The 127,500-nt window shown below is 42.7% G+C and overlaps 1 protein-coding gene across 1 annotated transcript; it reads left to right on the top strand.

The window, feature by feature from the left end:
* Window positions 1-6,911: 6,911 nt before the first annotated feature.
* Window positions 6,912-84,358, top strand: vegfc (vascular endothelial growth factor c). Its single transcript, XM_079999932.1, has 7 exons — window positions 6,912-7,294; window positions 40,728-40,968; window positions 41,704-41,894; window positions 56,415-56,554; window positions 67,107-67,252; window positions 81,074-81,395; window positions 83,809-84,358. Exons 1-7 carry the CDS (start codon window positions 7,175-7,177, stop codon window positions 83,915-83,917), a joined length of 1,269 nt encoding a protein of 422 aa, XP_079856058.1. The 5' UTR covers window positions 6,912-7,174; the 3' UTR covers window positions 83,918-84,358.
* Window positions 84,359-127,500: the final 43,142 nt, after the last annotated feature.

Raw genomic sequence — 127,500 nt, 5'->3', positions numbered from 1 at the left:
AGGGGCCGAAGAAAAGCACATGCACACGCACGCACACACACACAATATACAGTAAAACACACATTTATAACTTTGAACTGCCTACGTTTTTTATTTATTGTTTTAGAATATTTGCTTCATCTTCCTGGCTAATGTAAATCCAAACCCGATAAACCCTGAGGATATCAGTTCACTCAGCCTGTTGCTACAGTAGTTCTGTGTGTCTGTGTGTGTGTGTGTGTGTGTGTGTGTGTGTGTGTCTGTGTGTGTGTGTGTTTGATCGAGTGTGCATGCATGTGCTTGGGGCCACACTGGAATAAAGATATTAATATGAAATCCTTCAGCATGTCCTGCATTCAAAAGTATTACAAGACCCCTGGACTCTCTCTCTCATACACAGACACACACAGACACACAAACACACACACACACACACAGACACACACACACACACACAGACACACACACACACACACAGACACACACAGACACACACAGACACACACACACACACACACACACACACACACACACACACAGACACACACAGACACACACAGACACACATTCTTGTGTCTTGGTGAAACTTGGAGATGAAGAAAGAGACCCCCTGCAAAGCCTTGCCAGTTATTTATTGGTGTGTTATCACGTGTGTGTGTACAGTGTGTGTCTTCGTATCAGCCCTGATATTCAACAACTGGAATACACTCTGTTTGTCTTTCATTCTCCTCTGTGTGGTCCTTCGTTAAGCCCCGCTTCATAAATCTTGTCGGAGCTGCCAACCCTCCACTCCCCTCCCACAGCCCTCAACCTTCTTTAGAGATTGTTTCGGGGATATGGCAGATGGCACTTTAAAGTATACTGCCTACGCGACTGTCTGCAGGGCAGTTCAACGTCTCAGTCAATCAGTCAATCAGTTATAACAACACAATATGGTAAATACTATAAGAAGATTACGTATATACATATATATACTATATACAGTATATATATTTTTACTTTACCGATTTTGATAGAGCATGCATGCACATGCGTGTGCGTGTGTGTGTGTGTGTCCACTGCGCGACGGAACGGATTGAGATCTCGGCTGCCTCGGTGTAAGACACACTGGGTTTCACAGAAAGACTCATGGTGTCCATTGTCCATGTCCAATTACTTTACCGAGTTGAATGACAGAACTGCAGTTAGATTGCCGTTGCACAGAAAGCAATAATAAGTGGACCTTTCGTAACGTCATTTTTGTGGGGGTGGCTCCTGGACACGGGGATTTATGCATTTGCACGCAACTTAAAGCCTAGATCTAAAAGCATTAAATCATTATTTAGGAGCATTCTCCTGTGCGTTTCGGACAGTAATTCCCTCTTGCAGCCCATGCATGGGTTTTGCACGGATCGGAGACCTACATCTCAGTGTGCCAGGTGCAAACATGGCGGAACGCTTGCTTGGTTCTGGTGTCCCCCCCCCCCCCACACACACACACACGCATGGAGAGAAGACACACACATACACACGGTGAAGGGAAAGCGATGTGCGTGCACTATTCTGATGATGTAACGACCATAATAGGTTTTTGTTCACTAGCTAAAATTCTAGCACAAATTCACAAGGCCCATTGGCAGACGAGGCCCCAAGCAATTGCCTTCCCATGCCTTATGGTAATACAGCCTTAAGAGGGTGACTGACAAAGTCTCCCCATTAAAAATCACTCTGATCGTGCTGTGGAGCTCTGAGTCATTGCATCTGACACAAGAAACTGAAGACACTGGGGGGGTTGGGGCCTAATAAGAGATGTCAGTGTCAGTATAGAAAATGAACCAATGGGCTGTCCCGGCTTTATGGGCCGGCCGTTGGACAATTCATTTTTCATTTTCATTATTTAAAATTATATCAGAAAATGCCCGGTATGCCAGATTACCAGTCCACGGCTGGCTGCAGAGGCCTTCGCTCTGATGCTGAGTGGGATGGGAATTTTGGATTTGGGATGAGATTTCTTTTGTGTAAATACGATTTACTTCTATCAAATAAATCCTAAACACAGTACTTCACCATCCTAAATAGCTGTGAAACTTACTAAATGACTGACCTGCCTACTAACTACCACCCTGTTACTGATATGTGGCAGAGAGACGACGACTCCCCCCTGTAATGGCACTGGCCAGATGTAAAAAGAAATTGCCTTTTTATTTTTACCTGCAAAACACATTTATTTTTCCTCTGTTTTTGCCTGTAAAAACAGAAAACAAATCAGATTTTATTTTATCATAGTAAATTCATGAGAAAAACTGATAGTTGCTCTTCAAGGGTGAGTGCTGCTACTGTAGAGGTGATTTCCTGGTGTATTAGTAAAGTAGAAGTATTGATGAGAAAAATTACTCAAGTAGGAGTATATTTTTAAGTGGTTAATGAAAAGATAACAAGTAATAACTTACTTCTTACCTTTTTTGACTTTACAGAATGATGACTCAATTGTTTTAGTTTAATAGGTGCTATTAGCTCCCATGTAAGTTACAATTATAATATTCAGAGAGGTATGACATATTTCAAAGCCAAAGAATCTTCACTGTCAAGTTTTTTAAAATGTATGTATGTACCCCGAGTTTCAGCTTCAGGAGAGGAGCTAAATCATACACAACACAATTATTTATTAGCAGAGAATATGGGAGTAGATAGTGTGACTGCAATCTAAGTTTGGGTTGAGTTGCAAGTTAAGGAAAGCAGAGAGTGATTTCAGAGATTTAGATTCACAAATTTGACACCTTTGGGCCACAGATATACACTACTCACAAAAAGTTAGGGATATTCGGCTTTCGTGTGAAATTTCAGGATGAACCTAAAATGCCCTATAATCTTTACAGGTGAACTTAATTTGACCTTCTCTAAACTTTTGAATGCACATATCCAACTGTTTTAATATTTCAGTACTTTTTGCACAACTTGCTGTTCTCTAACAAGGAGCTGAACGGCAAAATTCAGATGTTTGATCCATGAATCGACCAATACATTTCCTGGTTCAATTAGAATTGGTATTTAAACAGTCCTCTTCATCATGCTGTTTACATTTTGACATCACAAGACCAAGACGACACCTAACAATTGATTAACAGTACCTTGCCATTGCGAGGCTTCAAACAGGATGTGCTCAGAGGGAAGTGGCCACTGAGCTTAGAGTGTCACAGAGTGTCATCAGCAGGTTGCAACAGAGATACAGAGACACTGGAAGAGTCACATAAAGGCATAGAAGTGGACGTCCTTTGGCCACATCCCACACTGATGACCGCGTCATTGTGAACAGTGCCCTGCGGAACCGGATGACGAATGCCACTCAACTCCAGGCACATTTAAGGGAGACCATTGTCGTGGTCTACGTGCAAGACGACCTGCAAGGGTACCTGACCACACCACCAGGCGCAGGCATCATTGTCTTGCACGGGCCAGGGAGCATTTACGCTGAACGAGGGACCAGTGGCCTCAGTGCTGTTCTCTGATGAAAGTCGATTCACGTTGAGCAGAAATGATGGCCGCCAACGATGTTGAAGGCGTCAGGGAGAGAGCTATGCATCAGCTACTGTTGTCACCGGACGAGCCTTTGGAGGTGGTGGTGTTACAGTGTGGGCAGGTGTGTCTAGTCAATACAGAACTGCCCTACACTTTGTGAATGGTACAGGGACAAGCCCATACTACCTGAATAACATCATTAATCCAGTCATTGTGCCCCTGCATGAACAACACAGGCCTAATTTCATCTTCATGGACGACAATGCTCCAACTCATCGAGGTCACATCATTAGGGAACGGCTGCTGGAGACTGAGGTACCTCAAATGGAGTGGCCTTCACTTTCTCCAGACCTGAATCCCATAGAAAACCTATGGGATCAGCTGAGTGGCCGTGTAGAGGCTTGTAACTCTGTACCCGAGAACCTCAATGACCTGAGGGCCGTCCTTCAAGAAGAGTGGGGGGGCCATTCCTCAGGAGACAATAAGTTGACTTGTGAACAGCATGAGACGTCGTTGTCAAGCTGTAATTGATGCTCAAGGGCACATGACAAGTTATTGAGACATTGACATTTTTTGTTGTGGTAAACCCACCACTGTTGTTGGCTTTTGTTTTCAATAAATTGTTTGAGATGAGGAAATCACCATTGCATGCTTCTACTTAAATGCCCTATTTTCATGATATAATATCACTGTCGCGTGAACTTTTAACATTTTCCATAAATTTTAGCCCAAAGCCAAATATCCCTAACTTTTTGTGAGTAGTGTATATCTTATTCATCGTTATCCTTCAATAAAATTACACCAATAACCAAAATGCAGCTAGTGTGTCACAAAAGCATAGGCTTTGCTTTAATTGGCTCTGAAATTCCAATGTACCTAATTGCTCCCACAATGCATTCTTATTTTATGCAGCCGCTATCGTCTGAATAGATCAAGGTTCGGGGGATTAGGATCCACAGCAGGGTCGCCAACCATCTGCAAATTTAGGGTAGACTGGGTAAAAAAAATTATCTAATCTTGTTAGAATTTTGATGAGAGTGGCTTGATTTCTGATTGTTTAAGAAAATTTCATAAATGTCTGCATAATCCACTTAAGCACCTAGCATGAAAACTTTCATATCCAAAGACGGTGGGTTATGCTAAAGTGCCCTTATAATTTAAAAACAACAGTGGAGTCGGTACATCCAAATTATGACCAAAAACGACCATGAATGAAAATACATTGGGGCAGTTCGGCACGTACTGTACATGTCAAAGGACTTAAACTAGGATTTTTCAAGTCCTACCCACTTACAAAAATCACAAGGAAATCTCTTGACTTAAGGGTTGTATTTGATTGGACTTGGTCAGAAACAAATCAAACAGATCTGATGTTATCACCAGAATATCAAATTAATCCATCAGGTTAATATCAGGTCAATAAATCAATAGCAGCCTGGTTTGATATTGTATCAAAGACTTATTTGATAAGTATCAAGTCTTGGCTCCAATGGTGTTGTGTGATCTCCTATAATCACTGTATTGTCCTTTGAAAGCCTTCTGGTGGATCCGCTTTTTAACCCTTCAAGTACAAAAATTGTGGCATTTCAATAAAATAGCAAGCCATGTAAGAATACTTTTTGAAAATCTCGGCAAATGTCGGCAACCATGATCATGAGGATCTCCATCCTCCCTCTCCTACTCCAAGCCCACCGCAACCAAACTTAAGAAAAAAAGGGCATTTTAATTATAATTTGGGGGTTTTCCCATCAAATAATGGCTATGCCAGTTGGCTAGGTGCAACCATCCCAAATTCCACCAGTGATTTTTCACTGAGTTACAAATGTGACCAGACATGTTGCCCTTGAGGCAATAATTTCCTACACAAGCCTCGCCAAACATAACACGTGCTCCACAGCATAACAATTATGCTCCCTGGAGCATGAAACAGATCGTTGCGGTGTATCAAATTCAGATAGTGTTTGGTTAGCAGATCGCCTCCAGGGTCATAAAGAGGCAGATGTAATGAAATAACGTCTGCAATAAAGGACGAATGTAAATCATTAGAATGAGGGAGACAGGGAGGCAAATAGAGAGAGAGGACGGAGGGGTTGAAGGAGAGAAGTCAGTAGACAGGCAAAGCAAAGGAGCGATGGGTGAAAAAAATGAGAGAAAAAATGAGAGAGGGAGAGAGAGGAGGCTCCTACAGCTAAGTCACACCTTGTGTGATGTACTGGCTGGTCCGATTCTTGGCCTGTAACGGTATTACAATGACGCTCTGATATTTTCCTTTTTCTTGACTGATAGTTAATCTGTGTGAAAACACAGTTGTTTTGGTTCTGAAGTCAGACATTATTAATTCAACTCTAACAACTACTTGGAAAAAAGGGTGTTAAGTAGGTCTACACCCTTGTGGGGTGAACATATCAATATACCGAAAGATCGAAATCCTTTCAAAGGGACGGTCGTGAAACGTCACTTCAAGTGAGTTGGGCGCAATGGTGGAAAGAGTACTGGAAAGCCACACTTGAGTAAAAGTAGAGATATCTTGCTAAAAAACTACTATGGTAAAAGTGAAGTTTCTCTTCTGTGTGATGTCCCCTCAAGACTCCGGAAAGGGGGCGGGCCTGAAACTTAAGCCGCCCCCCAAATCTCAGGTTTCCGGCGTAACCTCGGAGGGGCTAACCCCAGAAGTCCTTTTAGAAAAGGACTGCTGGGATCCGAGATTAGGCATTGGCCGGCTATCTGCAGGGCAATACAAATGAAGGACACATTCTCTCCAACGCAAGGCCAAACAGTGGCACAAACTCACCAAACCCAGCCAACTAAGCTAACTAAGCACATTAAATAAAGGCCTGCACTCAGACTGTCATAATTTCCCTAATCCCACAGGAGCTATGCTAGATGTTTCCCTCTGCATCCTTGCATTGAGCTAACACAGTAAACAGGCGACCCGTCGATATCTCAGTACTGGACCCATTTTTCCTGCTTCCAACACATCAACTTTGAGAACTTACTGTTCCTTACTGTTGCTGCCAAATATGTCTCACCCCTTGAAAGGTGCCATTGGAACAAGATGAGCAATGTTGTTCACTTCACCCGTCAGTGGTTTTAATGTTGTGACTGAAGGGTGTATGTCTTTATTATGAAAAAATGAAATTGTTCTGTGCCAGATACATGACTAAAGGATAAATAAACATGCCTTTTTTAAACAACATAATCTTACAATCTTACGGATTTCCACTTTAAAAAACTAGAGCGTCATTTGATCAGATTAGATGTAAAATGACGTCACAAACCTGCTTCTCCATTTCTTTCACGCGCAACCCCCCCCCACCTCTCTCTCTCTCTCTCTCTCTCTCTCTGTCTCTCTCTCTCTCTCTCTCTCTCCCATTCTGCAGTACGGAGCCTGCCTCGCACGGACGCACCGTTAGCTTACAGGAGGTTGACCCCTTCTCGACAGTTGAAGTGGGGGGTCTCTCGGCGGATTTGTTACACTGACGGACAACTTTTACGCACATTGGAGAGGTTGGAGAGGCAACTTCTGGTTCGGGTGCAAGAAAGTGGAAGAGGGCGACGAGTGGAATGAACCCCATGAGCGAAGGAGACTGAGGATACCCTCAGAGGCACGCACGCGCACGTGCGCACACACACGCGCACAATTTACAAAACATTGTGAATTAGAGTTTTCATAAAAAAAAAACAACAACAACAAAAAAACATGCGCTTGTTGGGAATATATGTTGCGCTCACCTATTGCGTTTGCGCCAACCTCGCCAGTCACCAATTCAGCCACGGCGACTACTACGACTACTACGACCAGGAACAAGGAGACGAACCGGTAAGATTAGGCTGTTTAGTTTTTCTTGATATCAAAAAGGAAATATAAAATACCATATTTGATACTTGTTTTTGGCTGCCACTTTTTAAGCAGCAGCTGCTTAAATGCGTAATGCGTTCTGCATGTGCTCCTCTCTATCTGTACCTATTATTTTCGTTGCTAGTGACGGGGTCCGCCTTTCCCCGGCAGCGAATTTGATAAACCACCAAGTAGGTAAACTGTCCATATGGATGAACGTTCACAGCAAACAAGAACAGTACCCTGCTGATGAACAAACCACCACCACCACCACCACCACTACCTCCAGTGGCCATGGTCAGAAGAAGGCATAACTACTTTCAAAGAAAGCTCAAAAGAAACGATCTTAACTGAACTGTGCGCGTGCAGGGTGGTTCAAGAGGGATTAAGAAAAAATGCGTTTGTGTTTGTTAAGTGAATGGATGTTAGGTCTGATACCTCGCTGCACATCTCCATGGTGGAGATCAGGGATGGACTTGATCGTCACACATCAGCTATACTTTGATGTCGCGCCAAACCAAAGACATGCAGTACTGTACGTCTCTCTGGTGGATCCCAAACCAGAATGATGTCAGCCCATTGGCCAAAGGACTGGTTTAGAGTTATTGATTGATTGAGTGATTGTTTAGTTGATTGATTTCTTTATTAATTTGTTGATTGATTTGTTGATTGATTGATACTTCTTCGGGCTGCCGGTTAGTATCTTCACCCCGGTTTAAGATTTTCCTAGTCGACTAGTAGTCGTCAGTTCCAGCCATTGGGCTTGAACTTTTTAATTTAATTATTTAAATGTATGTTTTTGGGACATCAGCAAATGGTTTGATTACTAAGTTTCCAGGGCCGAGAAAGAATGTTATAACTGACATTGTTAACACTGTGCTACATTACGGATAAATTCAAAACCTAACAGCCCTGTAAATATAAATTTAATTTGCAAGTGCTGCGTGCATAAAGCGAGCCACCTTTGAATTACACCGGCAAAAGCTTCTCATCATAAGCTGTGAATATTCACAATGTCCCGGAACAACCAACTGAACATTTTGCTAATTTATCAATAACAATAACAACACAATAATTTAAAACCAGCCTTTAAAATATAAACGTATTCTACCAGCGCTGCGCAGCACGCACGCATGAAGTGAGCTGCTGGTTAATTACCAGCAAAAGCCGCTCATTCAAGCTGTAATTATTCTTCTAAATGTGTTGGAAAAATTAGCAAGGCAACTGAACATTTCTTTTTGTGAAAACTTGTTTAAAATTAAAAGCCCTCGAGCATTTCATACACCGGTCCAGACATTTTAAGGTTGATTTGTACAAGGCACAGCTCCCAGTGGATTTTTTTTTTCCTGTGACCAGCCGACCAATGAAAAACTTCGACTAATGCTGCATTCACTTGCAACACGGTAGATGACAGACAGCTAACTTCACTTTCTGAACGCCATGACATAACGGCCCTTTCTAAACGGCACTGGGGCTGCAGGGGAAAGGTTCCATGGCAAAACGTGATAATATGTTGCCATGGTGATGTACAAAGAGTCCAATAAAATATATTAAACTAAAGAATTTAAGTTATGTGTGTGTTGCTATAAAGAGGCAGCTTACTATTATTATTTTATCACAAACTTAAATGAATGTTAAATTCTCTCCAAAACATTGTAATCCATTGTTGGTTAACTTGACACAAGCCGGCTATAAAGCATCATGTTCATATCCAAGCAGGTTTGACCATAGATTATTTTGCATTATGTATATATTTATGGATATTGTTATGCGGCTTAGAGAGAGGGCGCATCTATAAAGAGCTGTTTCCTGGTAGTGATCAATGATCTGTTAACTGAGTGATCAATGGCTGATCACCGAGTTATAGCAGCCAAAGGCCATTTCTCTGAATGCAAACGGCCTCTGAAAAGAGCTAGGAGACTGTTGTATAAGATATCCAAAAATCCAAGACATAGTGTGCAAGAAAACTATATTTTGTTTTATATGTGTATTTCATGTCATTGTAGGCCTGCAGGTAACTGATGTGTCAGTGTAGAGAGCTGCCACAGCACACGGGACTTCCACTGTTCATTATGATACAAAAATATGATCTGCAACGAAATGTGGCCGTGGACAAATACATTTTCCAAGGCTAGTTGGAGTTGGCAACACCACCCCTAAAAAATGTGATTGCAACATCTATTACATTTATTTTTTTAATTGCAGTATTTTTCCTCCCGAGTCTTCTCTGGTTGAGAAAACGCTAGCGTTGTCGATAAGGTTTGTGAGCCGTGAACAACAACTCAGGGATCTCATTTGCAAACGAGGATCCGCGAGTCGTGAGTTACTCATGCGCCTGTGATAATTCCATTCACAACTCAGAGCTCTCTAAAAAAGAAACTGGCACAAAAAAATTTGCTAAATCTTTTTTTATGTGACACTATTCGAAAATCTTTTGGAGGCTTCTGAGGACAGATATTTTTTTATAGGTCCGATGACATTCATTATCGACCCTTTCACTGCTGAATCGGACTGTTTGAAAGCCCCATAAGTGACAGATGAAGCAGCTTCTCAAATAGAGATGATCTGAACTTTTTGAGGATGACAGACTGAAATCTGTTCTGGGGAAAGTAGTCATCACACAGTTGCAATTGGAATGAAAGGAATGTCAGAAGCCACATTGAGTCACAAGCTGAGCTTAATAAGGTAGGAAACATTTTCACCCAACAAAACGGTGTTGTTGTTGTTGTTGGTGTGTGTGTGTGTGTGTGTGTGTGTGTGTGTGTGTGTGTCTGTGTGTGTGTGTGTCTGTGTCTGTGTGTGTGTGTGTGTGTGTGTGTGTGTGTGCGGGCGGGCGGTATATTTGAACATACGCTGTGGCTCTTGGCAGTGTTGTGGTGTTTTATTTTTGGCTCTTAGGGTCTGACTCTTTGGCCCCCCTTGTTCTAGACAGCCAAAGCTAATGCTCAGGACAGAACCAGCCTTTTTAGCCAGTGTTCTCTTTTAACACTGTTGCCCTGTCTATAATACCTAAACACTCACCTATCACTGCAAACAGCTGAACCTCTGAATGAATTCTCGTTGGTTCAACAACATGTTGAACAACGTTGGTTCTCTGGATAATCATGGTTATAAATATGTACCAAGCCCTAGAATCTTAAAGGTTATATGTGGAAGCACATCTTCTAATAGTGGCTCCAAAGATTGGCCACGTAACAGTAGTAGAATATGTGTCCAGAGGAAGCGATGTCTCCTCTGGCCATTGTTATACTGTATACAGTACTTCTTGTTCTTCCTTCGGCTGCTCCCGTTAGGGATCGCCACAGCGGATCATCTGCGTCCAATACCTTCTGTTCTGCGCATCTTCCTCCATTATGTCCTCGCATGTGCTCCCTCACCACATCCATAAACCTTCTCTTTGGCCTTCCTCTTTTCCTCTTGCTTGGCAGCTCCGTCCTCAGCATCCTTCTCCCAATGTAACTCTCATCTCTCCTACACACGTGTCCAAACCATCTCAATCTCGCCTCTTTCACTTTTTACAAAACTTGTATACAGCACAATGCAAAAAAATTCCAAAGTCAATAATAATAAAAAACAAATCAAGAAAAATGATATGCCAATGGGGTAAGCTTATTTTGTGATAGAAATTATCCTATAGTCTCAAAAATCAGTTAACATCAATACATCAGATCAGTGTTTTAAACGTTTTTTTTTGCCACAACACAATATTTACAATGAATTATACCAGCAGACGGCACAGCACTATCCTGTTAACCACTAAAAACAGTACAAACCCATGAAACTGTAATTTTTATTATTGCCTAGAATAGTAATGCAAGACTTGCAAATGATTTGTTTGTAGCGAACAAGTGACTCGGCAAAAGAGTGAGCGAGTGAGTGAATCTTTGAATAATATACTGAAAATTAAAGCTGCAAGCAGCGATGACCAGGTCCTTTAAGTGCAAGTGTTAGTGGGACCCGAGATATCGGCGAGGAGGAGTTTGTGAAAGTACGGAGCATGAAAATGACCAAAAAGTGACAAAAATATCACAAAAACACTGCAAATTCAACGCTTTGCCACGCCCAAGCCATGTGGCAAAAACTAAATATTTTAATAACTTTTAACCTTGAAGGTGTCTTGTAGACACTCGGCAAGTTTGAAGTTGATCGGATTACTGGGAGGAGTTCACGAAAGTATGAAGCATAAAAAGTGCCTAAAATATCACGTAAACACAGCCTTTTTTCGAGCATGAATGATACGACTTGAACAAGAACAAGAAGAAGAATAAACAGAGGAATAACAATAGGGTCCTCATCACACATTCTGTAGGATGAGGACCCTAATAATTACTGAGGCCTAAATTGAGGTCCATGGCAACAAAGGTCTAGTCATTGGGCAAAACTCATATTCCGGGATGGACTGGCAATTGGGCAAATGCCAGAATGGTCACCCTACTACTGCTGCATCCCCAGCCCAAGTAGACTGCGCGGTCCCTTGGCATGTCGGGTGGGCCCATAACACGTATTAACATAATATTTGATTGGAGCTCTGACAAGATGTCATCTTTAAAGCATTAACATACCTATAACTAGTGCACTCAATTGTATATATACTGTACTACCTAAGTGACACAGGAATAATGGTCACGGTTGGTAGTAAATTGACAACAATTTGAGTCGTGACTCAAATAACATCAAATTAAATGAATTCAATCATTTTGAAATGTGTTGCACGAGTAGTTGTTTTATTTGCACACTCACAGTTAACATTATACATGTAATACATGCTGCATCATAAACAACTGCCAAAAATATCCGTACATCATCATCAATGACTCTTCAACAGTTTCTTACTCTTGCCGTCACCGTAGCGACTGCCGAGTGCTCATTCTCCAAATGACGAATTAAACTAACGAATTAAACGAATTAACGAACTAACTGAGGACCAGAGTGGGACCGGAAAGACTGAGTCCATGTTATCACCTGAAAACTGTTGTGCACCCATTGTGGTGTTGTTTTGAAAGAAGCATTCCTTTACATAAATAAAGATATTTCCACATAAATTGATGCAGAAAAGGCACAAATTAGTGCATTAAAATTTACCAGAATGCAGGAAATGAAGTGTTTGATGCTCAACATTTCTCCCCACGCCCCCTGTTTTATGTGTCCCACTCGCCCCATGTTCATTCAAAATCTACGCCACTGCTGACGTGCAAATCGGTCGTCCGACCTGGGCATAGTGGCAAAAGACTAATTGAACCATCTCGTAGCAGGTTCCCTCCAAAGATTGCCTGAGGATAGCTGGTGCTTGACACTCGCAGTTTTATCTTGTAAATTGCTAGCTCAAGCTTTTTATGTTAACATTTGGGTGGGCTTGGTGTGGGCCTCTCTGCTGCAAATGCCAGGGCTGTTTTTTGATCCCAGTCTGTCACTGCTCATGTTGAATATGACTGATTTACACTTTTCCCTCCACCAAAATAAATCATTTTGAATAAATTAAAGGATTCTTGTGAAGCCCTCCCTCAATCACCGTGCTTTACACCAACGGAATCAAACAAATGAAGAGTCTGGAAATTGAACGACTCTTTACCCTTTACTGAGTGACTTGTCAAGAACCAAGTCCCAAAAGATTGTCGAACCTTTCATCACTAATACAGTAGTACTCAGTTACAATGTGAAGCTGCAATTCTGGAACTGATTAGATTAGATGAATAAGTACAGCCCTGCGATTTTGATCTTGCAAAAAAAGAGCTAGTTCCATCATCATTTATGCATTTATGCAAGTAGAGTTTGAAACATTTTCATGGCAGCTCTCACTGTTCACTAGTGTGCCAGGACCCGGTAGTACAGGGGAGTATGGAGGAGAACCCTAATTTTGTGTCTCGCACACTAAATGACACTTTCAGCAGCTTATTGATCCAAAACAATGAACCCAAGCTTTGATAAAACGTTATTTTAAAGTTAGCTATGCTACCAATAACGAGAATTTCAGTAAGACCACCCTCGTTCACCAGTCCTGGCACAAAACGTTCTAGTGGTCAGACAGGGAAGCCGAGGGCCCGTTTAAAGAATAAGCGTCAAACGTGTGCATCAAAGCAAGGAAAGGCCAGGGACTAAAGACCGTTGACCGTGACGCGTTGTATTGTTTGACTGAGAGAAACGTTTTTAAGTAAAGAAAGATTTATGTGGCTGTTTTGGACAATTTGATCGATTGATGCAAGACATAGCAATGCAACACACCGATGTAGGAGGAAGATGTGAACTTTTAAGCAGTCAGAGCAAACAATTGTCCAAAGGAAAGCCAGAGAGAGAGAGAGAGAGAGAGAGAGAGCAAGAGAAAGCAGTGAGTGTTCCAAGTCTGTGTGTGTGTGTGTGTGTGTGTGTGTGTGTGTGTGTGTGTGTGTGTGTGTGTGTGTGTGTGTGTGTGTGTGTGTGTGGAATGGAATTGAATGGAGGAGTTGGGCTTCTTGGACCATTACAAAGGAAGGTTTTCAAATTAGCTAGAAAAGAAAAGACCAAATGGAGACAAGTGTCAGAGGGTCAAGTGTGTGGTGTGTATGTCTGTGTGTGTGTATGTGGTATGTCTGTGTGCGGCTTCAGGACCAGATAAGGGGATCAACTTTTAAGCAGTGACATGCAGTTATTTGATCATGCTAGACCCTCTTAATTGGGATGATGAGCCAACCTACATCTTTGTCTGCATTTAAAGAGTTTTTTTTTTTCTTTTTAAATAATATGCCCTTTCGATGTAATCAGAGAGGTTTTGATAGACACATCAGACACCTCATATCCCTGAAGTCCAGAGGACCATTCTCTGATTGATCTCAGGAATTTTCCAACAGAATGTGAGCCTCTTTTGCCCTCATTCATTGAAAACCCCACCTAATAGATAGATAGATAGATAGATAGATAGATAGATAGATAGATAGATAGAATTAAGCACATATTCAAGTTTTCAATTCAAAAATACAATTTCAAAACAAAGTTGAAATTGGCCCATTTGGAAAACAAAATACACCCCATCCCATCTTGTACAGCCAAGAATAACGTTCAATGGGTAATCCTTTAGAATATCCACCTCCCGAGCTGTCATGAAGTCATTCATGAAACCGCCTTCAGACTAGAACTAGAGACCATTTAGTAAAACCTTGTTTTGCTTTCTTGTCAAGCTGAACCCCCCCCCCCCAACTTGTCTAAGCCAAGCAATGCTATTATTATCTTTGAAACTTGATGATTACAAAAAAGATGTTGACGGTTGCTGTCGGTGCAGCAAGGCCAGAAACTTTCTAGGGGCCCCATGTGCATAATCCATACATGACCCACTAAAGTGAGCAGGGCACAGGAGAGTTGAGGCAGACGAATGTGGTGAAATGTCAGGACGCCGTGGCCACATCCACCCCCATGTCTCTATCTTTCCGCACGTTTGGTTTCCACATGACTCTTACTCCATCCCAAATGTGTCTGCTATATATAGCTCATTGTTCAACCCCCTCACCCTTCACTCCTCACCCCTCACTCCTCACCCATAGCTCTCCTCCTCATCATCTCTCTCCGTCTGACCCTCTTCCTCTCATTTCCCTCTCTCGTATTTCGCAACTGTGTGGGAGAATGCTGTGCGTAATTAGCGATCATTTCTCTGGAATTCTAGAAAGTGGGAACGTGCTTTGGGCTGCCCAGCTTGGCACTGGATCACCTCTGACTCAAGGAGATATCTATCAGCCGTTCTGGGGATAGATATCTATCTCGGTTTTTGAATAGAAATATGTAGCGGTTCATGCGAGGAATGACCACCACTGCTTCACACCCCATCATTTTCTTTAACACTGGTGTGACTAAAATATCAAATATAGCAATTGAAATTGTGCTAGAAAGATAGATAGATAGATAGATGGATAGATAGAGGTTGGTTGGTTGGTATGTAGGTAGGGATAGATAGGTAGGTAGGTTGGTAGGTAGATAGGTATGAAAGGATAGATAGGTATCTTGGGAGGCAGCGATGGATGATTAGATTATGGTTAAATTATAGTATATAGTATTTTCTCTTTTGTTCCCAATGCAGCAAAAGGCCAAGGGTTCTGATTCACTTACTGGCATTTTTAGGGGTAGGTCAGAAAGTCTGAAGAAGAATTTCTATCAGTTGCTGCAGAAGTGACACAAACTACATGATAAATCTGTTAGGAATTTCAGTCAGGGTGAAAATAATAAGGACAATTAACCAGAACCTCTTATGTAGCGCTGACTTGCTTTGGACCCAGTGATGTAATGACATGGCACATTATCGGCGGAGTTCCACAGCTCCGTACTTAATAATGTACTCAGCTACAAAACATAACAAAATATTATTCCACTTGCTATTATTGTAATTATGACCATTAGAATCATTCTATCCTCTGTTTGTTGTTAACTTTCATCATGATGTATTGGAAGCCAGCAACTTTGTGTCCAGGCTGCTCTGGGAAGTGGGGAATCCCTCTTTTGATTTCCTTGGGAGGTCTGTTTCGCTCTCTCCCTCTCTCTCCCCCTCTATCGCTCTCTCTCTCTTGCTCTCTTGCTGGAACAATGCTCCCTTAAAACAATGGAATGTAATTAAAATGCAATGTCAATTTGCTAAATTTGGTTCAAAAGGGAAATTTTAGTCTATTTTCGTCTAAGTTTACATGCCCAGACAAACACAACACCATAGTAATTTAAACCTTTTTTTTTACTGTTGTTACCGATTTGTTAGTAATAATTAATTTCAATCTCATTTCAACCGGATTTTAGACTACACTTGCCATCAAAATGGCGTCTGGACGATTAAAGGTGAGGAGAATTGTAATAAAAAGAAAAATTATTGAGAAAGACAGTTTGTGCAAGTGAGAGTCAGACGGACTGGCAGTCAGAGAGAGACGGAGGGGAGTCTACAAAGTCAGTCGCGGCAGTTTCATCATGCACACCAACTTAGGAAACATAAATTATGAATTGCATTTGACTCACTGCCAAAATATGTAGCCCGTGTGTGTGTGTGTGTGTGTGTGTGTGTGTGTGTGTGTGTGTGTGTGTGTGTGTGTGTGTGTGTGTGTGTGTGTGTGTGTGTGTGTGTGTGTGTGTGTGTGTGTTGCGTGCGTGCGTGCGTGCGTGTGTGCTGGGAGCATGCATGACAGAGAGCCAAAGAGGTTTTGACATTGTGCGAGTTTTTTTGTTGTCATAGTATAAGAGGCACCAGATGTAAAGCATGCCAAAATGTTACAGTGTTACATGCGGATTTAGCACGTAGTGTATGTGTATGTGTATGTGTGTGTGTGTGTGTGTGTGTGCATACGTCTGTTCCTATACTGTATGTGTATGCTTGTGGACCTTTGTATGTTTTTGTTCATTGTATAATATGTTAAGTCCACCATCAATACTTACGTGACCTTCAATGACCAATACAATGGAGAGATCTGGTTTCACTTCACTGGCCATAGGTCAAAGGTCAGAGGTCGGTCAAGTCGACAGAGTTAAACGGGAGAACAAGTTTGGTTTTAGGGTTAGATTCTTGAAGTGTACCTCAGTATACCTCAAATGTAAAGTATAATCTTTATGTGCGTGTGTGTGCATGTGTGTTTGTGTGTGTGTGTGTGTGTGTGTGTGTGTGTGTGTGTGTGTGTGTGCGCAGGTTCCTGTACTTCCACAATACACTCAAGTGTTTACACACACACACATACACACAAACACATATGGACACACACAGACACCTTGCCTTCCCATCCATATTAGTGTTCGCTTAATCCGCTTCACACTGTGAAGTTGTCTCTATACAGACATTTCACTGTCTGTATAGAGACTGTCTGTATGTCGCACGCACACATACACTCAAACACACACACACACCACACACACGCACGCACGCACGCACACACACACACACACACACACACACACACACACACACACATACACACATATTGACACACAGAATAACCATCACACCTCCTCATCCCCTTTATAATCTCTCACTATCTTTGCTCCTTTGCCAAGTTCCAAGTGTTCTCTGAAGTCTGGCCAAATTAGTTCATAGTCATTAACAATCCAGTCCCCCCCACCCTCACCCTGACCCCACCTCACACCCCCCCCACCCCACCCCCACACCCCACCCCCACACCCACACCCACACAACCTCTGGCTTTTTCCTCTACTTATCAGTGTCCGTATCTCTTTGTGGTTTGCCTTATTTTTCACTCTCACTCTTATCCTCTTTCTCCTGATGTTGTTGAACGCTTCCCACCCTATCTCTCCTTCATTTTCCCTGGGCATCCATCTATCCATATATGTAAGATTGGGTGAATTTTTTTCCCAAAGGGCCCATTTAAACTTTGTTTTGAATTGGGCTGCCCCCTAAAACGCAATGAGTCGAATCATTTGTCGGTCAGTTGACTGAGATTCTTCAAGTCGAGCAGTCATTTTTTATTAATTTTTTTGTCAGTCAGTATGCATTCAAATAACAGGATAAAACAGATAGAAGTTTACAAAAATGCAGAGGGATAACATTTCAATGAGGAATTATTAGAAGACGCAAACGCAGCTCTCCGGTTGAAAGCACTCCAAAGCAGGAAGCGTGCTGTGTTCAAGGAAACTTGGAAAACCGAACTCACAGAACAAGAACTTCCGTCAAGCACCAGCTGGTCTCCTCCAGCCTCTGGCCATTCCTTGTCGTCCGTGGTCTCACATCTACCCGGACTTCATCACTGGGCTCCCCGAATCGGAAGGTAGCACTACTATCCTCACTGTGGCAGATAGGTTCTCCAAGGCTACTCACTCTATTCCGCTGCCTAAATTGGCCACAGCCAGAGAGACCACCAAAGTCACGCTAAAACAAGTGTTTACAGTGCTTGGCTGCCCTAGAAACATCATTTGTGAGACGGGGCCTCAATTCACTTATTTTTAGTCAGTCATAGTCAGCTTCTCTTTACATCCCTAGTCCAATGGACGGAGGGAGAAGATGAAACAGGAGATGGATACCCTGCTGCGCTGCATGGCTTCACGGAATCCTACCTCATGGTCCAGACAACCGTTTTGGGTAGAATATGCCCATAACACCTTGCTCAGCTCTGCTTCTGGCCTCTCTCCATTCCAGTGTTCCCCAGGGCTGTCAGCCTCCTCTTCTTTTCTAACAGGAATGTGAGGCCAGCGTCCCATCTGTTTAACTGCCAATGTACCTGGAGGCTGTCTGCTGCCACTCTACTACGGACCTCTGACTGCTATCGGAGATCAGCCAACCTTCACCGCACCCTGGCTCCCGCTCACACTTCATTTGAGTTCTGGCTCACTATGCAGGACTTACCCGTCTGGGTTGAGTCCAGAAAGCTGGCTTCACTCTTTGTAGGGCCATTCATCATAGCCCAGATCATCAACCCAGCAGCTGATCGCCTTTGTCTCCCTGGTCTTTCTGTATCCATCCCACCTTCCACATCCCTCAAATCAAGCCGTTTTAAGTCAAATCAAGCCAGTTCTCCTCCGGACCCCACCCTGATAATTGGTGGGTCTCCCACATATACGGTCTGTCACCTAATGAGGTCTTTGTGCAGATGAGGGGGTCTTCAGTATCTGGTAGATTGGGAGGGATAAGGACCTGAGGAGAGGTTGTGGATTCCTACACATGCCATTCTGGACCCATCCCCATCCTGGACTTCACCCGAGACCATCCGTACCAACGGTGGGACGTCAGCTCATTACACTGCACTTTCAGCACTACGACCTGTTCCCTGTACCTTCCGTCCAAACCTCTGTCTGATTCCTTGAACCCTCATTCACTGCCTGTTCCTTGCAGAATAGGTTTGCCTTCTCTGACCGATCTCCTGGTTTTGACACCTGCCTTTTTTTTTTGCTTTGACTTCTTATCTGATTGTCTTTGTGTCATGCTTATGGGTTCACATCAGTTCTAAGTCATAGAGCATAAGAGAAGTGTTTATGTTTGATGTTGAAGTGTTTAATGAAAATGTTAAATTGTAACAATTGTTGTGGGTGCTGCGCCGTTGCTATGCAAAATCCTGACGTGGTTTATAGCACTGGCAAGCCCCCCCTTAGTGCCACTGTGTGTGGCTAGTAGCGGTGGTGTTCATGAATTGGATTTTATTGGCAATTTGTTTTAAATATGTGCAAATAGCATCGGTGCATAGATACACTATTTGTATGGCAGCGCAGTTAGGGGTGCATTTCATGGGTTGCAGGTGCTTTGTAAATTACATACTTTCTTTTTGGATTATTTGAACAGGTGTTGCAGCCGCAAAAGCCGTGAATTTGTCGGGTACAGCCCTAGTATTGAAATTCTATTTTTAGATGGAAAACTTGGATTTATGCTTCTATCTACAAATCTAATTGTGTGTTCTAAATTCTATCTATCTATCTATCTATCTATCTATCTATCTATCTATCTATCTATCTATCTATCTATCTATCTATCTATCTATCTATCTATCTATCTATCTATCTATCTATCTATCTATCTATCTATCTATCTATCTATCTATCTATCTATCTATCTATCTCTAAGTGAAGCCTTGTTAAAATGTGCATTCTTTTCTCAAATGCATCCCATTATAATGCATGGAAATCCCTAAAATCTCTGTATGTTTGCGAGAATAACAGTTTTCAGCAGGTAAAATCTCCCCTCATCCATTGTGTCAAATGCGCTCATACATAGAAAAAAGGTGCCAACTGGAACCCAACCTGCTTCTGAAAATGGTATAAAAAGAAAAAATGCCATGAAAAGAACAAAAAATGATCCTTGGTTCTTTAAAGAACCATTTCCAAATGTACGTGGTAGCAACTATCCAAAAACTCAAACAAGAATTAGGAAGCTTTTAATATCCCTAGGAACATTAATAACCATACATTAAATAAAGTGGTTCTTCAGTCAGTGATAGTTATTTTTGAAGAAACCTGACACATAATGTTTTGAGTACATAATGGGTCCAGATTCCCATATTCCCCACATACATATATATACATGGGCGGCATGGTGGTGCAGTAGGTCAGCTCTGTCACCTCACAGCAAGATGGTTCCTGGTTCGAACCCGGGTTGGGGCCTTTCTGTGTGGAGTTTGCATGTTCTCCCTGTGCCTGCGTGGGTTTTCTCTGGGTACTCCGGTTTCCTCCCACATTCCAAAGACATGCAGGTTAGGTTAATCGGTGACTCTAAAATTGACCGTAGGTGCAGGTCCAGTGTGCATGGTTGTTTGTCTCTGTATGTCGCCCCTGTGATAGACTGGCGACCTGTCCAGGGTGTACCCCGCCTCTCGCCCAATGACAGCTGCGATTGGCTCCAGACCCCCCGCGATCCCACGACGATAAGCGCTATAAATAATGGATGGATGGATGGATGGATATCTATACATATGTTCATACATATATGCAGTGAAATGTCTTTGCAACGCACCAGGAGATTATGCACAATAGTTACTAAACTAAACAAAATAGCTAAATCAATTCCTGCCTAGCAAACTAACTGATTCCTAAAACAAAATGGAGTTAGTAAATAAAATAAGACTCAAAAAGATAATACAAACTGGGGGTACTGAAGGGAATAGAGTTATGTATACAGGATAGGCTATTTGTATGCACAGTAAAGTGCATGAGTATGGAGAACAGTTATACAGTAACTTGCAGTACAGTATGCTACATACAGTACAGTAAGGCAGTGGGGCCTATGTGAGTGTTTCAGTGCTTTTTGTTAGGACCCCTGGTGAGTTCAGCATTGACAGTTCTTATGGCTTGCGGGAAGAAACTCTGTCTCAGTCTCCCTGTCCTCACTGTGTGACTGCAGAGGCGCTTGCCTGACTGCAGCAGCTGGAACAGTCCGTTGTTGGAGTGGTGAGGATCCTTCATGATCCTGTGGGCTCTGCTATTATACCTCCTTGTGTATAAGTCCTGCAGGGAGGGAAGGGGAGGGTTGTTACAGTGGTACGTTGGGCTAAACGCACCACCCTCTGCACGGCCCGCCTGTCCTGAGCGGTACAGTTCCCAATTTTGTTCAATGTCCCCAGTACATCTAGTCTTGTTTTTCTTAGTTGCATGTAGTCAGGAAATAGCTATTGCCCATATTCAAGACAAGTATGTAATGCACTTAAACTCCCACCTTCCAGGTGGCTTAGAAAAGGACTTTAGGGAAGATACAGCACAATAGAAAAGAAGAATTTAAATTCTGAAAGAAGTTACCCTCACAGTCATACAAAGCATTGGCCCGACTACATGACCTGAGCAAGGGTGAAGAGATGTTGATAACTTTGCTTTTTCCATCGAAAGCAAATGCATAAGCAGTGCCCGTATTTATTAGATATCTGAGTCAATCAATCAATCCTATGAATCACAGTAAATGTTTGGCTAGGAGTAGAAATATTTCTACCTCGGAGTAGAACATAAAAGTTAGTTACTAGCTTTTGAGAAAGAATGACATTGCCGTTTCACGATGGTCTGAGGGGCAAAATGGAAACGTTAAGTGACCTATTGCAGTCCAACGCGGCTTTGTAGTCTTTTTCTTAAACGTAAGCATTCTTGTCTCTGATGGGCTTCTTCCTCTTCGGGCTGCTCCCGTTAGGGGTCGCCATAGCAGATCATCTGCCTCCAATACCTTCTATTCTGCGCATCTTCCTCCCTTACACCAACCGCCTGCATGTCCTCCCTCACCACATCCCTAAACCTTCTCTTTGGTCTTCCTCTATTCCTCTGACCTGGCAGCTTCATTCTCAGTATCTCAGTATCCTTCTCCCAATGTAACTCTCATCTTTCTTACACACGTGTCCAAACCATCTCAATCACGCCTTTTTCATCAAACTGTCCAACCTGAGCTGTCCCTCTAATGAAGTCATTCCTAATCCTGTCCATCCTTGTCACTCCCAATGAAAATTTCAACATCCTCAACTCTGCCACCTCCAGTTCAGCCACCTGCCTTTTCGTCAGTGCCACCCCTCTAAACTGTACAACATAGCTGTTCTCACCACCGTCCCGTAGACCTTCCCCCTCCCTCTTGGTGGAACCCTTCTGTCACAGATCACTGCAGACACTCTTCTCCACCCACTCCACCCTGCCTGTACTCTCTTCTTCACCTCGCTCCCACACTCTCCAGTGCTTTGGATGGTCGACCCCAAGTACTTGAACTCACCTCTACTCCTTGCATTCTCAGCTTTTCGCAGCCCTCCCTCTCATTCAGGCTCATGTATTCTGTCTCACTCCTGCTGTCTTTCATTCCTCTTCTCTCTAATGCATGCCTCCACTTCTCCAGGCTCTCCTCAACCTGCTCCCTACTCTCACTACAGATCACAATGTCATCCGCCATGATCATAGTCCACAGAGACTCCTGTTAACCTGCTAACTTCATCTGTTAACCTGTTCATCACCATTGCAAACAAGAAAGGGCTCAGAGCTGATCCTTGATGCAATCTTTCCTCCACTTTGAATGCCTTTGTTGCGCCTACTGCAGACCTTACTACTGTCTGACTGCCCTCGTACATATCCTGTACCACTCTTACGTACTTCTCTGCCACCCCCGACTTCCCCATGCAATACCACACTTCCTCTCTCGGCACCCTATCATATGCTTTCTGTAATTCCACAAAGACGCAGTGCAACTCCCTCTGGCCTTCCCTCTACTTTTCCATCAGCATTCTTATAGCAAACATTGCATCTGTAGTACTCTTACCTGGCATGAAACCACACTGCTGCTCGCTGATCCCTACCTCTCCTCTTAACCTAGCCTCCACTACCCTTTCCCTTAGCTTCATGCTGTGGCTGATCAACTTTATGCCCCTGTAGTTACTACAGCTCTGTATGTCTCCCTAGTTCTTGAAGATGGGTACCAGAACACTTCTTCTCCACTCCTCTGACATTCTCTCCCTTTCCAGTCTTGTTAGGAACGCCACTGCCATCTCACCTAAACATTTCCATGCTTCCCCAGGTATGTCATCTGGGCCAACTGCCTTTCCACTCTTCATTCTTCATCTCTGATGGGCTAATGATCATAATCTGCGTATTATTATGGGTACTGTAAGGACAATCAAACTTTGATCATTCCACAAATTGTTGGCTGTGATAGACCTAAATCATCAGTATTGATGATATAGCAAAGTTATATCTCCCCTGTTGCCCCAAACTTTAGTTTCTGCAGAAAGTGCGTAAGAAAGTGCCTCTTCCCATAGGTAGTATAACGACTTCCCGACAAATATCAATCACAAAAAAACATTACAATCTCTATCCGAGCAATATAAGTCCATTTTTAAGTTGAGCACAAAAAAACACATGATTATTAATGTGGGGGAGGAGAGATGTTTCGAGATGATTTGATATCGCTTGACATTAAGAGATATCGTTTTGATAGGAATGGAATTATCTCTGTGACTGATCTTGTCGGTGCCAAGTGGCAACCATTACGGCTGCCTGAACGCCATCTGCTTGGAACTCCTAATGGGTTAAGACAGCTATCCACCTCGCCTGCCTAGGTTCATTTTGGGCATTTTGGACCGATTTCGTACTCCTATCCCTACTTTGAGCTAGCAAATCCTTGCCATGCTGCACAACTTTACACAGTTCCACTTAACTTTTGTTTTGATTCTGAAGCAGTGTTTTTATTAAGAAGTACAACTAAAAGAGGGTTGACATAATATGTTTCGGGCCACAATTTTATTGTGGTCAAAAGCCAAAAAAACAAAAAGGACCAAAAACTAAAATTCTCCCACGGTGGAGTGCAACCCAATCTGCTATGTGCCCAGCTTTGCCAGATGGCTGAGTCCATCACTCTTCTTAAGTCAAAAGAAACTCATTTGCTTCATCTAAATCTGACAAAATGAACCTAAAAAAGCTAAAGAGAGAGTTAAAGAGATTAGAGAGCCCCGCCGTCGCCATAAAGCCCATGAGGCTCTCCAAAGATTTGAGCAGAATGTAGATGAGCCCAGAGGGTCAAAGAGGATCAACTTGTCCAGTGCTAATGAAGTAACAATATTGTAAATCTTAGGTGAACATAGCAATGAGACAAGCATACTGTATGTATCCTAACGGATTAAAAAAAAAAAAGCAAATTATAAGTTTAAAAATCTGCGAAGTTAAAGATGTCTGAAAGGAAATCCTGGTCAAGCCTGGTGGCATTTTGACTCCTGAACGGCAATCGCTGAAGATGGACCTGCTGACCTCTCCGAGCACACAAGCTAGTCTCTGGATAAGTGGGGCTGAATGGGGTGTTGGCGGACCCTGAATGGGAAGAGTGAATCAGGGTCAATGGGGATAGAATGCATAATGAAGTAACCCCACCACATAAAGAAGTCTTAGCTCTGTAACTCTTAAGCCTTCTAGAAAAAAAGTTTTTGCAGAGGTGCATTTACACTGCAAAAAAAAAAAAAGGCAAATCATCTTCCAATATGATGAGAAAATTAACTTGATACAATTTCCTAAAACATGGGAAGAAAAAAATTACAGTCTGGCAGCTCACAAGAGGGGCATTCTTAAAATAAGGAAATGGCGGGAATTGCTTTACTCTTTAAAAAATTAATTGTTTCAATCAAAGTTATCCCTCAAATTTGCTATTTTTCCTTAGTTTCAAAGTTTTTTACATTACAGCAAGTCATGTCATGTTAGCAACGCAATGCTTGGTGCCTGTGCAAATTCTCAACAGTGCAGATAAATAGTAGTAGAACAAGTTGAACAAGTTAAAGTGACTCAATAAAGTAAAAAAAAAAAGTACAAATAGAGAAATATTGACCAAAAATTTGAAATCTATGTGAGAAAACTATGAAAATCGAAACATTTATTATTATTGTTGGGGGTATTAATTGTGTGTCAGGATAGTCGCTGAGATAATTGCAGATCTATTTTCCCCAAAAGAAAACAAAATATAGAACCGTTATACTATCCACACTGTGTGCTGTACAATTCTAGGCCAAATAAAAAAAAAACAACTGTTTATTTTCATGATCTAGCTTGTTAAGATTCCATTCTTTGGCACTTTAAACAGCCAAGATCATCCAGAACAAATTTTCATTCACAGCTCACACACACACACACACACACACACACACACACACACACACACACACACACACACACACACACACACACACACACACACACACACACACACACACACACACACACACACACACACACAGCAGAGCAGTAGAATAAAGCCAAAGCCAGGCCTTCAGACTGCTCTCAATGCCGCACTCACTCCAGCAGCTGAGCAGCAAATGCCTTTTTTGTTATATCTTATAAGTTCCGAAACAAATTATCGATTGGCATGAAAATTTTACTTCTGTCATTACTGCATTCACAACACACACTCACAATTCACACATTCTGCAACTGCAATTCTGCAACTGTAATACCTTAAACATTCTGTTTAAGGTATTATTGTAAGTTGGTTGGCCCGTATGTAATATTATAGTCATTTATTATATTTATATTTTATATTATAATATTGCTACAGCAAAACTATCATAACATGAAATGTCTTCACACAACCATATCTTATTTTAATGACATAGTGACACAGGGAATAGTCATGATCGTATCTTGTAGGTATTATTTATTGGCCATTGGTCATATATTGCTAATCTCCACTGCATTTTAACAGACATCTGGTCTGCCAACTTGGTAGGAAACCTGTTTCCACAACAGGGATTTCCTCTCAAGGTCCCGATAAATCCCCAAGGAAGGATTGTAGAGCTTGGGGAATTCGGACACAGCTGAAATTAGTTTCTGCTCCACATTGCACAGATTCTTCCTGTCTACTTCAATTCTTGTTTCTATTGGCCCAGCGGGGATTTCATCACAGAACAGAATGTCACATAAAAGTTCAACCAAGATGAACTTTGGGCGCAATGCTGCCGTGCAGTGCCACTCACACTGCCTGTTAAGGCCCCTTCAGTCTCATTAGGATGATGAACCCAAAAATACAAGAAACCCCCCCATATCGAATATTAATTTCAATATACATATTCCTGCCATATGGAAAAATGTACCAAGCGATGAACCAAGTATGTGCCATACCCTAAGATTTTTTGTACCATTACACACCAATTCTTTGTGTGGTGTGGTCAGTGATATAGCCCCAAACTGGCCCTGGTTTCCTGCTCTGTGATGGACAGTCGTATATGTTGAAGTGATCAAACGTACGTAGCGTCCACGACATCATCCATTTCTGAAGAGCAGATTTGAAGCTTTCTGTTTTGTCCCTTGTTTCTGTCTTAATTTCTCACCCTTTATTGTCTGTCTTGCCTCTCTCTCTCTCTCTCTCTCTCTCTCACTGCATTTCAGCTGAACAGCAGGTTTTGCACTCAGACTCTGCACCCATCAGTAGACCATTAAAAATTGAAATCTGATTGAAACTGACAGCACTGCCACATTGCACGCTGTGCGCACGTGTGTACGTCTGCGTTTGCAGATTCACCTGCAGCAACTATTCGGCCTGTGTGTCCCAGCCTTTTGTGCATGTATTTGTGTGTTTATGTCTGTACAATATGGCTGCCTTTCAAGAATAACAGAGTATATAAACTCTCATAATGTCTTTTCCCACCGCTAAACTGTGGACTGGACTGTAGGTTAGCACCTGTATTCTTCTCTTCTTCTCTGTGACGTTAACCGGCTGCAAATGCTCCCATTTTTTATGGTAAAACCCAACACCACTTTGTTTTTACGACTGTTTAAGTGGTGGTTTTACTAATGGCTGGTTTTACAAAGTGGTTGGTTTCACGGTTAATTGTGCCAGACCATGGAGTGTGGCAACATATGGAGTAATAGCTGTTTGATGAATCAAAAGGTCAAATTGTATATACAAAAAATAAATAAAAGTTTAGATATATTATGACAAAAAGGTTTTAAATTAAATTAATTAAAACCTTTTTTCATAATATATTTAAACTTAAATTTTTTTTGTATATCCAATGCCTCCAATTAGCTTATTAATAAAAGTGAAGATACATGACAGATACAGATTCTGACTTTATTTATTACCTTGGTCCAATCTTGATACAGAGTTCTTCATCCGTCTCCCATTTTCTCCGTGTAGGTGTTCCCATTTTTTCAGATGCTAAAGATGTCGGCGCCAACAGTGCAAGTTGTGCCTTGTGTCCGAAATGGTGTATTAGCATACTGTTTAGTGACAAGTGTGCTTTGGAACAACATTTAAGCCCCCAACATGGTGGCACGCTGGTGCAGTGCATTGCACTGCTGCCTCACAGCAAGAAGGTCCTGGGTTCGATTCCCACCTGGGGCGCTGTTGGCACTGTGCTCCGGCGGGTTATCTCCCAAATAGGAGCCTTTCTGTGTGGAGTTTGCATGTTCTCCCTGTGCTCACATGGGGTTTCCTCCACCTCACGTCAGTAAGGACCCCCACCAAAAACATGCACCCATCATGGTCTGACCAGCAATGGACATTTATCACCTGGTCCCCGGGTGCGTCCACGTATGCTGCCCACTGCTCCTGGCTGTGCCCCCGGAGGAAGGACAAGACAGGATGGGTCAAAAGCAGAGAATCCATTTCACCGGCCACCATCAAAGTGTGTGTGCAAGCATGTGTTGTAGTGTTGTGTGACGAATAAAGACTGTTTCTTCTTTCATTTAAAAGAGTTTGGGGCGACTCTCGTAAATGGTAAATGTCCAGTTGAGCAAACTACTCGACGGCCACTAGCGGGGAGGATCCACCTGTCGGATGCGTTTTCGAATTTGTTGTGAAACCGGCTTGAGGAGTCTGTGATGGAAACTATGAATTAGTGTGTCTCAATCAGAAACGTAAATGGTGCAATGCACAACAAATTCTACTGGTCTGGCTTCTTTACTTTAACTTAATCACACATGCCAATATGGGAAATTCAAATAAAGCTTGAGTGTTTCTGAGAGTTTTAGTTTTCCAAACTTACTGAGAAAAGTGTGCTCGTACCTCAGTGTTTGACAAGAGAATTGAACTCTATAATGCAGCTTTCCTTCTCTCTCTCAGCAACCTAGTGAACTACTAGGTAGGTGGTCTTATCAGGATAGGATATTTGTTTTACTCTGTGTGTGTGTGTGTGTGTGTGTGTGTGTGCAGAAGAGTTAAAGATTCATTGGGGCACTATGCTTGTTTTTGTCACGCACTCACACAGATACACAGTTTACATGATTTGTAACCGCTGCATGCTACCTTCAAAACAAGTGTGGGTGATGTCACCCAAGCGTGCACACAATGTGTCTGTTGCAAAACAAATACAGACATTTATGTTTTCAAAAAGTAAACACTTCGCCAAATGGAATTCAAGTTTTTACACGTGCAAGGAGGTTGAAGACATTTTACACAAAAACATAGTTTTTTTCAAGGTTGTTCCGAGCTTTCCTGGATTGTAGTTCATAACAAACAGAGCTCAGTAAACACTTTCGCGTCTCCTTATAAATTTTTGATTACATAAGACTTGCAAGGATGATGACAGACTGTTAACTGTTTACGCGCTACTGGGTTGCATCACACATTTTGACTTAATGCCTGTCCATTTTGTAGATTTGGATGTCATTAGGTTACATCCATGCATCATGTAGCGAGAGGTATGGGTCTAAAGTCAACAGCTGGACCATGCTGAGATGGTCTCAGCTGGTCAGAACAGATTGCAAGAAAGCAACCATGTTGGCCACATTGCGGTAGGAGATAATATTATTATCAATAGTCAGTTCTGAATGGGAAAATCCATGGCGCTTCTGTGTCAATAGCCAGCCCTCAGAGTTTTAGCTTGTTCACTAGTCAGCACACACATTTTTCATCACCCATTATAATTTTCCGGATGATGTGTGATGATGACTGATGAAAAGTTCGGCCTTTTTTGGAGATTGGGCTCTTAACGAGTGACTCAGTAAAAATATTTGTTCAGTTTTTCTGTTCCATTCATTTGATTCAGTTGGTGTACCAAGTCAGAAGAGTTGGTCCAGCTCCAGTTATGAATGGAATTCTCACTCAAGAATCATTTGATGCTGTCAAAAGGATTTATTTAGGAGTAATGCAACCTGTTAATCAGTCACATTCAATATGCAGGTCTGCATATTCAGTCAGCTGTTTTCCTCGAGATTTGAGTCTCTCACTTCGCGTGACTCCCAACTCCTGAGTCATTTAAAGGATTTGTTCGCTATGAACAAATCGTTCGGGATTACAACACCACTTGTGAGCCACTGACCTTGTTACTGCCCAGGAGCTTCACAAGGTGATCAGTGTATACTACGAAGATCCCAATACATTCATTTGTTTCAATATATACAAATACATACAAGAGCAAGTGCATAACAATTGCAAATGATAATTTCACGGCACGTGTGACGTACCATTCATTTCGCTTATTATTCCAGGGGGGTTTGAGATTTCTGGCACACATCACGACCACAGTTTATAGGAACGAGTGCTAAATTGTCCCAAGAAACCCATTCTGAACATGTTCTGTCATTTCTTTGTGGAAACACCATGAAAGCTGAAATTGGAGTTTTTCACAGAAGGCTGGCAGATATAGATAAGGTAAACAAATGCCAAATAATGCTGGTTATTTTGCTGTAATTGAACTGGACTAAATTGCACCTACAACACATTACATAACACATTTATGATATCACATAATATCACACACATTTATATTGATAATACATATATTTATGAAATCATAATAAAGTAATGTAATACACAGTTAGACTTTAACATGAAATCTTCACAGCCCAATTATGACTCATTCATCTGGTATAGTTTTACAATATAATAGGAAGAGATTTTTATTGTTTCAAAACAAATTTAGTTTCCAGCTTGACAAAACACAGCGGACATCACACACGAAAGTCAGCACATGCATAAAAATGATATTAACAACATTTATGGAATCATACACGGGTGATATAACCGCTGAAAATCCCCCTGGCTCTCTTTGCTGTTACTTGGGCTCAGATTTGAAATAAAACGTCAGGTCTTGGCCAATATTGGACTATTTCTCCCTCTCCCTCCCTCTCTCTCTTTCTCTCTCTCTCTCTCTCTCTCTCTCTCTCTCTCTATCTCTCTCTCTCTCTCTCCCTCTCCCTCTCGTAAGTGTTCTGCCATCTGTTCCACCAGAGTTTCTTTATGGTCATTTCAGTGGTTTTCCTGTTCCTTCAGTCAGAAACATAACGTTTGATATAAGCGCCGGGAGCAGCGGGTGGGAAGATGTTAACTCTCTAGGGAAAACTTAAACGCAACTGTAGTGGAATTCTTTAGAGGCCTTGAGGGAGACAAAAGAAAGGTTGACTTTCCTCCTGGTGGCTCAAAATTTATTTTGGATTTCAACCCTTGATGATAGGCGATCGCAGCGTTTTTGGCTCGGGTTTCGGGGTTGAGTTGAGGACTTCTCAAGAAACGCGTCATTTCCGATATATGATGCATGGTTTGTGGAGCTAGTTCTGTCAGACAACTTGACGGCGGCACACATTTCTATGGCCTTTTTGGCCGGCCTATTTAAGCAGCCAATTCCTGCCCTATCTGCTTTGCAGCCTGCTTGCTCGCTGCGCTGCTGCACTCCCTCCACCTCCCCTACATCTACCTGTGGGCTATACTCTTATATCCAATGGGGGAATTCAAGCTCACTCCTTTATTTCCCAGCCCAGATGCCCTCAAACTCAAACGATGTAAAATAAATAAAGATCATTGTTAAGTAATTCTATGAGTTGTCTGTCAGAAGTGAAAAAAAAGTAAAGGTAAAGATTCATTAAGGGTACCCGATCCATATTTCACATAATTAAGCTGTTCCGATGTGATTCGAAAGATTCAGCAGGGATTTAGGATAAATCTCAAAGCTCAAAAACAAGACAACAAGAGACACAATATCCGGAGTAAATAGTCCGGACAGATTTCTGGAATGTTTCCCGCCAGCCTTCCGGCGAGACCAAGTCCATTTGGATTGGAAAGCCCACACAAAATATTCTCGGCGCGTCGGGAGTGTCAGTTGATGATGCTGCAGACAATGTCGAACAGCCCACTGCTGCTTTGAAGCGGTGAATAACCCCTCGCTCGCGTTGCCAGAAAGTAATTGAGCTGTGTTTGGAATGACGTTACTCGACAATGTTGATACAACGCATTCCAGAGCAGCGTGTAAATTTGCACATATTTTTGTTGACGCCCTGCTGCTGTTTTTTCCACATTTCACATTTACGGATGGACCTGTTCTCGGAGGGGGAGTTTTATTAATTTATGTGTAGGTTTTATTGATTTATGTCTTAATTTAATCACATTATACCGTGGCTGCAGAGAAGACTTGTTTCTGATTGGCTGACAGGCATCCAGTAATATCATATGTTACATAGCTCAACGGTGAGTTATATAAAACATCCTGGTCTTAAGTTTTTACTTATACTGCATATCTCTTTGCCATAAGTGAGGTGCATAAAAAGTGCAAATTAAGTTTCAGAACTTCAGTTTAAGGTGCATCAGTTGAAGTTTTTGGCTGCTGCAAGAACATGTTCGATCCCATTATTTATAACTGTTCATAGCATATCTCGTATTACTATTACCATCTAGAAACTCTGCGCTCTGCTTCAGCTTCTCACTGTCCTCCAATGCAGTCCAATGGGGCAAACATTGTGTTTGTGTTTAATGTGTTTGTCTTTTTTTAGTTATCAATAAAGGTATTTATTTATTTACTTTATTTATTCATTTACTTGATGGCTCATACACAAGCAACAAATTATTCATTTCCCAGTACCCTTATTGTCATGAAGGGTACTGCGTGCGTCTGTGTGTGTGTGTGTGTGTCTGTGTTTATGTACATGTGTTTGTGTAGTATATGGCTACCTCAACCCGAAATGATGGCTTAATCTGGTATCAATCAGAGCCTTGTGACTCATTGACATATATGTTGACAGCATCTTGGGAAAAAATCTGAAAACTAGTGAAAAAAAACAAACTTAGTAAAGTTTAAAGAGTTTTTAATCTCAGTCTTCCCTGTCACATAGCCCGGCAAAACATCAAGGCTGTCACCCAAACTGGTGCAGAATGAACAGTGATGAATTTCTAGCAGAAGCAATCTGTTTTTGTATTGAGTATAATTCAAGATACAGATGTACAGTAAGAAAGGCAGACAGAGAGAGAGAGAGAGAGAGAGAAAGAGAGAGAGAGAGAGAGGGAGAGAGAGAGAAATACAAATACAAACACAGAGAGATGGAGGAGCCAGAGGATGGAGGAAACAGAGATGACAACGGAAACAGGGGGAATACTATGCAATATTGAAGAATTTCCAGCAAAGAATTCCAAGCCGCTGGATCAAGGTTTATCCGGAATCCCACTGACAGACTTGCTGTGACTCTGTTCACTTCATGATTAGTTCAGATTTGCTGCAATATTTTTTTTTCTTTTAGACGGCTGATGGGATTCTAAGCCAAACCTGTTCAGGCCAAGCACTAGTCCCAGGGCATTCTGTTAGTAGACTATTTCCAAAAGCACCTTTAAATTATGGCTGTTCCTTCTGTCACAATATGTTATGGGAGCCTAGTCTGCAGTGCTTGCACACCGCAATATTTCCCAGTGCTTTTCGCTTACAATTTGAGTATACAATGGTCTCTGCCATACAAATCACTAATTTTACATACCAAATAGTATGCAAATTTCCAAAAAATTTGAAATAACAATTCAGTAAGTTAGGTTCTCAAGTTCTGAACAAGAGCCTGCTACTGTTAAGTAGCGATGCAAGTCTGGAGCCTATAATCTATATAGGACTGCATTATTTTGGAAGCTCTGCAATAAATTATGCTATACAGTTTGCAGAAGTTATTTTTCATTTGTTTGATTTGCTTTAAAGTTTTCTGTTCCAACATCTTGGAATTGCATTGTTCGGCTTATATTAGTTGTACTAAAGTAAGTAAACGCTGTGACCCTATAAGTGTGTCCTTGCTCCCCCACGTGGGCCCATTGACTCTCCATTTCCTCCAAACTCAAACAAAGTGACTCGACCTTGTAATCCTGCAACAAAAAAAGAGGAAACAATCGTTTCTATTTCAGTGGACACAGAGCATTTATTTGCGGCTGCCCTTTGTCAATTGTTTGTTTTCGGTTTCTTTGAGTTCGGCTGTGACGGTATATTATTTTTCCCACGTGAAGGAACGGGCAGGATAGAGAGACATGGACATTTGTGTGTGTGTGTGTGTGTTGTGCACGTGTGTGTGTTATGCCTGGGTGTGTCCGTGCACAACACACACACACCCAGGCATAATACACACAGTATACAGGTGTGAACTCAAAGAGACAGCATTAAAGCATGAGCAACTGTAACATTCAAGACAAAACCACATGTTCATACACACACACACACACACACACACACACATACACACGCTCAAATTGACACAAAGATACACACATCCACCCGCCCAAAGAGCCTGGGGGCACTGTAATACTTTAGGACTAAACCCCATGTAAACACACAACACACACACATGCACACGTACAGTACACACACACACACACACACACACACACACACACACACACACACACACCATTGTCTCAAGTAGGAAATGGAGCTTTGTGTGTGTGTTGTCTGGGTGGCTGATGTGTGTAAATGCAGTTATATAGGCAGTAAATGTTTGTGTGTGTGTGTGTGTGTGTGTGTGTGTGTGTGTGTGTGTGTGTGTGTGTGTGTGTGTGTGTGTGTGTGTGTGTGTGTGTGTGTGTGAGTGTGTGTGTGAGTGTATGTGTGCGTGCGACATACAGACAGTCTCTATACAGACAGTGAAATGTCTGTATAGAGACAGCTTCACAGTGTGAAGCGGATTAAGCGAACACTAATATGGATGGGAAGGCAAGGTGTCTGTGTGTATGTGTCTCAAGTAGGAAATGGAGCTTTGTGTGTGTGTTGCCTGGGTGGGTGATGTGTGTAAATGCAGTTTTATAGGCAGTGTGTGTGTGTGTGTGTGTGTGTGTGTGTGTGTGTGTGTGTGTGTGTGTGTGTGTGTGTGTGTGTGTGTGTGTGTGTGTGTGTTTGTGTGTGTGTGTATGTGTGTGTGTGTGTGTGTGTGTGTGTGTGTGTGTGTGTGTGTGTCTTTAGGATCCTCACTCCATCTTGCACTTGCATGTCTTCTATTGGACTACGGAGGCATGCCCAGCTATTGTGTGTGCGTGTGTCCTCATTGGGTCCAGCCATACAATTCTCTGCTGGTTTCAACTCAAGGCAGAACAAAGGCACTTCTGCACCGGACAACAGAATTGTTAGCGTAAGAGTGATTGGTCTTGTTTCAAAGCTATTGTAAAGACAGACTCATATTATAGTGAATAAAACATAGTACATCTTACGGTAGAACTACACCAGGCGCGTTGGTGCAGAGTATGGGCACAGGGCGGAGCATGTTTTTTTACCGGCTCCACCAGCTATGTGGTAAATCATCCCAGACACGTCACATATTAGACACATATGAGAGAGAGAGGAGGAATATTGAAAACAACAGCCATTCAAAGCATTTTAACAAACAGTTTGATAATAACTTTTATTATTGTTGTTATTGTCCAAAAAATATAAAACATTCTTTGTGATCTCTGCTTATTAAATGTAAGTACTAACGTACTCACTAACTAACGTACTAAAAATGACATTGCAACATGTTCATCTTGTTTAGACTGTCTCACATTATGTCCTATGATTTCTGCAGACACTTTAAGTTAAATAATGTCTTGCAGTTATCCAGTTATAGTCCAGTTAGAATAAAAGTAGTCTGCTATAAATAACTTTTTATATAATTTAAACCTGAGTTAAAAATATAATTGTTGAAATTGGTCAGTGGGATGTGGATGTTCTGCATTGTATTACTTCTAGTTGTCACATACAGTATATGTTTGTTCTTTGTATTTAAAACGGGTCTCGATCAATAAGCAAATCGGAAGGTCTAGGTCTCTGCTCCAATGACTCATATAAAACACATTTAAATCGATTGCACTATTTACAAGAAACATTTCTATGTAGTTTTACTCTTGTGTTTCTATGAGAAAGGCTTGCGCAATTGTGTGCAGTTGAAAAAAAATAGACCTCTCGCGTGAAAAGAGAGAGTCCAGTAGAGAAATGCCTGACATGGCCAGTGTCGCGACAATCGTGGATCAACATGGATTCAAGGAAGATTCAAGGAAGCGTGCACTTACGGAACTCCGTACTTCTTCTGTTATAGTTGTAAAACAAAACCTGGATGTTTCGGTTCAAATTGGTTCAAGTCATGCTCCAGTTGATTCACGTGAGTATAACTGTTTATGTTCAATAACAAATGGCTTCATGCTGGCCATAAGTCATATTGACTTGAATCTCTGAGGCTACCTGGTGGGAGCATTCTTGAGGCAAATGTTGAAACAACCAGCTAAATTTGTATACGTCTAAATGCAATAAGGCTGATTAAATGTTATTACAACATGTACAAACATACAGTATATAGTCAAATAACAGACAATCAGAGAAAAACAAAGTCACCGTTGTGTCCCAAAGTCATGTCCCTGTCGGACCTGACTCAAAACTGGGGAATGTTGGCATCTGCTTCGTCAACCCGGCCACAATGGACCTTTAAGAGTGATCCTCACTATATAGGAGCACTCGACATGTGGGAGCACTCAACTAGTGCTCCTTAACAAACTCAACAAGGCCTGTGCCATCTTTTTCCATTACCAACATGTCAAGAAAGGACCACAAACATAGATCACCATCCAATAGAGCAGCACTTTTGCAGTGGCATCCAATGAGTCATTGTGCCATCATACAACCAGTGGTTGGCAAACGTTGATGTTGTTTAGCCTGAGAGCCTTGGGGCATGAAGTTAATAGGGCGCCGTAGATGATCCCCAGTGACTGTACAGTTCAGGATCACCCCACTTTAACGGGTCACCAACATCCAAATCCGGCAAACCCATTACTTCATTCCAATACTTCCTCTGCATCTAGGATCCTCCCTAGGTCTCTGCCAGTTGCCTTGAAGAGCACTCAATTTACCCCACAGGGAACGGTTTTACATTTTCTAGATCTTGGAAGCAATATTTTGTTTCTTCTCAATCATAACTTGCAAATGGATCGCCATTTCTCATCTCCTGGGTACATTCACTGGTTGTCCCCAGAAGCTAGCTAACTGTGATCTTATCTGCATACAGTAGGTAGCCTATATCTGGCTTTTGCTTGTGGAGCTCCCATCATATCTGCAAGTCTTTCAATACCCTTTGATATCCAGTTATCGTGCCCCTATGTCCCAGTATTGAGAGTTTACATATACATATTACACAAGCTAATGTTAATGCTAAACCAGATGCTCTTCCTCTTGTAAATTCTCTGACTTTCCTGGTCTAACTGCCGCAGTTTTTGTACAACACATAGAATTTATGCTGGAGTGAAGTCATATAATTTTAACCAGTGTACAAATGAATACAGGTACTCCTCACTTAACGACCTACCTGTTTAACGACCGTTTGGACTTAGGACAAGCTCTCTGACCAGTCTGTATTGTGCACTGCGTGCAATACCGTGGCGTGTGTCGCGGCATCTCAGCGTCAGGCATCTCATCGCACATCACCGTTCTCAGTCTCGTTTCAGCAGTCTGTCAGTATTCACTACACCAACATTTGCAGTCGCCATGGCCCCTTATCTTGAAATAACAGCAACAAGCCACATATATCAAATTTAAATTCACTTTTAATTTTTAAATCTGGTAACCCTGGCTGATGTCAAGGATGACTTGACATGTCCTTACATGCACTGTATATATATATATTTATATATATATATATATACACACAGTATGAGCCACTTGCTGGAGGGCTCTCCGCTGACAGCTGAATGGCAACGAGCTCCCAGTCAGTTTCCAGCCAGTTCCCAGTCAATAACCAGGGGGCTCCCAACCAACTGGGATTTCCCCCCCTTCTCATGTGTGCTGAGAGGGCATGTTTAATTTCAACTGCAAACACGCCTATTCATTCAATTCAATTCAATCAGTGTTTCACCATGAGATGGCGCTAACTTCACATAAACACATTCACATTTCAGAGAGAGATTTCAGTGGACCTGAGGTATTGTCCTTTGAACCCTGTCATCTTTCAAAGTTATTATTTTTTTTCATTTAAATTAGAACAGGTCTTTATGCTTTATTCTAATTTACATGTTGCACAGCTTTTACATTTCAAAATATAAGCAGTTTTTTTAATTACATTTTTTAAATTACAAAGTTCAATAGCTTTGTCATGAGACCACTCAAACTAGGTTTATATAATTGTAGTTTCAAGTTTATTGTCAAATACTTGATAACAATGCAAGCATCATTACTGGTAATGAGATTCTTATTCTCAGAGCCAACTCAACTTTTCATAACAAGTAAAATAAGGGCATAGTAGTGATTAAAACGAAACAGTATTTCAAAACAGAACTTAAAGAGTATTTCAAAAAGTATTTCAAAACAGCTTAAACAGTTAAAAAAATGCATACAAATGCAAATTAGTAGTGTAGTATAAATAATAGAAAAGTATTTTATCTAAAAGAAAGACTAAATAAGATACAGAGAATAATGACAATGAGTCAACTTGATAGTGGACATCTTAAATAGTCGTGGGCCACAACAATACAGTTTCATACTGAATGGCAACACAGACACATTGTTGTAAGACAAGCACTGCAATGTACTACTAAGAGGTAAGACAAAACAGGTGTGCAATGCAATACTTGATACATTAAAGTGAGTAGTGGTAGATGATGTAAACAGCTGTTTTCCTTCTTTTCAAAGTGGCCAAGTGCGTGGATAGCTTCTCGTCTTTGGCCTCTTGATTTCAAAATGAGTGTCTTTGAACCACAGTATGTAATTTTATTTCACTTAAAATAATTGTGAAATATCACAACAAATTTCTGCATTTGTGCTTCTCTCTTGGAGAAACAGTCCCCATTCACCCCCCTCCATTTAACAGATTGATTTTACAAATTGCAAAAAATAAATATGGCACAATAAAATATAAAAAAAATCAATGAATAAAAGTCAATAGAATAAAATCAACACCAGGAATATGATAATAATATTAAAATACTAAACAGTGTATGGATCCTTCTAAACACTCAACACTGGATCTTTTAGTGTTGAAACAGTTTAAACACCATGGTTTAAATTCATGGATTAGTTGCCAACTATTAAATAAATCGCCAACTATTAATGAAGAATTATTAGGAAGTCCTGTATGATACTGTATATATATTACAAATTATATAATACATATTTTATATAATTGATATTTCCCTGCATATATGTATGAAAGTATGTATGTATGTGACAAATAAACCTCTTGAAATCTTGAATCTAATATATATATATATATATTTATTTATATATATATATATATATATATATATATATATATATATATATATATATATATATATATATATATATATATATATATACCTGTGTATTTATATATATATATATATATATATACATTATATTCCCACCCCATTTGTCTCAAGTAGGGGTGGGAATCACCTGGGACCTCACAATACGATGTAGCTTTTTTGCACCAAACAGTTCTGGGGACTTCCTGAGGGGAATTAGGGAGGGGTCCCGAGAACTGGGGAGGTCCCCCGAGAACTAGATACCTTCAAGGGCTTTCTCTGGTTGCTTTCGCACTGCACTGGTTCTCTGAAGTGATGCTGACGTGATGTCAGCCAAAGGGGTTTCACCATGAGTTCCGTGTTGTATTTATGCTGTAACGTTCACAGATTTCACCTTACCAGTCCACTAAAATTTGTTTCTGAACACATTTGAGGTGAGAAATAAGCAATCCAGTTGCTTAATCTTCACTTATATGAGATTTACAAGATATAATTTAAAAGTTTGTTCTGACTTTTGTAAGACACGCATCAGGACACGATTTTTTGTTTAATTCAGTCAACATCGTAAAAATTAAACAAATTCAATAAACAATACAAATATATATTTTTATTTTTACTTTTTTTATTTGTGATTTTTTTTTCATTGCTGCTGGGTGTAGGTGGGCTGTTCCCCACACAGAGCAATGTGATTTGACTGGGCGGACTCAGTCCGAGGGACCGTGGACTGTGGACCAATTACCGTGCACTTACATCACTGAAGGTTCCTCTTGTGCCAGTTAGTCCCTGCCCTGGAGTAGGAGCGAAAGAAGTTGCTCAAAACTGAGTTCTAAGAATTACGATCATTCCTACAGTAGTTCCTGCAGTGCAGACACAATAAAAGGGACGGTTCCTCCAAAAAGTTCTTAGAAATTTGAAAAAGCTCCTATGGTGCGAAAACACACGATATGGGGAGTTTTGCGATACATTAAGAAGAAGAATCTTTAACTGTCACACACCACAACACATACACTCATGGCGACCAGTGAAATGAGATTTCTGCCCATCCTGGCTTATCCTTCCTCTGGGGGACAGACAGGAGCAGTGGGCAGCATACAGCGACATGCCTGGGGACCAGGCATTACATGTCCATTGCTGGTCAGACGATGACGTTCTGCATGTTTCTGGTGGGGGTCCTTACTGATGTTACATGCAGAGTATGTGAGCACGGGGAGAACATGTAAATGCCACACAGAAAGGACCCTAACCGGGAGATAACCTGCCAGAGCACGGTGCCAACAGTGCCCCAGTGGGAATTCAACCCAGGACCTTCTTGCAGTTACCGTGCCCACAAGTATTGTATTGTGATTAAATTTGTTGCGATATTTCATAAATAAAGCTTACAGGATGACAAAGAACCACAATCTTTGGTTTTCCATCTCTCTTTTCAGTTTGTGTGTGTGTGTGTGTGTGTGTGTGTGTGTGTGTGTGTGTGTGTGTGTGTGTGTGTGTGTGTGTGTGTGTGTGTGTGTGTGTGTGTGTGTGTGTGTGTGTGTGGGAAAGAGACAGACATTATGGGGTTTAGGTGGTGACTAATGAATGTTTCAGATTCCCTAGAAATACTCATATTCCTTTGAATAAAGTTTGAAGTAATTAAACGTTGCAGAAAGTTAAGCATATAATTATTTTTAACACATTTTGCAGTCAGTCAGGTTAGGTCAGCTTAATTTACACAGCCTATAACCATGGTTACATTCTCCAAGGGGGTTTTTATGGGTCAGCCTTCAGTAGGTGAAAATTTGATTCTGCCTCTTAGCCGGTGAGGAACAGGTGAGGAAAAACCCCCAGTAGAAGAAAAACTAAAACTAGGGCAATATACAATGACAATAACATAGTACACAATGGATACATGACAGCTGGACAAATTATAGCATATTTTCCATAGCATTGGATATACGTCTTGGATATAACAATTATTACTGTACGGTTTGTCAATTGGTAGAATCTACTGTCTCCTTCAAATATTCACGCATTTCAAGTTGTTTTGAACAAAAATGCAAGCGCAATACAAGAATGTCAATATTAATTTTGATCATGCCGGCGTTCATTAGAAACAAACAAACAAACAAAATCAAAGCAAGAAGTTGTAACATGTCTGTCTTTGTTTCTCTCTCTCTGCAGGACTCTCCACCGGAGCCCGATATGGAGCAGAGGTTACGTTCGGCCTCCAGTGTTGACGAGCTGATGAGCTTGGTCTACCCTTCCTACTGGGCCGCACTCAAGTGTCGCTCCAAGCTGTCGGCGGCCTCCTCCAGACCCGCCTTCCGGACAGCGGAGACGAGGGTCAGCCGGATATTGCCGCCGGTGGAGGCCGAGGAGCCCATTTTCGCTGCCGCTTACCTTAACCTGGACATCCTGAAGAGTAAGTCACCTCGTTTTGTAATCCGAAATTTTGCGGCTTCGAATCGCAAAAGATGTTTTAATGGAGGAGCAAAAAGTCAAAGTAGGTGGTGGAAAATACCAGAGCTCGCTTGCATTGGACATCTTAAATCATGATATAAACGTAAATACTTACAGCGGGTACCTTAAGTTGAAGTACCAAGTTGAAGTTAAATATTGTATTGTGATTGAAGGGTTTTCTTTTTACAATTCAATAGTTAGATAAAGATATGTGATTCATATCAATTCATGGCTCAATTCATCTGACCTGATTACGCGTAGGCCTGGCCTATAGGAAAGAGTGGTTTATATGTTTACTGTATCCAATTTTGTGTTGGTCATACTATAGAATGATTTACTGCTTGTGTTTAGTGAATAATATAGGGAAAAACATAGGGAAAAAATTGCTTACTAAATTGCACAATATTGGTCTAAAAAAATTTTGCAATTCCATTATTTTCCCAAATCGTTCAGCCCTACGTTCAGCGAGGAAAACATAGGCATACTTAGTGAACCATTAATATAGGAGTGATGAGCTTGAAAGGAGCGTAGAAAAGCAGCAAAGCAGGTAGGACAGGAGGAATTGGCTGCTTAAATAAGCCAGCCCATAAGGGCGCGGAAGCGTGTGGCAGAGTGGAGTTGTCTCACAGAACGAGCTACGCAAGCTACGCCTCATTTACTACTCATGCTTTAACGTCACTTTCGGCCCTGCATGAAGGTATCGAGTCGGAGTGGAGGAAGACGCAGTGCATGCCCAGGGAGGTGTGTGTCGACGTGGGGCGAGAGTTCGGAGCGCCCACCAACGTCTTCTACAAACCTCCCTGCGTGGCTGTCTACAGATGTGGGGGGTGCTGCCACTCGGAGGACAAACAGTGCAGGAACATTTCGACGGGATTCCTCAGCAAAACTGTGAGTGTGTGTATATGTGCCTGTGTATGTGTGTCCACTTCTGTATAACTGCATCCTGTGTGTCTGTCTGGATATGTTCTTGTGTATGCATTTGTCTTCTTCTGTTTATGTGTTTGTCTGTGTGTATATGTGTGCCTGTTTGACTGTGTGTATATCTACTGTGTGTTTATATGTGTACATGCGTTGGGCTACTGTTGCAGCGAAGGCAAAAGGTTGAAGAATATGTCAACTGTATATAACGGTGTCATAACAATTCATTTGTCTTGACAGCATATATACAAGTAAATGTTCACAGATAACTATGTACTTACTGTGAGTAACTGCTTAAGTAAGTATTAATGCTCATGGGTCATTTTTGTGTGTGTTTGTTTTAATTAAACAAGTTTTAGTCACAGAAGTTTTGATTACCGACTGACTTGCTGTATGCATCAGCTGTAGAAGCATGATCTGTGATGTATGTACGGTACATTTAGCAGACGCTTTTATCCAAAGCGACTTACAATTGTTCAAACAATGACGGACGCAGCCATCAGGAGCAATTAGGGGTTAAGTGTCTTGCTCAAGGACACTACAGCATGCTAGCAGGAGGAGCCTGGGATGGAACCAGCAACCTTTAGATTACTAGACCAGCAGCTCTACTGCCTGAGCTACCATCCCCATATATACGGTACGGCCAAAATGCTAAATTGCACTGCCCAAAATGCAGAATTGCAAAGACTTGAATGAATGGTCCCCAAGCATAGTGATAGTATCTAATGAGGAAATCCCTGTATAATTCCACCTTTAAAGGCAAAGTCAAACTAGTTGTAGTAGTAGTGTGTGTGTGTGTGTGTGTGTGTGTGTGTGTGTGTGTGTGTGTGTGTGTGTGTGTGTGTGTGTGTGTGTGTGTGTGTGTGTGCGGGCGGGCGGTACATTTGAACATACGTCATGGCAGTGTTGTGGTGTTTTATTTTTGGCTCTTAGGGTCTGACTCTTTGGCCCCCCTTGTTCTAGACAGCCAAAGCTAATGCTCAGGACAGAACCAGCCTTTTTAGCCAGTGTTCTCTTTTAACACTGTTGCCCTGTCTATAATACCTAAACACTCACCTATCACTGCAAACGGCTGAACCGTGTGTGTGCAACAGTCTGCGGTCAGTGGGAAGGGGAAATCCCAGCATGAGGTTTTGCCTTTTTAATCTGTATTATATTAGAGGGTCTGACCAAAGTAATAATTCTTTGTTCCAAATCCGACAATAAGTGTGTCTGCCTTTGTGTTGGCGTGGTGCATAGCCTCGCCTGGCTTCATTACGTTGGTGGTTTATCAATACCATACTCGATGAAGATACATGTGTTCTTGGAAAGCACATTGTTCAAGTTGGCTCTCGGGGGGAACATACTTGGGCGTGTTTTTCTACGCTAACTAGATGTCAATGGATGAAGGAGGAACTTTTTCTTCCATTGCACTTAACCCATTCAACTAGAAGGATGTTTTTTTTTGTTAACTCTTTCCATGTTCTTCCTCTGCTATTTCTATTTAGTGCCACACGTTCACTTGGTTTGTAATCAGTGCATGGAAGTCACAGAGCATGACTGTTGCGATCGATTTTGCTGTTGATACTGCACTTTGAAATGTATATGATGTATACTGTATACATATATTTGATAATGGAAGCCTGACATAAAATTTCTATAAATATTTTCATATACTGTACTGTACATTTAAAATGTATACGCTTTCTAACTATATCAATTATTTAGCCTGTGCATAGAATCAGATTTGTATATTCTGCATATGTGACCCACCGCAGCAAAACCTGCATTCTCACGTGTTTCTAAAATCGCCACAAGCTGCCAAATAAATTGGAAAAAACCTTTCTAGAAGGAAAATGAGATTTTTGAGATTTTCCTTTGTGTTTTCAAACTTATTTTCAAAGCCGAGTTTGATTTACAGTATAAATAGTAGATAAATGTTAAACCGTGGAGTAAAATATTCCCGTTAGATTACATGGGGAAACACAGTTCACTCACCGAGATGCAGAACAGCGCTGAACAACGCCGATTGATCGTTTCTTTTAAAGCGACCGTCCAGGTGAAGATCCTTCATCCATATTCCATGTGATGTGAAGTCACAATGGGAAACCGTTTTGATAGAGTTCAGCCTTTGAATCTTACGTGTTTTATACACACACCTGGATTCATTGTTGTGTAGGCGGAGTAACACGCGAAGAAGAAAAGCTGACGTCACTTCCGTAAACAAGACAGGGAGCCTTCGGAAATCTTTGAGGGTGATTATCTTAGAAAAACAGTTTGCCACACCCTTGTAATTAACAAACCATAGCTTTAAAAATATTTGCTTGATTTGCACAAGTGACACCTTTTTTGGAAGCTCTGATTCCTCACTTTCAAATGAGCTGAAATGAAAAAAAATTGAAACGGCACCAAAAGTACCTAAAATAAGATAAGATAAGATAAACCTTTATTAGTCCCACAACGGGGAAATTAACATCGTTCCAGCAGCAAAAAGGGGACAGCAGAAAATAAAGAGCATATCAAGTACACACTATAAACAATATAAAATATATAGAAATTGCGGTGAGTCACATATTTTTCATTTCATTTCATTTGTTCATTTGTTCTGCATTTTTGGCTACTTTCATTTTGTTTTTTCTAATATTTTATAATTAATATATCTTTTTTATGTTTCAATTAATGTTTAATGTTAATTGTCTCTAGAGGAAAGCACCAATCCTCACTATGACGAATTCCTCGTATATTAAAACATACTTGGTGCATGGCCACGAGCATATGTTTTCCATCCTGTCCCGTCCCATCCAGTCCCAATACCCAATATTGAGAAGACAAGAGACCTGTCAATTTTTGTACAGGTACTCCTCACTCCTCCTACAACCAGGTCGTGAAGTGAATTGGTGGATAAGCGAGGAGCCGTGTTATTTCACGGTAAGGGGGTGTGGCCATTGCAAACACTAGTGTAGTGTGGTAACTGCGAGAATGAGACGGAGAATGAGAACGTTGATGAGATGAGATGTATACAGTGTATATAGTTTATATAGTATATATAGTGTATATTGTGTATATATAATATATATTGTATATAGTATACTGTATAAAGGGGGATGCGCGATGAGATGCTTGACACTAAGACGCTGCGCACGCAGCGTGCATGCCGTGGTATCGTACACAGCGCAATACAGACCGGTCATTAAACAGGTAGGTCGTTAAGTGAGGAGTACTGATATAGCATTTGCGAGATGTTCAAAGTGCTCAGGCATGGATAGAGAGGATATTGTACATATGATCTATATGCTGAGCATGTGGAAATGTTTGGAAATTTTCCAGACCGAAAAGTGTTTTTCATTTTGTGTGTATGTACACACTGTATGTTTAGAATAAAAGACGCGTGATGAGAGTACAATTGCTGGTTTATATTAGAGATTAATTTTGGTGCACATGCACACTGAGCTTAGCAAAAGGGATAGGAGCCTCTAATGGTTTACTCCCTGCATGTTATAGGGTTGTTATTTTTAAGGAAATACATAGAACCTTATAAATCAGGAGACTAACACCAGATTATGTAAACTCTTCCGGAAATAACCCTGTGAAAGCATATGTTATCCAAAGTGTGATCAAGAAAGATGGGGCATAGTGTTTGCAATACGTGTCTGACAAAAGACAATATATTATTTTGTGTATACAGTATGTAGTGGCCACTGCCTTGTAACAGCCCGGGAAAGAAAACAAAAAAGCTGGTTCGGTTGAGTGGTGTACTCGGTTAGGTGAAATTTTGATTAATTTAGTGTAATTAATAAAGGATAGTCAAAAGTTTGCATTTCTATGCACCTCACCTGTTTTCAAAGATGGTGGTTGCGCTGTTTACAATATGTGTCCCACCACAGCAAAAGCCGCCATCTCATGCATTTCTAAAATCACAAGGAGCAGCCAAATAAGTTGAAAAAACCTTTCTTGAAGGAAAATGAGATTTTCCAGGTTCTTATTCCTTTCTGTTTTTTTTTTAATCTCTCAACGTATTTTCAAAACCGAGTTTGATTTATAAATAGTAGAAAAATGTTAAACCGTAGAGTCAAATATTCCCGTTAGATTACATGGGGAAACACAGTTCACTTACCGAGACGCAGAACAGTGCTGAACAATGCCGATCGATCGTTTCCTTTAAAGCGAGTGTCCGGGTGAAGATCATTCCTCCATATTCCATGTGATGTGAAGTCACAACGGGAAACCGTTTTGATAGAATTCAACCTTTAAATCGTACTACTGTTACACACACAGAGCCACCCTTGTGAAACGGCGAAGAAGAACCCTTCGCGTCACGCACCTACGTCACTTACGTAAACAGACAGTTAAAGCGCAGCACGGGGGTGTTTCAGTCTTACTTGTCTGTGAAAACTTTCTTCTCTGTATCATTATGGATTACCCAAAGCCGGTGGCGGAAGCTCTGAATCATATTTCGGACCATAATATGACCAGTGCAATAGATCCAAGTCAGTGTTAGCAGCACGTACAGGACTTTATTTTCCGTGATGAAAGTCAGTTCTCCGACGGCGACGCCGAGAACGACAGCGCTGCTGAATCTGATATTACTCCGGACTTGGAGAACATTTCAAACAGCGGATTTCAAACTTAATATGACGATGAAATGGAATATTTTCAAGAACCACCGGAGGAGAACGACGGTACGAATGTTGTTGTTACAACGGAAGAAGTTGATGACGTGATGAAGTCCGTTGGGGTCTGTGACAGATTTTCACATTTCAGATTTTCTGAGACTCATAATATTGATAAACTCTACATTTTGTGGTGTTGTCCGTACTTTTAAAATCCAAAATAATTCCACTTTTTTAAAACATGTATATTATTACTGTTAAGTAAAAGCTTTTTCTAAAAACAATTAGTTGTGTGTTGTTGAGCTGTTCGTGATTGTCCCATTCAGCAGTATGTTAAGTAGCCATGAGGCTTTGCTTGTCAGCCAACTCCATTTGCATTCTGGGAGCTGAATGAACCTGATGTGGGTAAAACTTTGGAGGTGATTATCTCGGAAACACAGTTTGCCACACCCTTGACATTAACAAGTCATAGCTTTAAAAATATTTGCTTGATTTGCACAAGTGACACCTTGTTGGGAAGCTCTGATTCTCCACTTTCAAATGATGCGGGAAAAAAACAACTTGAAAGCCACCAAATGAACCTAATGTATGCGGTGGGTCACATATATAGTATACAGTTAGGGCCTTTTGAATGTTTATATCACTATTAATATATTTTATGAAAATGTATATGATATATTTTAATTAGGGCGAGTGAAGGGAGTAATAAGATTAGCAAATTAATCACACAATATACTGTGATAAATCACCAGATTAATGTAGAGTCAACATAGAGGAAGTCTATTTAAAATCAAATAATGTTATTTTATGTCATGTTTTGAATTTAATGAATATTTTGGTGTACAAATCTCTCCTTTCTACTTCACATGTTTTGAATTGAAAACAGACAACACACATTTTTGTTTGCTGTCCACAAATCTTCACTCACATGTAGAGGATATTTTTTGCACTTGTTTCATATTTTTGAATTTTGGAAAACACATTAAGTAGTAATTGCACTAAATTGCCTCCATACCCTGACAGTTGTCTAACACATGGCAACATGACTTACTTGACATATTTTCTTGCACTTCTGACAGCGGAGGTTTGGGCTAGGGCTTGATCACTTATTGTTTCAGCTCAGGTGTTTTTTTCATTTCCAATAGCTGTAAACTTAATGAACTGGCTAGGGCGAGGCTTTAGTTTATAGCTTATTGTTTAAGCTGATTTCTGTTAGATGTGGAAGTCTGAAGAGGCCTGAGTTCATCAAGTTGAGAGTGTGTGATTGCGTGTGTGTGTCTGTTGGCGTTTGTCTGTATTTGTGTGTGTGCGCTCGCATGTGGACAGGCGTCAAATGTGCGTAAGCAGCAGATTGATTGTGGAACAGAGGAAACCATGGGGGAGTTGCAGGGGAGGTGGGGGGGTTATATGGCGGAGGCCAGGAAAGAGATAGTCGGGTTTATTTGTAAAGCTCTTTATCACAGGTACAGACTCATAGGCAAGACATCCATTTGACTCCCAAAGAAATCGAGAGGTTAGAGAAGGAAACTTTACGAAGGCACGCATAAAAGGGGTCAGCCTGGAGTGCTGGAGACCAAAGAAGATACCATTAAAAAAGTGTGGAGAGAGGAATGGTGGAGGATATGCGTCTATCCTCACATGTCCTCTTCAGCACAGGTGACACCCCTGGGTTAAGAAAGTATAATGTCCTCCCCATCCTGTTTCAAAGCCAAGTATACAATTCACCCATATGGCACCCTTATTGTCAATGAGTAGGTGCAACTTGTCCATAGAAACCCTATTACGTGAGTTGAAGCCAGTTCTGATTGTCACTGGCTTCTGGGAGCTACTTTTGTGGGGATTTAAGCCAATCAGTTTTTGGCCTAAAATGAGCTTCCTCAATATAAATTCACTGCTCGGCTTAGATACAAGAATCCATGTCTATATTTATACTTTGATGTTTAACGCCATAGTTATGGTATTAAAATAAATATCAGTCCGTTGGTTTTTTTTTTAATTGCCATTGATAATGTATTAGAAATCTTGTCAGCTTCTAACTAATTAGTGATATAAAAATAAAACAAGACCAGGATCTGTATTTATCAAGCATCATAGAGTAGGAAATTTGTTCTAACTGGCCAAAAATGTATTGACATAGATTTGTTCCTACTTTCAGGCAGTAAAAGCATATGATAAACCTTCTTAAGAAAGGAAACTACTACTTGTGCTGGCCAGGCACAGACAAGGAGAGACCATGCCCTTTCAGCAGAAAACCAAAGTTCTTATAACTTTACGCATTTTTCCGAAATAATAATACGGGAAATTCAGGCGTTACAGCAGAAGAAGTTGACAAAACAGTTAAATTAATTATATGTACACATATAAACAGAAGTTCACTGGAAATAGCACTTGTACAGCTGTCTATTCTAACTTGCAAGCTCAATATGGGCAGGAGGCGGGTCTGCTAAAGTAAAGTACAAATTGTATATAATGACTAAATAGTTGGTGAATATGCAACACTTATCAAGTATGCTTGTATCGTAAATATATACTGTACACAGCTGTACTGTTAGATATATGAGTGATGATGAGTATACAATATATGAGCAGTAATAATAGTATTAGTGGTATTATAATAATTCTAACAGCATGCTTCATAACTAGCTTTTATACGTGAACTCTGAGGTAGGAATATTTTCCTCCGAGTCAAACTTTCAGCCCAATTCTTGGCAATGACTCTCAGATGTTTGGTAAATGCAGCTCCAAGACATTTACTCAGAACCTGCAATTGACAGCCATGGCTTTGTAGGCAGCTTTTAAGTCGATGGTGCAGAGGGGAGGAGGGAGAGATGAAGAGTTAGGAGAGAGGAGAGGATGCAAAGGAAACGAGAGAAGTGAAGAGAACTGCAGTTGTGTGGAGAAAGGAAGGGGGTATGAGGAGAAAAGAGGATACAAAACAGCCTAGAGCAGGAGAGAGGCCAGGAGGGTCCTGCTGGAAGTGAGGTATGTGGAGGCAGAGGCAAATAGAGGAGAAACAGTGATGGAAGGTAGCTTTGGAAACGTGATAGAATGAGGACAGAGGGTTGACACGAATATTAGCTAGGATTGACTGTATTTGAGATGGACTTATTTAAGTGTGTGCATTTTAGTTCAGATGGCATGTTTTTCCTGGATAAAATTAAATCTATGTTTTTGTTAAGAAATGTCTGTGGACCATCAGTCTGACTAACTTACAAACCCTAAACGCTTCAGTAGCAGCCGTTTGCGATATCATCCTTCATCAACATCTCAAAGCGCCATTGGACTGAAGTTTCCTTGTGTCTTCATCCTCAAAGCTTATCACTCAGATGGGGGTGTTGAATAAATTCTTCAGCTACGGGTCAAGATGAAAGCGAGGAGCACTGCAGCTATAGTTTTTGACAGTATCAGCTTGCATTTGATGTGAAATAAGCCAAAGTCTGTTGCATATATTCTCAGCATTGAGTTGAATTTAGTTTTGAGAACAGTGACGCAATTGCAAAGTGTACACCGTGGCAATTTGAAATTTTCACAAGAGTAGAACCCCATTTATCCAAACCGCACTTATTCTAACTTGTTGGTTGGTTATCAGGCAGGGTGGCTGCTAAGTGCAAAAGTATGTCAGTTGTCAATTAATTAATAAATAAATAAATAAATAAATAAATAAATAAATAAATATACATAAATAAATACATAAATAAATAGTTTTTGACTACGTTTAATGTATAGACTATATTAATGGATTATGCATCATACAGTGAGCAAATAGTGTTGGGTATCCTGGTCCTTCTTTGTGACAATGATGAAATCACAAATTGCTCTTGCTCTCGAGTTGAGATAAAGTGGAAACGATAATGGCATAATCCCATCTTTTGGGAGATTCTCTTTTCGTCTTTCCTATCCAGATAGCTGAACTAGCTGAGCCTTGCATGCCAACATGGTTAGCATGCAGCCCACCAATATCTCGGCACTGGACACAGGGATACAATTTCTATTGACCTTGTGCAGTTGATTTTAGGTTTCAGGATTAAGGATTATGAGGAATACATATGATGACACATATGAAGGTTCTGCATAACATTCAATCTTCATATGTGTGTTTCTGGGTATAAGTATACAGAGGATTGATTTAGGATCCATTTTAATGTACATTCATTCAGGATTTGGGTTACCGATGGGGGAATCTCCCAACGGCCGCCATTGATCTGAAGGGGGTTTAGATAAACAGGGTTGATAAAGGTCTTCTCTCTCTTTAGACATCAGGAGTGGAAGTGAATTCAAACAAGCGAAGCGCCACATCAATGTCCGGTGAAGGATCGTTCAGAAGAAGCGAAGACGATCCTGGTTAAAAACATGGCTGAGGCTTGTCAACGGCAAGCAAAGAGTTAGAGGGTGCAAAGATGTGGGTGTTTGAAAAGGGTTTCACGAGACATTCTTTCAGTCTGGTTGTCGCCCCCCCACACACACACACACACACACACGCACACCCTGCCAAAATGCTTTTGTTGGCAGTCTCCTGAAAGGATTGGCCAGTTCAGGAACAGCTTACATACTTAGGGGATGTAAATTTCTGGCGGACAAGATCATTTAGCGTTCAGGTTCGAAGAATCTAGAATGAAACGACTTGTGGAATGTGATTATGAAAAAAACCCCAAAACAAACGTCTGTGTGTTTTCTCCTGTCTAATGTGTGATGATTCTGCTTTTGCGCGGAAGGGCTCATAAAAACTTTTAACGCTGTGCGGTCAATTCCGTCATCCCGAGCAGCTTTTTGGTGCGATACTTAGTTACTTAATATTGTTTTTGCCTGCATCTGGAAGCAATTTGAGTGGGGGGTCGTGGGGGTAGTGAGTGAATGGGATTTGGGTAGCGGGTAATAGATGTTGTCTATTCTGCTGCCTTTTAAGTATCTTTAAAGCGGCTTTCCTGGCTGTTGGCTGATCTGTCCATAAGGTTGTGTACCTTTTCTGACACCAGTCCTCTGTTCCCGGTCATTTAGGGATGATACCTGCCTTCATGAGTATGGAGAGTATGTGTGTATATTATGCACTTTCAGTGTGCCTATTGCTGTGTGTGTGTGTGTGTGTGTGTGACCGCTCTCCCGGGTCAGAAAGACAAGGTCGGTTTTAATGATCTCACTTAGAGTGAGGGAGTGGGAGGAAGAGGATATCTGCCGACATGATGGAGTGAGAGATGGATAGGGAGAGAAAGAGTGATAGAGAAGTGGGGAGAAAAAAAGAAAATTTTTGAAATGTCTTTGAAAGGCAGGGCATTGAGACTAATTAGCTTTCTATTCAAGTCGGTTAGCCGCCTTGTCGAAGGATGAAAAAGTGGCTCTCGAGGGCCGAGGGCCCTTCCTCTTCTCTATTCAGCATTTCTCTCTCTCTCTCTCTCGCGCTCTTTTCTTTGTTTTGGTCTTATTCAGCATGCGGAAACCTCCCAACTCCCACACTAGCCAACCTTCAAGACCTCAGAAGTAGAGATTTTCCCAAAACCCAAGTGTGTGTGTGTGTGTGTGTGTGTTTGTGTGTGTGTGTGTGTGTGTGTGTGTGTGTGTGTGGGGGGGGGGGGGGGGTGTCTGAGGGTCCAAAAAATATGGAATTTCTTTGGAGAGACTTTGATTCCCGCATTCTGGGGACTTTTATTTTAACATAAAACATGAAGAAAAATTGATGTAAAATAATCACAAGAGAGTAAGCTTCAACGCAAATCCAACCTATGTATGTCTATTTACTAGCCTGACAACCAGATGAATCTGCAGCTCATGTTAAAATTTTCTGGCAGATACATCTGGGTCCCTCTCCCATTCAAACAGATTTCAATCCTGACCTTGCCAGGATTGGGCTAATCCAAACCTTTTATCTAATATGGGGTGGGTTTGACACAATGACTATACAGAGGAGCGCCGTTGAGGCACCTTACCAAGATGGCTGCTACTGATGTGGAATGGCCTGTTAAATCCTCTATCGTGACAGTATTAAACAAACTGGACAGTATATTTTCTCTAGAAGAACAAACAACTGCGCTTAAAGCTTTGGTTGATAAGAACTATTTTTTAACGGTACTTCTGATAGCACTTGGTAGAAGTTAGAAGCGCTATGTCACACGTTACATTGCGCTGATTGGTTGTAAGTCTATCCCATTGCGTACAGATGTTATGACCAGGGCTAGGGGGACTCAAATGCACAGCACAGAGACAACAAGCAGATGTTTATGTGGAATGCCCCAAGGTTTGATTCTTGGACCATTATTGTTTAATCTCTATATTCTCCCACATGCACATATTATAAAGAAACACAAAATAAATTACCATAATTATGCAGATGATTCACAACTGTACATATCCCTGTCTCCTGATGACATACACTCCTTCACTCAGTGTACCAATGATATAAATGTATGGTTGTCAAAGAACTTTTTACAACTGAATAAAGATAAAACAGAAATACTCATCTTTGGTACAAAGGCTCAGAGAGCAAAAATTAAGCCAGAAATCTGGGTGTAATCATAGACGACGATCTTAATTTTAAGAGCCATATCAATCACCTCACAAAATCAGCTTTCTACCATCTAAAAAAATGTAAAAAATTAAGAGGCTTCCTGTCTAAAGCAGACTCTGAAATATTAATCATAACGAGTAGATTACACTTCTTCTGTAATGGCCTTCGGTAGCACGCGTTCTCACTGGGACTAAAAAGTTTGAACACATCACACCTGTTCTTAGATCTCTACATCAGCTCCCCATGAAAACTAGGATTGATTTTAAGATTCTTCTACTTGTATATAAAGCTCTAAATGGCCTTGCACTATGTGGCCAGTATATAAAAGAAACGCTCACTATATACAAACCAACAAGAACTCTCAGGTCCACAGGGAGTCGTCTTTTAACCATCCCTAGTACTAACTCTAAAGCAGAGGAGGCTGCCTTCTGTATCTATGCCCCAGGTAGATGGAACCCCCTGCCTGATGACCTGAGAGAGGCTCCAACGCTGAAATCTTTTTAAAGCAGGTTAAAAACCTTGCTGTTCACTACAGTCTATGACTGAGTTAGTCTGTCGGTGCGGGACCTGGCTTTGTGCCTGCGGTCCGTGTCTGGTGCCTGCGGCCCAGGTTCTGCGCCTGCGGCTGTGTCTTGGGCCTGCACATGGGGGTGCGTTGTATGTGTGTGCCTCAGGGGTGCGGGGTCTCCTCATGCTCTCTGGGACTGGGTTATGCTCCTCAGGGCTGGGCCTGGGTGTTGCTCCGCAGGCTTACGGCTTCTCTGGGGGCTGGGGGGTCTTCTGTGGGTGCAGGGCGGGGTGCTCGGGGCTTTCCTGCGGCCGTGGGGTGTCTGTATGGCTGCAGGACTCAGGGGGACTTCAGGGCCTTTTCCGCTGTATGGAGGTGTTAAGATATCACGCTACGATATAATACCGACCTTATAATCCAGAACCAATTGGGACAAGTCCTGTACACTCAACGGTGGACACTTCACACGACACACATCACACACACACATACAGGCGGTCTCATCACAGGCACACACGTTTTCCACCTCATTTACTACCATAACTATGACAAGAAGAGGCCACGTCCCCAATTCCCAGTTTTCCTGGACTTAATTACCTCTGTTTTTTTCGATACATGTTTTTGTCTGGAGTTTATGTTTTTCCATGTACATGTTGTTGCTTGTTTCTATTAATTGTTTATAGACCCAAACATGGTAAAATAGTTCTCCAAAGAGGGGGATTTGTGGCGGTTTTGTGTAACAACAAACTGTGCTCTTGTCATCCCACTGGTCGTCCACAGGACAGAGTTATTGCAGCTGTTCCTAATGATTAAAGAATTAATAAAGAGTTGCATTGCAGGTTGAGAAGTTGAACTCCACTTGCAGACTAACTCTGTCCTAGATGCAATTGTATCCAAATACTCTGTGTTGTATGCCCAGTTGTGAAAACTTCTCCTTATGAGGATGGCTCCAAGGTTGTGAGGACTTCGGGTTTGATAACTTCTCCTTGTGGGGACGACTCCCAGAATTTGAGGACTTCACCCTGTAAGGACGGCTCCTTGTAAGGACGGCTCCTTTTGAGGACGGCTCCTTGTGGAGACGGCTTCTTGTGAGGATGGCTTCTTGTGAGGACAGCTCCAAGGTTGTGAGGCCTCCTCCTTGTGAAGACTGCTCATTGTGAGGCATTCTCGTTGTGCGGATGGCTGCTTGTGAGGACGCTCCAAGGTTGGGATGACTTCTCCTTGTGAGGGTGGCTGCAAGGATGTGAGGATGTGTCGTTGTGAGAAGTTCTCATTGTGTGAACAGCTCCAAGGACAAGCAAACCTACCAAAACATTGTGACCACCATTTTCCTAGTGTTCGGTAACTGCACCAACCTGGTCCGTAAGAACCTGCAGCTAGTAGTGAGGACAGCTGAAAAGATCATCGGAGTCCCTCTCCCTTCCATCTCAGACATCTACACCACAAGCTGCATCCGCAAAGCAACCAGAATTGCTTTGCGGATAAACTTTTCACCCCCCTCCCATCTGGCAGAAGGTACCGAAGCATACGGTCACTCACATATAGACTATGCAAATGCTTCTTCCCCCAGGCCATCCAACTCGTCAACGCTCAGGGACTGATCTGAACCCGCAACCCCGCTTTGCTGCTATATAAACTCTGCACTGCTCTAAGACTCAGACCACTGCACTACTGTTTAAGCCTTTTGACAATTGCCACTATCTGACCCCCCTACACACCTGGTTGTGTGTTCTGCACACTGTCGAATGTTGTCTGCTGTCTTGCGTTGCTGTTGTTTTACTTTTCCAGCCACTTAGTCACTTTACTTTTCTACAGCCACAGTCACTTTACTAAGTTGTTTCTTGCACTCCGCCGGACTATATGTAGCATGTTGTCCAACTGTGTTCTGTGTTGCACCGAGGTTCTTTGAGAAAAGTTATCTCATTGCGCTGTGTACTGTGTATATGGCTGAAATGACAATAAACCCTCTTGAATCTTGAATCTTGAATCTTGAACTTGCTGGAGCAGCTCGCAGCTCGCTGGAACAGCTCGCTTGGCAGCAGTGAGGGAGCTCCGGGCTCCATGGACTGCCGGAGTTCGAGCCCGTGCCGCCCACAGACATTCAACATTCACTACCAAATTGTCCCAGTTTTCACCACAATTTAAATGATAATAATAATAATTATAATAATAATAATAATAATAATAATAATATACTTGTTTTTTGCATTTACATAGACATTCTGTTCCAACAATAATAATAATAATAATAATAATAATAATAAAAATTGTCTCACATCCTAATGAAAGTGGAGACGTACGCAGACGTCTACAGTGACATAATGATGTGGCTCTCGAACCTGTTTTCCCTGTGGAAAAGCAAACCAGTTCTTATAAGGTTCACAAGTTGAACCAACTGCGAACCGGCCCTAGCACCAGCCCAGAACCAGCACTAAGTTTGTGTTGGTAGAAGAAATTGTGAGGACGGCTTCATGTGAGGATGGCTCCAAGGTTTTGAGGACTTCTCGTTGTGAGGACAGCTCCTTGTGAGGCGATTATGTAATAACAGTACAATATGTATGCACTAACCGTAGCGCTAACACACTGTGATGCTAACGGCAAACATAATCTCATTAGGGCAAGTGAAACGTTTGAAGAGCACACATATAATGGAAGTGCTGCATTTCCGGACATGTGAAGTTTTGAATTGCATTGTGTATCGTTTTATTCAGTTAAATATATATTAATATAAACAATAATAATAATAATAATTATTATTATTATTATTATCCGACTACTCTGAATAAAATTCTGTATCACCGACAAAAAAAGGGTTTCTTTATTTCAAGAAATAATTTCGTAAATTGCTCTATTGGGTCACATTCCCATTATTTCTGTCTCTTCCCTCTCATTTGTAGCTGTTCGAGATCACAGTGCCGATCACCCATGGCACCAAGCCAGTGACCATCAGCGTCGCCAACCACACCCAGTGCAGCTGTCTGTCCAAGCTGGACGCTTACAAGCAGGTCCACAGCATCATCCGCAGAGCACTGCCAGAGTAAGATGCTTGCCTTCTTTCCTCCCTTATGTACATAAGTTTGCATTCACGAGCAGACAGGCCCAAGTAAAAATGATGGGAACCACTGCAACATTTGAATAATAAAGGCCTGGGTTGAAAAATGGTGAACCTATCCTTTTAGTCTTGAGTAAGAGCCTGCTTCGGTTTGCATTACATCCGCTTCCTGTGGTTACAATGGGTACAAACAATACGTACACAAATACACACACACACACACACGCACGCACGCACGCACGCACGCACACACACACACACACACACACACACACACACACACACACACACACAACAATCTTGTCTCAGAACTTAATTACACACTTCAAAAATCAAAGATCTTAACTTACTTCCCATCTGGCTTCTGAATTTTGCTCTGAGTTAGTTCAGAGCTTCAGAAATACTCTTCTGTCTGTATCTGTGTGTGTGTGTGTGTGTGTGTGTGTGTGTGTGTGTGTGTGTGTGTGTGTGTGTGTGTGTGTGTGTGTGTGTGTGTGTGTGTGTGTGTGTGTGTGAACGGAGATGTTCCAGGCAATACTCCGTAACATACACACATACGCAGAAGAGGTGGGACGGAGGTTTCAGGGGGTCATTTCCTGTGTGTCTGCATGTGTATTCAGGAGGTGTTATTTTAGCAAATGCACCTTGTCATGTCTCTTGATTGGGTCACATGCAATATATAGTATAAGTTATATATTGCCTTCTTACTTTCAAGACTGTTCAAGGAAAGGCTGTACTTTCTCTTATTACATAATGTGTTACAATCGAGCCATCTCATCTGTCCATTTTTCACTGTCCATTAGTCTCTCTGCCTTAGTTGATCTCCTATTATCTGGCTATCTTTCTGTCTATTTGACTATGGGTCTGCCTCCTTGTCTGTCTGTCTGTCTGTGTCTATGTTAATAGATACCTACGTTTATTTTGGAATTTAATCCTGAAGGTGATTTCTGCTGCAGGACTAAGACCAGATCCAGCACCATTAACAACAAGCTTAAATTAATGTCTGTATAGTAAGAAGTAAGTTGACCCCCCCAATAAAAAAGAAAAATTAATAGAGACATCTCAGTGGTATTATTCTTGATGTATTCACGATGTGATGAGATCTCCCGAGCCGCCGGTAATTCACCGAAAGGAAACTCGCCGAAACTGCACACTCAGCCGTTTGTATTCTTTTTTATAAATCACCCGCTCGTCCCGTTTGAAAAATGATGTCGGGACCACTGCAAAGATGAAATATAAGAAGTGAGTGAGTGTGTGTGTGTGTCTCATTGTGCAATTTTTGTCGATGGGGGTACATTGCTCGAGAGTAATGATCCATTCAACATAGAATGCATGGGTTATGGAATTGTAACATTATACTGTATAGAGCGTGTATAGACCTTATTTATGAATCAAACAGAGGCAAGTCATTAGAGAGAGAGAGAGAGAGAGAGAGAGAGAGAGAGAGAGACTGGGGAAGGGATTTGTGTTTGTGTGAGAGAGAGAGAGAGAGAGTGTGCTAGTATATTACTGGACTGTATCGGACTGGTTTATAACCGGGTTTTCCCCTCTATTTAAATGTAGTACATAGCACTATGAGGTACTTCAAGTGCATATACCCTGTAACATATACGGTATATTACAATATATGACTATATCTCAAAAAGCATGGTAAATAGTGTGGCAATGTCAAGTACAGTAACAGACCATTTTCAACATCATATCTGTTGAAATTAAGGCCATATCTCCCATTTGAAGGGAATTTTGACTGCGGGACAATGTAACTCGATATGGCGATATCCAGCAAGGCCATTTTGGCAACATGCTATTTCGATAACCACTGATAACCATTTCCTTAGTCGAGCTATTGAAGAACATATTGGCTTTGGGTGTCTGATTGTTTTCCATCGTAGACTGAGGTGTTTAATCAGTCCCACAACGGGGAAATTTACATCGTTCCAGCAGCAAAAAGGGGGACTGCAGATAAATAAGATTATCACCAGCCACAACAAACCTGGTCCGGACCTGATGATGACTTCTTCCCTTCCACCTCTGTAGGTGTCTACCTGCCGTGCTATGTGCCAGCAAAATAAACTCTCATACTGTCTAGCAACAGTATAACATTGCATAGTACAGGGGGGCAGTGGCTCAGGAGGTAAACATGTCGACTAGTAATCGGAAGATTGCAGGTTAGATCCCCGGCTCGTCCTGGTAGTGTGCTGATGCGTCCGACACTTAACCCCCTAACTTCTCCCCAGTCAACGCTATATGGCAGCCCACTGCTCCGAGATACGTCAGTTACAGTTGACATTTCACGGCATATATGTATGAAAGTATTTATATGTATGTGACGAATAAACTTCTTGAATCTCGAGTCTTGAGTTACCAGGATGGGTAAAATGCAGAGAAATGCATTTCGTTGTCTCTAATTGTATTCTGTGCAATGACAATTTATTAAATCTAATATAAAAGTATAGAAGTACATCAACCTATGATGTGTTATATTATTAATGTTGCCCACACAGCATCCACTGCGGCCTGGTCATCCTGTAAGGGTGATAGCTCCTTCTGCGGCCCCTTCTCAAGTTTTCTTCCTTTTCCCCTCCGAAGGGTTTTCGGGGAGTCTTTCCTTGCTCGGATGGGGTTAAGACAAGGGGATGGTGTGGATTTCTATGTCAAATGTGGGCTTGTGAAGCCCTTTGACACTGTACTGTGATTAAGGGCAATATAAATAAACTTGACTTGACTTACAAAGACGAACCGGCAAACTCTCGATTACTAGATGACCCGCTCTACTTCCTGAGCCATTGCCCCCCTCACATGTCTGCATGTGATTAAAATTAGATTTGTCATGCAAACAGGCATGCACACACTTACACACACTCATACAGACACACAAAACTGTGAGCACAGGTGCGAATCAAAGGGCAACGTTCCCGATCGGGCCGCCAAAAGGAAACGCAGTATAAGGAGTTTTACGCCTATAAATCGTCACTTGCCACATCGGAACGAACACACACACACACACACACACACACACACACACTTACGTCAGCACACGTATGTTTCATATTACGTCAAGTGAGAGCAGACTTTGTCACAGAACGGCCTATTGCCCTGTGCAAAGAATATCTGTCTTCTCTGTCATTCTCTCTCTCCCTCTCTGTTTGTCTGTCTGTCTGTCTGTCTGTCTCTCTCTCCTCTTTATCTCCACCCCTCTGTTACCCTTATCTTTTCATCAGCCTCTCCATCTGTGTATGACCTTGTCTGCATCCGTGCCACTGTAGCTGTAGTTGAAACACCATTTCAGAGCCCTTTCATCGCTGTGGTCTTTCGCAACCGCGTACCAACAACTTGTCCATGTGGTCACAGCGGCCGCTAACATACTGTCAGACCTTTGGTTTGAATGTAAATGATCCATCTACACCATTGCGGATTACCGGGTAAAGCTTGGCAATGTTTGAAATTGCCTGTCTTGTTTAATTTACAAGTCAAGTTCAAATTAGCTTCCAATTCAAGTTTTTTTTTTAGGAAAGATCAAACATCTGGAAAAATCCCAATGTATGATGAGGAGGAATCCAGTAATATACAAGCAAAGTAATATAGCCAGTACCGTAAATTACAGTAATTGTTGCGCAAAATTAAATGACTCCTGTTGGAACTCGATTTCGCACTATAGCTCACTCGACCACAATCTAGTTAAACTTTTGGCCAGTCCCGCAAGATAATAATGGGAATCTCATGGGAGTCTGCAAAGTTATCATTGAGTTTGTTTCCAGAACGCCCATGTAGAAAAATATGGCAACGTCAGCAAGGGATAGATATCTTATCTATTTACCAAAAGTAACCCAATTTTACCCCATGGTTTAGGATTGACAATGTATGGTTTCTACATAAATATTGTCCATACTGGTGCTCTGGCATACCTAAATGTAACAGGCCAATATTTACCAATATGTGCAAAAAGGGATCTATTCAGCTGATTTTGGAAAAAAGGAACAGGCTTACACTTCGGTTAAGCCTCATCTCCAGCTCAAGTCTCTGTCTGGGGAAAATAAATGTTTGTTTTGGACTTGCACCTTAACTGAAGCTCAGTACCGAGTCTATGTTTTATCTTTTTTTTTTTACCCATAGATATTAATTACCTATGTTATGGAGATACAGAGATCCAAGGGCCAAAAATATATCTCCAAAAACACACCCATTCCTGAGCTGATGATTTGTCTGTAATTGCTTCAGATGACACATGACTGTACTCCAGTTGATTGGCCTGGGATCTAAATTGAACTTTCTTTTTTCCCTAGTTCATTCCCTCAGCGAATACACTTTTCATTGACTATACTAATAGTGTTGTCCATATACTAAAGTTAATTCTTTGTTCAGAGTGTACATCCTACTTAGGGATGCTACTGTAATTTAGAATTTTGTTTCTGACCAATAGCAGACCCTCATTAACCAATCATTAACCTTTATGAGACAAGATTAAAATGTACTATCTAGAATGGACGAATGTAAAAAATTCATATCGTGATACGACGTTAGGGATGGGCATGAGAACTCGAGTAGGGGAAAAATAATCGCATTACTTGAAACAATATATAATCTAGTCACAGACACTAATTCATTCGTTAATTCATTTTTCAGTTCATTATAAATATAGCATTTTCATTTGTTACTCTGTTTCGTTTGTAAACAGCTGAGCTTAGCGCGGCAGACCTCACCCGGGGTAAACTGTCTTCTTATATTCCTGAAATAAAAGGCGCGTGTGGTTCCAGGTGTCGCCCCTGTGAGCTGTATTTCAGAAATGTATTGTAAAGCCTATTTTTCTTTTACCATGCTACAAACATTTTTAAAGTAATTGTAGGTTTTTTTAACTGTTTAACTGATAGTATTAATTGGTCAAAATTCTTATTGTCGGTTAATGGTTAAACGGTTAATTATTAACATCCTTAATCCTACTTCACTGAGTTATCGAGCTGGAATTTGAAATACGTTTCTCCCAAAGTTCTTTGGGAAACATCCACATTGTCATTAGAATGACGTATAATGTACAAATGAGGAAGGCAAAACATATTATTTGTCTTGCCTTTCTCATTCGTCATTTGAGTATCTCACCTTGTAATAGTCAATACCCCAGTCAACATCTTCCAACTGCCCATAATCTCATTAACTCATTAACCATTAACTAATTTGTAAAGCCTCTACAGTATAAACAGTGATATAATCCATTGGTTTATAGACAATTGCTGTCTCACTCTGCGCTCTCTTGAACTCATCTGAAGGCCTCTTTCCCATTTCACAAGTTCTAGAAAAGATACATGCAATACAAAAAACAGTCAATAGACTGGCTTAGAATTGTATGTGTGTGCAACATTACTTAGACAGCTTGGAAAAATTATGTCTTGTTCTTGGGATTTCTTCAAGTGAGATAAGTAACTTTTCAAATAGAGAACAGAGAAAAAAATATAAGCTCTTCCCTCTAAGAGTAGAAAATCAAAGACAATTGTTTAAGAGAGCATTGAGATATATATATAGGACTCATGGAGGAGGAGCAGCCACTTTTGTTTTTTCACAATTTTGGCGTAGTTTCTATGGCTTCCTTTAGCAGTCATAATGTGTCACTGAGGGTCCAATGGACCGCAAACACACTATATTCAGTTGTACATACAAAACATGGACTCCATTAAATATGATGTGGAATGACATCTGCAAATGCTGTATAACTACAACCATATCATTACAATCAAAAACATACATCACAACTGTTGAGGAATGTGCCATCTTGTACTTATTGTACTGTAGAAAAATAAAATAACAGAGTGGTCCATGGAATTACTTTCAAAGAATAAATGTGTAAATTAACATAATTTCCACCACTCGCCAAAGAGTTGACAAATCCAGATGTCATGACGAGCGGAAGAGATAAATAAACAAAAAACTGTCAATAAAAATATCAGGAATATCATTTTGGGAGGCTGACAGGTTCTAGGTTCCAAGCTACATTGTATTAAGAATTGTGATCCATTTCCTGAAAACACCTCAAAATATCCTTAACACCACAAAGTCATTGCATATGAAAATGTACCTGGTCGTATAAACTGATCGTGATTCTGATTGTGTGAGCAACCTTGCAAAGCTGGAAGCATCTGTGTACTTAAGTAAGTTATGTTTCGGGCCGAACTGTCCACTTAAAGGACTTGGAGCGGCTATATGACAATGTTGTATACCCGAGAAGCCATTGTAGGAGGAGGGGCTTAGGAGGTGGAGATGGAAGTGACGGAGAGGAAAGCGGGAGGGACCAGCAAGGCGGGCCGGAAAAAAAGCTGGGGGGGTTTGCAATTTAACTGGAAGAAAACAAACAACCGAGACACTCGATCTTAAGACAGCAAATAGAGATGTTCCAGATCTAGATGGATCCCTCATTTAGCTCTCTCTCTCACTCTGTACTCTCACCCTTCCTACTACCGCTGGCCTCAGTGAAGGTCGACCCCAAGAAAGGACACCGGCGGCGCTGTTTATTGCTCTGCAGTTTTTATCCTTCGATCTCCTTGTAAACATCCTGAAACACTCTGGGTCCACGTAGCAACGAAACCTTGTGTTCTGTCCATTTTTGTCAAAATCTTTATCTTGCTTTCTTAATTATTCTCTTCTTTGGTCTTTCATTCTCTTGCTTTCTTTCCCTTAGATCCGTGTTTACTAACCGTTTTTTCTGTCATGGCACACTTTTCACAATTGAATACTCCCGTTAACCACATAAAAAAAAACCACAATAGTGCTTATTATCATTACCTAATGCTAGTTCTCACTTTCAGTGTGAAACCTGAGTTCATTGTGATTGTTTATTTTTTGTTTATTGTTTAGTGTGAGTGTATTAGGAGTGTATCCTTGCAATTTTGATCATGCAACACAACAAATTAGGCAGGGGCGCATATACGTACAGTGCACCCTCTAGTTATTTACATGTCACACTTAACTGTATATAAAAAAATTCAACAAGGGGTAAATGTGGTGTATTATGGATATTCAAATTTTTCTGATTTTCGCCTCAGACCTCCTTCAAAACGATAACTAACCACGTCCCTAATGACGAAAGTACACCACCGAGGGGAGGTGGGGGGGGTGGGGACCATGGATGTGGGTTTAAATTTTGTCTGTGTCTTGCACGAAACAAAGCAGGATACTGGTTTTGCTTGTTCATGCACACAGTCACGGAAATTCATCTATTGAATGGTCTATTAAATTCAAGGTTGGGAGAATAGGGATATAGAGTCATACCCTCAGTATGAATTCCATTCATAGATATAATTTAATTGTGTATAAATGTCAGCGTGTATTTATGATGTATGATGTATAGCTCGCATGCGCGTCTTGCTGAAAATTTGAATAGTCCCACCCACAAGTACTGTTAACATTTCCATGGTAGCAGCAAGCTCCACCAATCAGAGATGTCACTGTTACACTTAAGAATTGTGGGTAGCGTAGTACTCCATGTCATCGTGAATAAATCATCTTCTTCTCTTTAAACAAGGTTAATATCATACAGACTTGTGGCTTCTACAGGACCAAAATCAAATTATTATATACATTGCATAATATTTACACAATTATTTATAAACCTTTCAAATCATAACCCTAATCCTCGCCAAATACAAAAACTACAATTCTGTGCCATTTTGTTATGCATCTTGATGCAATGGCCTCATGGGTAAGGTAGTTTTATTATTATAAACCTTTTAACGAAAAGAAGATAGCGATGCGTGCGACATGCATGTGTATCTTGGGGTAATTTGGTCAGGAATATTCCTGCGTTGTCAGAATTTACTCATGTATTTGCCAAAGCCCTAAATTATATGTAAAGCCATTTAAAGTGCCACCCCCTATTGAAACTACCTCTAAAAGTACATGTCCAGTGCTGTCCAGAGCTGGTTGTTCTTTTACTGAGATATAGGGCTTCAAAGGTGACCTCTGGTCAGGGTTCAAAGGTCATTATCTCAGTATAGGGTCAACTTAAATCTCTACAGCTTACATTTGTGTTATGTTTTGTTATGTGTAGCACAAAAAAAGTCTGACAATGGTGCTCTGGGACACGATTCAATAAATACATTTTCGTGAATTTTAGCACAAAAAAGTGTGATACCGTGTTGATCTTGTATTGATGAGTATTGACAGCTACACGTTGGATTTTAGTCCTGTTTGGCAATGTACAATCAAAGTATGATATTATTCTCATAGGTTACCTTGATTGTTGGACTCTAAATCCTTCAGACTCGAGATTGTTAGACTCTCGGAGTACGAGTATGAGTTTCATATATTGTAAAGTTTTTGTAATTCAGCCTATTTTTGTCGTCAGTAAGGTCTTAATGTTCCAGTAAACTGAACTGGAGCACGCGTGCTGTTGTAGGTTTGTGACCATTGGATTTGACTTTTCGAAATTCAGACACTGGCTGCCTTGATACTTAGGTATCGAAAACTGAAACATTAAAAATATTTTTTACTCACAGATCAATTAAGTGTTGAGCCTTTGCAAAATTTCCAGGAAATGGTTCAATCAAAAAAGGCATTTTTTTCTAATGTATCCATCTGGTGGTACTTAATAACAACTATATGAATATATGAATCTCGAAAATAGCACATAAAAGTGAGTTTTCCAGGAAAAAAAAACAAACATTTAAATCCTTTCACTTTACATAATTACTACTGCAGAAGCATTTTCTCCTGCCAAACACAGTGATACTGTAGAGGCGGCATGAAGGCATGAAGGGATCGTTTACTGAAGATAAACCTCCTTCCCCTGCCGTCTCATTGAAGTTGACCCAAGAAAAACCTTCTTTGATCTAGGTGTTTATTTGTTCAAAATCGCTCAGCTTCCCTATCAAGTCATATCTTAAGCCTGACTACACAGCCTACACACTATAGATAACTACACACACACACACACACACACACACACACACACACACACACACACACACACACACACACACACACACACACACACACACACACACATTTAGACACACATCTGAGAAATACCATTTCCTGGACAAATTAAGTATCCCGACTGACTTTTTGCGTCACTCTCAACTCAGTTTGACATAAGTTTGACATGTCACATCTAGGGCATAGATTCCTGGATATGGCATTTATATGATATCTATACGTCTATCGGGTATCCTTATAATTCCCAAATCCAGGAATGAGAAAAAGATTAATTAATTTAACTTGTAATCAGGATGGAAAGCAGAAAACAAAATGAAAATGAAATGAAAGAGAATACAACTTGGCCCAAGATGCATTTTCTAGGAATCATTTCATAGTTATAGCTTGTACCAAGTTATATGCAGCTCAATATAGTCTAAGTGATCGGACAAGAATCGATAAATCCTGGCTCTGGCTCTGAATACTTTAGAACACTATAGTGTGTATTGATTGATTTGTATTTTACTACTTGAGTAAAAGACAAGTTCAATGCAATAAATGTGATGTGAAATGAAGAAAACCAATGAGGATAAGATGTCTTTGTAGCGATAATACGCAGCAATGGTTTTCTTTTATTTCACTGATACATACAGTACATACATACAATGGTTGCACAATCTTACCACTTACCACTAAAATCTTTGATATCCACTCATTCATGAAACCAGTTTCTCACATTCATTCTTCCTCTTTGTGACTGAGCGACTTACAGTTCACTCAAAAGAACATAGAGTCAGCACACCTGGGGGAAGGTGGGAGGGCCGCCTCGGCTCTTCCTAGAGGCGAGATAGGCGACCGCCTAGAGTGCCATCTAGAGGGGGGGGGGCGCGGAGAGGGATCGATCAGGCCGCATTTTCCACACCTGTCTCCCTCTCTTACGGTACCGATGGTGCGCACGCCAGCAATGGGGTTCCCACGATCGCTGCACCTAAACAGTGTGTTATTTTCCTATTTTTTTTATGTCTCCTTCTTGAATGAAACAAGTGTGCGTGGAACGTGACTGTCTCCCCGATCATCCCCTCTCCATGCGTAATGCGCAGAAAACAATCTCAACGACTCTATGAGTCGTGCAACGTTCCTCTGTGCCCCATCCCCACACTGTTTTTAGTTGTTATATTTGGAGGAACGGGGCACTGCGATCGGGGTGCATGGAGAGCCGTGTTCGATTCACTCATATAAAAATATTTTTATAATCCCCTTTGTTTAAATAATTCCTTATTGAAATGTTATCGCTGTGTATTTTTAGGCTTCTATCTGTTTTATCCTGTTATTGTAATGCACACTGACTCTAGAAAAAAAACGGACTGCTCAACTTGAAGAATCTCAGTCAACTGACGGGTTCCCCACTGATGATTCGACTCGTCGACTTTCAGGGGGCGGCCCCAAATTGGTGTGCGAGAACACCCGCAGACTGGACTGGGGTTAGCCAGCTATGTGAAATGGTGGGCCAAGATTCCAACTCATTCTTAGTAGCTGGTGTATTTCTCACTCTCTCTTTCTCTCTCTCTCTCGCTCTCTCACTCTCACTCTCACTCTCTCTCACTCTCTCTCTCTCTCTCTCTCTCGCTCTCTCCTAAAGGTGCACGGAAGCCAACAGAACATGCCCACAGGGCCACACATGGAGCAGCAGGCATTGCCGTTGCATTCCCAAGGTGAACACCTGGCAGCGAGGCCCCCATCCCCCGCCGCCACCACCCCCTCCCAGGCCTTCCCCACAGCACGTCGGTGAGTACGCCACCAACACGGACCTTACTATTCATTAGAGGCAGGTTCCCAGTGATGACATTTTGAGATAGAAGTATTGCAGAGAAGATGGAGAGTCAAGAGTGAGCGAAGGATGGGTTCAAAGTCGATCTGTGGTCGTGTTCACCTGTGGAAGTGTAACATTCCCAAAGAGGAAAATATCTTAACTGTGTTAGATGTATGGTGAAATATACAAATGTCAATTTGCGACTTTCTCCTCTACCCTAGCTGTGCACAACGGAAATGGAAACCTGTTTCACAATAAACAGTAGCTGCATTCCCAATAATTATGTGCTGTGATTGTTGTTAGTATTGTGATGTTGCCTATTTTGCCGTTCAATATTATAATTTATTGATTTTGAGAGTTTTAAACTCGTAAATAATGTATATTTTGTGGAACTAGTTCTGTCTGACAACTACGGCGCCACACACTTCACAGCCCTTACGGGTCTGCCTACAGTATTTCATCAGACAATCCCTCATGCCCCACCTGCTTTGCTGCTTGCTTTCTGCACTTCTGCACTCCCCCTACCTCCCCTTCATCTATCTGGCATGCTCTACTCATCTATCCAACAGGTGGATTTGAGGGGGCTTTCATTGGCCACAAACCAAATAGTATGATCACCGAGCAATACATGACACAACTACTCTGACCGTTCATGACAAAATAAAAGTGCTTTCCTGAAAGTATTCTTCATATTTCCTTTCTTTATTATTTCTTTCATATTTTTAGCACACACAAATACAGGAAATCATCACTAAAGGTACACAAAAGGATCAGACAGGCTACGTGATATAAGACAGGAAGTGAAAATGGCTGGAGATGGCAAGTCATCTTCAAGATTCAAGATTTTTTATTTGTCACATACATATACATACTTTCATACATATATGCAGTGAAATGTAATAATTCACGTTATATTTGAAAATTTATTAAAAAAATATATATAATCGTCATATGTGACTCACCACATACTTTAGGGTCACATTTTGAAATTAAGCTACATATGAAAGTGTAGAATCAGAGCTTCAGAACAGGGTATCACTTGTGGGAATCTAGCAAATATTTTGGAAGCTATGACTAGATTAAGATTAAGATTTTGAGAACAGAAGTTCTTAGAAATCAGCCTTTAAAGGTTTTGGGTTTTTCTTTTCATAATATTTTAATTCTTTATTTTTTATTTTTTTACCTGTGCTGTACACATGCTTGGCGTACAACACAGAGTATTTGAATGCCATTGCATTCAGGACAGAGTTTTTCTGCAAGTGGAGTTCAAGTTCTCAACCTGCAATGCAACTCTTTATTAATTCTTAAATCATCAACAACTGCTGCAATAACTCTGTCCTGTGGACGCCCTGTAGAATGACAAGAGCACAGTTTTTGGTTATGGAGAGCCACCACCAACCCCCCTCTTTGGAGAACTATTTATCATGTTTGGGTCTATAAACAACTGATCACTACTTCAAGAGGGGGAGAATCACCACGGTGAGACAAATAAACATAGAAACAAACAACATTTACACAAAAACATTGGATGACACCATGTATTGAAAAACAATGAATTAGGTCCAGGAAAACTGGAACTACAAGTGGTCACGTGGCCTCTTCCTGTCATTATTATGGCAGCAAATGAGGGAGGAAAGGAGAGGAATGCAACCAGGAGGGTGCTGGGGTGCACTTGAAGCAGGTGTGTGTGTGTGTGTGTGTGTGTGTGTGTGTGTGTGTGTGTGTGTGTGTGTGTGTGTGTGTGTGTGTGTGTGTGTGTCCTGTCCACCGGTGAGTGTACATTACTTAGCCCCATTGGAACTGATGTAGAAGGCAGGTATTATGTTGCGGCGCCTCCAAGCAGCGGAAGAGCCCCCGGGGGACCGCCCCCCGGCCAATCACGCCCCCACACCGACCCGCGAGGGACCAGCCCAGAAAAAAAACCCCAGTGCTCAATGTGTGCTGTTGGTAATTGCAGTTGAAATTGCAGGGTTGGGGGTGTGAGTCCTTCTGGCAAGTCGAACCTGAATCACTCGCACCCCTCCTGTCCCGCATATCCTGGTCCGATGGAGTGTTTTTCGAGTAGGATTGGTGTGCCAGTGTATGTGTTCTAAGCTAATGTGAGTGGAATTAAAATTTTGGGACAGACGAGAAGCACGCTTGGGCAGGAGTGTGACAGGCAAGATGGCAGCTGCCCGTCGCATCCCCACCCACATAGCCTGCACCCCGCCCATCCTGCAAGCCCTCGGTCTATTGTGTGGTGTATATGCTGAGTTTGATTTTTGGCACTGAGAGGTGCGCCCCGCACACCGAGAGCGTCAGAGGGCAGGTACCTCGGCAGCCTGGTGTGATGACAGGAGACCGCCTCCCACGAAGGAGGCCACATGGTGAGCCCCGCGCCTAGCACAGCCAGCCAGGTTCAGGACTCAGGTTGACAGGACCAGACCAGCGATCCACACCTCCCGCCCCCAACCCGGGCCCCAGAACCCATAACCACGCCTGGAACCCACACACGGACGCCATCTGCAGGTACTCCCTGGGAGCACGTCTCTCCCCCCACCCCCGGAGACAGACCCCCACATGCCCCAAAGCACAACGACATTGCACCGACTTAGGAAGACTCAAGTATTAAATGATGGAGTTATGTCAGTGATAAAAGTGGCCCATATTTAATTAAATTAATCAACATTGTTTTGGGATATTGCCAATAGTTTTTCCATTGCGATGTAATCTATTAATAACTGCAGCCATTGGGATGTGGTGAGATTATCTCTCTTTTTCCAATGGAGTAATATTGTTTTCTTGGCCATTGTCAACGCGATCAAAATGGGTTGGTGGTGTTTCAGTGGTGGGTCGACTGAGGAGAGGTCACCGAGAAGACATAAAGACGGGGAGAATGGAAGGCTGCGACCCAGAAGAATTGATAGCTTCTTGGTGATGTTGGTCCAGAATGCTAGGATAGGAGGGCAGAGCCAGAAGGCATGAAAGTAGTTATCTCTAGTATCAAGGGAACAGTGAGAGCAAATGTCTTCATCCACAAAACCCATTTGGAACATTTTGTGTTCCGTGATATGGGCTATGTGCAAAATCTTGGATGAGTTGAATTTTGGAGTTGCGGGTCATAGAAAAGGTGTTGTTGCAAATAAGCTCCCACAGGTTGATATCGGTGGGCAGCAAGGTTTCTTTCCCATTTCATTGTAGGTAAAGATAAGGTGTCCTCTGTTTTTAATAAAAGTCTGTATATTCTAGAAAAGGGATTTTTCAAGTGATCGATATGAGTGAGATGTTCAATCATTGGAGGTAGTTGTAGGATGTTGTTCATCAATTTGATTTTAACTTTTAGAGACTGCTTTAATTGAAGGAAGCCGTGGCCACCGATATTATACCTTTGGGTTAAGGTTGGGAAGGATATAAGCGAATTGTTTTCAAAAATGTGCTCCAGATGAGTAATTCCTTGTCTTTTCCAAGACCTAAAGATTATTGGTCTGTTTTTAACCAAGATATCAGGGTTGTGCCAGATTGGCGTGAATTTGTTTGGAGATAAGAGTGTGACCACTAAGTTTGAGGAATTCCCACCAGGCTGACAGGGTTGTTGTGATAAATGGGTTTTTAAAGCAATTATGTTTCCTTATAGATTCAGTAAGGAATAGGAGATCGGATAATGATAACTCCTGACATTCAGGTTGTTCAGTGTTTCGCCATCCATGGGCCAATTGTTGCTCTGGTTGTAACCATTTAATTATAAATTGAAGATGGTTTGCTAGATAGTAGTATCTAAAGTTTGGGGCTGCTAGGCCTCCACAGTCTTGGCTGGTGTATTTCTCACTCTCTCTCTTTCTCTCTCTCTCTCTCGCTCTCTCTCACTCTCACTCTCACTCTCTCTCTCTCTCTCTCTCACTCTCTCTCTCTCTCTTTTTCTGTAGTGTTGCTAGTTTAATTCTCGGTTTCTTGTATTTCCAATAAAATCTGTTGACTATTGAGTTGAGAGTATTAAACCAATGTACTGTTGGTTGCACTGGGGTCATTGAAAATATATAGTTTATTTTTGGAAGTATATTAATTTTCACTGCTGCTATCCTACCAATCAGTGAAATGGGTAGGTTGTTCCGTCGAATGAGGTCTCCTTCAATAGATTTGAGCAATGGAGTGAAGTTAAGGGTAAACAAATCTGATAGATTGGGGGAGATATCATTACCAAGGTATATATTATTGCCCGTTGTGATGGTTAAGTGAAGTTTCTGGGTTGCAGCATTACAGCATTACAGTACCCAATGAGTGGTCAGACTGTGGTTTTAGTCCAATTTATTAAATAGTCTGAGATAGCTGATAATTTAGATATAAGATTAAACACCCCCAGTAGGGATGATATTGGGTTCCGTATGTACAACAGGATATCGTCTGCATACAAACTGATTTTGTGAACAGAGTTTCCTGTTTGTATGTCTACAATATTACTGTTTTGACGGATAGCCGCTGCGAGGGGTTCATTAAAGATGGAGATTAGTAAAGGGGAGAGTGGACATCCTTGTCTTGTGCCGCATTGTAGAGTGAAACGCTGTGAAGTGTAACCATTGGTGATGACAGAAGCAGAGTTTCTGATCCATTGAATGAGGGACTCTCCAAAGCCAAATTTGTTGAGGATTTAAAAGAGATATGTAATCCAAAGAGGCAATAATAGTATTAAAGTTGTTCCTTTTAGATATGCTCATCAGACTGAATAAACGACGCATATTGCTGGATGAGTGTCTGCCTTTGACAAAACCTGTTTGATCTGGGTGAATTATAAATGGAATTACTCTTTTAATTCTGTTGTTTAGTGTTTTACTTATAATCTTAAGGTCGCAATTAATAAGACTTATGGGTCTGTAACTGGAGGTGAGGCTTGGGTCCTTTTTGGGTTTGAGCAAAACTGAAATGAGAGCAGTATTCATGTGCGGAGGCATGGTGGAGGTTGACTTGACCTCTGTAACCATTCTGATGAATAATGGGGAGATAAGTGGCCAGAAGTGTTTATAGAATTCCACTGGGTAGCCATCTGATCCAGGTGATTTATTGTTGGGCATAGAGAAGAGCACTTTCCTGAGTTCTACAAGAGTAAGTGGTTGATCTAAGGTGGTAGCCTGCTTCGTCGAAAGTTTGAGAAGGTCGATATCATCAAGGAATGAGTGAATGTTTGATATATTCGATTCATTATCCGAGTGATATAGGTTATTATAAAAGTCTCTAAATATGTTATTGATGTCTTGTGGGAGAGTATGTTATTCTACCCTGTGAATCTTTGATGGCTGTAATAAGTGATTTTTCTCTATCACGTTTCAATTGATTGGCAAGAAATTTACCTGATTTGTCATTGAATTCAAAATAATTTGCTCTTGTTCGTTGCATAAGGAATTGTGTCTTTTGATGGATGATAGTTTCAAGTTGAGATGAAATTGTCCTGATCTCATTTCAGTTTTTGCTCAGAAGATGAGTGGGCTTGTTGGGAGTGCAACTCCTTTAGTCGCTGTTCGAGTTTATTTTGGCATTGTTGTCCTTTCTTTTTCTTGTGAGTGGAGAATGAAATAATACCACCTCTTAGAACTGCTTCCTAAAGTAAGGATGGTGATATTTCTGGGGAGTCATTCAGTTCAATGAAGGAAGTCCATTCTCTTGAAAATAAATGGTTAAATTCTTTATCTGTCAAAAGTAAGGTGTTAAACCGCCACCTGCCAGGGGGGTTACGGTTTGTTTCATTTATCAGGTTGAATCTAATCGGCCCGTGATTGGAAATTACAATCGGGTGGATTTCAGAATTAGTGATTTTGGACAGTGCGGAGTTACTTGTCAAGAAAAGGTCGATTCTAGGGATACTTTGGTGGGATGGTGAATAATATGTGTATTCTCTAGAATGTGGGTTATTTGATCGCCAACAATCCCCAAGAGCAAGATCACTCATATTTTGTTTTAAAGTGTCTGACGAACACCAGAATTTGGGAATATTTCTGGCTTGAGAACGGTCTAAATTTGGATCCAGTACTATGTTGAAGTCTCCGCCCAATATGATAATTAATTCAGAGAATTCTAAAAGTTTTGAAAATGTATTGTGAAAGAAATTTGGGTCATCCTCATTGGGGCCATAAATATTAGCTATGGTTAATTTGATGTTACCTAAAATCCCATTAATCATTATGTAACGCCCTTCTGGGTCTGAGATTGTGGTTTAATTCTGATATGGGATACTTTTATTGATCAATATAGAGACACCTCTTTTTTTTGAGTTGTATGATGCGGAAAACATCTGATTAACCCATTTAGCTTTGTGTTTGAGGTGCTCAGATGCTGTGAGGTGGGTTTCTTGCAGTAGACAGAAGCTGGGGTTCATCTTGGTGAGGTGAGTTAGGATTTTGCTACGTTTAGCAGGTGAGCCCAAGCCTCTCACATTCCAACTAACAAACTTCATGGGTGTCATTGAAGCTAGTTAGGGGGTGATAGCACAGTGCATCCAAGGCAATAGCTATACTACCGTTCCCATGCTTACCCATAGATAAGTTTGGGGTTTCCTCCTTTATATTCCTTTTCACTGCCATAGTATTGTCGTAAGTTTGTAGGGATACATAACTACACAAACAAATGACAAGTAGACAAAGATAAAAACAGAACATTGCCGGATTAGACATACATTAAGTGAAAGACGTTATAGAGTGAGAGTGATAGGAGAAGTAAGGAGAGAGGGATTAGGGAGGTGAGATGATGAGAGATGTATGGAGGGGGAATTAGGAAGGTGAGATGAGAGTGAGCGATATTTTAAATCCTGACACAGATAGCATGCCTATTCCTACATCTTGCAGTATATAATAACCGGAATTACAAGAACACATACAGGGTGTGGTCGAGGAGTCTCGGTACAACAGACCGTCTATATATAATTTGTCAACAACCATCAATATTCATTTACCCTTCTGCCGGTTCTCATTCAGGACAGGATACAGCACTTTCCGTTGTTCATTGATCTCCCGGGGAAATTGATCGTTCATGCCCAGCGCTGTTCCTTTCAGCTCCCTTCCTTTGCTTTTAACCAGCTCCTTGTGCTTGAAGTGTTCAAACTTAGCAATGATGGAGCAGGGACGGTTCCCCACCCGGTGTCCCAGTCGATGAACTTGGTGAAAGGTTAAATCCTTAATTTATAAAAAACATTGGAAAATGCATACCGTATTTTCGCGACTATAAGGCGCATATAAACGTCATTTTTTTTCCCTCAAAATGTGCGGCGCGCCCTATAGTGCGGTGCGCCCTATGTGTGTTCCGCGGACATAAGGCGAGGTGGCCCGAGTTGGAGGAAAGACTCGAGCGGTGGATCATCGAGCAAAGAACGAGTGGGGCGAGCGTTTCGACGGTCACTGTTCGACTAAAAGCAGTAACGCTAGCGGAAGAAATGAAAATTGAACATTTTCAAGGAGGTCCGTCGTGGTGCTTTCGTTTTATGAAACGGTGCCATTGTTCCATCCGGACCAGGACTACAGTAGCGCAGCAACGTCCGGCGGATTATAATGAAAAGCTGGCGAGCTTCCACTCCTACTGCAGCAAACACATCGCCGACAAACGCATCCAGCCAAGCCACATCACCAACATGGACGAGGTGCCGCTCACTTTCGACATCCCGGTGAATCACACGGTGGAGAAGAAGGGGACCAGCACGGTAGCGATACGCACAACGGGGTATGAAAAGGCGTCGTTTACTGTTGTGCTTGGCTGCCACGCAAATGGACAGAAACTGCCGCCTATGGTGATTTTTAAGAGAAAGACTTTGCCTAAAGAGACTTTTCCAGCTGGAGTCGTTATTAAGGCAAATGAAAAGGGCTGGATGGATGAGGAGATGATGAAAGAGTGGCTGAGGGAGGTGTATGTAAGGAGACCAGGTGGTTTTTTCCACGCATCACCATCGCTGTTAATCTGTGACTCCATGCGTGCCCATCTCACAGCCGATGTGAAAAACAAGGTGAAACAAATGAACGCTGTGCTTGCTGTTATTCCGGGAGGTCTGACAAAGGAACTTCAACCGCTCGACATCGGTGTGAACCGGCCGTTCAAAGTAAGCCTGCGAGCGGCGTGGGAGCGATGGATGACCGACGGAGACCACAGTTTCACGAAAAGTGGAAGGCAGCGCCGGGCAAGTTACGTCACAGTTTGCGGATGGATTGCAGATGCTTGGGCTAACGTGTCTGCTGGCACTGTTGTTCGAGCTTTCGCAAAAGCCGGCATCATTTCCGAGGAGCCGCACGGCACGGAAAGTGACTCTGACAGCGAAGAAGGGGAAACTGGCATGTCTGATTTAGCGCAGCTGTTTAATTCAGAAACAGAGGATGATGACTTCGATGGGTTTGATTAATACTTTGTAATAAATACATGAATAAAGCACAAACATACTCAGTTTTGCTCCCGCTCTATTTTTAAATACGCAGTAGAGGTATTTAAACGTAGTAGAGGATATGTACCGGTATATAAAACCCGCGCCCTATAATCCGGTGCGCCTTATGTGTGTGTTAAATACAGTAATGGCACACATAACTGAGACTGCGCCTTTTAGTACGGTGCGCCTTATGGTCGTGAAAATACGGTAATTCAAATTAAACCTTTAATTTTAAATTGAAGTTATCTTTTTTTCACTCTAAGTTCGCCAGAAGAAAAACATCCCCAGACCACAACAATTCCCAGAACAAAAATGGGTCCTCCCAGGACTAGGGGTTAATTTATTAACATTAACATTTAACATTTATTAACATAATTTAATTTATAACTTTATTTTATCAAAGCAGTTTTGCATTCTGACTTGACATCACAAAGAATATCGAAGGATGATCTTGATCTGCATGTTTGCATAAAAGGGAAACATAAGATCGCCGTTTGCGCTGCTCAACCAGTTGGTGAGTGACAATTTTTCCCTGTAATGCTAGTGGATCAGGTAGCCTCAAGCTCTTTAATATTTATCTAATATTTCAAAATCAAAACTCAGTTTTGAAAATAAGTTGAGGGATAGAAAACATTGAGGAACATAAATTTGCCTTAAACTCATTTTTGACTGAGAATGGAACAGTACAGTGCTGCGAAATGCACAGGCTGAGGACGTGTCAGGTCACATATTATGATAAATATGGCTACATTTTATTTGAGCATCGTATTTTCAGAATTTCTCTTGAGTGTGCATACAGCTGCATACAGCTGGGGACACTGCACATACACTATCGCACATCCCTCCCCCCCCCCACACACACACACACACACAGACACACACACACAGAGTTAATAGAGCCATCTCTCTATTCGTAACTGTTTGTGATGAGAAAATGTTCACATGTTCACTGTAGAGAATTTATGACCACTATTGAGTGTGTGGTTGTGTGTGTGTGTGTGTGTGTGTGTGTGTGTGTGTGTGTGTGTGTGTGTGTGTGTGTGTGTGTGTGTAGATGTTCCTGTGGTAAACCTCTGTGGACACAGTATAAACAGATGACGTAAGGAAGAATTTGAAGACTCCAGCGTAGTGAATTCCGCACACAAACACACTAATATATGCAAAGACAGTATGTTTAAATAATAGCCTCACATTCACTTTAGTCATTTTTCTTTTTTTTTTTCACTGTGGTGCAGAGGAGAAATCTCAAGGTTAATTACTTTATGGGATTCCACTAAATCTTTTTAAAATGTTATTTTATATTATTTATATTATTTTATTTTTGTTTTTACAGATTTTGTTACTTGGGTGTCACCAGAGTAGGACATGAATACTCTCATTACAGTATGTTAGATTCTGTCAATATCACAAACTGTAGTTGGTCTGGTCCAATAGTCATATTGGGCACACACATTATTGGACATTAAAGGTCACGCCATGCAACTGTTTTCTCACAATTTGCATTCACACTGGATATATGTCACATGTTGCCGTCTGTAACCCTTTTTAATGTTCTTTTGCCTTCTTTCTTTCTTTCTTTCTTTCTTCCTTTCTTTCTTTCGCTTTTGGCTTTCAGCATCATTTATAACTTACGCAATTTGTAAGATGTGGGACATAAATACTTCCCACCAGTGTACTGTCCAGCACCAGTGTACTGCCCAGTACACTGGGGAATCTACTGACAAGAACCTGCAATTCCAGAGTCTTACCCTCACAATGTGTTATTGCTTTCACTTGGGTTGAGCCGATTTAAAAAAGCAAAGAAAACGTAGAAGATTTTACATCCAAAAAGTTATCACATGCACCTACCCCAACACTGAACCCTGCCACCGACACGCACTCTCCAACCATTAAAATGGAATTTCTTTGTTGACCTCGGGACGTAATAAAGTTTGCGAGACAAGCGTGTAATTCTCGATGTACACCCAGCACGTAACAGAGGAGGTATGCGGAGGAGACCCTGGAGAGAGGAGAGAGGCAGTTCGAGGAGGCAGGAAAAACGAGTCGACTTAAATCCGAACACGCGTCAATTCAAATAAGCTCGCTTTGTGTAACACATGTCGATCTTGGGGGGAAAAATCCTTTCTTATCCATTTTTATTTGCAGTTTGATGGTTGTAAGAATTAATTCTGGCAGTTTTGCACTACGTTTGTACCAGGAATGGGGATTTATTTTTTCTTCCGAGTTCACAAACTGGGAAATGAGATAGGAAAGGGGGAACATTTGATTTTCGCTTGCTACAGGCAGGAGGGGGAGAGGCTCATATACTTTTGGCTGCCCGTGTGCTCAAACCACTCTGGGGAGAAGCACACATATATAGCTTGTCTTTGTGAGAGGTACAACCAGAGACTGGAGATAAACTGGATCGGAGGTTTCAGAGAGTGGAATAACCGTGCATTCCCAGATAAATCGGAGTATTTCTAAAACTAAGCAGCGTTACTTGCCGGAGCCATTCAAAGGGAGAAGCCAAACCAGGAGAGGAAAAGGAGGGACGGATTTAGTGATTTTCAAGTTTGCAGTGAACAAATCTTTGAAATTACTATTAGCCACTCAAACTAAATAATGAACCGTCTGTTCACCGGAAGTCCCCCCTCGCTCACTGTACAGTTACACCGACTGAAGGAAATGATCGAAGATTTTGAAAATGTCACAAATGTTTTTACTAAGTGACGTCAATGTCGTCAATGACCAGATCTGAAAGAAGAGTCAAACCTTTTACCACTAGAGGGATTCCATATTTTGTTGGCTGTAAGACATTGTTTGCGCTAAATTATGCGCCATTGTTCAATATTAATATGTTATCTCGCCCATCAGTAGACAGTCACACACACACGCAGACATGAAGCCGGCCACGTGGCAACACACTGAGAATGCACTCACTGTTTTGTCAGCAGACACAAGACGCTTTGCCAGTAATGAAAAGAAAACCATCTGTGTTATCCATCCGGAAAAAGAAAGACAGAAGGAAGGGAAAGAGAAAGAGAGAGAGAGAGAGAGAGAGAGAGAGAGAGAGAGAGAGAGAGCGAGAGAGAGAGAGAGTGAGAGAGTGATGTGGAGACCACCATTAGTTTGTGTTTTGGAATTCTGTCCCTCAGTCGTAATTTTTTCATTCACATTGAACAATTGTTAAACATAGCAACTCAACTCAGGACTTATGTAAGTCTTGGACGAGGTCGACTACCTCTTCCAGCAGCATCAGAGATGATCCCTCTATCCAATGTTTTCACTCCATTTTGGAAATTTGCACACATAATTTTGTACTGCTTTCATTTTGTTTCACAATCTAAATCTGGAATGATACCGGTGTCGCCTGATTGTCCTTTATATACGCCTCTCCCTTTCAGCCTTTAACCACTTTCTACACTCTAAACTCTCTTCTCTTTTCCTACTCAAAGGAAATTCGGGATGTCCGAAAGCTTCTCCATTCTGATTCACCTGAGAGTTGAAGAATTGTGTTAAATAAAGGATCTGTCGGTTAGAGGTTGTGTCAGTTTCGCCTACCACACGCCACCCAAATGGCGTTTTCAGGGACCTCCGGCACAGAGACACAGACGATGGAGTTTCAGACACAGTTTATTGTAGCGAATGGGCTAGGTGGAATAAGCCCAGGAGCAGATGGACATGTGTCATGACAAGGGCTCCTATCGTGAGTTTGTGTGGGGATTGGGGTTTTAACTGTTGCTCATTAGACCAATCAATAAGCAACAGGTATGTAGCCACACTGATCCTGCGCCCCAATTACCTAGATCATGGAAAGATGTGGCAGCTCAAACCACACCATCCCCACACCACAGAAATGTTTCAAAATCCAATCCCTGGTCCACACTACGAGATTTTTCAATTCATAAGATTTGTTGACAATATGGGAGAACCCACACATAACGACATAGCATGCTTTCACAGTTTTGTTCCTATAGTGTGTGGAGAGCAACAATTTGCCCAAAACAGCACACCACAATAGCACAACACAAACTCACAGATTCCTACTGCAGGCCCAGCAGAGGGTGGTGTGTTCAGCCGAACGTACCGCTGGAACGACTCTCCCCTCCCTGCAGGACTTATACACCAGGAGGTGTAATAGTAGAGTCTGCAGGATCATGAAGGATCCTCACCACCCCAACAACGGACTGTTCCAGCTGCTGCGGTCAGGCAAGCGCCTCCGCAGCCACACAGCGAGGACAGAAAGACTGAGACGGAGTTTCTTCCCGCAAGCCATAAGAACTGTCAATGCTGACCTCACCAGGGGTCCTTACAAAAAGCACTGAGACACTCACATAGGCCCCACTGTCTTACTGTACTGTATGTAGCATACTGTACTGTACTGCAAGTTACTGTATCACTGCACTGGGTTACTGCAAACTGGGCTGTATTGCTGTTTTGTTCAGTGTTACTGTATTGCTGTGTCATACTGTTGTATACTGTAGTGTATATCCCCATACTCACTTTATTCACATGAACTTTACTGCACATATCTCCATATACAAATACCCTATCCCATATATATAACTCTAGTCCCTTCACTTCTATTTTGTACACTCTCTATTATATTTTTGAGTCTTATTTTATTTCAATTTTCTTTTCTTTATTTTATTCTATTCACTAACTGCATTACGTTTTAGGAACCAGTTTGTTTCAGTTCGTTAGCTAGGTAGGAATTAGGTTAGCTATTATGTTCGGTTTAGTAACTATTGTGCATAATCTGCGGGTGCGTTGTAAAGGCATTTCACTGCATATATGTATGAAAGTATGTATATGTATGTGACAAATAAACCTCTTGAATCTTGAATCTAATCTTGGGTAGCCATACAAGATTTGGCATGAAGGTGTGGCTACAGGAGATTTTCCAGTCCTGACTCTCGCGATCAAACGTGACTTACTGTAAGAGTAAACAAATGTGGCGGACGACCGACAGGGCAAACTAGCAATGCAATTGTTGCACTATTTTTTACATAAATCCAAAAAGAAAAAGGAATAGATTAATTCACTGAGACGTTAGGAACATGGACTGTTGCAGCGCAAACTTTATGCTTCACAGTGTTCACATTTGCCGCTATGGCTGCTTTTGCATTCATGAGTTCTTCCGTTTCAGTCAGCTTGGCACCCATTGGCTATCGGTCTTCCCCACGTGACAATCCACAGACTGCGTAGAAAAAGAAAGCGTACTTGGCTGTCTTAGGGCTTTCCCCTGCACTACAGGATATCCTACTGTTTAATATTTCCATTATTTAGTGAGTCTACCCGAGAAATATATTCATACAGTATGTTGACGATAATTTTGACAGTTATTCAAGAACTGCTTGAAGTAGTCCGGCATTGAGGACCCAGTCTATATGAAATATGCTCTACAAATAAACTTACCTTGTCTGTCTCTCTCTCTCTCTCTCTCTCTTAGACCTATTCGGGACAGATCTGTGCGGCCCGGACAAGGAGCTAGACATGGAGAGCTGCCAGTGTGTGTGTCGTCGCGCCCACCTCGACGGCTGCGGACCCCATCGCCATCTCAACCGCAACACTTGCCGGTGTGCCTGTAACGTCCCACCACCCTCCGCCTGCCCGGCCAATCATATCTTCAATGCGGAGACCTGCCAGTGTGCGTGCGACAAGACCTGCCCGCGTCATCAGCCCCTCAACAAAGCGAAATGCTCCTGTGAGTGCAGCGAGTCGCCCAACAGGTGCTTCCTCAAGGGGCGGCGCTTCCACCAAGCCACATGCAGGTGGGTTTCGAGCTTATGCAGTGAATGATGATACAACATGGAGTTAATTTTACATAAATATACTTTATGGATGATGGAGCAATGGATGGATATAATTTACATCCGTGTTTTTCAACCACCGTGGGAGCCTGCCAGGTGTTCTGTGATTTTCCTTTCAAATTCCACCAAAATAAATCATGAAAATAAGTTCTTGTGTTGCAAGATCAAAATTGCAAGGCTTTTTTTTGGAATTGCAATGATTCATCAATTAAAGCAAGCTCTGTGTTCATCAGAAAAAGCTCAAGCTCAAGTTGTGTGGGTGTTGGGTTATTATATTACTGGTTTTGTGATGTTTTTAGTGATTAACGGAGTAGTGGTATGCCGTGGGATTATTTGTGAATGCAGCATTAGAAAAAGACCCTTACATGATGCAAAATGTGATTGAATAAATCTGTGTTGAGGTTTATTACATGTGCTCATGTGAAATCGAGTGAATGGTCTGTTGAATGGCGGTCCCCATTCCGGCCTACATTGCTCATCCGTTGGGAATGTCTTTATACTTGTTTTGTCCGTCTTGTGAATCAGATATTGCGCTCAGATGCCCTCTTTGTCTGCCCTCTTTTGCATATATCAGGTTGACGCTACGATAAAAAATGTGTACCTTCATAATGAGTATTAAAGCCTTTGGAGGAATTCAAAGCACTGGTCACCTCAATGTTGTACAAATCTTTTGTCACCCGTTTCCATATTTTATGGCTAGGGTTAAGTAGGGTATTTTAATTATTTAAAGTATTGTTTTTTGTATTGTTTGTACAGTAGGTTTTGATTTGTTTTAAGGATTGCTTTAGGATTTGTGTGTAGGGTAGGGTAATATGGGACGGCTACCTGGTTAAATAAAGGATCGATACAATAAATATATTTAGATATTAGCCAACAAGATATTACACAACAACAATTTACACTGCTGCTTATAGTTTCTTTGGCCGGACAAATTAGTGGTACTCTTCCTCAAAAAAGTTCCCGAAGCAACAGCTGTAGTTGGGCTGGAACTAAGAAGGGTAGCACCTCATCCCAAATTACTGCCATGGTCCATCCATAGCCTGCACCCCCTAACCCCCTTTGGTTGGCATTGCAGTGAATTAGGGTCTGTAATAGAGACCCCAGTCTGCTAATGGCCTCTACCAGTCGTCATTTCACCACTTCCTCTCCACAACACATGCGCGTGTGTGTTGAGACACACACACACACAATGCGGCATGCACATAGACATCTATGTGCACATCCACTATTGACCCTTTGTGACCTTGTTCAGTAGTGATTTATGAGTAGAGCAAAGCAGTAAGAATCTAGTGTCTGGAGTCCCCGTGTTGAGTGTCTGTGTGTGTGTGCACGTGTCCCATAGTATTAAGTGCCTCATAGTTTTCCATTTTTCAAGTGTGTGTGTTTATATATATATATATACATATATATATATATATATATATATATATATATATATATATATATATATATATATATATACACACAGTTTATATACATAGATATATCATGTGTTGTATATGTGTATATACTGTATGTTTTGTATATGTATACAATATATTGGGCTAGTAAAGTGTTTTTTGATGTAACTTTGTCACCTTAACACATTATTCATGATAATACAGTTCTAAATTCAAGGGAGCCATGTAAAAATATATTAAAAATGTTTGGATGAAGGAGCTGTTGTTTCAAAACCTAATGACCCAGAATTTGAGGTTTATTTTGGAATATAAGTCACAACATTAAAACTACCACTAATAACCACTAATAACTAATATTGTATAGCTCCCCCTCATGTCGCTAAAATACCTCTGACCTGTCGAGGCATGGACTCCATAAGACCTCTGCAGGAGTCCTGTGGTATCTGAAACCAAGATGTTAGCAGCAGATCCCTTAAGTCCTGTAAGTTGCCAGGTGGGGCCCCCATAGATTGGGGGTGTTGTACCAGCACATCCCGCAGTTGCTCGATCGGATCGTAATCTAACCCAGGCCATACACACGATATAGAAGAAAAGGTGTTTGTTGTTGCTCCATGGTACAGTTCTGATGCTCACGTGCCTATTGTAGGCATTAATGTTGTGGCTGATCATTTTAGATAGATAGATAGATAGATAGATAGATAGATAGATAGATAGATAGATAGATAGATAGATAGACAGATAGATAGACAGATAGACAGACAGATAGACAGACAGACAGACAGATGGAAATCGCAATGGAAATGTGTGTCTCACATCACAGCTCACATCAACAGTAGGTTGAATTGACATAATGGACATATAATACTGTCCATCCATCCATCCACCCACCTTGAGCTTATTTTGGACCTTTGCCTTGGACCTCCTTCAGTGCTAACTATCACAATCTCTCTGGCCTTCCCTCTCTCTCTCTCCAGCTGTCACAGGCCCCCCTGCGAGGCCCGGCGGAGGCGGTGCGAGCCGGGCTTCTCCTTCAGCGAGGAGGTGTGCCGCTGCGTCCCCTCCCACTGGAGACGGCTGGACTAGAGTAGCCCCCTCCACCCTCCCAGTCAGCCACGCAGGGCTTGCTGAAATCTAGCAAACACAAGATGAACAGAGGGCTGGGAACACAGTTTTTATTTTTATTTTTTTTGGAAGGAAAGACCGGGGATGGAGTTGCCTCCTGTAGGCACCCGGTGAATGTATCTGCGTGCGTGTGTGCGTGCATGTGTGTGTGTATGTGAGTGTGTGTGTAGTGGCAGGGAGGGAGGTGTTGGACGTTGTCAAGCTGAAATGCGGAAATTAGAAACTTGGGGTCGCTGTTCACACGGGTCTCGGTTAAACAGGCGGGTTTTTTGCGCCTGAGACAATCCGACAATGAAAAGATCTATCCTAAAAACAAAAATATCCGTACGAACGAAGTGTGTCCAAAAATATTTGACTGTTTTGTTGTTGTATTAATTGCCTTCTTATTCTCGATTTCAGATATTGATTATATAATTTATTAAAACACATTTTTTTCAACCTTCTTTTCTTTTTCTCTGTTTGCACCCCCCCCCCACCTCCATGAAAATACACTGTGATCAATATTTTTGTATCATGTAAAGTATATGTTTGTAAAATTAACTAAAAATAAAAAATAAAATGTTATAGTGAATAACAATTACATAGTACAAACATAAAGATCTGCTCAAATCAGAGAATGACGCATATGGGACATGACATTGTGCCCTTGTGTTTTCACTCAAGCCATGTCAGTCCCAAGGTAATCTGCATGAGGTAGATCATCTAAATTGTTTCTACAAAACCACCCCAAGTCAACTACTGCCTGCAGTACCTAGCTATTGTTCTAGAAGTCCGAAACCTTTTTTTTTATTATTGAGATTTTTCAAGAGAGGGCATGAGAAAAACCTGCACATGGAACCACAATCAGTACAATTCAGTCACAAGTTACAGACTCCCACTCTACCAAGGACAGACACACAGTTGAAGAGGGCCCATTAAAGTCCTTTTCACCAGGTTAATATATGGTCTCTAAGGCCCCCAAAACATTTTTTAACGTTTCTTTCTGAAAATATTACTCAGATTACGCATTCGAGCCATTCTAACATGCATTCAATCCACCCTCTCTGAAGACGAGCTGTTTAAGTGGGAGGAGCCACCCCTCCCGAGTCCCCAAGTTCTGTGAGCCAGAGGGGTTTGAGCTTTACTCAGGATTCTGTTATATTTATTTGTAAACGTTCACTGATTTCACCATATCAGTCCACCAAAATCAGTTTCTGAACAAATTTGAGGCGAGAAATAAGCAATCCAGTAGCTGAATCTTCACTCATATTAGATCTACAAGGCCTCATTTAAAAGTTTGTTCCACAAACTTGTGTGTGTGTTCACCGCGGTGTCTGGAGCAGTGCAGAGCTTAGAGCACCGCAGGATACGACAGGGCTTGGGGCATTTTTGTTTCATTCAATTATGGAAACATCGGTAGATCAAATAAAATAAATACATCTAGGTTTTGTTTGGAGGAACGCGGAGTGGCAGTACAGCAGTAACGTGGACACACACACACACACACACACACAAGCACACACACACACACACACAAACACACACACACACACACATCCATACACAGAAAGAAACACAGCAGAATTATTTTTAAATAACAACTTTCCCTCGTCTGCAGTTGGTATCAATTCCTCTTTGTTTTAAAAGATTTGTGCTGGTTTCTGCAGCCAACAACAGAGCACTTCCCATGATTATCTCTTAGCTTTGATGCTGGTCCGGTGCGATACAGCCGTGGGAGGAGTTACTCAGATTGGGGGGGTTCTAATTGTAATGTGTCTAATTTCTACGTAGTACTGAGACACAAAGTTGAATGGCTTGTTTGAGGACATGTTTTCTGAAACAGACTTTAAGGCCTATGGCTTTCACTTATTTTCCACGAACAGCCTTTCACGCCAGAATAATACGGGTAACAACGTGCTCACACTTGGATTGTTCTGCTGTTGTTTGCTTGGATTACTCACGGTTTGATGAGGCTGGTTGATGATTTTCTCATGATGGAATCGAAGCGAGTGACTATGGCAGGAGTATGTGTGGTAATGATTGATGTATCAAAGTAAAGGAAGAAAATCAAACCAAACAAAGCATAGATCCAAGCTCAAAACAACAAACATTGAACATACATAAAAACATACATAAAAGATAAAAATAAAATATTCGAAACAAACTCTTTCTATATGCTCACCTTGTTGTCATGGAGGCTCTCCACACTGCCAAGACTTTATCTCTCGTCTGTCCTGATTCTCCTAGATCTGTCTGCTGCCTTCGACACAGGTAACCACCAAATCCTTCTCCTCAGCTTCTCTGAACTTGGATTTACAGGATCTGCACACACCTGGATGACATCATATTTGGTCAATCACTGCACTGCTTGCACTGGAGTCCCTCAGGGTTTGGTCCTCAGGCCTCTACTGTTCTCCTTGTACACAAAATCCCTTGGTGACGTGATCTCGTCCCATGGCTTCTCCTACCACTACTATGCTTATGACATTAAATTCTACCTTTCCTTTCTCTGTTCAGAATATCTAGATATCGAGAGATATCTGTGCGTCTTCAAGACATTAACACATGGATGTCTGTATGCCACCCGAAGCTCAACCTCAACAAGACGGAGCCCCTCCTTTTCCCTGGGAAAGACTGTTCTCACACAGACTTCTTTATCACTATCCAGAATAGCAAAGGATCTCCATCTCAGATTGTCAAGAACCTTGGGGTAATTCTGGACAACTATCTCTCCCCCCCTGCCTACTTGCTCCTGCATGTTTCCCCTGTTTCTACAACATGTAGAAGCATGTTTTTACAACATCGGAGGAATACGGCCATACCTGACAATGGAGGTGACACAAGTTATGGTTGAGGCGCTTGTCATCTCCTGTCTCGGCTACTGCAACGCTCTTCTGGCTGGACTACCTGCCAGTTCCATCAAACCTCTATAGCGCATGCAGAACGCAGCAGCCCATCTAATGTTCAACCAACCAAAATTGGCTCATGTTTGATCTTTGATCACTTCACTGGCTTCCCATCTCTGCAGTAAACAAAAATAGTTCAGTCTATTGCACAAGATATAGATATAAATATAAGCTGAAGGATATGCCAGTGGATATGTTCATGTAGTTGTGGTGATGTACATTGAATTTACATAGGTGACTTCAGATGTTGCAGGTTGAGAAGCCTGATGGCCTGAGGGTAAAAACTGTTTGTGAGTCTGGTAGTCCGTGCCCGTATGCTCCAGTAGTGTTTGCCAGATGGCAGCAGCGTGAACAGTCCGTAGCCTGGGTGGCTGTCATCCTTTATGATTTTCCGTGCTTTCCTAAGTTGTGTGCAGTAGATGCATGCACGGAGGGGAGGTGGCAACCAATGATGCGCTCCGCTGTCTTCACCACCCTCTGGAGTGCCTTGGGATCAGCAACGGAGCAGCTTCCATACTAGCCGGTGATGCAGCCAGTGAGAATGCTCTCAATGGTGCATCGGTAAAAGCTGGGGAGAGTTCTGACAGACATGCTAAACTTCTTGAGTTTCCTCAGGAAGAATAGGCGCTTTTGGGCAGTTTTTATTGCCGATTGATGAACACACCAAGAACTTGAAGCATGAGACTCTCCACTTCAGCTCCGTCGATGTGGATGGGTGCGTGCCCCCCCCCGCTGTTGTTTCCTGTAGTCCTCAATCATCTCTTTAGTTTTGTTGTTATCCTCTGTAGAAGGACTCATCGCTGTTGGAGATGAGACCCAGCATGGTGGTGTCATCTGCAAACTTAATGATGGTGTTGGTGCTGTGCATGGCCACACAGTCATGTGTGAACAGGGCGGACAGAAGTGGACAGAGTATGTGACCCTGAAGGGGCTCCGGTGCTTAAGGTCTGCAGAGGAGGAGAGGTTTCCCATTCTCAACACCTGGAGTCTGCCCGTCAGGAAGTCCAGGATCCAGTTATAGAGGAAGGTGTTAAGACCCAGGATCCTGAGCTTGGGAACAAGCTTAGTGGGCACAATTGTGTCGAATGCTGAGCTGTAATCTACAAACAGCATCCTCACGTACACTACTCACAAAAAGTTAGGGAGATTTGCCTTTCGGGTGAAATTTATGGAAAATTTAAAAAGTTCACGCGACAGTGATATTATATCATGAAAGTAGGGCATTTAAGTAGAAGCATGCAATGGTGATTTCCTCATCTCAAACAATTATTTGAAACAAAAGCCAACAACAGTGGTGGGTTTACCACAACAAAAAATGTCAATGTCTCAATAACTTGTCATGTGCCCTTGAGCATCAATTACAGCTCGACAACAACGTCTCATGCTGTTCACAAGTCGACCTATTATCTGCTGAGTGCAGTCATCCTGGTCCTCAGCTAGCCTCGCCTCAAACCGTGCATAAAAGGTGTTGAGCTCATTGGGAAGAGAGGCAGCTGGCTGGGCATCACTCCTGTTTTTCCCTTTGTAGTCTGTGATGGTGCGCAGACCACATACGTCTGGGGTCGGAACTGTGGTGGTCGGACTCCAGCTTGTCCCATTAGGTTCTTTTGGCATCTCTGATGGCTTGGAGATGTAGTCTGAGACGAGTCTGTGTATGCATCAATGTCCCCATTAGCTGCAACACAGAACAAGTGCCAGTCCGTGGTTTCAAAACAGTTCTGGAGAGTGGCAGTGGATTCCTCACTCCAGCGTTGGACTGTCCGACAAACCGGTTTTCCTTACTTTAATCGTTGTCTGTAGGTTGGTAGGAGAAGAATGGAGGTGTGATCTGCCTTACCAAAGGCAGGGCGTGGGAGGGCTTTATAGCTGTCCCGTAGTTGTGAATAACAATGGTCGAGAGTCTGATCACCCCGGGTAGGAATGTTGATATGCTGGTGATATTTAGGTAAAACTCATATTAGCACTATTGAAGTCGCCAACAACAAAAGTTGCCTCAGGGTGAGCGTTCTCCAGTCCATTAATTACTCTGTAAAGGTCCTCTAACGCGCACGTTTTATCCACATGTGGGGGTATGTAGACTGCCGTGTTTATAGTGGAGCTGAATTCCCGCGGGAGGTAGAAGGGACAGACTTTTATGGTTAAGAGCTCCAGGTCTGGAGAGCAGTGTTTTGAAAGTACTGATATATCCGAACCCCAGCAAGAGTTAACCACAAGCAGACCCCACCGCCTCTGCGTTTACCTGACTCTATGGTTCTGTCGTGCCGGTAGATGGAAAATCCAGCCGGAGCAACAGCAGAGTCAGGCACCGTAGCGTTCAGCCAGGTTTCTGTGAACGCCAGCACACAGCAGTTTGCGATGTCCCGCTGGAAGTAAATCCGTGCGTGTCTTCGTCCATTTTATTGTCCAGGGATTGAACATTTTCCAGTAAAATGCTCGGTAGCGACGGATTGCAGTATCTCGTCCGAGATCTACATAGAATTCTGGCACGTTTGCCTCTTCTCTTCCTCCTCCGTGGGCGTATTTGTAAACACAGCAGCAGCAGGACAAAGGGATCGCAGCATGTACTCCAGTAAGTTGCGAAAAAGTCTGTATTAAGTGTCGAACAGACGTCCAGGAGTGCTTGTCGTTCATATTGTAAGAGTGACAGTGCAATGCGTGCAAAAATAAGAACAATACAAATAATAATAAATACAAAACTACGAGTTGAATGCGAAGCCATTGCCGGTGCGACCTTACGACGGCACACCCGGAAGTGAGAGGCAGGTGATGGGTTGCAACATAACTAACCTGCAACATAACTAACCTGTAGAGTGAAAATACAATTGATTCTGAGTTATTAACCAGAAAGCCACATTTTAATAATTAAAAAAAACCTTCACGTTTATAAAATTAGGTTTCAAAATCGTGAAAAAATAGCTCTCTGCTCTGAGATGCTGGGGACGTATCCGCTGAAGATGCTGAAACCAATGCTCAATCGCGTTACCCGTGAAATAATATATAAATGTTGACATTGGAGTAACTTCCATGTTTAAATGTTCTGCTGAACCCAGTCCCGTGTGTCTAGTTGCTTGCCTCAAAGCGACGCTGCCTGACTGCGGGACTCCCCACTCTCCGGTGCCCACTGCTGGCTCCTCCACAGGCAAGGTGAGGGCTTTATGGCCCATGTGTTGGCACCATGTGTTTCCCACCTAGATGGGCACTTTCTGGCTAAGACAAAAGGCAACACCTTGGAGATGTTGGGGTCTTGTGTTTGGCTATCTTGTAGCTCTTGGGCAGACAATCTGGGCAACGCATCCCGACCACCTGAAAGTTGTTCAACGTGTTGGGTCAATTGACTCTGCTGTGTCAATCCAGTCACAGTGGGCCTGACAAAGAGTGCTGACTTTGGCTGCGTTACAGACAATTTTGGAGAGCTGTTGTTCTGCAGGATGATGGACCTGAGACTGATAACTAACTCTGAAGACATCTTGTACAGATCCTATACTACCCCATCGGCTTCCTCAGTAAGAGCAGAATAGGGCTTGTCCAGTAGTCTCTGACTAATCGACTTGGCAAACAGGTCGCGACTCAGGGTGCCTGCCACCACATTCCACTTCCCAGGTAAGTGTTTCACGTCAAAGGTGTAGGATGCAAGCTTAAAAACCCATCAAAGTTCATATGCATCTTGCTTTGGCTTGGTAAGGAGGTAAGTGAGTGTGTTATTATCTGCCCAAATGGTAAAACTGGCCCTTGAGCCAATGGCTGAACTTCTCAGTCACACTCCACTTCAGAGCCATGAACTCTAGCCGATGAGCTTGATATCGCCGCTGTGATGCAATGAGGGATTTGCTTGCAAAAGCAATAGGCCTGGCTTTCGATTCACCTTGTGGTACCTGCAAAAGTACCATACCAAGTCCGTCCAAGGATGCATCAACTGACGAGATGAATGCTTCATTTAGGTCAAGATGAGCGAGCATGGCACACTCTTACAGCATGGTTTTTAGCTTCTCAAAAGTTCTTCCACAGTCGTCCGTGCTATCAGCTGATCTTATTGTAGATGCCTTGGGACTCTATCCTTAGCTGCCTCTTTTGCCCAGCTGTGAGTGCAAACAATAGCTTTGCGATGGATAAACAGTCTGGGATAAAATGTTGATAATAACACACTATACCAAGGAAGGATTTGATTCTTAAAATGGAATGTGTGCACCTATCCTCATTCATCAGATCGGGCACTTTAATGCAAGTGATGACCTCTACCTTGGCAGGGTTGACTGAAGTTGTTCTCACTCACTCTCTCAAACCCTATCCAGAGCCTGGATAGGGCCTCGCCCTCTGACGGTGCAAGACGAGAAGGAAAACAAGATAACAAAAAAGTTTTGTGAAGTTTATGTCCCCAAAAATCCCTATCATCATCCTCATGAAGGATGCTGGACTATTACACAGTCCCTGTGGCACGTGGTTGTACTCATATAGACCAAGTAGGGTGAACGCTGTGTATCTCTTGGCGTCCTTGTACATTGGGATATTATAAAAGTTTCCTCCAAGAGTAGCCAGGCAATCAGATTGGTGCGGTAATGGACGGGCATCCTTTACGATTCGAGCATTCAGCCACTTGAAATCTGTGCAAATCCACAACCCGCCATCTTTCTTTCATACCATCACAAGAGGTGATGCGTAATCACTCATACTGTAGATTTCCTGATGATTCCTTTTTTCCTTCATGTCGGTGAGAACTTGCCTCAGCTTTTGATAGTGTGTTGGGGGAACCCTCCTGTACAGCAGGCAGAAGGGATGATTATCAGTGAGTCGAATTCAGTGCGTTTACCCCTTGGCTTCACTGTCTGCACTTCACTTGCCTTCACTGTCATGATACTCAGTTAGCAACCCAACAAGCTCAGACAGGCAGGTGTCACTGATTTGACATGAATCTATGTTGATTTTGCCTAAGCCAAATGCTGACAGCGTTTCATCTGGCTGGACAGTTGGATAGGCACAAGATAAAGTGTCAGGTCACTGGTTTCCCGAGGCAGTGTGCAGCCCCTGGAAAACTTCCAAATCCTCTACTGCCAAGCATGGAGACACATCGGCGAGTTTAATATTTCTTCTCAAGGTAATTGCCTTGTCTGTTGAGTTCACGATGATCATGGGCACCCATTTGTCGCCCCATATAGGTGTGACTAGACGACCTAGCAGAGCATCTCGAGGCATGGTCCTGGAGCTGGTTTGCTCCACAATAACAGTGGTGCCAGGCGACAATGGCACTTTAGACGGGAACCAGCCCTAGACTAGGTGCTGATGTCTGGGTAGAAGCATGATCGTCTGAGTGAGTTTGACAGTGCCGATTTTATCAGGGACATTGCCACCCCTCCATTGTATAACGTTGGTGAACATTGACAAGAACTGCTCAATTTCAGGGTTAGACTGTTGCACTGGTCTGGATGAAATGTCCCAGTACTCATTGCCACTCTTCAGTACATAAATCAGGTGTTTGATGACATTTGAACCTGCAATTTGATCCATTTTGTCCCAGCACAGATTAGGTGGGCACGACACAGTGAACGCCATAGAGTTGGAACTGCAATGTCATAAAAACCTTCAGTATGAGCCTGCAGACCACCACACCCAACTAAGATTGTGTTTTTTAAGGGTGTTGTTTTTCAGGGAAGACACCAGCAGCACAGAGTTTCTCCTCTGCACGTCGACTTATGGTACACGCCATTGATCCAGAGTCTAACATGCCTTTGAGCTGCACTCGTTGATTGACTTGAACAGAAGTATAGAACAGTTCTCCGAATGCATTTACTATTTCAACATTTTGAATGACTATCCTGAATCCCTTCGGTGCCTTGGCGCAGCTCCCCTCATACAAGCTTATCATGTCACTGTCGTCAATGAGGGATTCATCCACAATCCCCCACCTCCCCTCTCCATGTGCAGGTTATCTAGTTCTGAAAACTAGTGCTCACATTTAGGTTAAAGTGGCGCTGGTTTGTCTGCTGGGGGCAGTCCTTTTGTCGGTGACCAGGAAAGAGACACCTTAGACATCCTGGGTGACTTCAATGCACATCTCGGCCCAAAAGATGCACTGTTCACTTGCAACGAAAGAACAAACGACAGTGGGAAACGCTTGCTAGAGATAATGGAGGAATACCAACTGTTGGCCACCAACACAATGTTTCAAAAGAAGAGGGGGAAACTGTGGACCTGGATGTCCCCATACAACTCCACACATCAAATAGACTATATACTAGCATGTGGGAAATGGAGGAGGAGCATCACTAACAGTGAGGAGTATGGGACCTTCAGTGTACTGAACTCGGACCAGAGGATAGTTACAGCGACAGTGAGGCTGAGCCTAAGGGCACTAAGGAAGGAATTAGAGATCAAGATCAAGTATGACTGGAGTCAGCGTATAAGAGGAATCAGAGTATAGACCCCCAGCTGCAAGAACGCTATGCAGTAGAAATTAGGAACAGGTTCCATGCATTGCATGAGGAGGAAGAGGACATAACAGCCCGCTACCAACGTTTCATTGAAGCGAACCAACAAGCAGTTGAGATATTATATTAGATTAGATTAGATTCAACTTTATTCTCACTAGCAGAGTACAGGTACAGAACCAATGAAATGCAGTTGACATCTAACCAGAAGTGCAAAAGAAGCATTTAAATACCAAGAAGCATTTAAATACCAGATGCCTCCAGAAAGTCCCTAAAGCACAGCGGAAAGAGAGGTGCCAAGACGCCAGAGTCATCAAGGCCTGGGAGGAGATTAGGGCCGCATACAGGAACTTAAATAATCAACGTAGAGATGGTCAGAAGAAGGAGTATAAGCAGAGAAAGAGAACCTATAACAAGTGTATGCAAGACTAGAACAACAAAAGCTAACCTGACAGATCAAGGAGTTTGAAGAGGCACATGCTAATCAGAGACATGGACAGACCTGGAAGCTCATCAATTACATCTCGGGCAGAAACTCCTGTCTGTCTGCCAAGATTTGCGGAGAAAGTGCAGAGGAACATGTGAGTACTTGGTATACACACTTCAAGAATCTCCTTGGAAATCTACCCGAAATAGAAGGAGAAGATGACCCAGTTTCCCCCGTCTTCCATGACCTACCCATACCCGATGAACCATTCACCATGGATGAGTCCCGGAGGGCCAAGGCTACCATCAAGTTTGGTAAGAGCTGTGGGGAGGAAGGAGTGACACCTGAGGTTCTAAAGTATGTGCCAATAGATAAGGAAGTGCTGGACTTTATTAACCAAGCATACGAGACTGGTGAGAGACCCGAGTTGTGGTGCACAATGGTCATCGTCCCGGTACAAAAGTCGGGTGACCTCACCAAGACCGATAACTATTGAGGAATCAGTTTGAGCTCACTAGTCGCTAAGACAGCTAACCTGATGATTATCAACCATCTTAGACCTGTCATGGATTATCTGCTGAGAAACTCGCAGAATGGCTTTCGACCGAAGCGTACAACTGCTGGGCAGATAGTGGCTCTGAGGAGGATATTGGAAGGTTTCAGGGACCCAAACCTGCCTGCCGTGATCACCGTCATTAACCTTCTCGGCATCCCCGAGAAGGTGGTACAAGCAATATTGGCTAGCTATAGTCAAACTCGGGCCAAGGTTCTGACCCAAAATGGAGAGACCAAAGAGTATGAGTTCCTGGCAAGTGTGCTACAAGGGGATACCCTGGCCCCCTTCCTGTTAGACCACGCCTTGAGGATAGCAATCAATGGCAGGGAGGAAACACTAGGTTTCACGCTAGTCCCGAGGAAGAGTCGGCGAGTACATCCAATCATGATTACTGACCTCGACTTTGCAGACGACACAGCAGAGAAAGGAAGGGAGCTACTACTGGCAGTAGAAAGGGAGTGCAAAAAGATCGGTCTCACACTCAATGCCAAGAAAACAAAAGTAATGGCATGCAATATGGAGGACAAAACCATTGCTACTGCTGGGGGGGAGGTGCTTGAAGTAGTTGAGGACTTTAAGTATTTAGGTGCCTGGATTGCCTTGACAGAGAAAGATCTGAGGTCTGGAAGGCATTGTCCTGGAAAGCCTTACACAGAATGACGAAAGTGTAGAAATCAGAGATGGGAGATGATCTCAAGAGGCTGCTGTTCGTGGCTACAGCAGAGTCAGTGCTGCTGTATGGGGCTGAGACACGTTCACTTACGGTATAACAGAAGAAAGCCCTGGATGTCGTCTACACCAGGATGCTTCGAATGGCACTGGATGTCACGTGGGAGGACCACATCACAAACAAGAACCTCTATGGCAGCCTCCCGCGGGTCACTGATTAAGTCAAAGAGAGAAGGATGAGGCTGGCCAGGCACTGCGTCAGACACCCGGAACTGATGGCAAGCCAACTGATCCTGTGGGAACCAACCCAGGGTACAGCTAGGAGGGGAAGAAGATGCACCACCTACATAGACACACTGCGGCGGGACAGCGGGGCCAGCAACACTGCAGAGCTCCGGACCCTAATGCTGGACAGGATGGAGTGGAGGGCGATGACTCAGGAGTCCCGATTTGGTGTCGGCTAATCTAGCACCCTCGCATCGCATCGCAGACATCTGTTCTCTCGTCTGCAGTGGGACAGTGTAGAATGATCTGGCCTCCCACATACCTTGCACATCCTCTGGGAATACTGGGGCATAGGGACGTTTGTGTTGTGGTAAGTGGGCACTTGGGTCTGCTGTGCTACTAGGTGGTTTAACAAACTCACCAGACTGTTCAAGCACACACTCTCAACCCCGGCACAAGTGGAGGATGCTGGAGGTGCCACAGACAACACAGTGGATAGTACAGCAGGCATATTCTCAAGCACTGATGCTGGTCTAGACAGTGCCTAATGAACATCATAGAGACTTCATGTATTGGGTCATCAATGTTTTGTCCCTGTCTTCTCAAGCATTCACACGCCACATCCTTTGATTTATTTAGCCCGATCCAAAAATCCATAGCATCTTTACCAGGCATAGGTAGTGTATCATAAAAATCAGTTAAGAGCATGTTTGACTATGTCAACTCGCTGAAGTGTTGTTTCAGAATACCAAAAACCACATGGGGATTCTGAATGTGGTCAATGATTGTGTTGTTACAAAGTTTAATCATTACCACATTTCCCGCTCTGCCCATAAGCCTACCTAGGATCTCTTGGGAATATGCATGGACTGGAACTGCCCGCTTCTTTAGGTGCAGGGTCATGAGATTTTCCCACTCATGAACTGTGAATACTGCAACTGAGCTGTAATAGACTGACCTAGCTTTTCAGCCAGCTGTGTTATGAGCGCATCCATATCTGGGTTATGTTGAGCTTTGCTAGGAATGACATAGTATACATAACCTGTTGAGGTAAGTACTGGACTCTTTAATACTCCAGCTTCATGCCATGGTGTTCTGGGTAACACATAATGGCTCTGTGAAAAATCCCCTACCCCTCCCGACATCAACCTGGTTTACAAAGGAGTACTGATCAGAATCTTCACCCTCGCCTCCAACCAAATTATTATGACCCTCTTCCATGTTTGTCACTCTACACAGCCAAATTAGATATTTAACAATTAAAACAAACTCATTCGAAACATATGATTTCCACTGAACAGTAATTGAACATTAAATGAAAACATCATCAATAACTGATTGGCTTGGGAACAATTATCCCGGATGACAGTCTGCTGAAGCAGTGAACGAGCCGGCGTCGATCTTCACACCAATCATTGAAAGGTCATGGCACCATTGTAGCAGGTGTATATTATGTGAAAGTCTGGTCTGGTTGCACACGTAACATGTAGATTTCCCTGCATTGTGTTCTTGTGTTTGCGTTGCGAATGAAGGATTCCCACCACGGCTGCCTTGGTCATTCTTTTATTAGTGATCTGCACAAATCAAATGAAAAAAATTAACATACAGTTGCTGCTCCATACCACAAGGGCCATTGCGTCTTCTTCTCACTGCCTAGCGTGAACTAAGCGCCAAGTCGTATGTCTGCTAAAGTGCTTTTCACCATGAAAACAACAAACGTAGGAAATCATATAGAACAAATACTGAGTTCAACATACCTGCACAAATCAAATAAAAAAATTAACATACGGTTGCTACTCTACACCACAAGAGGCATCATGTCTCCTGTTAAACACAGGGCACCGTATGGAAACCCTGTAGCAGAAGGAAGCTCACATCTCGACAAACACCCGCCAAATGCGTATCCACAACGCTATTCACCACATGATGATTCAACTGCATGGTCACTCAACCAAAAACAATATACACTTAAACACACAACGCCACACCCAAACATTATACAAACAAACAAAACAACAAACGTATTAAATTACAACACAGAAAACAGCCCATACTTTCACTCTGCCTAGCGCGAAGTGAGCGCAGCAGAGCGATAACATCATGAAGTAGCCCATGTGGCTCTTAAAGGTACAGTGCAGGCTTTTCTCAGGTTTGAATATCAATCCTGGGGGCGGGGGGCACAGCGGAGCAGAGTATCTCCGCTGTGCGACATTGCGAGCGCAACGCGGGGGGCTGCCGAGGGGAGAATAGCACAATGGCTTAGCTTGAGTTCACAGTCTTCCTGAAGACGTTTTACTTACTCCAGGTGTTTATTCCCAAAAAATATCCCAAACACCCGGCTGTTGGATTACATTTACATTTACAGTTAGTCATTTAGCAGACGCTTTTATCCAAAGCGACTTACAAGGGAGAATAACATTCAGCTACATTGCGACAGAGATAAGTGTAACAACAACATTCGTGTAACAATAAATACTGCAAGGTGGTGCTAAGCTTAGCTTAGCTTCGCTTATTTCACCACTGATGCATTGTTTCTGACAGTCCAATCTGGTGTTTATATAGTGTTTGGGCGGGGTCATGCAAACTACGACCTTGTATACATCATCAGGTCATGATTTAGCCCCGCCCAAAAAATCCGGAGCACAAAAATGATGAGATACAATTTAACGGTCTAACTCCACAGTTCAGTGCGACATCGTTTAAAGAAACAAATCACTGAATTCCCTTAACAGGGACTTTAAGACATCATCCTCCGCTCTGCCTCTGCGTAGAGTGCAACCAACAATAGGGACCCATCCCCACTACAACACAAAAACATTGGTTCCGCTATGGAAATATTAGACAGGTCCCTTTAGACATAATGTTCTTATTGTATTTATATTCATAAACAAAATATTATTTTATTAAAACGTTAATTATTCTTATATTAAAATGTAAATTATTAAGTTCACTTAAACTGCATAACTGACTCTGAGCTGCAGGGAGAAGTTTCTTACATTTTTTCAGTCTGTTTATTTTGTCCCTCATCTCAGGGCAGGAGTCCACATCATTTGAGCTCCAACACCAAAGATTTCTCATTCTGAAACTATATCTACCTGTAATCAAAATTATTTAACTGTATTACAGGATAGTGAAGTCTAAAATACACATGGACACAACATAACAGTATTCATTATGTGACCCCAATTTAAAAATTATAGTGACAAGTTATTCTGATATTACATAATTTGTAGTAGTGTATAACAGGCTCATAGCAAACATGGTGGCACGACAAATACAGATACAGTGGTACCTCGACTTACGACTACATCTACTAATGACTAATCTAAGATACAAGTAGCAATAGTCGCGAAAATTTGTATCAACTTGCAACCGACTACTCCAAGATATGAGCGTGGAAATTTGAAGTTGGCGCATCAGCGGCCAGTCAGCAGTCAGTCAGCGGGCGACCTACATGGTGTGTGCACGTCGTTCGTGGCTTATCGATATTTTTTTCATATTTACTGTGTTTGTGCTGTGTATTTTGTTTATTTTCACCCTTCATGATGAGTCCTAAGAAGTGGGGTGATGGGAAAAAGAAAAAAGCAATGATTCCCATTGAAACTAAGAAGGAAATCAAAGAACAATATGAGCCTGGTGTATATGGGAAAAATTGCTTCGACATGCGACTGTTTTAACATACGACCGTTCTTATAGAATGAATTACAGTCGTAAGTCGAGGTACCACTGTATAACATTTTCAGATGCAGTGCACTTACTGTACCCTGGAGTGTGGGTGAAGCTTGCCTGTCCAACTAACATGCAGAAAAAAAATAGTATCACAACTGTGATGAGAATGCAAAAGCACTTGTTTTTGTTGCACTTCATCCATATACATTTATGATTCATACAAGGAAGTTACAGAGTAAGTTCCGGGAAATTATACGGTATGTGTCGAGAAGTTACACTGTAAAACGCGGGCTGTCTAATAATACAGCACCTTGAATTCTTGATTTCAAGAATGTCTGTTTTTGATATCAACAAGTTTTTTTAGTACCAACTAGGAGATTTATAACTATGTCAGTATTGCAACTACTTTGAAATAGTGAATAAATGCTCAAATGCATTGATATACAATGGGAAGCATTTAAAAAAAAAAATTATATAAAGAATTCAATTAAATTGTTTTGATATCTCAACAACGTGTTTATTTTTCAATATCAAAGTGTACATTGACACCGAGTTCAGTCAGAATTGCAACTTGTTTGAAAATGTGAATAAATGCTAAATTAACGGCTGGTCATAGATCGCTTGAGTAACACCCCCAATCTGGCTGAGGACTCAAATAAAGATCTGACCATACAGAAAACATTGTATACTTTTCCCTTTTCATTTGTTTGCTTCCGTTTTTCCAGTCTCCAGGAAACTAAGGTGGGACAGAGTCACACACACACAAACACACACACACACACACACACACACACACACACACACACACACACACACACACACACACACACACACACACACACACACACACACACACACACACACACACACACACACACACACACACACAGTCAAGTTCTTTCCTAATAGGGAAGGAAGCAGAAGGAGCTACCTTGGTCTGCTGATTACAAGATAAGATGTTGGCACACAATGATGCATGCGTCTGTCTGCATGTGTGTATGAGCGCATGCTTGTGTTTGGCACTAGTGTGTGTGTGTGTGTGTGTGTGTAGTGTGAGTGGGGAAGTGAGAGAGAGAGAGAGAGAGAGAGAGAGACAGAGATTGTAGAGATAATTCATGGTGGCACCCAAAGAAGTTCACACCATATTTTACATCAGTGAATTCCATTATTAACTATCACACTCCCTTCCTGCTATTCAAACAATTCTTGACTTATGACCTCTGTATTTGTGTGTGTGTGTGTGTGTGTGTGTGTGTGTGTGTGTGTGTGTGTGTGTGTGTGTGTGTGTGTGTGTGTGTGTGTGTGTGTGTGTGTGTGTGTGTGTGTGTGTGCGCGTGTGTGTGCGTGTGTGTCTGTGTGTGTGTGTTAGCTAGAGAGAGAACGAGAGACAGCACACAAGACGGAAACAGTGGCATTGGGTGTGTTAGCTACTTAAAAACACACAATGGAATGGGACGCTGTGTGTGTGTGTGTGTGTGTGTGTGTGTGTGTGTGTGTGTGTCCGTGTGTGTGTGTGTGTCCATGTGTGTGTGTGTGTGCATACCTTGCAAACATATTTGTGAAAGTTGCCTCTCAAGAAAACATCATCAGGAGTGCTTCATATACAGTATAATGATTTATTCTGTTCTGGAAATAACGAAAATGAGCAAGTTATTAAGGAAATGTGCATAACTTGCTCATTTTCATCATTATATCATTACATCATTACAGATCCACATTGTCACTTTGTGAATAACCCTCTTATCCTCATGAACAATGTTGCATTATTTGCTGTATAGCTAAATATTTTATCAATATATAAGCCAATGTGTCAGCCAGTTTGTAAGCCTGTCATTCAGTGTGTTTACATGCAATCAATAACCCAATTAACCTCAATAGTCAGATTTAAAGTGATAATGCGATTAAGCTGTTAACGATGACTGAAAAACCCCAAGAACCCCAAAAGTGCAAATATGCAGTGCAAATAAGTGGTGCAAATATTGATACTGATACTGTACAGTGCGCAATTGTGCCTAAAAATAATAGCACAATTGTGCCACTATTGTGATTGCAGTAGCACCATTTACCACTAGTATCTCATCCTAGCACTTTTCACATACCATTTGTGCACAGTATGGTTTTGGATGCTAAACCCTTTTCCATACTTATTTGGTGTACTAAATAGTATTCCCCAGCTTAATCTTCCCCTGCCAACAGTTAATTGAATAAGAAGGGGGGAACGGCTCTCAGAACTAATGTGCCGTATGGGTAGATTAATTTCCAGCCTTATTTGAATCAATTAGTGGCTTAATTAATGTCGTTATGGATGTTTGTTGTGGGGAATTAAAGTAGTCGGACAAAAAAAGGGAGATATAACGGAAATCTCATTTGCCCTGTGTTGTTTTGAGGAAATTGCCACAATAATCATCTATTTCTGGCCATGAAATAGCAAACTGCTATTTTGATATTTTTTAATGAAACCATAATGCCATCATCCACTGCCATGTGTTATTTTATGCAGAGGCGAGATAAGAAGGCTAAAAAATAAGCTTGAAGACGAAGCCTCAGACTAGTTATACAAAGTAGTATATAGTATCTAATTACAATTTAATTAGATAAGTATGTCATTAACATTAACTTCTCAAAGAAATCTACATATCTATTTCATTTTTATTATTTATCTACAAAGTTTTTGTATCAAAACAGCCTTGATATCTCACATCTTTAATGTAGTTAAATGGAATAATCATGACACAAGATCACAGGATCGGTTCAATGTAAAAGGGACTGACAGTGAACTAGAGAAGAAAAAAGTATTTTTAAGTTAAAAGGTAGAATTGCAATCGTCTTTAGTCATGTGTCTGATATTCACGATCAGCCACAACATTAAAACTACCACTAATAACCATTCATATTGTGTAGCTCCCCCTCTTGTCACCAAAACAGCTCTGACCCGTCGAGGCATGGACTCCACAAGACCTCTGAAGGTGTCCTGTGGTATCTGGCACCAAGATGTGAGCAGCAGATCCTTAAAGTCCTGTAAGTTGCGAGGTGGGGCCCCCATGGATTGGGCTTGTTGTTCTTGCACATCCCACAGCGGCTCCATGGGATCGGACCCTAACCCTGGCAATCCACATGTTGTAAAAGAAAACGTGATCTAGTAGGTGCTTTCGACAGTGGACAGGGATCTGCATTGGCACTCTGACCGGTCTTCACCTACACAGCCCAATACGCAGCAAGCTGCATTGCACTGTGTGTCACCTGACACCTTTCTATCATAGGCAGCATGAACTTTTTCAGAAATTTGTGCTACAATAGCTCTTCTGTGAGATCAGACAAGACAGGCTAGACTTCGCTCCCCACATGCATCAATGAGCCCATGCCGCCCATGACCCTGTTTTACCGGTTCAGCGGTTGTCCTTCCTTCGACCACTTTCGGTAGGTACTAACCACTTCATCCCTGGAACACGCCAAAAGACCATTTGGAGATGCTCTGACCCAGTCGTCAAACCATCACTGTTTGGCCCTTGTCTCAGATCTTTACGCTTGCCCATTTTTCCTGCTTCCAATACAACTCAACTTCAACTTCAAGAACTGACTGTTCACTTGCTGCCTAATAATCCCGCCCCATGACGGGTGTCATTGGAACAAGATTATCAATGTTATTCACTTCACCTGTCAGTGGTTTTAATGTTGTGGCTGTTCAGTATATACTATCCAGTATATGTTCAGTGTTATGTCATGCAACTGAATATTGAGCGCTCACATTTTAACAAAGCGTGAGTTGAATAACTTGAGATGAATAACTGAACAATGTTATTGTGGTTTGAGGATGGTGTGGATTCAGCAGTCACACCTGACCTGGGTCTAGGTAATTGGGGGCCCAGGATCAGATTGGCTGGATACCTGTTGTTCATCGGATTGTCTCACAAGCAACAGGTAAAAGCTCCATCCCCACACACACTCAGAAGAGGATCCCTTGTCATGACACATGTCTATCTTCTCTTGGGCTTATTCCACTGAGCCCACTCTCTACAAAATACTTGTGTCTACAACACCTTCGTCTGTGTCTCTGTGCCAGAGGTCGCTGAAAACGGCGCTTGGGTGGTGGGTGGTAGGCAAAACTGACAGTTGAGTATATGTATATATATATAATTTGCTCTCTTGGAAAATGTATTTTCAATCTGAACATGAGCATCCTAGTGGTCTGTGAGGGTACTACAAGTTGGTCACCAAATCATTGGCAAAACATACAAGTAATTTAATGGTATTTTCAGAATTCTTAAACATGTATTTAATTGTATTTTCTTCAAACTTTGAAAATGTTTCTAAATCAAACTAATCCATAGGAACCTAATGAAATGTCCTCTTTCAGAGTGATCAGCATCATAAATCAGCTCTCTTCTTATAAAAGAAAAGTCACTTCAGTTTACTTCAGGAAAACTTTGAATTAGATACTTTTTATAAGTGAGATAAAGTAGAAGTAAGCTATTCTAAGAATTCACTTTGTTGGCAGTGTAATCAGGCAGGAAACAGGCCAAAAGGCTACATCACCGCCTTTTACCACCGGTTGTATAAATTATGTGGTGATGATCTCACTAGTCTCTTCCCTCAAGAGAGATATAGGTATTCAGAGGAAACCACAATCTACCATAAAACCGTATCCTTTATCACCACCTGCCTCCATGTGGATAAATGATCCCACAAAGTGGCTCAGGGTCAAGTATTGTGGAATCTACCGCAATTTGGTGGAGTCTGTAAGTCTAGTTTAATGTTCGCACTAACTATGTTTCAGATGCAGAAATTAAAGAATAGGTTCACCATTTCCAACTCATGCCTTGTTAAAAATGTGAGTTCCCACCATACATAACTGTTCATAGCACAAGCTCCCTGAACGCTTTACTCTTAAGAAACTAACCACTCTGCTGCAGCTTTTAAAATGCGGTTCAATTTGACAATTTGGCAGCATTTTAAATCTGCTAGGTTTACAATATTGTCAGACAGTATTGATATGTTGTACCATGGCCATAAGCGATAAGAGATACGATAAGATAAACCTTTATTAGTCCCACAACGGGGAAATTTACATCGCTAGCTGTGAATAATTGTGAATGGAGATGGGAAAGATTAAAAACAACTGCTTTGGACCCTGTGCGTGTGTGTGTGTGTGTGTGTGTGTGTCTCTGTGTGTGTGTCGTAAGCTTATATGCATTCAATACCCAGAGACACATTGGTTAGCCATGAAAAAGCCTGGTGAAAATCTACTTTGTCTTATCCAGGCACACAAAATGTACACAAAATGCTCTTTTCTCAAACTTGATAAGCATGGTTAGTTTGGGCAGTGATGAAAATAAATATCTTTAAAAAAATGTATACTGGATGTTTTTTACCTCCAAAATATTAACTTAGTTTGAAATGAGTGAATTTGAGCCTCGCCCCTTGCCATACGCACATACATGCTTGGTTCACAGTATCCTGCAACACCTATAAAAGAGGTGTATGTACTGTAGCCATTGCGTGTTTTTTTTCCAACATATATATTTAAACATATATATACTGTATGTATATGTACTGTATGTGTGTGTGTGCGTGTGCGTGTGCTTGTGCGTGTGCGTGTGCGTATGCGTGTGTGTGTGTGTGTGTGTGTGTGTGTGTGTGTGTGTGTGTGTACAGGGGCACCACCATAGATTTTGGGCCCTGTGAAAAGATATCACACACTCCACCATCCCAGGCCACCCCAACCCTGCACAATTCATGTAACCACATCTCTCCAGAACCACTGTTTGACTGTCTGACAGTGACCTATAAAAAATTGTATAATAATTTGCAGACATTGAGCATGCAGTGTAATTCACTATACTGTATGATGCAAGAGTATCAGATACATGTAAGTAATGTGCTAAATGGCATCTTCCACAGTGCAGTGCCATCTTTCCTCTGAATCCCTTCAATATAACTTGCGATCTGCAGCTTGTTTTACTATATCCTCAGTCTTCCAGCTCTACACTCACAGAGCACTACACTCCTCTCTCTACCCTCTACCCTCCATACCCTGTATTTTATTTATTTATTTTTTTTATTGATCAAAGTATAAATCATTCTTCTTCTTCATAAAAATACATTTTACAGGGACCCCCTGCAATTATGACGAGGCTGAGAAAATAGGCTAAGTGATTCACCTTCTTCAGTTGGGAGTAGGGCGAGGTGGGGTGTTGGGACTGGGGAACAAGGTATCCGGGCCAGCCAACAGGCAGGAACAACAGATTTAGTATGAATACCATGCTCAAAGTTTGTCTGTATTGTTTACATTTCAGCTAAAATAGAAATATGTGTATTGGTTCTGTGTTACAATTTTTTCTTTCTTCACTACCGGACAGGTGGAGCCCCTCTAGGAGGGTTTGCGGGTTGAGGGCGTGCATGAGGGATTCTATATTTTTTTAATTGTTGCTGTCAATACTGTGAAGTCCAGTCCAGTCAGATCCTTGAGGGGGCATTCTTCAGGGCCCCATCTGTTGCCTGCTGCCTTTGTGTGCGTTTCGCTTCTGGGCAGGACTGAACCATTCATGTAAATAAAGGAGGGAGGGGCTATTTTTTTAAATAGTTTGTCCTAACCCGCCATCTACACGGCGCCGCTATGTATGTATGTATGTATGTATGTATGTATGTATGTATGTATGTATGTATCTACGTACGTACGTATGTATGTATGTATGTATGTATGTCTGTATGTATGTATCTACGTACGTACGTATGTATGTATGTATGTATGTATGTATGTATGTATGTATGTATGTATGTATGTATGTATGTATGTATGTATGTATGTATGTATGTATGTATGTATGTATGTATGTATGTATGTATGTATGTATGTATGTATGTATGTATGTATGTATGTATATATGTATGTATGTATGTCTGTATGTATATATGTATGTATGTATGTATGTATGTATGTCTGTATGTATGTATCTACGTACGTACGTATGTATGTATGTATGTATGTATGTATGTATGTATGTATGTATGTACGTACGTACGTATGTATGTATGTATGTATATATGTATGTATGTATGTCTGTATGTATGTATGTATGTATGTATGTCTGTATGTATGTATGTATCCATATGTGTGTAAATATTGACGTATATATGTATGACTCACAGAGCGGCGTTGGTGACGGGCTTCCAAGGAAAGTAACCAATGTCTGCTCAAAAAGTGGCTTTATTTTTTATAAATCCTCTAAAGGGATCTGAAAAGGTGCTAAATCTAGTGACAAAGTCGTTTTGTTAGCAACAACAATGTCACATTGCCTTGGTCCCGCTATTCTTGTTTTTCCATCTTGCTTTTAGTTTATGACTCATAATGGCGACATTTGACTCCATACGCTGGACTTTCAAGGATCAAGGGGGTCTGCATCGGTGAAACTAAATGCAGAAAGACATTCAATACCTTCCCAGTACAGAGTAAAAAACGTATAAAATTGAATACGCGGAAAGCAGACGGCGCTAACATTAGGGCAAACCTGCCTGCAGAGAGTCACAGCTGGGGGCCGTCTCTTGATATTGGAAAGCGGTGTGAATGTACCAACGTGAAAGTCACGCTGCCGCTGCCAGAGCCATCCCGAGTGATACCGCATTAGATGTTTTTAGGCCTCAAAATAACCAGCCTGGGAGTATCGGTATTACTTGAAATTGTGTAAAATTGCTATGCTTTACTCCAAATAAAGACTATATCACTGGGGGCCCTGGGGCCAATAACGTTGCATTGTGCTGCACTGTCTACCAAAAGCGCATATGTAGCTATCATGAACTATTTTAGCTACTTGTGAACTATTATATGTCATAGTAGTCTTGAAATATTTAATAAAATATCAGCCAGTGGTCTGACAACTCTGCCAAATAACGTTAAATACTTAGATCTATTCTTCTCTAGGAGAAAATGCAATTGAAAATGATCTTTCCACCGTAGCTTACAGGCAAATAAAACATACCCCACAATTTACCAAATCACATAAAAAATCGTGAAGAAAACTCCTCACTAATGCAACAACTTGAGTGACGGCCTGCTCGACAGCTTAGCTGGCGTTCCACGTTGCATTCTCTATCAATGCTGCCATCTTCTGGACATACAAAGGAACATACAAAAAAACCCTAATATCTATTGGGGTTGAAGTCACAGGGATGGATGATTTGAAATAAAAACAATAATCTGAAAGAAAACATTACTAATGAATGGTAATTGTCACTAGGCATTAATTAATGACATAATTGTGCTTTAGATGTGAATATATAATAATAATAATGATAATAATAATACTAATAATAATACTACTACTACTACTACTACTACTAATAATAATATTTTTTATATTTATATTGAAATTTTGATATATTTTATTTCATTTATTTATATTATTATTTTCTCCCCAGCGATCAAACTTTTTTTTTTTAAATCTTAAGCCTAGAAAGTTAATCAACATCAACAATTGAATCATCACTTCAAATTACAGCAAGCTACTGAACTCACATTTACCCAAGATGTACTGTATGTGCTACATGCTGGTAATGATACAACCTCTAACAAGATGTTATTCACATTAATTTTTATCACATTTTATGTGGTTTTGAACTACAGAGAACCAGAAGGGACTGGGTGCAAGCCACAGTGTGTACGTGCAAGACGGGGACCGCACACGACCAGCATGTGTCCCTCCTTCTTGTGTTTATGAACTTTACCAACCTATCTATCAGATATGGGGTGGCCACAGGGGTGGCCAATAATATTTTAGACCACTGACCAATGAACCTCTAGAATCGCTACTGCGGAAGGTTTTATGCCAAAAACTACCCACTCAAGCTACAGAACGCATTTTAAAGGTCAACTGTTTACCAAAAAAAAGTGTAAGAATAAGTACTTGATTGCAAAGTGTGTTTGGATTTGGTTTTAGAAAAAAAATTCTTTCATCAATACAATGCAATATGTGAAATAATAATAATAATAATAATAATAATAATAATAATAATAATTTCAACCATAGCTTCTGACAATTAGAGCAAACCAATGTAGACATACACTCAAAGAAATAGAGACATACAGTTAAGTGTGCTGCATGCATCATTTTTGCTGCATTCTTGCAGGGTGCAAGGCATGCTACCAAATCGATTTTTACCCAACCAAATTCTAGATAAACAATGTGTTTCATTTGCCTAAAAACAGTATTTCAGAAAGCCCAGTGAGGCCATGTAAAAATGGAATAGCCCACTGTCACGCCACTATCCTGTTAACCAGTAAAAACATGTATAACTATGCTTATTATATGGGGGAAGTAGCTCAGGATGTAGAGTGGGTTGCTGCCTCTTCCTGATAGTGTGCTAAAGTCCTTGAGCAAGACGCTTAACCCTCTAACTGCTCCCCGGGTGCAGCAATGGCAGCCCACTGCTGCTAGATACGTCAGTTACTAGGATGGGGAAAATGCAGAGAAATTCATTTTGTTGCTGTATTGAATGTGACGCGTTGCATTCCACCAAAATAAATCATTTTGATTCTCCTCCGACCGACTCTTCTGGCTCACCCCACTTTATACCCGCTGAACCAAATGAATCAGGAGTTGGTGGAAAAATCAAATGTCTCCGTCAAGAAAGAAATCTCAAAAAAGGAGTCGAACCTTTCATCATTACGAATCGTCGTCACTTTCAGAGTGAAACTTGTAGTGCTGGAGCTGCCACTCTGGTTGGAATTGATGAATTAGAGGAATTAGTACAGCCTTGCGTCACAAGAGCTAATTTTACATTCTTTATTTATTTTAAGTGGAATTAGAACATTTCCCGCGGCCCAGCGAGAAACACTGGCGCGATACACGGTCCTTGTTAGCTGACGTTAACTCACGGAACGCTCGCTCTCTTCTGTCTCTATGAGAACACGATGCAACAACCAGTACATAATTGCCGTCACTGGTGTTTAAAGAGTTGAGTGGGTGTTACTCTGGACTGTAGGGCGGGACCTCTGAAATCTAGCCATTTAAGATTTTTGTAGAATTAATTTAAAGGATCATTGCTATGTCATAGAGATTGGCCATTGGATTGATACCAATATTTTTTTACCAAGAGTTTGACTGAAAAACTTCAAATCAATATGAATTGATTCATAAATGGAAAAGAGAGGACTGCATTTGAAAAACCCAAGTGATGAAGTATATCTTTGTTATAAATGCGGTTGAAAACTGGAGAATCTATCCTTTAATATATCAAAATATAAAGTTGTTCAAGTAACAAACCAGGGGTTGACCTGTTAACCTTTCTACTAAGATGATCTGATTGTGATTGTTGATTCTACAAAAGAATAGGAACAAAAAATCCAACATATTTTAAAGTTTTTTTTATCAGCATTAAAACCAGAAGGAGGGTGTTGTGGGAGACCATTATCCCAGTGTGTCTTTAGTCTAAAGTGGCGGAAGAAATCTACAGCTTAAGATCTGTCCGTCTGTCTGTCTGTCTATCTGTCCGTCTGTCTATCCGTCTATCTGTCTGTCTGTCTATCTGTCTGTCTATGTGTAAAACCAAGGGAGCGCATCGTGTTTTCCTGTTTCCACAACATTCCCATCCGGGAAGTTTCTTTGATTGATCCGGAGCGCTGTCGGATCGGAGGCTCAGCGCACAGATGGGAGCGAGAGGCTCCCCGTCACGGCCTGTCAGTCACCGCCAAGCGCAACCAACCAACCGACCGACGCAACCAACCGCCCACACACGCACGCACGCACGCACACACACACACACACACACACACACACACACACACACACACACACACACACACACACACACACACACACACACACTCACATACTGAGCAGCTTACACACTTCATAGACCTGCCTTTTCCCTACGGGAGAATAACCACAAGAATATTTAGTTCCCCCACATTACCAGCGCACCCCCCCACACACACACACGCACACACACACACAGACACACATACACACACACTTGCCCACCCTTTCACTCTTTGCCTTCATTCCATCATCCGCCCTCATCTTTTCTCTCCCTTTTTCTTTCATGTAGAACTTTTTGAGATTTCTGAGAGGACACACACACACACACACACACACACACACACACACACGCTGAACACGGTGTTTAAGAAATGACAGGAGAAGAAATATCTCTGGACAACTGATATACAAAGAGGCTGCAACTACAGTATGTCTTCACAAAACACCTCGCAAAACACCTTCAAGCATACACACACACACACACACACACACACACACACACACACACACACACACACACACACACACACACACACACACACACATACACACACACACATGTTGCATTACAATCATCTTGAACACGGTGTGAAAGGAAAGAAATGTCTCTGGACAATATACTCTGGACTGATATACAGAGAGGCTGCAACTACTGTAATGTCCTCATAAAACAATGTCCTTGCAACACAATGTTCTGGCAAAATACCTACACACATACACACACACACATTTCACCACCATCATCTCGCGCAAAGGATAAAAAAAAGATTGTGCCGAAATATCTCTGGACAACTGATTTACAGAGGGGCTGGGAATATGTCCTCACAATACGATATCCTCACAATACACCCACACCGAAACGCCAAAACTACCTTATAGATTCATATTGCACTCCTTATCAATGTATGTAGCGTTATATGGTTTATTAACTATTAATTATCATATTAAATTACCATATTATATAAACCAAATGAACTATAATGGATCACTCTAATAAGCATTGGAGTTCTTTCTGATATATTTATCTCTGTCTTTAATTTTTAACAAAGACAAACAGACAAACTTCTTTCTGACCAGTGGGATTTATTTTATCATGCTAACTGATTGAATACAATTAAATAATTGTAAAATATATGAAAAATGAAAATTATAGTAAAATAACTGATAAAAAAAGTTAATGAATAAAGAATTTTAAAATGGTAACAAATCTTTAACTCAGGGACAATAGAGGGTTCGCCCGGGTCCTACCGGCATCGGCCACCAGATGCCGCCATTACTGCCTCTTCAATGTTGCTCTGTTTCACCTATTTCGGTTCCTGATTACCCTGCCTAATTATGTTATATGTTTCACCTGTGTCTCGTTTTTTCTTCCCTATTTATACCCTGTCGTTTGTGTCCTTGGGGGCTCAGTCTTGAGCTTGTCTAGCTTCATGACAACGCTCTCGTGCCAAGCTCCCGAGACTTCGTATTTGTTTTTTGCCCGTTTTTTGTTCTTGTTTCAAGTAAACCTCTATTTTTGCCACCTCGCCTCTGCCTTGTTCTCTGCACCTGGGTTCACTCAGCATACCTCGTAACAGCATCGGTGGATTTAGCGAATTGGAGGCCCCAGGTAAAACTTATTTGAGGCCCATTCTCCACCTTGCTCAGTGGCATAGGTTTCTTTGAACATTGGGGGGGACCCTGACACATTAAGTGGGGTCTGGAGTCGTTCCCCAGGAAGATTTGAGCATCAAACTCTTTATTTCCTGCATTCTGGTGATTTCTTTGCATAAATTTGTGCCTTTTCTGCATTCATTTATGGTGGAAATGTCTTTATTTATGTAAAGGAAACACAAACACTTTTTATTGGGGGGGGGGACTGTCCCAGCCGGAAGCCTGTCGGCTGACAGTCACATGGCAACCAATTCCCAGTCAGTTCCCAGGCAATTGCCATGCGGCTTCCAGTCCGCTGGGAGTCCCCCCTTTCTGATGTGTCCAGACAGTGTGTTTAATTTCAACTGTAAACACGCCCATTCATTCAATTGCGGTGTGTCACCATGAGATGACCAGCCAGCTTTTTTTCATTATATGAATAGGAACAGGTCTTTATGATTCTGAGATCTAATCTTGTTAGGCCCACGGCCTCCCAGCGTCACTTTAGGCCGCCCTTGCCCCATCTGCAGCTCCCTACTCGAGCCCAATTGCACACACCTGGGATCAAATACCTGCATCACTCTCACAGTATTTAGTCTCAGCTTCCCAGTCATTCCTTGCCAGACCGTCAACTAGCTTACCCGAGTTGTACAGCTACTGGCCTACAGAGTGATTGCTGGGAATGCTCCCGCCTACTTAAATGCTCTTGTAAGAGCACATGTTGCTCACCTGGCTCTGCCGGCCATACAGCCACGGCGATCCAGGCTATTCTCATTTGTAGTTCCACGTTGGTGGAACGAGCTGCCAAAAATGACCAGAGCGGGGACCTCCCTCTGTCTTTAAGAAGCACTTGAAGACCCAGCTCTTCAGTGAGTACCTCCTGTCCTAACCTACAATTACTTTGCACCACCTTGCAGTATTTATTGTTACACTTATGTTGTTGTTACACTAATCTCTGTCGCAATGTAGCTTGAATGTTATTCTCCCTTGTAAGTCGTTTTGGATAAAAGCGTCTGCTAAATGACTAAATGTAAACTTGGTCGCTCCCGGATCTCCCCCGAGGAGCGAGCATGCCGCATACAGACCGGCGCCTGTCTGTATTGCGGCCGGCTGGGACACCTCCGAGCCACCTGCCCGGTCCGGCCACGAGAGGGCGACTCCTCGGTAGAGTTACGTTCCGGTCGCTCCAGCTCCAACCCTCTCTCCCGTCCTCTGCTCCCAGTTACCCTCTCGTGGGGGGATATAACACTTTCTTCCTCTGCTCTCATAGATTCCGGGGCGTCTGCGAGTTTTCTCGACCGGGGACTAGCACGCCAGCTAGGGCTGACACCCGTCCCTTTCCCCGCCCTGCTCGAGGTCAAGGGGCTGAACGGGTCACATCTGACCCGTTCAGCCACAACTGATTACCCACCAGACAGTCCCCCTCAAGCTGCTACTCTCCGGCAACCACCGTGAGTCCTTGAGGTTCTTCCTCATAGATTCCCCACTGAACCCCGTGGTTCTGGGGTACACCTGGCTCCAGATCAACAACCCTCAGATGGACTGGCGCTCGGGCAGTGTGAGCTCCTGGAGCACACACTGTCATGCCCACTGCCTCCAATCGGCATCAACCCCGCCGCGGGACACGCCGCGCCGCCAGGGGATGCGCCGCCGGGGGACCCCAAGAGCCCTGACCTGTCCTCTGTTCCGTCGCAATACCTGGACCTGGCCCCGGTCTTCAGCAAGCAGGGGGCGCTATCCTTACCACCTCATTGCCCCCACGACTGTGCAATCCACATCCTGCCAGGCGTCCCCCTCCCCTGCAGTCGCCTGTATAACATCTCCCGGCCCGAACAGGAGGCCATGGAAACTTACATCCGCGACTCTCTCTCTTCCTGGGATTCCTCATTGGCCGAGGGAGGCTGGAGATGGACCCCAAGAAGGTGGCCACCGTGTTGGAGTGGCCAACCCCAGCCAATAGGAAGCAGCTCCAACGGTTCCTCGGGTTTGCAAACTTCTACCGGCGCTTCATCTGTAACTTCAGCCGCATCGCTGCTCCCCTCTCAGCCCTTACCTCCACCGCAGTGGACTTCAAGTGGACCCCCGCGGCCGAGGCCACATTCCTCGACCTCAGGAGCCTATATCTGGACGGCGAAGCGGCTCAACTCCCGGCAGGCCAGGTGGGCGTTGTTTTTCGGCCGGTTTAACTTCTCCCTATCCTACCGCCCAGGAACCAAGAACACCAAACCTGACGCCCTGTCCCGTGTGTTCGCGCCAGAGGAGAAGACAGGGGATCCAGAACCCATCCTTCCACCCCTGTGCCTTGCCGCCACACACACCTGGGAGATAGAGTCCCTCGTCACCCAAGTGCAGGAACAACAGCCCGACCCAGGTACCGGACCCCTAACCGCCTGTTCGTCCCTGAGTCCCCACGCTCCCATGTTCTGCAGTGGGCCCAGCTGCCATCCCGGGATCACCCGCACCCTGGTCGTCATCCGCCAGCGCTTCTGGTGGTCGACCCTGCTCCCTGACACCCGGTCCTTCGTCTCGGCCTGTCCCACCTGCGCCCAGTCCAAGACCTCCACCCGATCCCGCTCCGGCCTCCTCCGCCCATTACCCATCCCGACTCATCCTTGGTCCCACATCGCCCTGGACTTCGTCACCGGTCTTCCACCATCCCGGGGCAACACTACCATCCTCACGGTGGTGGACCACTTTTCTAAGGCGGCCCACTTCCTCCCCCTGCCCAAACTACCATCGGCAAGGGAGACCGCAGACCTGCTGGTGGCCGAGGTGTTCCTCGCCATGGCATCCCGGCAGACGTGGTGAGGACCCCAGTTCATCTCCCAGGTCTGGAGCGCCTTCTGCTTGGCCCTGGGGGCACAGGTCAGTCTCTCCTCCGGTTTCCACCCCCAGACCAACGGCCAGATGGAGCGGGCGAACCAGGAGGTGGAGGCCATGCTCCACTGCCTGACAACCACCAGCCCCACCTCCTGGAGTGACCAGCTGCCATGGGCCGAATACACCCACAACACCCTGGTGAACGCCTCCTCCGGCCTGTCGCCCTTCCAATGCTCTCTGGGTTACCAACCCCCACTGTTCCCTGCCCGGGAGGTTGAGATCGCCGTCCCCTCCGTCCAGGCCCACATTGGTCGCTGCCGGAGGACGTGGAGGAGGGCCCGCTCTGCACTACTCCAGGCCTCTGCCAGGTCCCAGCGGCAGGCAAACCGGCACCGTGCGCCCGCACCCACATACATCCCCGGACAGATGGTATGGCTCTACCCAAAGGACTTGCCCCTCAAGGTGGACTCCCGAAAACTCCAACCCCGGTATGTTGGCCCCTTCCCCATTGTGTCAATCATCAACCCCTGTGCCGTATGCCTCCGTCTCCCTCCCTCCCTCCGTGTCCACCCTACCTTCCATGTATCCCAGCTTAAGCCAGTGGTTTCCAGCCCTCTCTCCCTCCCCGCCGAGGCCCCACCACCCCCCCGCACCATCAACGGTCACCCGGCCTACACAGTGCGGCGCCTGCTGGATGTGTGGCGCCGGGGGAGGGGCTTCCAGTACCTCGTGGACTGGGAGGGGTACGGTCCGGAGGAACACTTCTGGGCCCTCTGGAGACAGATCCTGGATGCCTCCCTCATCCGGGATTTCAATGGAACTCGCCCTTCCGGTTCCAGGTGTCCGCCAAGGGGCGTCCGTAGAGGGGGGGGTACTGTTAGGCCCACGGCCTCGCAGCGCCACTAGAGGCCGCTCTTGCCCCATCTGCAGCTCCCTACTCGAGCCCAATTGCACACACCTGGGATCCATTACCTGCATCACTCTCACAGTATTTAGTCTCAGCTTCACAGTCATTCCTTGCCAGACCGTCAACTAGCTCACCTGAGTTGTACAGCTACTGGCTCCCTTCCAAGTTCCAAGTTCCTAGCGCTTGTTTCTAGTTCCTAGTTTGTCTCGTTGTCTTGTCTTCCCCTTACCTGCTTGTCTCCTCTCGTCGACCCAGTCTGTCTCTCCAAATCCAGCCAGCCCGGTTTTCCTGCCTGTCTCCGCTCGTCGACCAAGGCTGCCTGTCCTTCTCCATCCAGCCTGGTTCCCCGTTTCTCCACCCGGATCCTGGACCCCTTCTCCTGGTCATCATCGTCCCTGCCCAGCTCTGCTCCATCCCTACCTGACCGGGTCCCCCTGGCCAGCTCCACCGTCCAGGCTAATAAACATCCTTTGCCTGCCTTCCGTCTCCCTGTGTCGTGCGTTTGGGTCTCTCCTAGCTCTGGTGGTGACAAATCTACATGTTGCACAGCTTTTTAATTACAAAATAGAAGCTGTTTTTTTATTTATATTTTTTTTATTATAAAGTTCAATAGCTTTTGTTGTCATAGGAGCGCTCAAACTAGGTATATCATTATTGTTTCGAGTTTCAAGTTTATTGTTAAATACTTAATAACAATGCAAGCATCACTACCAGTAATGAGATTCTTAGTCTCAGAGACAACTCAACTTTACAAAATAAGTACAATAAGGGATGGGAAGGGAAGTATAAGGGAAGTAGCTATGAAATAAGGGAAGTAGCTATGAAGCTCATAGCTACTTCTGTAAACTCGCTGACGGAACTGGTACTTGATTGGAACATGTCCCAGTCGACGACACTCATAGCGTCCTGTAGCCCGGCCTCTGCTTGTTCCGACCACCCCTTTACGTCCCTCGTCACTACCGTTCCACGCACGATGCAAGGTTTGTAAAAAGGAAGCAGCAAGATGGCAGCGTGGTCCGATTTCCCGAAAACAGGGAGTGAGATGGTCTTGTATCCGTTCTTGTACGGTGTGTAACAGTGGTCGAAAGTTATTTCTCCCCTGGTGGTGCACGTGATGTGTTGATGGAAATTAGGCATACAATTTTAATCTTCAACCTGTTTAAGTCCCCAGCCACCACCACAGCCGCGTTGGGATGTTTGTTTTGAATTCCAGCTGTAAACGGCTGTGATGATGACCGTGCTGAATTCCCGAGGGAGGTATAATGGACAGCATGAGATGGTCAGATGTTCCAGGTTCGTCGATCAGGAGCGGGAGAGAGTCTTGATGTTGTTGGGGTTACACCAGCTGCTGTTGGTCATGAAACAGATGCCTCCACCCTTTGGATTTCCCCGACTACCCCGATCTGTTGGCGCTGAACACGGAGAAGGCCTCGGCTGGTACGTATGGCGTGGTCCGGCACCAGCGGATTCAGCCATGTCTCCATCAGGCAGATGATGCAACAATTCCTTGTATCCCGTTGGAATGTAATCCTCGCCAAGAGGTCATCTATCTTGTTTTCCAGGGACTGGACACGGATGGTAAGGTTGCATCCTCATTCTGATCTGAATGCCACCTCGACATTGCTACGTAATGTCCAAAAAATATATTGTTTATGCGCAACATCTGCATCATAAATCCATATATCAATGTTTTTCAACCTACAAATAGTATTACTATTGTTATAAATTATTTTTATACATGTTGTATTTTAATATAGGCCCTAATGGAAAAGGGAACAGAGACAATCGCCATTGTGAGATAAAGGAAGTTAAATCAAGTCAATGATTTTGCAGCCAAGCGTGTTATAATGCTTTTTCTTTATTATTGTATGTATATATATATATATATATATATATATATATATATATATATATATATATATATATATATATATATATATAAAATATTATATTGCTCAGAACTGCAGACATTTACTGTGGTGAAAAATGTGCCCAAGAACATAACTTAATTTACTTATAATTATTGTTATTACTATTGTAAACAATGTTACCAATTTTGTAAATGTATTTATATAGTTGCGTTACACTTTTGCTCTACATTTTGCACATCATCCCACCAAGATGATGCACAAACAACCATTTTCTTTTCTGTTGTTCATTGAATGTGCATCTGGTGTGTTCAGATCTGCTCAAATCTCTGTGCACAATTAACGTGTGTGCTCTTGCATTTCTGGTGTGTTTTTCCAAATTGAATAAAATAAAAAAATGACACCTGTGTTTGTGTGAGTGCTCACGGGCTCCAGCTGATGCAGATCCGACTGATTATATACTCTTCCGCATGGATAATTGAAATCAAACGCAAAACAAGTACAAATTTCACCCAGCATCAAAACTGTAGACAATATCTTTTTTGAATCCGTAAACAGATAGTGGACAATTTTGAAAGAAAAAAAATTGTCCCCCAGCCACGAAAAATTAATTGTGGAGGTCAATATTGACATCGCGATTAATTTACAATTAATTGTGCACCCCTAAAAGTATGTTCCTTTCCAAAACATGTATCTTTTTCATTAAACAAATGCAAGATGACCCTGTATCCTCAAGTAGCTTTCAGCTTTGAACCACTGCTCCTCCCGGTGGACAGGTAAAGCATTGCAACTGCTTTTCGACGGATGTTGCTTGGGGGGCGTTGCTAGGCTCCGGCACGTCAATTACGTCATCGAGGGGGATGTCATTACTGGTAAGATCACAGAAAGGTCCCAGCTGGGACCCTCCTGGAATCATCCATGGACCAGCCATGGATCTGCCTGGTCACTGTCATGGTCCAGTTGCCCTCTCTTAGTGGCTCCCACTGTATCCGTTCCCCCTGAAATCTACGCTTATGAGTTTGCTTAATGCAATCTTGGCTCGTAAACAATAGCTTTTTTCATTAAATGCCTTGATTCATTACAATTGTGCAATTTGTTTGAGAGGATGTTATTTGAGTCCAGTTACATTAAGTCATTATGATTTATGTTATTTTTTGTAATGGAATGAATATAAACAAAATATTTCATACAATTTAATAATTAAAAGAAATATTTGAGATCGATCCACACACTGAAAAGAGACAAACTTTTCAACCTTTCTGCAAGTAGACACTTCGTGTCTCTTCTCAGCCCACTGCGTCTGTGTACCTGTGTACATTCTTCTCTAGTTGGAATTTTTTCCAAATTCTACTCATCCGGTGTAAGCGATGCACGGCGCTGATCGCTGGAGTGAGTGACAAAGGAAACAACATATGTGCTGCAGCAAAACCCGCCATTTCGCACATTTCTAAAATCGCCAGGAGCAGCCAAATACATTGAAAAAACTTTTCTTGAAGGAAAATTAGATTTTTTCAGATTCGTGTTCCTTTGTGTTTATTTAATTTTTTTTTATCTCTCAACATATTTTCAAAACCCAGTTTGATTTATACATAGTAGATAAATATGACCCACCGCATACTTTAAGGTCATTTGACACTTGGCATTTGGCATTTGGTCATTTGGCGGCTTTTGTCTATTTGAAAATTATTGAAAGTGGAGAATCCGAGCTTCCAAACAAGGTGTCACTTGTGCAAATCAAGCAAATATTTTTAAAGCTATGACTTGTTAATGACAACGGTGTGGCAAACTGTGTTTCTTAGATTATCACCTTGAAAGTTTCACTGAGACTTGCTTCATTTAGCTATCTCCCAGAATGGAAATGGGGTAGCCAAAGCCGCATGGCTACCTAACATACTGCTAAATGGGCCAATCACTGCTTTTGTCTTATGTTTTGAGGGAACATTGAACAGCGTCAACAACACGCAACTAGTTTTGTTTTTAAAAAAGCTTTTATTTAACAGTAAGAATATACATGTTTGATAAAAGTGGAATTATTTTATTTTATTTTATTCTTTAAATCACCAACCTCAACGGACTATCGTTGGTCTCCTCCAGTTGTTCTTGAAAATATTCTGTTTCATCGTCACATTCAAGTTGAAATCCGCTGTTCTCGTCCTCCAAGTCCGGGATAATATCAGATTCAGCGTCGCTGTCAGAGAACTGACTATAGTCGTGGAAAATAAAGTCCAGTACGCGCTGTTTAAACTGTCTTGGGTCTATTGCACTGATCAGATTAAGGTCCCCGTAGTCTGATTTAGATCTTCCTCAAACTGCTTCTCCTAATCTATAACAACACAGAGTTTTCACAGACAAGTGAAACCGGATCCTCATCTTGTTTATGGAAGTGACGTCAGTGAAGTCAGTGACATGCCCCCTCCACAACGATGTCTGTGTGTGTGTGTGTGTAAAAGTAGTTTGATTTAAAGGTTGAACTGTATCAAAACGGTTTCACAGTGTGACTTCACATCACATGGAATATGAATGAATGATCTTCACCTGGACCGTCGCTTTAAAGGAAACGATCAATTGTCGCTGTTCAGCGCTATTCAGTGTCTCGGTAAGTGAACTGCGATTACCCATGTAATTGGGGAACATTTTTCTACTATTTATAAATCAAACTCAGTTTTGAAAATACATTAAGAGATAAAAAAAAATACAGAAAGGAACACGAATCTTGAAAAATCGAATTTTCCATCAAGAAAGGTTTTTTTTTATGTATTTGGCTGCTCCTGGCGATTTGTGACCCACCGCATACTTTAGGGTCATTTGGCACCATTAGAGTTTTTTTTCACATCATTTGAAAGTGGAGAATCAGAGCTTCCAAACAAGGTGTTACTTGTGCAAAACAAACAAATATTTCTAAAGCTATGACTTGTTAATGACAAGGGTGTGGCAAACCGTGTTTCTGAAATAATCACCTCCAAAGTTTTACCCAAACCAGGTTCATTCAGCCAGCTCCCAGAATGCAAATCGGTTGGTGGACAAACAAAGCCTCATGGCTACTTAACATACTGCTGAATGGACCTATCACGAACAGCTCAACAACACACAACTAATTTTGTTTTAAAAAAAAACTTTTATTTAACAGTAGAATATACATGTTTTAGAAATTGAATTAATTAAAAATCCTACAATGTGATTTCCTGGATTCTTTCCCCCCATTCTGTCTCTCATAGTCGAAGTGTACCTATGATGAAAATTACAGGCCTCTCTCATCTTTTTAAGTGGGAGAACTTGCACAATTGGTGGCTGACTAAATACTTTTTTGCCCCACTGTAAACATATAAAATAAAATAAAACATATGATTCAGACATCCGTCATCTTTCAAACCATTCTCTCGGGAACATGACTAATAAACTGTAAGGACGATTTTAAATGACTAACTATTAAAAAATAGTTTCTAACGCTTCTTACCAATGGCATAAAGTTATCACTGCCAATCTGATTATATAATACGCATGAACATTGCAACATTGTGCATTGCACTGCTGCCTCACAGCAAGAATGTCCTGGGTTCGATTCCTGCCTTGGGCGCTATTGGCACCGCCCTCTGGTGGGTTATCTCCCAATTAGGGGCCTTTCTGTGTGGAATTTGTATGTTCTCCCCATGCTCACATGGAGTTTCCTCCATGTAATATCAGAAAGGACCCCAGCCAAAAACATGCAGAACGTCATCCATCGCCTGACCAGCAATGGCCGTTTTAAATTGGTCTCTGGGCCCGTCGCTATATGCTGCCCACTGTTACTGGTTGCTCCACAGAGATAGGACAAGCCAGGCGTGTGTGTGTGTGTGTTGGTCACCGTCGCCACATGGGTGCATGTGTTGTGGTGTGTGTGTCGTGTGATTAAAAAAGGGAATCTTCTAATAATCGTGGTTGCCGCGACTTTGACAGTTGGTCAGTAGATGGCAGTGTGGCAATATGAAAGTTAATACTTTTAAATGGTATTTTGGTAACTTTGCTATTTTATATCTGTCAGGGTTCGCCCGGGCCCTTCCGGCATCGGCCACTAGATACCGCCAGTACTGCCTCATCAATGTTGCTTTGTTTCACCTGTTTCTGTTTGTGATTTCCCAGCCTCATTATGTCATATGTTTTACCTGTGTCTCGTTTTGTCTTTCCTATTTATACCCTGTCTTTTGTGTCCTTCCGTGCTCAGCCTTGAGTTTTTCAAGACTCCTGACAAAGCTCTCGTTTCCAAGCCCACGAAATTCTTACTTGTCTTTGTCCTATTTTTGTTGTGTGCTTGTTACAAGTAAACCTTTATTTATTGCCACTTCATCGCTTCCTCTGCCTCGTTCACTGCACCTGGGTCCACTCAGCATACCACCCAACAGCAAGGGTGAGCCACAACATGGACCCAGCAGAGAGTCAGCCTCCAGAGATGGAACGCATGCGGGCGGCCCTGACGAACCAGGGGACTGCTATTGGCCGTCATGAGCAGGCTCTCAAACAGATCCTGGAAAAACTGCAGTCCCTCACCCAGGCCATACAGCAGAGCCAGGCACAGCCTCCACCTATGATTCCTGCGCCAGCACTGCCTCCCATGGACTCGCATCCTCCATATCACGTCAAACCACGACTGCCGACGCCAGAGAGGTACGACGGTAACCCAGGAGGTTGTCGTGGCTTTTTGACGCAATGCTCCCTGGCTTTCGTGCTCCAGCCATCACAGTTCCCCACCCAGCGCTCACGGGTGGCATACATTGTCACACTACTCACAGGCAAAGCACTCTCCTGGGCCACAGCCATCTGGAACCAGCAAACCCCGGCCTGCTCCAGCTACCAGGCTTTTGCCAAAGAGATGCGCCAAGTTTTTGACCACCCAGTCAGTGGGAGGGAGGCGTCGATATGGCTACTCCGGCTCCGCCAGGGGGTACAGAGCGTAGCGGATTACGCCATCACATTCCGCACCCTCGCAATGGCGTCTGGATGGAACAGCGAGGCACTCATCGCGTCCTTCCAGGACGGTCTCATTGATGGTGTCAAGGACGAGCTGGCATCCTGGGAGGCGCAGGATGACCTGGACACGCTCATCGAAACAGCTATTCGGGTGGACAACCGCCTCCGGGAGAGACAAGGGGAACTGCTCTGCACGCTTCACCACTACCAGCCCGCAGAGCAGTCCTGGGGACGACGTCTCCCGAACATCTCCGAGCTGTCCCGAGCCCGTCTCCAGCATCGATGGAGGAGCCTATGCAAGTAGGCAGCACACGGCTCTCTCAGTCTGAACGTGACAGGCGGATGAGGGAGCGCTGCTGCTTGTACTGTGGGATCCCGGGTCATTTCCATTCTTCCTGCCCTGGGCTCTCGGGAAAAGCCAACTCTCGTCCAGGGTATGGAGAACTGTGACAAGGCTAACTTTCTCTCCCGAGCTCGAGGCGACCGGAGTCCTGCTGACTGCCTCCCTCGCCTGGGGAGATCAACATCACTCCCTCCAAGCTATGGTGGATTCCGGTGCTGCAGGTAGCTTCCTGAATGTGGGGCTAGCAAAAGCCCTAAAGCTCCCTCTGGCACATCTGGAGCATCCCCTCACGGTGATAGCCATGGATGGAAGACCACTAGACTCACTAGTCAATGTCCAAGCTCCGGCCCCTTCACAACCCTAGTCCAGGCCGGAGTTCCTGTCCGTGTCCTGGCTCCAGTCCATATTCAAGCCTCTATCCATCCCGAGTTTTGAGTGCCCGAGTATGCCGAGCTGAGGGAGGTCTTCAGCAAGGGACGAGCCACCACTCATCCTCCCCATCAGCCGTATGACTGCGCCATCAACCTTCTGCCTGGCACCTGCCCTCCTCGAGGACGTCTCTTCTCTCTCTCTGCCCCTGAGACTACAGCCATGGAAGAGTACATCCGGGAGGCGCTCACCTCAGGTTTCATCCGCCCTTCTACCTCCCCGGCGGGCGCAGGCTTTTTCTTCGTGGGTAAGAAAGATGGCGGCCTGCGTCCCTGCATTGATTACCGTGGCCTTAACAAGATCAGGGTCAAGAATCGCTTCCTCTCATGTCCACATCTTTCGAGCAACTGCAAGGCGCCACCATCTTCACCAAACTCGATCTTTGAAACGCATACAATCTCGTCCGTGTCCGCGAGGGGGATGAGTGGAAGACCGCCTTCAACACACCCACCGGCCATTATGAATACCTGGTCATGCCTTTTGGATTGGCCAATGCTCCCGCTGTCTTCCAAGTCTTTGTAAACGACGTCCTCCTGAGTTTCTCAACCACTCCGTTTTCGTCTACATCGATGACATCCTCATCTTCTCCAGGACCTTTCCCGAACACATACAGCATGTGAGACAGGTCCTTCACCGTCTGCTTGCCAATGGCCTCTATGTGAAACTGGAGAAGAGTGAGTTCCACAGCACCACCGTTCAGTTCCTGGGGTTTGTCATCACCGAGGGTCACGTCCAGATGGATCCTGCCATGACCGAAGCCGGCCGTGACTGGCCACCACCCACCTCAGTCAAACACGTGTAGCACTTCCTCGGGTTTGCCAACTTTTACAGACGATTCATTCCGAGTTTTAGCACTGTGGCTGCTTCTCTCACCGCCCTCACTAGGACATCCACAGCCCGCTTAGCCTGGACTGCTGAGGCTGATGGGGCGTTCAGAGCTCTCAAAACGCGATTCACCACTGCCCCTGTCCTGGCCACACCAGAGCCTACCCTACCCTTCGTTGTGGAGGTGGATGCTTCTGATATGGGAGTGTGAGCCGTTCTGTCCCAAAGGACTCACGACAAAAAGCTCCATTCATGTGCCTTCTTCTCCCGTCGCCTCACCTCAGCGGAGCGGAACTATGACATAGGGAACCGAGAGCTACTGGCAGTCAAACTGGCGCTGGAGGAGTGGCGGCACTGGCTGGAGGGGGCCCAACACCCATTTATCGTCTGGACCGACCACAAGAACCTGACATACATTCAGGACGCCAAACACCTCAATTCCCGTAAAGCCCGATGGGCCCTCTTTTTCAATCGTTTCAACTTCATCCTGTCATTTCGTCCCGGGTCCAAGAACCTTAAGCCCGACGCTCTCTCCAGACAGTTCGACCCTCCTGAGCTGGTTAAACTCCCCGAGCCCATTCTCCAGAGCTCCCGCATCTTGGCACCGGTCCGCTGGGGAATCGAGACGCAGGTCCGGCAGGCCCAAAGGAGGGAGGCGGATCCCGGCAACGGCCCCCCGGGTCACCTGTTTGTCCGAAAGGCTGTCTGGTCACAAGTCCTGCAATGGGGGAATTCATCCCGCCTCACTGGCCACCCGGGGATCTCCAGGACCCTCGAGTTCCTCCGCAGGCGTTTCTGGTGGCCTACCATTGAGCAGGATATCCGGTCCTTCGTCGCTGCCTGCATCGTCTGCACCCAGAACAGGAACCCCCGGTCCAACCCATGGGGCTGCTGCATCCCCTTCCCATCCCCTCCCCAGTCCCCTCAGCTCTGGAAACTGCTGAACTCATGCTGGCAGAGGGCTCGTCAGGCGCTGCTGAGGGCATCCCGGCAGCAGCATCCAGGCTAATCGACGGGGCAGACCAGCGCCTATGCTCCGCTGGGGCCAGAGGGTCCATGAGGATAAACCCCACCTTCCACGTGTCTCGTCTCCGACCGGCGGTCACCAGCACCTTGGCGCCCATCACGAGGCCTCCTCCCACGCCTCGCATCATTGACGGTCGGCCCTCCTACACAGTCCGCCGGCTCCTGGACTCCCGCCGGGTCCGCGGGGCCCTGCAATATCTGGTGGACTGGGAGGGTTACGGTCCGGAGGAGCACTCCTGGGTTCTGGCCCGAGATGTCCTGGACCCCTCCCTGGTCCTTCCTGGGGGAACGTCGGGAGTCGTTCCTGGATGAGGGGGTCCTGTCAGGGTTCCCCGGGCCCTTCCAGCATCGGCCACTAGATGCCACCAGTACTGCCTCATCAATGTTGCTTTGTTTCTCCTGTTTCTGTTTCTGATAACCCAGCCTCATTTGTTTTACCCGTGTCTCTTTGTTTCTTTCCTATTTATACCCTGTCTTCTGTGTCCTTCCGTGCTCAGCCTTGAGTTTTTCTAGACTCCTGACAAAGCTCTCGTTTCCAAGCCCACGAAATTCTTACTTGTCTTTTGTCCGTTATTTTGTTGTGTGCTTGTTACAAGTAAACCATTATTTTTTGCCACCTCATCGCTGCCTCTGCCTCGTTCTCTGCACCTGTGTCCACTCAACATACCACCCAACAACATCATACAGTGATGACAGTAAGATCATTTTTCATAGATAGATTTACATCTGCAGAAACAATTTAAGTCCAATTACTGACTGATTTGACATTGGTTCCCCTTAATTCAGACTTCTGAAGCACAAAGAATAAATTGCAGATGCAAATTTCTCAGGAATGTGGATTGCAATTTAGGGCCTGGTCGGGAGACTCTCCGTGTCAGTCCCAGATCAAAGGAAATGATTGGGTGGACATGTGAGATATCGAGGGAGAGGGGGTCACAGAGGTTGGATGCAACATCGAGGTGCCCTGTGCTGGGCACACGCTGCTACATGTTTGGGCACTTGGGACTCACACCGGGCGGGGCATCTGGTCGGTTGCGGTGGGGCGGGCCTCCCCCTTGTGCAGGTCGTGGATGGGCGTGGGGGTCCTGCTGGATCGCCCGTGGGGCGGGAAGCTCGGGCGGGGTGTCGGTCTGTTGCCATGGGGCTCACGGTCCATGCCTTGCGTCCATGGCCTGGGTTCTGTGTCGGTGGCTGCGTCTTGTGCCTGCACTTGTGTTGTATGTGTGCGCCCCTGGGGTGTCTCCTCGTGCTCCCTGGGACTGGGTCATGCTCCTCGGGGCTGGGCGTGGGGGTTGCTCCACGGCCCTCTGGCTTCTCTGGGGGCCTGGGGGTCTCCTGTGGCCATAGGGTGTCCACAGGGCTGTGGAGTTCGGGGGGGCTTCAGGGCCCCTTCCGCTGCTTGGAGGCATCATGTACACTCACCGGTGGACATCAACACACACACACACACACACACACACACACACACACACACACACACACACACACACACACACACACACACACACACACACACACACACACACACACACACCTGCTTCAAGTGCACCCCAGCACCCTCCTGTTTGCATTACTCTCCTTTCCTCCCTCATTTACAGCCACAACTATGACAGGAAGAGGCCACATGACCAGTTGTAGTTCCAGTTTTCCTGGACCTAATTCATTGTTTTTCAATACATGTTGTCATCCAGTGTTCATGTTTTTGTGTAAATGTTGTTCATTTCTATGTTTATTTGTCTCACCGTGGTGATTCTCCCCCTCTTGAAGTAGTGATCAGTTGTTTATAGACCCAAACATGATAATTAGTTCTCCAAAGAGGGAGGTTGGTGGTGGCTCTCCATAACCAAAAACTGTGCTGTTGTCATTCTACAGGTCATCCACAGGACAGAGTTATTGCAGCAGTTGTTGATGATTAAAGAGTTAATAAAGAGTTGCATTGCAGGTTGAGAACTTGAACTCCACTTACAGACTAACTCTGTCCTGAATTAAATGGCATACAAATACTCTGTGTTGTACGCTCAGCATGCTGACAGCACAGGTAAAAAAAAAAAAAAGAAGAAAGAAAAAAGTGCCATCCTTTGTAAATAATCCTGCCATGTACCCTCCACATACTCTCCACATAATTGCATAGAGGAAAACCATCTTCAAAGAGGTATAGATTTCATATTATATTACGCAAGAGTCATTGTCTGTGTTCGCAAACATGGGTGCTCGCACTTTATTTGGTACTCAAACGGTTAAGGAGCAGAAGGCAGGGGTGGAGATAAGTCTAACCATCAAGTACCGCAAACAAATAATTAGTCTCATGCGGACTCATGATTCCAAGAGGCAGTAGATGTGTGTGTGTGTGTGTGTGTGTGTGTGTGTGTGTGTGTGTGTGTATGTGTGTGTGTACTATTACATTATGGGCTCGTTATTAAATTTTTAATGATTTATTTTAACCCAACTAATAATGTCATAAGCAGCCAATAATGTAATAACTTTCATTTTGCGTAAAAGGTTAATATGTTATTGGTTCAGAAATGTTATTAGATTATTGGTAATTTATTACATTATTGACTTTTATCAAATTATGGATGGAAACATTATTACGTTATTGGCAGTTATTACATTAACGGTAGTTATTACATTATAGGCTCCAACAATGTTTCTAGCTAAAATAATAGCAAAGAGCCATTTGGTTATTTTCACATCTGGCATTGTTTAGTTCTTTGGGGTGGATCGATTTGAGGTCTGAACATTTTCGCGACCGCAGCTATTTACAATATGTTGGCAGTGATGTGCAATTGACCTCACCCTGTATAATGAGATGGTTGCAATTGCGCATCACCCTGCTTTAATCCCGATTAATTGATTATGGGTGCAATTAATCACATTTTTTTGTTTACTCAGACTACACTATGATTTAATTATTGAGAACAAAAGTACTAAATAATCTTTATCAAAATGTTTTTAATGGAATTTTCACATAAACAAGCCGCTATCATTCTCCATTTCCTTTGCACGAAGACAAACAAGCATGTTAACACAACATGCTATATAAAAACATAGAAACAACAAAATAATTAAATAGAAAATAAATTATAATTTTGCTGCGGACTGTCTGACATTCCGAGGGGGTCAGATTGGCGGCCTCGCACCCCATGTTGGGA

The sequence above is a fragment of the Zeus faber genome, assembly GCF_960531495.2.
Source record: "Zeus faber genome assembly, chromosome: 4".
NCBI classification, from domain to species: Eukaryota; Metazoa; Chordata; class Actinopteri; order Zeiformes; family Zeidae; genus Zeus; species Zeus faber.
The sequence above is the reverse complement of the archived record's forward strand: the minus strand, read 5'-3'. Positions and strand labels throughout refer to the sequence as shown.

Bases quoted from the DNA above. Each gene is read 5' to 3' on its own strand.
- vegfc (XM_079999932.1), top strand. From the start codon at position 7,175: ATGCGCTTGTTGGGAATATATGTTGCGCTCACCTATTGCGTTTGCGCC. The intron at 7,295-40,727 runs GTAAGATTAGGC...CTCTCTCTGCAG, and splicing joins AGGAACAAGGAGACGAACCG to GACTCTCCACCGGAGCCCGA. The intron at 41,895-56,414 runs GTGAGTGTGTGT...TCTCATTTGTAG, and splicing joins CGGGATTCCTCAGCAAAACT to CTGTTCGAGATCACAGTGCC.